Source organism: Leuciscus leuciscus, assembly GCF_965113295.1.
Source record: "Leuciscus leuciscus genome assembly, chromosome: 1".
Classification (NCBI taxonomy): domain Eukaryota; kingdom Metazoa; phylum Chordata; class Actinopteri; order Cypriniformes; family Leuciscidae; genus Leuciscus; species Leuciscus leuciscus.
This window is the reverse complement of record NC_138725.1, coordinates 57,529,395-57,673,573: the sequence shown is the minus strand read 5'-3', so window position 1 is coordinate 57,673,573 and position 144,179 is coordinate 57,529,395. Positions and strand designations below refer to the sequence as shown.

The window sequence follows — 144,179 nt, the reverse complement described above, 5'->3', positions numbered from 1 at the left end:
AATCATACAGAAAAAAACGTATGGTTTGGTACATTTTTACCTATGAATATAAAATATACTATTATAATAGATTACATATACATTTTTTAATACCCTTGTCATAATTTGTCATAGCAAACATTAATATAATTTATATATTTTTCTCTATAAATTGATGTATTTTTTATAATTGATTTTAATTATTATTATTATTTTTTAAATGCTTTATTTGAACATTCAGTTTACAATGTGAAATAACAGAATCAGATATAATTGATTTGAAGCCGGACAGGGCTTTTTTGCAAAGACGTATTTAAAGCTAACCAATCAACTCACTCTGTTGGCCATTTATAACCTGACAGCCAATAGAATTGTACTTCAGTCAGATTGATTTCTAACAGAGCCATTCCCATAGTCATATTTGCAGTTCTGATTCTGAGCTGTCCAATCTTTTCGGGGCGTGGTCAGTCAGACTTCACTTTTTTGGCATAGTCTTTTAGTTCAGCATTTGTGGCAGAGCACTAGTTTCTGCAGGAGGGCTCCGTCTGTTGTTGAAGTTATTTGGTCACGTCGCAGTAGACCGAGACAAGCAACCATGACTTCAACCAATATGTTTCAGGGACTTGAAACTAGTGGCAAACCAAGTTCAAGGTATGGGGTGTGTGCTGACAGTTTATCTGGAACAATCCAGTGTTTATTGTGAGTGTTGTTGATGCTTACATCTGTTTATCTGAATCAGTTATCTTGATTCTTTAGGGATTGAAGAGAGCGGAACTTTAGCATGGCCAAGCGCTAACTTACATGCTAACTCTTAGTAGCTAAGAGACAATACTTGTATTTAATGCACCGAGTGAGGTCACATTTCTGGATATAACAATTTAAATAAACAGCCGTGGAGTGAGTATGTGTGGTGGTAAAATACGATATTACAGACTTATTTTGGTTTTAATTTAGTCAATATTGTTTGTTAGCCGTTAGCGGCAAATGTCCCGATGCTCAAAGATAAGTTTTATCAGCCACATAGACGTATTTTACTTTTAATCAAAGACGTATTTGCAATTGAAAATGATGGCTACGTTTAAAAAAACGGTGTTTGTTTAAAAATAAATATGAATTTATGCACAATGCAGACTTTGAAGTAGGCACGTTTCCTGGAAACGTTGTTGTTCGGAAGCGAACATATGCCGCAGCCTTTCGTTTTGTTTATTGTGCTGGGCTTTCATTTTCGTAAATGAATGCACGAATGATATTAAAATTCAGCGTTTGACGTTGGGTAAAACTTTATGGCCTTAAAAGCCGGACCGCCTAAACTCTCAACTGCAGTTGCGATGTTCAGCCTCAAATATATGGTGGCGCTGTGCTGCAATGTTACGTGTTGTTTTAGGTCATTTTTATGAATCTACAATTCTCAGTATTGAGAGAAAATATAATATTTGTGTGAATCCATGTACATATTTGTATGTCTGTGTTTAGGGTACTAAGACCTCCAGGTGGAGGGTCCAGCAATCTCTTCGGTGGTTATGAAGAAGACACTTCTGCCTCCAGACGGCCAAACAAAATGTCCTCCTCTATTTTTGCGCCTGCAGAAGAATCTCAGGGGAGTCCCAAACGCTCCAATCCCCCAGGTGAGCTTTCATCAGACAGTGTATTTTCTGTCTCGGGCCTCTTGCACTCTCTGAGTCAAATTCATCACCACAGTGCTACTCAGTTTTATGTGTTTGAGTCTCTCTCTCAGCCACTATGCAAACGGGCACTTTTGCATTTGTTATCTTGTCATCAATAGCAGCATCCAAGCCTTTACCTCAGTCTGATAAATTAACCAGTCAGTTAACTCCGTGAGATCATACACGGGCTGAACTGATGAAATTGCACGTCATCTAGATAAGGTTAAAGTTCACATTGCTTAAACACTAGTGGCTCTGTCACAGGATCAGTATTGATCTGAAGTTTAAAGTGCCCTTAAACGTTATCTAGTTTTGAGAATAAGTTCTAGGGTTATAAGTGGTCCTCTTCTGTTAGAATAGTAAGAATATTTCATGCTGTTCGCATGCTAAGTATGCTAAGTGATAAGTATAAATGATGTTCCAGTAATTGGCATAACTAGCATTAGTGTATCTTAACAAGCTCTGATTTGTGTGTCTCTAATTGCCTCAGGTGGAAAGAGCAGTGGGATATTTGGGGAGCCAGAGGCTCCTTCGACTCGGAGCAAGACAACTCACCATGGTGGAGGATCCAGTAACATCTTTGGGGGACCAGAGTCGACCCCATCTTCTGTGAAAAGTCATCCTAACAAACCAAAGGTAGACGACCCATAGCCAACCTGTACGCGTCTGCTTTTACATAGTTACTAAAAATGTATCATGGTTTCCACAAAAATATAAAGCAGCACAAGTGTTATCACCGATGATGATGATAAATGTTTATTGAGCAGCAAATCATCATGTAAGAATAATTTCTGAAGGATCATGTGACGCTGAAGACTGGAGTAATGATGCTGAAAATTCAGCTTTGTCGTCACAGGAATAAATTACATTTTAAAATATATGCAGTGTTATTTTAGATTTGATTATTCAATATCTCTACCTGAAACCTACTATTAGACCTGCCTGATAAGCAATGTTTATTTCATTTGTATGTTTGTTCTATTGTAAGGGGTCTCCAACCCTACTCCTGGAGAGCTACTGTCCTGCACATTTAAGCTCCAACCCCAATCAAACACACCTGGACCAGCTAATCCAGCTGTTCAGGGTTACTTGATAATTACAGGCAGGTGTGTTGGAACTGAAGTCTGCAGGACAGTAGCCCTCCAGGAGCAGGGTTGGAGATCCCTGTTCTATTGTATGTATTTGTGCTATTCTTCGATTTGATTATTTGTTCTTTTTCTGGTACAGACTGTTTACTTGTCTTTAACAATATTTTCAGTGTATTTAAGATAGGCTAGTAGTTTTTAGTGTCATAATAACCTTATTTATTAAGGTAACCTGGGTTAAAAACAATGAAAATAATAAATAGGCGTAACTTATTTTATTTATTACTTTTTTATGGTCCTTAGCGTGTAGCCATGTTACTGATTTACTGTATTTATCATCAAATAAATACACCTTGTTCTTTTAGAAACATTAAAATCTTACCAACCCCAAACCTTTGAACATTTGTGCATGTAACATAATTGACCATAATTGAACTCTAAAAATCTGTATTTCCACCCATTTAAACTAACGCCCTTCTTTTCTCTGTAGGACAACTTAAGTGTGGGTGTACCTGCTACTCCAGATCCACCAGGTAAAGAAACCCTGTGATTTACAAAATATTCGTCATGTTCTTCACGCCCTAGTTTATTTCTCCTCAGTCTGTTGTTGGCATGCAATTCCTTTTCCCATGGATTTAAATCTCTCTTGCAGCCCCGGTGCGTAAGCAGGCGACTGTAGTTGAGGAAAAAGTGAAGGTGGTGCCAGTGTCTCCTCAACCCACACCTGAAAAAGAGGCACCTGCCCCTGTCCCTGCCCCTGCCCCTGTCTCTACCCCTACCCCTGCCCCTGTCTCTGCCCCTGCCCCTGCGCCAACAGCCAATCAGAAATCTGAGCCAGCCACACAGCAACCAACAGAAAAAGACCATGAGCCACGCCTCGGACCACGACCTCGCTCTCACAACAAAGTGCTCAACCCACCAGGTGGAAAGTCCAGTGTGGTTTTCTATTAGCCACAAGTTCTGCTTTCTATCATTGTCACTGCCCCTGCCCCTCTTCCATCTGCTTTTAACCTGTACTAAAACTTATCCTCTCTCATTTACTTTATCTTTTGGTTATTTGTTTCCCCTGAAGTCTGTCACTCTTCATTCCTTTATTGCTTTTGCACTTTCTGATTCATTCCTCACTTTCCCTTCCTCCTTTCCATCTAATTAGAATCAACTGTCACTCAAATAACTGAATGGTTATGTTTTGTTTAAAATGGTTTGCATATACTGTTGTTTCTCTGTATGATTATGTTCTCTCAATTTGCTAATGTATTAAATGCAAGTTTGCCTCAAGAAACTCAGTACAGTCTATGCAGTGTTCAACTGGATCCACTGTTGGTCGCCAAAGCAAGCTCTTCAGTATCAGTGTGTTCAGATCTTCCTTTGAAACTCAGTGAATGTGTTCTGATGGTAATGGACAGTTTACTTCTGTGCAATAAGGTGACTTCATTTCTCCTTTTTCCCCTCTTGCATTTTTTTTTTTTTAGTAAGACACCAAGCCAAATGTAAAAGTAATAGCTCAGATGCAAAACCAAATGCACAGTTGTAATTGATAATCGCAGAAGCACACATGTATGGCAATGTAGAGAATGAGTACAATCAGACATCACTAACATATCACACTATTACAGTGTCCATACATGCAAATGAATGTAATCAGAGACCCTTAAAGAATCCGCTGATATGCCTGATTCTGTACTTGAAAAGAGTTGCTGCGCCATGATTGTTTAATACTTTGTTGAATTTGGCCTTTGTTCCCATTAGCCATCTGCTTTATTCTTTACATGGCAGTTGGAAGGTCAAATATGACACATCCCTGGGCATGTGTGGGCATTTCCCACATTACTAGTGCCATCCCTGCCCAAAATATTTCAGTGGATGCTTGGCAATGTGACTGGCTGCGATGATGTCACGCAGAGGCCTGTTTCATACAATACACTTCTGTATTGTTCATTTGTATGCTGTATTGTGTTGCTTTTTTTCCATGACAGTAAAAGGATGTTTTACCATGTTGCTCTAAATAAACAGAAATCTTCATTTAAAGAGTTACTTGTGTGCATGTGCTTGCTGAATTTTAGCTTCCTGAGTCAGGTCAAGATTCTTTAGAGTAGGGTTTGCACATGGTGCTTAAAGGTTTAGTTCACTCAAAAATGAATATTGTCATTTACTCTTCTGTCTATATAGAAGAGTGTATATGAACGAAGACCACCAGAAGGGTAAATAAACAGCATTTACATTTCCTTCTGTTTGGACTCTAATTACATATTTGTAATTTTGATAATTGTCAGTATTCTACATGAGTTATTGAGCCATGATCTAGTTTTATAATCGACTTTTGTTCAGGAATCAGTGGTCAATACAATGTTACAGAAATGCAAATGGCAGAAGTTTGACAGGAAATGTACTTTTTTCATTAATTTGCAGGCTATGCCTCACTGACAGTGGCTACTCACTTCAGAGCCAATGGGTGGAGCTAGAAGGTCCAACCACACCCTAACCTGATCGCTAAACATAACTCCACCCCTTATAGTTCTGCAGTGGCAGATCTGGACTAGAAAAGCTCCACCCATTAGGTCCACAGAGTGAGCAAATGGGTGGAGCTTACATCTGGCTCCTCCACGTCCAGTGAGGAGGAGCAAATGTCACTTGGGCTTAATGGGTGGAGCTAGAATATCAACCACACCCTACCCTCCCTACAACTCTATCCCTCCACCCCATTATTGTCCAGAGAGGTGGAGCTGGACGTCATTTGACTCTGCAGTGAGCACCACTTGCACAGAGGTGGATCTGGACTAGAAAAGCTCCACCCATTAGGTCCCATACAGAGGTGGAGCTGGACTAGAAAAGCTCCACCCATTAGGTCCCATACAGAGGTGGAGCTGGATGTCATTTGGCTCTAGCACCACTTGAATTGACAATTGCCTTTATGGTAATGCCATTTGAAGCCGTGTGGGCGCTAGCAAACAACATGATGCATTCTGTGATGGGTTTGGCAAGAACTTTTGCAGTCGGCTCTGAATTTTTTTTTCTGTGATGCCTTAAAGCGATTATCTCCAAATGGGAAAGTGAGCCGCCATTTATCTCCAAATGGGAATGTGCGATTCCCTGGGCCCCTGATTTATTTATTAGTGTCGACAGCACGCTAAAAAAAATACATACAAAATCAAGCCAAAAGAAGGATTAACACATTCAAATATTAATTAATTAATTAATGTTTATATTTAATATGCTACTTATTTACGGGATGGGGTATATTAAATATAACAATAAGATAATTGTGGCTACTATAAATAATGTCGTTAATGGTTGGTGTTTGATAGCAACAATGAGACATCACTATTCCGGCCTGCTCCATGCAGGCGCTGTGACGTCAGCTTGCCCCTCCATCATCATCATCATCATCCTGCGAGAGAGAGTCACCGACGGAAACAGCATCACGAACCCCCGCCGCCCTGTCAACCACCACCGGATTGATTTAAAATGCCAAAAATTAGCAGTCTGACATAACGCTAGAAAGCAGTATCCGATTTTGGTACGGTAGCGGTAGCCATTTATTCCCGTATTTATTTATTTATTTATTTATTTATTGTCCGGGTTTTTTTTTTCCCCCTCCATTGATTTTCCAGTAATGGCTGGGCTCGCGAGCTGCGGCTGTTGAGAGGCAGGTGCGTCGTCAGAGACAGACGCGCGTTGGGCGTGATGTGATGCGATGGATTTCGCTCCAACCCAGCGATGAGACAGACGCAACCGGGGAATAATCGAGTGCTATAGCGAGGCGGGTGTGATCGCGCTGCCGACACTGGCGCAGGACGCACGGGCGGGGAAGAGGGCTCGTCCCCTCGCGAGCGCTCCGTCTGATCAACAAATATCGAATATTAAACGTTCGTGCGTCCCGAAATCCGGCTGTTGCTGGTGAAACCGGGCCGTGGAGCGCAGCGGCATCATGTGCACCTGATGAAATTGTCATGAATTCATAGAAAACATTTCGCCATTTCGATTCGTGTCGCCGCTGATTTATTTATTCTTTCTCTAATAACGAGCTTCGATCAAACGTCGCCAAGATGATGGAGCTGGACGAGGTGGTGTACCAGGACGATTATGGGGCCGTGTCTGTCATGTCCGAGCGGGTGTCGGGCCTGGCAAGCAGCATTTATCGGGAGTTCGAGCGCCTCATCGACAGCTACGATGAGGAGGTGGTGAAGGAGCTGATGCCGCTGGTGGTGAATGTTCTGGAGAACCTCGACTCGGTTCTTACGGAGAACCAGGAGCATGAGGTGGAGCTGGAACTTCTCAAGGAGGACAACGAGCAACTCATCACGCAGTATGAACGGGAGAAATCGCTGCGCAAACAGGCGGAGGAGGTAAATAATAATAAGATGATCTCATCGCTCATTATTTTCATGCATATACGATGTCCTATTCAAGCAGGAGAGTTTTGTTATCTGATCATTATTGTAAAAGCTGAGAGTACTCTATAGTAGACTACTTACATAAAATGCATATAGATATCAGTTGTCACCTCCCAAAAATATGCCTTAGGAGGATGACATTTTAAATGCTTAGTTTTATGATCAAAGCTATAAAGCATGCAATACAGTGATGACAGAGATGTACAAATAAACATTCCTCAAAAGCCTCATGTATCATATTTGATGCTCATATTTTTAACATGATATTTGGATTTTATATATATATATATATATATATATATATATATATATATATATATATATATGAAGAGTTCAGATGCAAAAGCCTCTAAGTGCCATCTCAAATTTTCTTCTAGATTTATCATTTTTATCAGGCTCGTATATTTAAGTTAAGTAATTTCACTTAAATGACAATTAATAGGTAATTTGCATTGCCATTTAAGTGAAATTATTGAACTTAAATATACAAGCTTTATAAAAATGATCATTCTAGAAGAAAATTTCAGATGGCACTTAGAGGCTTTTGCATCTGAACTCTTCATATATATAAAGCGCATGAATGATCAAGTAAACCTAAGTTGCTTTAATCCAGTAAATGTCCATTTAAAAAAAAGTTCTTACAATATAAAAGTTATTATTATGTTTATTTTATAAAAATCATTAAAGTTGCAAAACACAAATGATAGCAAATAGGCATGTGTACCACTGCCTGAAGGTGAACATTTTTTAAAATTATACTAAAGGTGTTTTACTTACTAAAAATTGATGAAATATCCATCAGATGGCAGGAGGCATGTAGTATATTGTTTGCAACAGGCAAGGTTTTGTTGTCTTTATGGGGCTAAAGCTTCTATCTATGTACAAGAAGTGCTACCTTCTTGCTTTATTTACACAGTAACTGTGATGTCATAAACAATTATTGCTGCTCTTTGAGAAGTAATTATTCCGTAACATCTGTGTTGACCTGGTCAATTCATTGTCCTTGACCCCTGGGACATCCACTTGAGAAACTTTATCCAGTCCTGTCATGTGCCCTAGAATAGAGTTCCTCCAGAAACCCCTTTGTTTTATCCCATAATGAATTGTATGTGTTGCTCTACCTATTACTGCTGGAAATAAATCTCTAAATCTTATACAAAAGATTGTCTCATACGCACGTTTGTACATAAGTCATATGCAGACAAACACTCTTATGTTTTCTCTGTGCATCAGCACAGGCACTACTACAATGACCAGACAGCTACAGGGAACAGATGCCCTTAATGACCCTTCACAAGCATCATAACTACATACTAACATTGCCAAAACATTTTCCAAATGTAACTATATTATCGACCGCACAGCTAGAGCATTATTGGCGTTCTTGTTGTGTTAAGTTTTATATCAGAGCTTAAACAGTGTAAGTGTATGCTGTAATACAAATGTGAGTGTTTTATGGTTGTAAGTAAAAAATAAAATAAAATGGAGAGTGATGATAGAGCGGTCAAAACTGAGAAATGTAATTTTAAGATCAGAAATTATTGTACCAGAAGACAGAAAGAAAATACATAAAAGAGCAAAAGATGTTATTCAGTATCATAGATGATTCAGAGAAGGAATATGTGCTGATGGAGTGCAGTAAACTGCAGTAATGCTTCTCACTTCTCATTACTCGGTTACTTGATTCGCTATGTCGATCCACACATGTGTTATAGTCCATTTTTTCTTCTGCCTAGATTTATGTTTATATTTTTCAAAAAAAATTTGTTTACAATTTGTATTCCAGAGAAGCAGCATTTTTTAATAATGTATTTTTTTTTATCTCTAGACAGTATTTATTCATGCTCTCATAAAATATGTTGATAATATACACTATATAATAAACTATACTATATAATAATTGTTTCACAATTGTTTCGTTCCTGTCCAAAAATAATAGATGCCGTAAGGGAAATTTTGCATGTAGCAGGCTTGTTTAAACTGCAGAAAGAAATAGGCTGTGGTTTAAAATAATACGATTCATTGAATACAGATAGTGAAGTGTTAGGGATAGCTATTTTCTGTTTCATGTTTTAATGCAGCAACACAAAGATTTATTTGCTTGGGGTCAAAACTGGGAGGATGATGGGCAGGGGGGGGGTGATTATGGGTAATCAATTTTCTCATAGAAGGAGGCTGGCTGACGCTGTAACCCGATTCTCATGTTATGAGACAGACAGAAAGCACAGAGTGAGAGAGATAGTGAGGGATGGAGAGAGAGAGAGAGTAAACATCATTCTCCAATATCGCATCCTTTGGGATTATGGCAGTAGAATATAGTGGCCACAGTAAGAACATCCTTCTCACTAGCCTATATTAACACACATTCTCCCTCTTAGAAGAAAAGGTTCTATATAGAACCTTAAAGGGTTCTTTCACGCGCTTCATAGAACCACATTAAGAATACGAATTAAACGGCTTGTAACAGATCCCTAGGGTTCTATATAGAACCCCATTGAACTTGTGTATAGGCTATATATCATTATCAATCCTCATGAGCGATATCAGAATGTCTAATGACTATAATTAAACATTAAAATAAACTTGCAAGTTTAGATGTAATTTAACTTTAGAAAAACCGACATATCTAACAGTATAAAAGATCTAAAAGTACAGATTATTTACGACATTCATGATGTTTAAGAAGGTTTTTTTATTCACATCATTCTAATACATGGTGACATAACGGATGACTTGGCTCTACTCCAATTGGTCATATGTAATTTAATGCACATAATTGTATACAGTGTTAAAATCTCCTATGCCTGAATTGATTTGCAGAGACGGCAGAGATATTTCCCCCCAAAAAGCGCAAAAACTTTTGACGTTGCAAGTTATTCAGATTATTTAGGCATCGAACCAGCCTGACACGGCAACGTCAGCTCAACCAATGGCAGATAGGGAGACCTGTCTGGAAACACTCATTATGTTTGTGCATTTAACCATGAAACTAGTGTTGTCGAAAATAAACATTTCACCTGTAATGGCTTTTCATGATTAAACTGCAGTATTGAATGAGGGATCTTATGTCAAAGTATAGCAAGAACTCGAATTAGCATTATGGGATTACATTATACAAATCTTTACATAACTTCCTAATGTCAATATAATCCCAAATGTAGACATGCTGCTAATACGGGGTATATATAGTACTGTAGAAATGACTTGAGTCAAAAACTCATTAGATTAGAATGACATGATCGGACTTGTGTGATGTTTTCATTGAAGGGGGATTTGAAGTTCGTAGTGTTAGATGGAGTGTGTTTGGTTTTTCCCTCTCTTTGCAGTGCTGGGATTACTGAATTCCAGGAGGCTGTTTGTGGCTGGGCCGCACTGCAGAAAGAGCCTATTGTGTTCCACTTAAATCCTTGCAGCTCAAAGTCACCACACACTGCACTTGGAGTGTGTGTGTGTGTGTGTTATGTACCATGTAACTGTTTGTGTGTGTAAATGTGACTGTACTGTATTCAAAGAATAAACCCTTCTCCAAATGCATCTTTTTGTCCATCTGTCTGTCTGTCTCCCATCCATCCATCCATCCATCCATCCATCCATCCATCCATCTATCCATCTATCTGTCTGTCTCTGTCTGTCTGTCTCTCTTTATTGTTTTATCTATCTATCTATCTATCTATCTATCTATCTATCTATCTATCTATCTATCTATCTATCTATCTATCTATCTATCTATCTATCTATCTATCTATCTATCTATCTGTCTATCTGTCTGTCTGTCTGTCTGTCAAGATTCAAGATTCAATCTGTCTGTCTGTCTGTCTCTGTCTATCTGTCTCTCTTTATTGTTTTATCTATCTGTCTATCTATCTGTCTATCTATCTATCTGTCTGTCTGTCTGTCTATCTGTCTATCTGTCTATCTGTGTCTGTCTCTGTCTATCTGTCTCTCTTTATTGTTTTATCTATCTGTCTATCTATCTGTCTATCTATCTATCTGTCTGTCTGTCTGTGTCTGTCTCTGTCTATCTGTCTCTCTTTATTGTTTTATCTATCTGTCTATCTATCTGTCTGTCTGTCTGTCTGTCTTTCTGTCTATCTGTCTATCTGTGTCTGTCTCTGTCTATCTGTCTCTCTTTATTGTTTTATCTATCTATCTATCTATCTATCTGTCTATCTGTGTCTGTCTCTGTCTATCTGTCTCTCTTTATTGTTTTATCTATCTATCCATCTATCTGTCTATCTGTCTGTCTCTGTCTATCTGTCTCTCTTTATTGTTCTATCTATCTATCTATCTCTGTCTATCTGTCTCTTTATTGTTTTATCTATCTATCCATCTATCTGTCTATCTGTCTCTTTATTGTTCTATCTATCTATCTATCTCTGTCTATCTGTCTCTTTATTGTTTTATCTATCTATCCATCTATCTGTCTGTCTCTGTCTATCTGTCTCTCTTTATTGTTCTATCTATCTATCTATCTCTGTCTATCTGTCTCTTTATTGTTTTATCTATCTATCCATCTATCTGTCTGTCTCTGTCTATCTGTCTCTCTTTATTGTTTTATCTATCTATCTATCTCTGTCTATCTGTCTCTTTATTGTTTTATCTATCTATCCATCTATCTGTCTATCTGTCTATCTGTCTGTCTCTGTCTATCTGTCTCTCTTTATTGTTCTATCTATCTATCTGTCTGTCTGTCTCTGTCTATCTGTCTCTCTTTATTGTTTTATCTATCTATCTATCTATCTCTGTCTATCTGTCTCTTTATTGTTTTATCTATCTATCCATCTATCTGTCTATCTGTCTGTCTCTGTCTATCTGTCTCTCTTTATTGTTCTATCTATCTATCTATCTATCTCTGTCTATCTGTCTCTTTATTGTTTTATCTATCTATCCATCTATCTGTCTATCTGTCTGTCTCTGTCTATCTGTCTCTCTTTATTGTTCTATCTATCTATCTATCTCTGTCTATCTGTCTCTTTATTGTTTTATCTATCTATCCATCTATCTGTCTGTCTCTGTCTATCTGTCTCTCTTTATTGTTTTATCTATCTATCTATCTATCTATCTCTGTCTATCTGTCTCTTTATTGTTTTATCTATCTATCCATCTATCTGTCTATCTGTCTATCTGTCTGTCTCTGTCTATCTGTCTCTCTTTATTGTTCTATCTATCTATCTGTCTGTCTGTCTCTGTCTATCTGTCTCTCTTTATTGTTTTATCTATCTATCTATCTATCTCTGTCTATCTGTCTCTTTATTGTTTTATCTATCTATCCATCTATCTGTCTGTCTCTGTCTATCTGTCTCTCTTTATTGTTCTATCTATCTTTCTATCTGTCTCTCTGTGTCTGTCTCTGTCTATCTGTCTCTCTTTATAGTTTTATCTATCTATCTATCTGTGTCTGTCTCTTTATTTTTATCTATCTATCTATCATCTATCTATCTATGTCTGTCTCTGTCTATCTGTCTCTTTATTGTTTTATCTATCTATCCATCTATCTGTCTCTCTGTCTGTCTCTGTCTATCTGTCTCTCTTTATAGTTTTATCTATCTATCTGTGTCTGTCTCTTTATTTTTATCTATCTATCTATCTATCTATCTATCTATCTATCTATCTATCTATCTATCTATCTATCTATCTATCTATCTATCTATCTATCTATCTATCTATCTATCTATCTATCTATCTATCTATCTATCTATCTATCTATCTATCTATCTATCTATCTGTTTGTCTCCCATCCATCCATCCATCCATCCATCCCAGGCTTTCACCTGATTCAAGCTGTTAGTTAAAGGATCTGACCTTGTGTGAATGTGTGTGTGTTTGTGTAACAGAAGTTTATTGAATTTGAAGATGCCTTGGAGGCAGACAAGAAGGAGTTGCAGTCCATGGTGGAGACTTTGGAGCTACAAACAAAACAACTGGAGCTGAAGACCAAGAACTATGCTGACCAGAGTGAGTGCACCACATTGAACTACATTCATTCCCACACACTCATTGACACAAACAGAGATTTGAGTATCTTTCACTATGCATCCGTGATGTCCTTCTCTTGTAGTCTCTCGTCTGGAAGAACGAGAATCAGACATGAAGAAAGAGTATAACGCCCTTCACCAGCGTCATACAGAGGTCAGAAGAATCCCCATCATGCAGTTTTTCTTTTCTTCTTTCTTCTATTTTTTTTTTTATCTGCTAAAAATTGGTCTGTGTGATTATGATCTCGATAAAATGATTTTTGGCATGGAAAATGAATGGAAACGTCATGGAAATTCATTGGTCTAAAGGTGTGGGGACACTATTAGCAATAACTCAAAAGTTACAAATACAAAGCTCCACCTCTCGAAGAAGTCAGCCTATACACTAACATTGATTTCATTTTCTCCAGATGATACAGACATATGTGGAACACATTGAGCGCTCAAAGATGCAACAGTCAGGCAGCAACCAGTCTGAATCCACAGGCTGCGGACGGTCGTGAGTAACTTGTATAATCAGCGTGATGCAGCCATTCCAAGCCTTTGTTTAAATTAAGAGTTTGGAAAGTGCATTTGGAATTAATTTGTGTTTTGCATGTTTCTTTTGTGCTTTTAAGAAACATGTTTTGTGGGTAACCAATTTCAAACTGCAAACTAATATTCTCTTATTTTGGGACACCAGCTATGACGCTGTGGATGTATGTATCGGAATAGTTTAGATTTTGATTAAACAAAATGGCCCATTATTAGAACAGTTGTCTTGGAGACAGCGTTGCTAGGCACTGGGTGATGATGCTCAGTCACAGTTTGTCATGTCTTGCTTAGTCAGATCTAGTGTTGTGGTTGGCTTATAGTCATACTCAATTATACACACATCTCCACAAGTTTCACACATTTCTATTTTCATTTAAACAGAGTCAGCTGATTTCAACTAATTAAACATTTTCATAGACATACTTATAGGCTCAAATTTTGGTACAGAGTTGTGAGAGAGTCAGAACTGATGTCTTTTGACTAAGAATAAACAAGATTTCAAATGCTGTAAAAGTAGCTTTCTAAAAAAATATATATAATTTAATTATTAGTTTATCAAATATGGAGCTTTTAAATAGCTTTAGGAGTTTTACCTTGACATGTCTAAGCTGAATGAGTAATCTGCACTGATTACTCATTTACCCACAGAATGTAAAAATATTTGTGTACAATTGTATGTATATATATATATATATGTTATATTTAAAATAAAATCTTTTTTTATGAAATAATAAGTTATACAATGACAGGTCCTCTTTGAGATAATCAATGTGTTATTTGCAATTTCATCATATTTTCAATATGAATCATTTCCATCAATTTTTTTACATACTGTATACTGCATGTAACGTGACTTTATGTCCTGTGTAAGTATTGTGTCACTGTGTTTGTGAGTGTGTGTGTGTTCACATTCTTTTTGTCTCTTTCTTTCTTTCTGTGCGTGTGCCGCTGTGTGTCTCTGCAGTAAACGACACAACTGGAGGAAAAGGTAAAATTGCCCGCAATCTCTGACAGTTTCCCAAACCCCTGTCTCTGCAGTCCTTTTATCTTCCATTTTACTCCTTTGAAATGAAAAAATGAACCCCTCTGCCCGTTCACGCAAACGCCCTGCCTAGTTTAGCAGTCTTAGTGTCAGAGACTGAGAAACCTGTACCTCTTTCTCCTATGTGGTTTTGTGTCTTTATATGTTTTCACCCTGTCCATTGAGTTTTTTGCTCATTTTCATGTGCCAATTTAGTTTAGTGGGACATATTTGACCTTCTACATCTATCTGTTTCTTGTCCTGCAGTAAAACAGAGCGCCCCCCATCACTGAGTTTGTTTCCTGGCGGAGATGGCATGGTACGTGGGGGTCTTGGGGGGGCTAGAATGGTTTCGTCAGACGTCTGGCATTCCAGCGATCTCAGCAGACCTGTCTACGCCCCTGGCTACCAGGTGTGACAGATATGACTCCACCCGAAGCGCCAGGGGAGGAGTCATGATAACCATCACTCTGTCAGACACTCCCCCCTTAAGCCTGCTTGTGTCGAGATCAGGTTCATGGGTGGTTGTTCGATGGTCACCAGCAGGCCTCCAAGGGTCCATGATTTTGGCCGTCCGTCCTCTGCCTTGCTCTGTGACGTTTTTGTCTTATTTTAGCCATCTGAAATGAACAGTTGTGTTTAAAACAAGATGGTTTTAATAAACTGAATCTCACCTAGATGAAGCATCTGTCAGCTGAGCACGCATAACTAATTTGTTCTTTTAAGGAAGAGAAGATATGAGTTATTCACTTCCTTTTTTGGACACGTCACATGAGTATAAAGCAATTTGAGTTTGTTTGACAAAGATAAATATCTATTTATTCGAAGGATATGCACAGACATTTTATCATTTATAAATGTTTTATAAACAGTTTTACATTTACATGTTTGAGTTTGTATGACAATATATTTTTGCCTTGCTAGTAAGTCAAAATTTTTGTTTATCAGACAAGTCAAAGCAATATCAAATTTACTAGTGCAGAAGATTTAAGTTTAGACGTTTAGCAGAATATGTTTATTATCAAAACGTGCGTGTGATATGTGGTTCCCTTTTCGTTTAAGGAGGATGGCTCAGATTCAGACTCCGTCGCAGCCACGCCCAGCAGCACAGGCAGCAAATCAAACACTCCCACCTCGTCTGTTCCCTCGGCAACAGTTACCCCTCTGAACGATGGGCTGGTGTCGGGGGAAGAGTTCAGCAAGCCCCGGGGCCGGGGCCGCAAGAATGCAAAGCGTCTTAGTAGAAACATGGAGGTGCAGGTCTCTCAGGAAACCAGGAACGTCAGCATTGGTGAGAGAGAGGGAGAAGAATTGAGGCAAAGAATAATCAATGAATAAAAAAAAATTTATAAAAAAAATCCTTCATAAGATCCTTCAAAAATCCTTCTAATATGCTGATTTGGTGCTCGCGAAACATTTCTTATTCTTATCAGTGTTGAAAACAGTTGTGGACATTACTGATATATTTTTTTTCAGAATTCTTTGATATAGAAAGCACATTTTTGATCCATTTAATTGATCTTACTACATCTACAGATTTACAAACAATGCAAAATTACAATTTTCCCTGACAGGACAATGATTGTGTATTCTTCTTTTCAATCGTGTGTGTGTGTGTGTGTGTGTGTGTGTGTGTGTGTGTGTGTGTAGGTATGGGCAGTAGTGATGAATTAGAGTTTCAGGAAAATTTAGACTCAACACCAGAGCTAGAAATGTGCTTGGACCCTCGAGACTTCGAAAGAGGAAACAGGTAGACGGATGCACATCATTCACATTATTAAAGCGTGAACAGACAGTACAAAATACTCAAGTTTACGTACAAAAGGACAAAGTTACAGATCATTAAGAATACTGTTTAGAAAGTTGCTTTGTGTAATGTAAAGGATTCAAGCTTTGAAGTGAAATAATGACGAGAACTCTTGTTCCTTTGAAGTCCTTCTCAGGGCATAGTGAATGAGGCGTTCGGCATCAACACAGACTCTCTGTACCACGAGATCAAAGACGCCAAGTCTGACATCATCGGTGATGTGGACGCAGGAGCAGAACTTCTCGGTAAGCTTCATAGTTCAGATTATGACCTTCAATTAACATTTTACCTCAGCAGTTGATTAACACTTTCTCATAAGTGCAGGTTATCTTGTTTTATATGTGACCTGCATTTAATATCAATGATTTTAATTTTTTTTTATATATATTTAAGTACCATTGCTAAGCGCATGGTGGCTAAGGGCTTTTCTTGCTTGCACTTTGAACTGCATGCCATTTGTCAGGAAGCCCACACTGCTGGATGTATCCTCAAAGCAAGGTCTCTTGGGATATCATGCTTGCTTTATGTCTGTATCTCCTGCCCCTAAGCACATTTTGATGTGATGTAGTTGTTTAATTTGAGTACTTTCCGTTATTTACGTTGGCGGTCTCTGATTTGTTTTGTTTCATTATCAAGGTAGAGCTGTTGATTTGTTTATCTCAGTGTGAAGGTGGATCTTTCTTTTGATTGGCCGTCTCACTCACTGACCCTTGACCCCTCTCTGTGCTTCCTTCCCGTGTGTGCTTCTCTCGGCCACGCCCCTAGGGGAATTCTCAGGTGTGTATCTGATCACTGATTGGTTGGTATTTTTATTTCTCATTCTTTTTTGCTCCTCATCACCTTTGCATGGATTTAACATAACAAAACACATTAGAAAACACAATTAGTCATATTACATAACAGTTTTTTTTTTTTTTTTTACAATTGCTAGGACACATTTCTCAATACTTAGGTCTTTTTTTCTTCAAAACTCTTCACACAGTTCTCCTAACCAACTCATTCAAATGCACTAAAACTACCAAAACACTTCATACATGTGTCAAATAACACACTATTTCACTCAAAGGTTTTCATCCAACAAACACACTGTCACTTATAAAACACAGACCTAAAACACCCTAACATCAGGTAGCATTATACAATTTTCTTTTGTAAAATGTCTTTACAAAACATGAATGACACTCTCTACTGCTTATAAATCACTGCAGTATGTGTTACATAGCCCATTTTTACATTACACTACAAACATTTTTTCCTAAGTTTTCTCATTTTGAATGGATGGTAATGAAATTGAAAGACTGTAGGTGTTTAGTTACATCTAATTGCATGGATAGTATTTGATTATTTTAGATTCAGAATATATTTTAATATGGTATTGCTGTAGAAATGTTGCAAATTTCTGTCTTATTCATTATGTTGTACTAGGTTTTGAACTTATGTTTAACAGTTTTGTAAACATGTGCAAATTTGCCCGTAGTACATAAAGTTTTCGTGGTGTTTGTGTATAAGTCAGAAAATAATTCATGTAATTTCAAAGAATTAGTCATTGAATGATTTTGTGCCAAATAAAATGATCCACAGTTTAGCCCACATAGACTGATGATCACTGAGTGAGTAGTTGTGAAAAAGTGACCTAAGTATTGAGAAATGTGTCCTAGAGATTTAAAAAAACTGTAAAGACCACATTAAACTATACTTCAGAAACACATAACATTAAACGGTTACACTTTATTTTAAAGTGTCATTGTTACAGTGTAATTATACATTTAAATACTGAGTAATATTAATTAACTACATGTATTTAAAATAGTTTTAGGGTTATGATTAGGTTTTGTTTAGGATTAGTTGCATGTAATTGTGGCTATTTTATAGTTATTGCTATAGAAATTACAAGTAACAAGGACACTTTAAAATAAAGTGTTAACTATTAAAAAATAAAACACTTAAAAATGCAATACTTTTCAAAAGTTTGGGGTCAGTAAGAATTTATTTTAAAGAAATTAATGCTTTTATTCATCAAGGACTCTTTTAATTAATCAAACATTACAGTAAAGGCATTTCAATTGTTACATTATAACATTCTATTTTAAATAAAGGTTGTTCTTTTGAACTTTTTATTCATCATAAAATCCTAGGGGAAAATGTATCAGTTTCCACAAAAATTTTAAGCAGCACAACTGTTTTCAACATTGATGATGATAATAAGAAATGTTTCTTGAGCAGCAAGTCATCATATTAGAATGATTTATGAAGGATCATGTGACACTGAAGACTGGAGTAATGATGCTGAAAATTCAACTTTACCATCACAGGGAAAAAATACTCTTTAAAAGATACTCAAATAGAAAACAATACAGCAACAATATTTCATAATTTCTTAATTTTTTTTTTATCAAGTAAATGCAGCCTTGGTGAGCATAAGAGACTTCTTTCAAAAACATAAAAAATCTTACCAACCCCAAACTTTTGAATGGTTTTGAATTATTTAATTAAAGATAAAGGTCTGATCTATAAAAAAAATACTTTTTAGTGTAATAGTGACAGCTGATGATTTGTTTTATTCATTTTTCTTTAAAAATAATTTATCAGGTGTGTGTGTGTGCCTATTTGTATTTGTGTGATGATAAATATCTAACATGTGCTTGTCCATCTTTCTCTCTTGCTCTCTTCATCTTTTTTTAATTTCTTCTCTTTTCACTTCCATCATTTTCTTCCTTCTTTTAATATCCTCTTCTGTCTTCAAATTCATACCTTTACTCCTCCTTTCTTTTGGCTGCCTCCTCTTACCTCGCCACTTTCCCTCTCTTTCCTCCTCGGCTCTCTATTTCAGTCCGGGATGATTTCTTTGGTAAGGCTCATAGCCTCCTTTTCCCCCTCACGTTGTTTTCAGTACGACATTGTGACACTTTCCTGATTTGTAGCGATGCTTTTTGTGAGATGTTCTCCAGTGCTTCTGCTCTTCTAATCCTATTATCTTCTGCTGCTCAGTGCTGTGCTTTCAAATGCATGGCTTTTCGGCTCATATGAATCATATTATTTTAATCAAGTCTGATTGGATGTTCTACAGTCCACTTATCAAGTCAGACTGTGATTATGTCCCTGTAGATGTCCTGTTAATCAAACCTTGAAAGGTCATTAGTTAATGCAACAATAAAGAATTGAGCTGATTTCACTCACCTTTTTTTTTATTGGGCCCTATTAATAAATGTACTGTAATTCTTTGTGTTTGTGGTGTAATTTCAAACAATTGTGATTTTGTAGTTTTGAATCAGCTGTACCTTAGTCTATTCATCTGAGATTTACCAAGTTCATGGTGGTCTGTACTCCTGCTAACACTGTATATCCCACAGGAATGGGGAAAGAGGTGGAAAATCTACTAACAGAGAACAAACAACTACTGGAGACCAAGTAAGAGACAGAGACCGTGTTTGTATTTGCACATGTACGTATGCGTCTGCATGCCTGACAAAGTTTTCCCTTGTGTAGGAATGCACTAAATATTGTGAAGAATGACCTGATTGCTAAAGTGGACGAGCTGTCGAGTGAACAGGAAGTTCTCCGGGAAGAGCTGGAAACAGTGAAACAGTCCAAGACCAAAGTGGACCAGAGAGTGAAAGAACTGGAGGAGGAGCTAAAGAGGTCTGGAACTTTTGACTGTGTTTGTTTGCAAGGGTTTGATTTCTGATTTGTCAATTGATTTGTCCTTAGGACATTGAAGGAGTCCTCTCAATAATGAGATATGACCACATTGTCTCCCCAAAATTTGATATTATTGATGGAGATCTGCAACGCACCATGTTGTTAGGATAACAAAAAATTGAAAAAGATACATTTTTTGGCTGATCTGCCCCAGTGGTCTAAAAGTGGTCGTCAATGTCAAAATGATTGAGATGGCCAATCAAATCAAAGAAGGCGAGCTTTACTGTTCAAAGAAGCCAAACATGAATTCCAGCTTAACATTTCCAGTTGTAAGCTTGAATGGGTGTGAGGCAAGACACTGAACAGAGAACTGAGAAAATGGAGGGCTTATAAACAGGGAATGGGGAAAAAATGCAAGAGACACATTTTTTAAAAGTAATTTAATTATTTACTTCTTTTAAAACTTCAGCGCCGTGTTTCTAGGACGCCTTGTTGTGTGCGAGATGCTGAAAAAGACTTGAGACAGAGCACAGTGTTCAGAGGCATCCAATCCATCTACCGCATGTTTACATAGAAAAACAGTGGAAAAGCAGCACAGTTGAATTAAAAAATGTATTCTGTGTGACCAGCCCCTTTAGTCTGCGCCTCTGAAAGTGGGTTGTGGTGTTTTTTAGAGTCTCTGTGAGTCTAAGGCTCTGTTTACATCTGGTAGAAGATGGGTTTTGGTTTATGGGATCACAAGTGGACGACGCTAAATACAGGTGTAAACGGGGTCTAAAACATTTTGAGCTTGTCCACTCCCAGATGTAGTTGAAAATGCATTCGACCGGATTGTTTTCGTATTCGTTCAAATAGCCACAAAAGTCCACCTATAAATGGGATCATGTTGATTTGTCGCTGCGTGTCGCTGGCGGTGTGAATGGGGCTTTAAGGTGCATTCACACTACAAGCGCCAACGGAACATGATCCCATTCATTTCAATGACGAGTGGGCGATTTCCGGCGACAGCGACCGGATGGGGCGTGTCCAGCGACGCAACAAAGTTGAGATCTGTTCAACTTTATGCAAATCAAGAGCGACTTTCGAGAGTGACAACCAATAGGAGTGAAGACAGTGGAGTGCACATGATCCGTCGCTCTTCAGTGCCGAGGCAAGGTTAAGGAGAAGCTAATTTTAGCAGTCAGCAACTGTCCTATCATTTATGATATGTCTCCGTGTACATACGGTGTTACTCGCAGTGCTGACTCTGAGCCTGAATGGTTTCGTGAACCCAGATTTCCCTTTTGCTGCAGATAAACAGCCAATGGCAAAGAGCACTCACTGTTTCTCGTTCATCTTTAATATTAAGCATTTTATGTACTGATTACATTTATATTTAGACTTTTCCTTCCAAATGTTGTAGCGACAAGAAAACTGAATTGTTGTCTACAACATGGAGTAACATCTGTAAATGTCATTCACAAAAGTTACTAGGCACCCAGTGGGAAGGCACATTTGTGACCTCACCGCCAGCCACTGGCGACATGCAGCGACAACGTCACCTTTTATGCGTAAACATTATGGTTAGTGCGCTAGCCAGACGGGATTTAAACTTTTGGCACTTTTCCACTGCATGGTACGGTACGGCTCGGTTCGGTTCGGTACGGCACGCTTTGGCGCTTTTCCACTGCATGGTACGGTACGGCTCGGTTCAGTACGGCTCACTTATGACGCGTTTCCACTGCATGGTACGGTACGGTACGGCTCGCTTCGGCTCGCTTTAAATGGTACCACCTCTGTTGAGGTTCCAAGCGTACCGTACCGATACTAAAATGTGACGTGAAAACACTGCAGATCACTGATTGGTCAGACAGAATCATCACTACCAGCGTCATTGTATTTACAACACGAGACACTAAACCCGCTAGATTTAAATAGCCAGTAGACAACAGCCAACGCTTTAGCGCCTGTTTTAAAAGTATTTGCTTAAAAAAAATAGTATAAACTTCAAAAAAATAGTATTAACTTCAAAAAAATAAATGGCTGAATCGTGGTCAGTGGACGAGGTGCAGACGTTCCTCTCGTTGGTTGCCGAGGAGCGGATGGGGAAACACGGAATGAAAAATTTGCATTTAATATGATGTTGTCATGGCAGTAGAGACGGCAACTATAACGATCAGTCCCACCCACTTTGAAGCTGTACTAACTGCAGTGGAAAAGCAACCGAGCTAAAGCGAACCGAACTGTGCCGTACCGAGCCGAGTCGTACCACGCAGTGGAAAAGCGAGTCGAACCGTACCGAGCCGAACCGAGCCGTACCACGCAGTGGAAAAGCGAGCCGAACCGTTCCGCGCCGAGTCGAACCGTACCGAGCCGAACCGAGCCGTACCATGCAGTGGAAAAGCGCCATTTGTTTGCTGGAAAACCAAGTTTGGTTTGAAGACAAAAAACGTATCAAGCACAATGTTCTCTCACCATTCCTGATTTCTAACACGCAATCACAGTGTTCGGCGGCTTCCAGAGCAGAAATGAAAGCGGCTGTTCTCTGTATGTTTTTCTGTCATCTCCGGTCGCATTCATATGTAAATTGCGCAAGCTTATTTCATCCATTAGATTGAAAGTTCTGAAAAAGACCATAGATTTACTATCTATGTAGTAATAGTAGGACCATAGACCCTCCCCTCAGGACAGATGAGATTGAAAGTGACAAATGACACGGATTAAAACACCAGGTGTTAATGGGAATGTGTCTCCCTCGTCTACTTGTGATCCGATCGACCAAAACGCATCTTACTACCAGGTGTAAAAAGGGCCTAAAAGTCTCTGTCACTCCACTCTAATTAAAGTCTGAATGTCTCCCTTTGATAAAAGGTTGAGAGCTGAAGCATTAGGAGCATCTCAGGACTCTAAAGATGAGGGTGGAGAGGAGGTAAGTATAACACTTCAGTCTCATTTCAAACATCTTTGCTCTGCTCCAAAAACTAGTGAACTGCCTCACCGATGTGAAAAGGTAGTGATAATTGAATTATGTCTTCTCCAAGAACACCTTGTTTTAACTCAGTTCAAAGGCAGCATAGCATATACAGTATCCTTCATGGAGAAGGCAATCACGCTCACTAGGTTTTGGAACTTAGCTTTGAAACAATGCTTTTTCTTATATCATTAATATCATTAATACCATTTATGACTTTTTAAAGTGAGATTTTAAATGCATTAAAGTGCAAATACACAGTCAGTTGTTGAGTGTGTTTATTACCAATCACTTCTACAGGCCTTGCTTTGTTTTGCTCTAAAAGTTTTTAATTAAAATGCAATGCGCAGCAAACCCTCAACCTTCTCACAATGCTTCACTACCCACATATTTGATGCTGTGAAATGCTGAAGGGCTGATGCACTACCCTCTGCTTCACTGCTGCTGTGTTTTGTGGTTCTGCTCTGTTCTGTGTGGCTCTGTGGTGCAGTACTCATCTCCTCTGCAGGACGATGTCGCCATGACGCAGAGACGCCGGTTCACACGTGTAGAGATGGCTCGTGTACTGATGGAGCGCAACCAGTACAAGGAGAGACTGATGGAGCTTCAGGAAGCTGTGCGTTGGACCGAGATGATCAGGTGAGGGAGAAACAGCCACAAACCTAAAATATCACATCCAAATCAACTTTCATTTAGATACTTACAAGCTTCTGTTATCGTGCATCCAAGCATGTGAACAAAATCTCATACATTTGCACATCTAAATGACTTCATCAATACAACACTCATAAAAAACGGTCAATAGGGGTGTAAAATGTATTGATGCATATTGATGTAATGCATAAAATGGAACAAAACACCCTAGAGTACATAACTGATAACATAAACTACATTTAAAATGTTAAGACTTTTTCTTGAAAGAAGTTAATACTTTTGTTCAGCAAGGACGCATGCAATTTTTTAAATTACAAAAGATATCTATTTCAAATATATGCTGTATGAACTTTCTGTTCATTAACAAATCCTGAAAATTAAAATGTATTATGGTTTCCACAAAAATATTAAGCAGCACAACTGTTGACAATATGATTGACAAATGAGCAGCTGTTGATAAATCAGCAGCTCAGCATTGATAATAATAAATGTTTCTTGAGCAGCAAATCATTATATTAGAATGATTTCTGAAGGATCATGTGACACTGAAGACTGGAGTAATGATGCTGAAAATTCAGCTTTGACATCGCAGAAAAAGAAAAAAAATTTTTTTCAAATATATTATAGTTATTTTAAATTGTAATAATATTTCACATCTCAATTTTTACTGTGTTTTTGATCAAATAAATGCAAGATTGGTGAACATAAGAGACTTCTTTCAAAAACATAAAAAAAATCTCACAGACCCAAAACTTTTTAACAGTAGCATAATTAGTTGAAACACTAAGTATTACATGGATTTGAACAAAATTAATATTGCTATTCATACTTTTTGCTTAATTTTTTTTTTTTTCATTTAAAGCTGCAGTCCGTAGCTTTTTTGGGTTAAAAATTATCCCAAATAAATTTTTGAGCAAGTACATAACCAGCCAGTGTTCAAAACTATCTGCTTGCCTTAGCTCGATTCAAAACGGTAAGCTTGTAATAATGTTTTTAATTCCAGTGGTACTGGTGGATTTCCGCGGGAAATTCGAGCATGTCTTTGCGTCATTACATCACATCTGCACACATAAAGAAGGAGTCTCGGCTAGTAGGCTATGAGTGTGAGGGTGTTGGAGGTGGAGATTTATAGCCTTTTCTCACAGCACTTGATATAATTAAACGCATCAATTTGATGGCGGATCCAGAAAGGTTCAAACGGCAATCAACGGTGACAGCTGGAGATTCACCCGTTGTAAAACGCAGAAGACTTCGGACTTCAGAGTGGCTACAGAAAAAAAGAGACTGCAACCGGGCCATTACGAAAACAAGGATAAATATCAGAAGGGCATTAAATGTAGTCACGCAATGCTGATGTTGTTAATATTAACAATTTGAGAACAAAGTATAATTTGCACGGTTTGACGTGATATGATAAGCGATCGTTAGATTTAATCAGCGCAATTTACTGCAATGCATTTTTTCCCTTCAACAAAAGTGGATGTTACTTGTTCTGATAACATTTTCTGGTGAAAATTCTTATGTTGGTCATACTTCCAAAAAGTAGAATCTGTGATTGCGAATGACAGTATCCACACCGGCGCGGCGACTGACAGCCGCACATTCTCCTCAAGACATTGATTAATCCGCGCTGTGCCGTGCCGAGGCACAACGCACGTAATGTTGATAGTTCCGCGAATAACTGCAATTGCAGATTTCGAACAAAGATGGCGACAAAGAGGAAAAACTACAGACTGCTAGCATCTTGCTACCTTACTCATCTTCCAAGCATTAGTAGTTCCACTGGGGAAGGGGTAGGAAACGTCGGCCCTAGAAAGCCACTGTCCTGCAGAGTTTAGCTCCAACCCTAATCAAACACACCTGAACCAACTAGTCAATGAGGCTACAGGCAGGTGAGTTTTTTTCAGGGTTGGAGATAAACTCTAGGTAAAACTAAAGGTAAACTAAGGTAATTTATTTATAAAGCACAATTAAAAACAACGGGTAGTTGACCAATGTGCTGTACAATTTGTAGAAACATACCGAGAGCGAATGTACAAAACATTTATACAGTGTAATACATATATCTAACTACTCTCACAAAGCAAACAAGCTACTAACATATCAGCAATTAGAGTTAGACAGAAAAGCCAGAGAAAATAATTTTAAATAACAAAGATAAAATAATGAAATGAAATAAAGTGTAATAAGATTTATATTCATCCCCCATCCCTTATTTGGCCTAAATGGTCTGTCATTCTTTTTTATTGTTGGTATTGTGTTACCTTCCAAGGCTAAATTTTTCAAACAGGGAAATTAGTTTGGCTGTCCTGCACAGTGACTTGCAAAATTCTTGAAACCAACTGTGATAAAATTGTGATTTTCCTGAAAAAATAAAAACTTTTTGCAATATCGCCGCCCACCCCTAATCTAAGCTTGAGCTGAAGCTGCTTCCCTCGAGCCCCTCCTCTGTTGACAGCAAACCAAATACATTTAAGCTTAATAGCCTAAATATTACATGGACATTTTATTTTTTTTTTTTTTTACAGTGCAGACTTCATGTTCTCTTTGTCCGTTTCACTTCCACAGGGCATCTCGGGAGAGTCCTGCTCTACCAGAGAAGAAGAAATCTATCATCTGGCAATTGTGAGTATTACGGCAGATTTAGACATATTGTTTTTTACTCTTAAATCAGTGTGTTAAGGAAGTGATTTCACACCATTGCCATGTCTGAATGTTAAAATAGAGTTTTGTTACTTACATATGTTATGATTTACATTTCATCTGTGTTTTCCTGTTCCTTTACCTACTTACTTTGCTCTGTGTCTCTCTCCAGCTTTGCACGTCTTTTTAGTTCATCTGCGAGCCCTCCTCCAGTGAAACGTCCGTACAACAGTGTCAACATTCACTACAAGTCTCCTTCCCCTGCTGGCTACAACCAGAGACGCTCCCAAACCATGTGCCAGATCTCCACTTCCAACTGCATACTGGAGTTCCTGCCTGAAGAGTGAGAAGAGATATGCATACCTGTCTGTGTCTTTGTCCCATATGTCCTCATGTCCTCATCCACACATCCCCACCTGTCTCTCTGTCTGTCCTCCCTCTGTGTCCTCAGTGTATTCTCTCTCTTTCTTCTGCTCAGGCAAGCTGACTCCTGCTAAATGGTGTGTGCTAATGCTGCATTTGACTGTTAGCTGTTGCACACTCACACGTTTACTAGTTAGCTTACATAAGGAAATATCATAGGAAATATCATATTGTATTTAAATAAAACTAACTTATAATAAAAACTACAGACTAACTCTAACATAACCTCTAAAAGGAAACGTTTCCTTTATTTTTTGAATAAAAGTACATTTCATTTATTTATCTAATAATTACTTTATTTAGCTTGTGGGGTTCATTTCTCAGGGAACATACATCATGATAAATGTGTATTATTTTTTAATAAAAGCATCTGCCAAACATTGTTATTATATAATTTATTAATATTTTAAATTAGCTTTTATTTTTATATTTTCAGTTTCTCAATTTTAATTTTGGTTTTTTAATTTTGGTATGTGCTTTTTTGATGTGAGTTTTTATATTTCTATTAAAGGGTATTTAGTTTTAGTAATTGTATTACTACTTCAACTTATTTTATTTCAGTTTTCGTTTAAGTTTTCATCTAATATTTATTTAAGCTTTATTTCATTTAACAAAAATATTTTTTTAATAGTTTTAGTTACAGTAAACAATTATAACACTGCTGCCAACTGAATAAATGTGAATATTTGATTAATTCATTTATTAAGTTTTAAATAACATTTTAAAACATCAGTTCACGTCAACATACATATCAGATGTTAGTCTGCTAACATTTTTTTAGTCTGCTTGCCAGTAAATTAGCATGAAATAGCATCTGCCAAATGCGAAAATGTAAGGGAAATACATCACATCATGTTTTCACATCACGCCGTGTGTCTGTGGCATTTCTTTTTTGGCCTCTGCTGGCTGGCTGGTTCTCTCGCTCTTTCGCTGACTGCTCCTCTCTCTCTCTCTCTCTCTCTTCGCCCTGTAGAATGCCCAGTAACGGTGTTGCATCTCTCCTCAGCGATTCTGCGCTCTGTACACGCAGAGAGCAGCGTCGAGAGCAGTACCGGCAGGTGCGTGAGCACATGCGCCGCAAGGACGGTCCCATGCAAACCTGTGGCTGGAGTGTCCCATCCCGATTCAAACAGGTATCTGCCCATATGTTGACCCTTCACCCCTGACCTCTGTAAGCAATTCATCTCCACACAGAGACTGGAGTGGCACTGTTTTGCAGGGAGCGCCCTCCACAAATAAAGTGAAATAAAAAGAAAATAAATATGCAAAGTGCACTTTAGATATGCACCCAGGGGGGACGTGTCTTAGTTTAGCTCCTCCCAAGATCAGGGATGGGCGTTTGATTTTATGTAGGTGATGAAATGAATGGCTTGTTGAAGATGTGCGGAAAGTTTTTTTTGTTACACCCACTAACAAAAAGTAGCTAAGTATGTAACGGTATCAGATGGTTTATCACACTGATAAAAAATATAAAAGGTGACAGGATTAAAGTGAACTTAATTTTGCAATAAATGAAAAAAATCTTATAAATCAAAAAAAAAAAAACAGATAAACAAGTCAAAAATAGTGATGAAGAACAGCATTTCACTAAAAAGAAGTCACCTTTGTTCATTTAAATAAAGCTGAAAATAAATAAAATAACATTTAAATATTAGATGTTTTATATTTTTTGATATATAAAATAAAAAATTTGATATTTATACTTTTTGGATATTTTTATAAAATTAAAATTAAAAATGTTTCTTTGGCAACTAACTAATAAAAATAAAATAAAAATACATTAAAGGTAAACAGAAATGTTTTTTAAAAAGTGACAAAAAGCACATAACAAAATGACTAAAACTTAAACTCAAATGAAAAATATTAATAAATACTATTATATAAATAATACAAAAATAACACTGAACGGTGAGTTGTTTATTTGCACTGTTATTTATTTGATCAGTGAATTGTTTATGTACATGATCCGTGCAAATTAACTGATTTACTAAAATGAATCAGGCTTCCCAATAGGATATCCTCATTATTCCTACGACCCATGACGCTTTCCGCGAATTATGGGTGTAACTTCCTTTAAGCTGTAAACAATCAGTGAAAGACTAGCTCTATGGATGCAATAATATATATATTTTTAAACTGTGTAAAATGACATTACATTATTCTACTCACCCTTCAACCATTGAACATTAAAAGGACATTTAAAAGTGTTAAAGCATCAACAAGGTACTTTCAACAGACCATGAATAACCCCAAAAGCGTGAATCTTTCCACAGCAAAATCGGACGGTTAAATTTCACTGTGGTAATCTGTATTAGGCTATATAACATACGTTGCCTTAATAAAAAATAAAAAAAATTTACTTCAGCATTGCATGATACTATTTCCTAGTTATTTCAGTCATTTTGACAGATAATAAATTGTTTTTACTCGTGAAAACAAACCGTGAGGATTTGGGGAGAAAAAAAGAGAGATTCTTCATGCATTCCAGTGAATTATAATGGCATATATCGTAAATTAAATTGGGAGAACAGACCACAAATGTGCAGTATATGTTGACCATTTTCATAATATTACAGCGGAATGCAAAAAGGAAAAAAGAAAATAATCATGAGGAAAAGAATGCAGTGACTGAAAAGAGCTCTTGCCATAGATATTCTTGTTATAACATGTCACGTTAAAATACCAAGTGTTACGTTATTCTCATGTTATTCTTAAATAAAACATGAAAGAAAACTGATCGCTCATTGAGTCAAAACTGACGGATAAGCTTTATTTGTAGGGCAACCTTATGATTTGAAATGATTCGTTTCAGTCTTTTTGAATGGAAGTTCCCCAAACCGGAAGTGCCACCCATAATTCACAACGCAGTAAGCTCGTCGGGAATAAGGTGGATAAGAGCATATACAACATAGCAATAACAACATAGCAACTTCTGTTGCCCAACATTGTTCAAGTTGGCTTTTAACTATTATAAATGGTTTAACATGTTCGTGCCTCATCATCCATCTGAACTCTTGCTAGTGGGCCTGTGACACAGGTATAAGCTCTTGCCTGCCTTTGTCAAGTTCTAAGTAAAAAAAAGAAAGAAGTAAAAACTACCACTGTCTGCTTGCTGCTGCCATTGTCTTAGTAACGGAACAGTGTTTTTTCTGGAATTATGTTCTCAGATTTTTTGTTCCATGGAACTAGTTAGCGAGTCCATGGTGTGCTGGTTTGTGGCAACAGTGTTAGGGTTGGCATGGTGACAGTGTGTTTGTTAGGGTTGCCGTGGTGACAGTGTCGCCGTGGCGCTAACTGTGATCTCCCACAGAATGGCTCCCAGGCGGACAGCACTCAAGATGCCACAGTGAAGAGGACGCAGGCAAGTCTGAGCGGCAGAGGACCAGCATGCACCTCTCCCACCCTGTCCCTTTAAACCCCGGCCCTAAACCTGACTCAGCCTCAGTCAGCAAATCATAGCGTAGACACAGCAGAAAACTGATATAGCAGAAAATGTCTTTGCTGAAGCTGAATTTATCTTTAGGAATTAAACCTCTGGTATTTCCAGCTGTCGACATGCTTTCCTGCTAACAATGCTTTGCTAACACTATCAAGTTAACACAATATTTAGTGCATTTAGACATTTGGCCAATTGTACAGTTGCTTACAACCTGCAATGACATAAATGTGCCAGACATCAGAATTTAGATGCCAGCGTTATTGCAAGACAACCTCAAATGTAAACATTTTATTTAAACTAAAAAACAAAGTACCATCTATCAAAGTGTCAAGAATATGGTAATCATTCAGCATTTGATATGTAATAGTATTTTGAAGTACCGTCGGAAACCACTTTTGTAACATGGTACTGCCAGAGTACTTTTTTTGTAAGAGTGCCTTTTTAAAGATAATAAATAAATGATTATTCTAATCCACAATATAAGCCGCGTTTAGTTGAACTCTAGTGATAACAGTTCAGAACAAATTCCAGATGTCTAAAATGTTGCAAACCTCATTTTCACATATTCACATTCCAAAATGTTATTGTACAAAGGAGTCCTAGATGAAAGTAAACTAATTCAGATTATTCTCTCAGCATTGTGTAACATGAGATCCTCCTGGTCCGTATCAAACCTTCCTCCATCTTAGAAACACCTGAATCATGATTTGCTGCTTTCTCTCTGTCTTTCAGAGGTGTTTGCTGACTGTACAGTAGATTAACTCCTGTCATTGCGCATGCATCTGCCTTGTAACCCTCTTAACAGACTTTGATCTGCTGCTCTGGTTTGCTGTTCTTGGTTTCCCCTTTCTCTGTCTGCCCTGGATAAAGGCAATCTTAACCAGGGCATGATGGGAGTATGGCATCTTTCTGCTTGTAGTGTGTAGCAGTGATCTTATTTACAAAGGCCTTGTAAACATCACCGCCTTCCTGTGTTCTCTTAGGCCAATGAGAAAGAGGATAATCGTATGAAAAACGTCCCTGTGCCAGTGTACTGCCGCCCTCTGGTGGAGAAAGACCCCAACAGGAAGGTAGAAGATGACCCGACACACGCAGGCTATTGGTCCTGAGGTTGTGAAGTTCTGAACTCAGACTCTTGTTCTTCTGACACAGCTGTGGTGTGCTGCTGGCGTGGATCTCACTGGCTGGAAGACATCCAATCAGGACGCTGCAGCTGTGAAGCCATCCAATGGCTCCGATCCCTTGACTGGTGAAGACGAAGGCGGAGACGGCAAGAGCGAGCAGAGCTCACCAGAGAAAAAGAAGGTAAATGGATTTAATAAAAACACAAGAATAAAACACATGTAATTAATGAAAAATGTCTTTTGAAGACATGGTCAAGATAATCAGAAAAATGTGGGGTCGGTAAGACTTTGAAAGAAATGCTTTTATTCAAGGAGGCATTACATTTATCAAAAGTGACAGTAAAGACATTTATAATGTTAAAAATATATATATATTTATATTTTAAATAATGGTGTTATTTTGAATTTTCAATTAATCAAAGAATCCTGAAAAAAAAGGATCACAATTTCCACAAAAGTAATAAGCAGCACAACTGTTTTTGATAAACTGATCAAATGTTAATGTATACCTTGAATGCAATGGATTAAAGCATTTGCCAAATGCAAATGTAATGTTCTCAACAATGATAATAATAATAAATGGGCACCAAATCAGGCATATTAGAATGATTTCTGAAGGATCATGTGACACTGAATACTTACTGGAGTAATGATCTGAAAATTCAGCTTTGACATCACAGGAATAAATTACATTTTAAAATATATTTAAAAAGAAAATAAATGCAGATTTGGTGAGCATAAGAGTCTCAAAACCAATACAAAATCTTACCAACCCCGAACTATTGAACAGTAGTATACACACACACACACACACACACACACACACACAGTGGGATAAAAAAGATCATTGAAAATTTCATTTCAATCAAAATTTAAACCTGGAGAAAAGCAGAAAGTTATTTTGCAGCAGAATTTAAAACAAAGAAATATTGTGATGTAAAATAAATGAAGAATAGTTACAGTTCTCCACTTTTTTATTGGTCACTAATCAAATAAGCACATTTGTGACATTGAAAGCAAAAGGGAGACAAACCAAACAATAAGGAATCCTCAAATTCAGTTAAACTGTTCAATTAATTTGTCATGCAATAATACAAATTTTAATTAACTGCATTATTTATTTACTGTTTAGTTACTTTTTAATTTCATTGTTTATTAAAGTCACAATCTCAAAATGGGTCTCAGATTTTTCACAGCTTACCCATCTTTTCAGTAGAAAATGCTAGAAGTGAATTTTAAGCATCATAAATGATGAACTGAATTAAATCTAAAGATTGGTATTTCACCCTCTTCTAGCCTAAGGAACTGCATGAAACTGACTCCATGAACAGCCGCGTGTGGATTCTGACCAGCACTCACTCGGCCAGTAAAGTGGTCATTATCGATGCAAACCAGCCCTGCTCACTAGTTGACCAGTTTAACGTGTGCAATGCCCATGTGCTGTGCATCTCCAGTGTACCAGGTTTGTGTAGTTCTGAACACAAGTAAATGCACTGTTGATTGTAACAAACACTGTTGCGGTTGAGTTAACTGTCACTTGCATTGTCCGTGTGTGTGCATGTAGCAGCCAGCGAGAGTGATTACCCAGCAGGTGAGATATTTCTGGAGCAGCAGGGTGGAGATGGGGCTTCAGAGGAGAAGGGTGGAGTGGAGGGCATGTTGGCAGGGATCACGATCGTGGGCTGTGCCACTAACTGCAGCGTAGTGCGCAGCAACTGCTCCTCTCGCACTGACACCCCCGTGCAGGACCGAAGCCAAGGTGAGCAAACTGACTGAAAATGTATGTTCTGAATCTGTGAGACTACATATTGGTCATCATATGCTTGGTGTTTAGCTCCTACAGCTCCAGTGTGTAGAAGCTTAGCTGTGTCACAGTCTGCGGAGGAAGCCACAGAAGCCATTGAGGTGTCAGAGGAGACGGGGCCAAGTGAGAACGTGGACAGCACCCTCAGATCTTTCACCGAGCATGTCTTTACTGATAACACACACAGGTACCTTACATATAGCCTACTTTTAAAACCATAGAAGCTAAGCTACTTTAGATAAAAGTGCCTTGCAAATGCATAAATAGAGATTTATGAAAGCTTTTTGCACGGACAAGTCGGACATCTTACAATTTCCTAAACCAGTCATCCCCTATTATATTTTTCTGACTGCAAAATGATGTTTTTTATTTGCTGAATACTTTAGGCAAGGGCGAAGAATTTAGTAGGGACACTAGAGACATGTTCCTGCAAATATCAAGCAACTATGGAATGGTGCCTAGCAATAATTGTCATCACACAATTAACATATTTTTGTAATTTTGGCCACATCTGAAATAGGTCACACCTTTGACATTATTAGAATTCAAACTGAATATGCCAGAAAACCCCATGTAAGCGTATTGAAAATACATGTGCACAGTTTTCTTTCAGAATCATCATTGTTCCAATTCATTTTAACCCTGTCTGTAAGTGCTCTCCATAAATTATGTATTATGTACTCTGATGCTAATGTATGAGCGATATTAACAATTGCACTGCGGACAGAGTAAACAGTCTCCATTAATAATCCTTGTCCATGGACTCCTTGTCATTATTAGTTTCCTTTCATTTTTAACATTAAGTCAATCCCTGAATTCTGGGGGGGGTTTTCAGTTTTGAATGTGCTTGTTTATATATTCTATCATGAAGTAAAGAAGACTAAATTGTAATGTTGTTGGTTCACATAGTCAAAATTGTGTAATTATTGTCGTAGCAACATACTGGCAAAAAATACTCCCTTTATGAGTTATGATAAAGTTATGATGAGTTGGCTGCCATATATATAAATTATTTTTAAAAATCTATCGGATGTCCCCACCAATATCAAAATCAAAGCTATGCCCTTGACTTTCATAAATGATGTGTTGAATTGAAATGGTCTACTCTGCCATCAGTGAGGCAGGTGTGCCAAAGGAGCAAGTGACATCAGCCCCCACAGACTCAGAAGAGGCAGGAGACGATCGGGCAGGAACAAGTGCCGCCCCAACCATGTGGCTGGGAGCCCAAAACGGCTGGTAGGCATTACATCTTCAATTGTATTTTCACATTATAAAGTCATAATTCCATTTCCAACATTATATACACCATGTAAAATACACTGTGAACTCTGTCCACAGGCTTTATGTCCACTCTGCAGTGTCCAACTGGAAGAAATGCCTCCATTCAATCAAACTCAAAGACTCTGTACTGAGTTTGGTGTAAGTAGAATCCTAATGAACTATGTACACTGCCGTTCAATTGTATTGTTTTTGAAGGAAGTCTCTTATGCTCACCAAGGCTGCATTTATTTGATCAAAAATATAGTAGAAGCAGTAATATTGTGAAATAATATTCAAATTTAAAAGAACTGTTACATCTATTTTAAGATGTCATTTATTCCTGTGATGTCAAAGCTGAATTTTCAGCATCATTACTCCAGTCTTCAGTGTCACATGATCCTTCAGAAATCAGTCTAATATAATGATTTGCTGCTCGAGAAATATTTTTTCTTATTATCAATGTTGAAAACAGCTGTGCTGCTTAATGTTTTTGCAGAAACCTGATACCTTTTTCAGAATTCTTTGATGAATAGAAAGTTCATCAGCATGTTTTTGACATAGAAATCTTTTGTAAAAGTGTAAAGGTCTATACTGTCGCTTTTGATCAATTGAATGCATCCTTACTGAATAAATGTAAAACTCTTACTGTCCCCCAAACTTTAGAACAGTACTATATATATATGTATATATACTACTGTTTACATGTTTACCAATAACAAGTATAGACCAATAACAAGTATCCCGAGGTATATGAAAAAATTCTGTAATCTTTTCTTCTGTCTTTGTCTCTTTGTGCTTCAGACATGTGAAGGGGAGAGTTTTGGTTGCATTAGCTGATGGAACACTTGCAATCTTCCACAGAGCTGAAGGTTTTCATCATGTTAAACTTATTAGAAAAAGAACTGTCATTTATTATTAAAGCAGGGTTTTGCTGTAAATATTTGTATTCATGCTCTCCATAATGTAAAACATAGATGGACAATGGGACCTATCCAACTATCATCTAATGGATCTGGGAAGACCCCACCACTCCATTCGATGCATGGCTGTGGTTCATGACAAAGTCTGGTGTGGTAACAAGAACAAGATCCATGTGATCCAGCCCAAGAGCATGCAGATTGAGGCGAGTCTCAGACAGCGAATGTTATGTCCTCATCATAACCTTTGTCTTGGGACTTTTATTTGATTGTATGTTTCTCTCTCTTTCATACAGAAATCCTTTGACGCTCACCCACGCAAGGAGAGCCAGGTGAGGCAGCTGGCATGGATTGGTGATGGTGTCTGGGTGTCAATCCGTTTGGATTCCACGCTCCGCTTATACCACGCGCTCACACACCAGCATCTACAAGACGTGGATATCGAGCCTTACGTCAGCAAGATGCTGGGTAACACTTGCATCTGTGACTTCAACACTTCTTATTTATAGGTTCTGGTTAGAGATGAGTTTAGTAGTGACATAAGATGTTTGCTGAATTGCCTCCTCTTAGCATTTAAGGCTTAGCTTGGCAAAATAATATTTATTTTATTTCTCCAGATCCTTAAAAGCAGTTCAACTGAAAGTTTACACTATAGTAAAATAACTTTATTATCATTATTTAAATGTATTGTTAATTCATTATAATGTTAATTTATTGATGGAAACATCTTGCCTAATATACATATAAAAGATCGGTAGTCACAATATAAATGTTTTACATTCTGCTGTGTTGTCTGTGATTGACAGGTACAGGAAAGTTGGGCTTCTCTTTTGTCAGGATAACTGCCCTGCTGATTGGAGGAAACCGCTTGTGGGTGGGGACTGGAAATGGTGTCATCATCTCAATCCCTTTGACTGAAAGTAAGTCTGGGGCGAGTTTGTTTGCACACACACTTCAGTGTTCACATGATTATCCTAACCTTTTCCCTTTCCATTGATCGACCAAAACATGTCCCTGTCATTGGTTTATGCTGGTTAGCTCTTCTTTGGTGGTCGACCAGCATGGTCTTCATTCTGAAGCTTGCTAGCCAATGAAGTCTTGCCGGTTAAGCTAGTAAAGAGGCTTGAATCTCACTAACTCTTCAGCTCATTAGGTTGCCAACACCCTGGGATTAACCTGCAAACTTTAATGTCATCATCCCAGATCATTAACTGCTAGGTCAACCTCCTTAATCCATTAATTACCCAACCAACCCTGTGTTGTCATCTCCTTTCTAGCTTTTCTTCTTTGTTCCTGTTTCTCTATTGTACCACTACCCTCTTTTGCTCTGTCTCATGAGTGTTGCTCTTTTGTCCTTTGTCCTTCCTTGTTCCCCTTCCCACTTCCTCCTTCCTGTAGCCGTAGTTCTTCATCGAGGGCAACTCCTCGGACTGAGGGGTAAGTGTGGAGCGTTACGACTGTCATTCTTGTAAGATCAGTTACATCACACATCTTTTGGGAACACCTTGGTCTTCTTTCATTTATTCCATCGTTCAATAAACTTTCTTTCTTTCAGTGGTTTTAGCATGTTTTGGTCATGAATGACTTATTTCTCTGTATTTATTGTTTATTTAAAATGTTGTGGTCATTTTTTTCATTATTTTCAACAGGTAAATACAGAGTCACATAAATATAAATCCACATATACATATACATATTTATCAGATAAATATATCTTTCGCAACATACATCTAATATAATTGCTAAATCAAAAATATATTCGACAGACTATAGAAATGTATATATGTCTATATATATGTATATACACCTTGGCCTTCTTTCATTACTTATTTCAATAAACAATTTTTCAGTGGTTTTATGTTTTAGTAATGAATGAAGTGCCTCTCTGTGCATTACTATCTTCATTATGTACATTTTAAGTGTTGTACTTTTTATCCATGGATATTTTTTTGCATGCTTCAGCAGATTCATTTCTTTACTTAAGCTCTGGCAGTTCCTGTGAGTTTCTGCGATTGGTCATTGCGCTTTATGATTGCTGGTTTCTGTTCTCTTGTAGCCAATAAGGTGTCACCCACATCGTCAGGGGGCGTGATCCATGTATATGCGGATGACAGTAACTCTGAGAAGAGTTGCTTCATACCATACTGTTCCATGGCCCAGGCTCAACTCTGTTTTCATGGACACCGAGATGCCGTCAAGTTCTTTGTGTCAGTGCCAGGTGAGTGTCAAATCATTAATAGTATATGCAGTGAGCTGTGTCAGTCCCAAAACATGTCGTCTTTTGTTTCCAGGCAATGTGCTGGCCACCCTGAATGGTAGCGTGTTGGACAGCCCATCGGAGTCTCAGGGGTCCTCAGCCCCAGCGGACACAGAAGCTCAGAGTCTTCAGAACGTACTGGTGCTGAGTGGAGGAGAGGGTTATATTGACTTCCGCATTGGTGAGAAGTAATTGATAAACGAAATTGGCATGTACATTGGGTCATAAAATCATAACTTATTCATTCTGTCATTCTCAGGTGATGGGGAGGATGAGACAGAGGAAGCAGATGGTGAAGCTCCTCAGATGAAGCCAGCGTTGTCTAAAGCAGAGAGGAGTCATATCATTGTGTGGCAGGTGTCTTATGTTCCGGAGTAACACGGACAGACACCTCCTGCCTTGCCCCCCTTTCCGCCCCCAAAGATAAAAGTATGAATCCTTTCTGTAACTACGCCCCGAATTCTGTACCTAAGCTATGTAACTACCACGGCCTTGTAACTACCCCTTTAAAGTCTTATATTGAACCCTTCAGCCTGTATTTTCCTACCCTCAATTATAACTACCTGTACGATCCTTCAATCCACCCTGTAACATTCCCTTTCCAACAAAAACACAAGGTTCAAGAACTTCCTGCTACTTATGACTGAATGGCAATTTCAAATGAAATGCATATAAACAGCTTAAACAATACCAAACTACGTTCCTGAAAGAACTACCCAGTTTTTGCCAAATACCGTGACCTTTGTTTTTACAGTCCCTCAGCACACAGATCACTCAATGATATGAACTCATCGTGAACTCAAGAGTTTCAGAGATGAGCAGAATCATTTTGAAAAGACCAGCTAGATGAATATTGGAATACAAGAAGGAAAATGCAAAAGAGACTTATGTAAATACTGGAATACATCATGCACTGCAGAGAGAAATGATTGAATATGTGAGGATAATCAAATAAATGGTGGCCAGGATTTGTGGGTAATCTAGCACAACCCAAACATGTCCCAATGGCATTTCAGCTCATTAAGTAAATATGTAAAAGAATATTCAACTAAATTGATTTATAAAAAAGCACGCAAAATCACTTTAACCAATTGCAGCTAGCCCTCTTTCAACCTAAGTGAAATGTGTGCTGACTGGATCTGCTAACTTCCCTTTTGGATTAAGCATGAGGTTAACAGCTGAACTGAAGCCTTCGATTGGCTGCAGGTTTGAAAGAGATGGACGTCCCGCCCAGTCGCCTTGTATGTAAATCATCACTTTGTGTTCTCTGTGTGGTTAAGTATTAAGAAATAAACGTTTATGTGCTGAATGCTTCTGTCGTCAGTGCCATAATTTGATGAAATGCTGTCATAATTTAATTTCATCAATACGTCATACAAATATATTTTAGTGGAAAATATATCGTTCAATTATGATTCAGCAAGGACACATTAAATTGATCAAAAGTGACAAAAGATTTATTTCAAATCAATGCTCTTCTTTCAAACTTTCTACTCATCAAAGAATTCTACTATACTGTTCCTTTAAAATCTAATAATATTTCACAATTTTACTGTTTATATTGTATTTTTGATCAAATAAATGCAGCTCTGGTGAGCATAAGATAATGTTTTAATGTTTCAAAAGCATTTTTAAAAAGCTTACCAACCTTTTGAATGGTATAGTTTACACAAAATAATACACACAATGATAAATGAACAAAGGAATAATTTATTTGTAAAGTATAGTTTGGTCAAGTGAGTTCCAACCACTAGACTAGAGCAAGACCAAGCATTATTGGGATATTTAAGTTTTTCAGAGCAAGCTGGCCATTTGTCATTCATTATTGCTTTTCTTTTTGAGTCATGAATAATAAATGTATTTTTACAGTGCATCAAGATGACAAGAAGAATGCTCATATCAAAAGTTGGATGTAAAAATGTAAACAATGTCTTTCGAGTGGATGTAAACACTAAGTAACTTTAGAGTAGTGTATGACTTACCAACCCACCAAAGATTAGTAACAAAGTGAATATCTGTGAAGCTTAGACATATTTGCAAAGAAACCCTCACACATGTTCACAACAGCATGAGTAAAGCAGTAAGAAAATGGTCACATTCAACAAAAGCTTGACCAATTACTGGATTTCAGTGATCCAGACAAATGTCATCATAAGCTACCTTTTCCTTTATTATTTTGGTCTCTCTATGGCTTGAGCAGAGCAGCCTTTACTCTGCGGGGAACAGGTATCAGATGCAGATGAAGCTGCAAAAGCTGTGTTACGATAAATGTACATGATGGCTTTCAGGCGTAGATCCAGTTGTGACTGCACTCTTCCCAGCAGATCAACTCGTGATGCTCGAACCACAGCGAGATCTCTCTCTGAGCACTTTCAACTGAATCACTGCCATGGATCACGTTCCTGCACAAGAAAAACAATTTAACATCCACCCACCCAGTCGTCCATCCATCCATGGCAGTGCACATACACACTAACCTGCTCACTTCCACGCTAAAGTCTCCTCTGATAGTGCCTGGGAGAGAGTCTGCTGGATTTGTCTCTCCAAGCATCTTTCTGGCGGTCTTAACCACTTCATGCCCTTGCCATACCTAATAAAACATATAAAAATACCCACACATAAAGTGTTGAAGTTAGACATCTTCATAGGAACATCATAGCAGCATAAGTACAGAAATCCTATTGGACCTATATACGGAGACAATGTGTTTCTTACCATAGCAAGAATTGGTCCTGAGCTCATGTATTTGACCAATTTGCCGTAAAAAGGCTTCTCCCTCAGGTCCCGGTAGTGCTGTCTGAGCTGCTCCTCTGATGCCTACAAGTATTTACTGTATTAATAAAGATGATATACTATATCGTATGATATATTATTCATTTTCTTAATGAAAGCTCGATGAAAGATACTCCAGTGGTGGTCTCACCTGCAGGAACTTCATGCCGACCAGTTTGAAACCCTTGCGTTCAAAGCGGCCGACTATCTCCCCCACCAGTCTGCGCTGAACACCATCTGGCTTCACTGCAATGAACGTGCGCTCGTTTGAGCCAGTCCATCCTGAAAAACATATCTGAAATTAAACCCTTTTAAACCCCCTCGACTTCTCAATGACATCGCTTGTTTTTTTAAGTACTTTATTACAAAAAATAAAACGGGTCTATCTTGTAGAAGTTAGTTTGAATGGTATTCTAATTTATTACACATACTCGATTCTGATTGGTCAATTATGTGGACAAAATGTTACCACAAAAATGTCAATTTCAGAAATCCCTGTCCTTGTGGGGACATGTTTTGGTCCTCATGAGGACAACAGCTTATAAATCGTACTAAGTGATGTTTTCTGAAAATGTAAAAATGCAAAAGTGTTCTGTGAAGGATGGTCTCTCCGCGGTCAATATAATAAAACAAATTAATATTTTATTTCCATTTATTTGTTTATTCGGTAAGTATCCTAGTTACATGCGGGAAATTTTTTTTAAACTATTCGAATAAATCCCTTTAGGTGATACAAAGTTAATTTTGACTGGCTGTACATTGTCCCTAATAAAAAATATATCGTACAGATATAATTGGTAGCTATATTATAAGCTTAACATACGCATAAAATCATAATCGATCTAAACATTATTAAAAAAATTCTGAAAGTAGAATATGCCGTATCCTATTAATACCGAAGCATTAAACCTCTTAGCCCTCGCCACCTAGTGTAGGTCACAACAATAATTGACGTTGACTCAGAACACATTTCCATTTCAAATGTATTATTTGTATTTACTTGCAAATGAATATTATTATAACTTTATGAAAATCGTATAGAAGTAGTCAATATCGTTTTAGCGCAATCTATTTATGTGCAAGGTCCCTGCAGAACAAAAGTGTCCATTAAAATGACTCGAGGGGTCTTCGTAAGAGCACGTATTCTTCTGCATACCTGATTCAATAATCCTGGAGTGTTTTGCGTCAAAATCCGCGACCGCGAGCTCTTTAATATCGGATAATGACCTTTTAGAACCCATTATAGGTGTGCACTGCAGCCGTCTCGCGCGCGCGCTAATGCTACACACTAACGGACCAATCACGGATCAGCAAACACGGAAGAACCAATCGCAGGAACACAATAGGATAAAGTCAAGAACAAGGAGAGAAAGCATTTTATTACCCGTTTTTTTATTACTCAGATTATTAATTGTTATGTCAATGATCAATATCACATGCTAATTCGTTAACAGAGTTAGACTAGGACCCTAAACACATTTTAGGTGGTAACCTATTTATGTAGTTGACGAATGACGTATATATGGGCCGCATGTGTTAAAGCGAAATGCTTGCGTTACTGCTATTACTTCGCATCACCTTATGCCTAACAACCTCTCCTAAAACATAGCATTATGTGCGTACATACGTAGCGCTGTAACGTGTACATCTGACAGTCAGCCTAGCAAACAATAACTCACGAGATGATTTAAAATAAGCCGCAGACATGAGGACTGCTTGAGTTGTTCCATCACTTTAAATTTTCTTTAGCTAATAAAACGACTAAACGAGATGAATAAACGAGACGTCCATAAGGCACAACTTACCCGTCTTGAAAACGTTCGCAAATATTGTTAAGCAAAGTATGATCATCTTCGCAGAGAAGGAAACAGGGCGAACGGGTTCAGGAGTTTTCGGAAGAGAGAGGGGAGGAGACGAGTGCGCGCGTGGAGGAGTGTCGCTAGGTGACATGCGCATGCTTGCCTGATTTTGCATGTCTGCAGCACTACTTAAAACATCTTCCCCCGGTCTCACAGACAATGCTTAAATCTTTTCCCAGACTAAAATGAATGTTTGAGCTGTTTTATTTGATAATTGATACATAATTAAAAAAGCACAGACTAAATTTGAACTGGTAGGAGGAATAGGATTAATCTTGAGTTTAGTAATTGGCCTACAGTATATTATGCTGCGTTCCAGGCAGGTTTTTGAGCACGTAAATCACGACTTCAAACCAAAGCCTGTTCACTCCAACGCCCTATTAAGTCCTATTGGTTGTAGTTCCAATCAGAGTTCCACTGGGGGCGCTCGCCATGAGTGCAAAATGAATGGGAGTCAATGGGGCTAGACGGCTAAATTTGTCTCCCTCACCCGATTGCCGTTGAGAACTCTCAGATTTGATTGTAGGTTTTGCAAGTTCAACATGGGTTATAGATCGAAAGTTGAATGAACGAGTACTTATTTCTTTTCGATTTCTTACAGGTTGAGTTGTTGTTGCCCATAACACGCTAGCATTCTACTGACGTCATTGACATTTTGAAAGACTTTTTAAAGCAAATAAGGGACTCTAAAAAATCTAACACCAAACAGTGTGTAATTTCTTTGCATCCCCTTTCGAAAACAACATTCAAATTACTAGACAAAAAATTATATCCTAAGAAAAGTGGATTTATTCATTCTGCACTCGTCATGTGAGCGCCCTCATATGGAACAAGAGTGGAACTGCAACCGGAAGTTTATTGAGTGGCACTTCTCCCCTCATTAGACTTTCTCTGCGGCTGCCACGACTCACGACTTTGTAGCGTTCCAGGCCAGTCACGCCATGCTGAGAAATGCTGAGAAATTGTACGTTACACACACACACACACACACACACACACACACACACATATATATATATATATATATATAATATATATATATATATATTCATAAGCATGATCAGTGCTGTCAAGTTCAGGTTTACGTCACCTTAACATTTCCATACGGCAATACACTTTCACGACATACTTACTGTTTCAGACACATAACATTGTAATACATAATCGTGTGTGTATTATTATACATTATTATCATTTGACTGCAACGTTATATTGTCCTAAAGTGTATTCTCACCGTGTACCGCCTGCAGAAACACTGCATCCGTAGGGGCTGCCATTGTTGTTTTGTATGGTTTCACGGGCTATGTGACGTCAGAGCTCGTAACTGGGAGTACATCGATCTAGTACGAGTTCACGGGTGGGAAGTCACGGGTTTGACTGCCGTTCCAGTGCACTTTCACGGGTATAAGGTTGGAAAAACACGGGTTACAGGTTGCCTGGAACGCACCATTAGCCTACATTTGATTTACCCCATTACAATAGTCCCTTTACAGTTATTGCTATCATAAAAATACACTTACTTGTAGGTTTAAATTCTAAATAAGGCACATCTAATGTCCATCAACAAATATTTTATGGAATAATCTTTGATTTTAGAGTTGCCTATATCTTTTCAAAATGTATAGCATACTATCGCTCTTAATTTCATGTTATCCTCTCCCTAGTGTACTTTAGAAACTAAATCTAACCAATCTTTTAAAACTGGGGATTCTTGCTTTCTCCCAAAAATTTTTATTGCTTTAAAAGCTGTAATTCTCAACATTCTAAATAAGTAAGTTATCTTTATTAAGTAGCATTATTATATTTGGTTTCTTAAAAATGTCTTCCCTGAATTACTTCTGTTAAATATAAAAAATTTATATTTTACAAGTATCCGAGCCTATAAAATATATGAGTGTAATGAGCTATAAGTTCACCACAATTTATCCAACATACTAAAGATAAATTATTATAGTTTTAAGATATTTCTGGGGTTATAAAATATTGCATATTAATTTTCTAAGGAAAATGTATATTTTAGTCAGAATGATTGTGCTCCTATTTGGCGCGCAGAAGCGTTCGTTCAATGTGAAGTTTAACAGCAAAATGGAGATATTTGCATGACTTTCTAACATTTACAGATGGAGAATATACCCGTGAAATGTAAGTTTTGCACTGAGGAAAACACCATGTCTCAAACGCATAAAACAGCACAAAATACATGCTGTTTGCTGTGGTGGATGGATTTGATCCATGATCGACCTCTAGGGCTGCGTAAGAAAAGCGTGCACACGCAATTATCTAGACTAGATAAACCTGGATCAAATATATCATATCAGATTGATCAGATTGACATTGATCTGGATCAAATATGAGCTGGACTTTTTTTTTTTTTTTTACCAGTTTTGTGAATTTAACAGAAGTTTACACAAATTTGATTGAAAATCAATCTTTAAAGAGGTCTGAAGGATGCTTCATGATCTACTACAAAATTAGACTAAAGTAAGTTTACCCAATTTTATTCTACATCTGTAATAATAATACACACAACTTAATCATATTTAGCTCACATATTGTAAAGAATATTACACATATATTAACACAGATAATAAAAACAAAGTCTTTCCACAGAGGATTATACTTTTGGGTTTGGTCACCTGTCCAATTGTGCTGAAGAAATCTCCTTTTTTCCCTCTCAGTGATTAGCCACATAATCCAAGGAAGATGGATAAAAAACTTGGCTATATTTTGTTCTAATAAAGCATAGCATTAAACACAAAGCAGCCTTCACTGCAAGCAGGGCCCATACAATTAGGAACAAGAAACAAAGTTTCCATCAAGACCACTACAACAGAACTCAGATCTCCACAGCATGACCTTCAAGTGGACCTGAGCATCAGACAGGTGTACCCTCTTGTTTCTTCTCATCCTGACTCCTGAAGTAGTCATAATTGAGCATGATATCCCGTTTCAAAGGTAGAGAGGGCTCTGGGATAGTGCTGGCATCCACACCCAGCTCTTTGGCTTGCTGGGCCAGGATCATGGCACGCAGCAGAGGCGGGTATTTCACATAACGGACAGGGGCCTCAGGAACGGGTTCACAGCTCTTGAAGACCTCTTCTTTGTGTTTGGGAACCAGCCGCCAGTCATGATACATCACCTTATCCAATTCGCGCTCTGTGGACTCCTCTTTACCTGAAATACATCCAAACAATGTCACAGTGAGGCTGCTGTATTTATTTGCTACATTTTTTAATTGTTTGCTTGCTACATTTCTTTACGTATATGTAATGCTGTCACTTATTCACTACCGCTCAAAAGTTTGCAGTCAGTATGATTTTTCTTAATGTTTTTGAAAGAAGTCTCTTCTGCTCACCAAGGCTACATGTATATAGTACAAAATGTTATGATGTTATCTATTTTAATATATTTTAAAATGTAATTTATTTCTAAATGTTTTCTAAATGTATTTTTTTTTTATTCCTGATTTATTCTTAATCAGTCTGATATGATGATTTGCTGCTCAAGAAACATTTATTATTATTATTATTATTATTATTAATGTTGAAAACAGTTGTGCTGCTTAATATTTTTGTGGAAACTGTGATACATCTTTATCAAAACTGTCTTAATCTGCTCCAAATACACCACTGTAAAATATTAGGTGCTGATTAACTGAGCTAAATTTCAACTTACATAAAATGTCCCTTACATCACAATTACTCCACAAGAGGCCAGTATAAAAACAACTAGTTATTAGTCTTGCATTTACATTAAGCATACTTTTATCCAAAGTGACTTTCAAAACAATTGATCATAAATATATTAGCAATGCCACAAATATCAAATTAGTACATAGCTAGAGTAGAAGTCATATGGCAGAACAAAAGAGGAAAGAGATTTTTTTTTTTAAGGAACTAACTTTTATTGAAAAGAATTGCCTTTATATATGGTTGTGTTCACAGAAAAGGTATTTTCTTACCTCTAAATGTTAAAACTCCCCATGCTTTCCCATGATCCATGTTCTAAATGAGAAAACATCAGCGTTTGAATTCAAACATGCACTGACCTCAATACATAAACATTTGTACAATTAAAATAAACATTTGCAAAATTAAAATAAACATTTGTACAATTAAAACAATCACAGAACGTACCTCTGCTGTATAATCCACCTTGACTTTTGTTATTTTCCAGTAGCATGGCTCTGTATGCTCGTCCAGCCATGATTTGCGTGTGAAGAGACGACCCACACCAAACATGCGCATGCCAGCTAGTAACGTAAAGAGGCGGGTTTCTCTCTGCACATCCTTCCAAGCCAACACAGGCAGCTTTTTGCCAGTGAAGGGCCGCGTCATGGTGTCGTAGTCTAAGGCATAACGCTGAGAGTCCTGGGGCCGATTCTTCAGCTCCCGGTAGGCCCGGATCTTCCGTGCCATCTCGGCTATTAGCCTCAGACGCTTTTTCTTTACCATGTTGCCTGGATGACCAATAAAACAAATGTTTACAAAAAATAAGCACCAAAATATGGACATAAATATTACATCAGGTTTCACACAAACTTGTGGAGTTCATGCAGCTTGAGTTCTGCAGTCATTAATGCAAATATCAGGGTATATCAAATATATTCTGAAATTCATGGAATATTCAGTTTAGCTATTCACTCAAATTGATATGCTGATAATATAACCTGAAATGAAACGTGAGAAAAATGTAAAATACAAAATAGAAGAATTGAAACTATTAATTTAGACTTTTGGATTTTACTGTATATTGAAACCAGGGAACTCACAAAGAAAAAGTCTTAAATATTGCCAAGTCTATTATTATGTCTAAAAGTTATATTAAGTATTGTATGAAAAATCGCATGAGTCAATTAAGAGACTCATATGGGATTCATGTCACACACACAAAAAAAAAAAGAAAGAAAGAAGAAAAAAAACACTCATAAGACTTTATTTCAAATGATCAGTAATAATTAGTTTTTCTTCAAATTAATACATATAGGTTTGAGAGCATATTTAAAAGGCCACTTAATAATAAATAGAGATGTGATTTGCAGTTATAGTTTTGATCTGTCTAACGTTACTGAAAATCCATATGAGACAGGAACCGTTATCAATTTTGCCAATTTCCCCTTATTATTTAAGACGTATGCTAATGTAAAACGAAAAATATATCAAACAGAAACATCTGAACATCAGCTACTTTCAACGGACCAGCTGAACAACCAGCTAAATAGTCTTGGGCACACATGCTGCACGTGTTACAACAAATAATACGATACTAGACATAGGGGTGAACGCAAAGCACTACAGCCAAAGCCATAAGAAGAAAAGTTAATTTAATTAATGCAAATACGCGCACATTCTAATTCATTTTCCAGTGAACGACAGTTATCTTACCTGTCTGTTTGACTTGACCTCCACACAATTACGTCACGACTGCTGCTGTCCGTCACGGAAATCGGTCCGTGCGAAACGCGCGTGCGTGTTCCTGTTCCGCTTAGACCTACGAACAGCAAAATTTGAGAGGGTATATCTCAGATGTTTCTCAATTTAAGTGACCATAAATCTGTTCAGTAACACAACCAGACCTACATAAATAATCTCAATCTTTCATTATGCAACAGTTTGTCAGAAATATACTGTACAAAATTAATAAGAAATGCATCATCCAAAAGTATGAGTTGTGTTTACGTTTTTTGTAATAAGAGCAACACTGTGATTGATTTTTGGAAACCTTTATTAAGATCTCAAAAAGAACAAACAAAAACATATTCAGCCCCTATTTTAATGCATATATAATTTTCCTTATTTTTTTCTTGACTCGTATAAAAGGCCATGCTTAATGTATGTTGCAGAAGAAGCGAGAGAAGGAAGAGAGAAGTGAATAAAGAGAGAGCGAATGGGAGAGAAAGAGAGAGCGCTTATGACATACAATACGTGCAGAACACAGTATAGGGACATGTATATATTTCTATACATACATTAAGAGCAAAAAGTGCTTTATGCATAACAAAAACATGATTTGCTTTTTTTTTTTTTTTTTAAACAATGAATTACAAAACCTGCAATATAAACCCCATATGAATTCAATATGAACCTCATGTAGAGATGTTGCACAGATTGAAAACTGAATCAACCTCCACATCAGTTAGCATCAGTCAGTTTGACAACTGCATCAAGGTATTTTCAGGAAAACAGTTTCTCTGGAAATACTGTTCAGATACACATACACACACACTTTGAGTAATAATAACTAGGGCCCAAAGTAACTCCTAGAGACAAAAACTGTCAAAATACACAGGCATTGTCCTCACCATTTCAATGTAATGGTATTTAAAACACATTTATGCAGACAATATTCATAATGACGTCACTGTGGTTACTTACTGTCTGTTGGTAAGTCCAAGTTTGATAAAATAAGAATAGAGTAAAAACATACAATGGTTGTTTAAACATGAAGAGGAAACAGACCTTGGCACTCTGAAGTGCTGAGATGTTTGACGGGCCTGTAATGGAGCATGACATTTGAATATGCATTACTTCAGAGGAGATCAGGTAACGTTTTCTACCCCCAAGTGACGCCAGTAATGAAGAAATTTACAGTTCACTCAACATGTCATGTATTGTTTGTGTTCCTTGTGCATGGAAACAGTTTGAGTGTTTGCCTGTGTTTCATATGGTTGCATGTTATTGTTCCCCACATCAGAACAGGTTTATGAGGTTCATATCTTGCTTCTTGTCTGAAGAGCTAATGGTCTTCATTCCACTGGGAGTTCACACCAGAATAAAAACGAACTATGAATACTGTAATATATATATCCAAATGTCAACTGATGGGGCAAACTACCTTTAGAGCCTTGAGTATTTAGCGACAAACTAGTAAAACAGACTTGACTGACCTTGAATTCTTTTTAAAGTTATTCAGCAAGCTCTGTTATCCACCATTGTGATTGGCAGCACAAGTCCAGTGTTTATATATGTCGATTCTTCTTTATCTGTAGAGACATTTTCTAATGTGTGCATAATGGCAAGCTGAGTGGATGTGCACACGGCACACGCAGTCTCAGGTCCAGCGGCAACGTTTCCGCTGGCAGGCCTCCGGGTCCGAGGAACAGCCCTCAGAGTCACTGCCCGAGGAGGGTCCTGGCGGGGTGTGTGTGTTCGAGTGGATGTGCGTATGATCCAGGCTCAGCACCCATCCCAGTTTGGAGTGAAGAAGATGCCTGAGGCCGGGCGGCAGGGGCAGGACTCGAAGGGCGTCGACTCCGGACGGGAGCAGCTTGCGGAGTCGTGAGCAACAAAGGTACTGTAGAGAGGTGGCAGCGGAGACCGAGCGAATCACCTTCATGCTGCTTTTGGCCGCGGTGGAACACGCCATCGGAAAAACACGTTTATTCTTCATCTCTGTAGCTGCTACACCTGCCACACACACAGCAACATACAGGTTAAATGGTATTAAATGTGTGGTTTAACAGAGATAAACCTGCTCTCCAGGTGTGTGATTGTTCAATAGTGTCTGATCTCCAAAACCCAGTGTTAGGGGTTAACAGTTTAGGACCCATGGACCAGATGTTTGAAAGAAGACCCGGAGTCAGAATTATTAAAAAATAGAAGAAAAGTTTTACTGAAAATAGTTTGCAGTTTCATCAGAAGTTCAGCTTCAAGACTCACACAGGAGTTCATAGGCCGCCCCGCTTACAGTTACAAAGATCACAGCAGTTATACCATTTCCAAGGTCTAAGCTACGTCATTGCTTACAGGTTGAATAATTCTCATTGGCTAAGAAATAGATAAACATAGTAATTTTCCACACATATACAGATAGACTGAAGCATATCTCCATAGATTATGCAGCTGACACTCAGACCCTGAAGTCAGGCACGTCGTGACCTTCCAGGTCGCAGATTTGGGTTGCTGGGTGCCATCATGTCTCGAACAACAACTCAGTCAATCTCCAACAATGCCAGTGGTTCCTTAACCTGTAAGCAAGAAGACTAACACACACACCGACACACAGCTTTTCCAAGGTTGGATTTGGCCAGGCTCTAACTATAAACAGGAGTCTCGTCTCAAAACATCAAGATAACAATGACCCCTTTATGTTTTAACACGTTGAAGACCTTTCTCAAACACAAAACATGTCCCTATTTCATTTCTGGAAGCCGGGCTAAATAAGCAAGCTACATTCAGATATCAAATACTGACATTAAAGAATACATGAAAAGAACATTTCAGTAATAACACTGGTAACTTCTATAACAAAGTAAAATCTCCAGAGAAGTCATTCAATTCATTTGTTATTTAGAAGGGAAAAGATTGACTAATACCTTGATTATAATCACTCATTACATATACATTGAAGCAGCAGTGGGTTCCAATCCACCCCCTTCACCAGGGATGTGCAATTAAGGATTTTCACACAAGACTAGTCAGTGGGTCGTCTGAACAACTAATTATAATAGTCTTGTAAAATCATGTTCACTAAACACAGCTAGGGCTGGGTATCGTTCAAAAAATTTCGATACCAATACCGATACCTTGATTTCGATACCGGTTCCTGAACGATACTTTTTTCGATACCAATTTTATGAAATCCATTTGAACAATATTACATAACACATTACCTCAGAAAAACTTTGGTTTTATTTTTTCAGTTTGACTCATGCTCCTTAGCCAGTGCACAAAGGAACAAATAACATTTTTATATATATATATATATATATATATATATATATATATATAAATATATAAAGAGCTCATGCTCACCAAAACTGAATTTGTTTGATCAAAATTACAGTAAAACTTGTAACATTGTGAAATAGTATTACAATTTAAAATCTTATTTGAATACATTTCAAAATGTAATTTATTCCTGTGATGTCAAAGCTGAATTTTCAGAATCATTACTTCAGTGTCACATGATCCTTCAGAAATATGAAAACAGTTTGCTGCTTAATATTTTGGAACTATGATACATTTTTTCTTAGATGAATAAAAATTTCAAAAGAACAGCATTTATTTGAAACAGAAATCTTTTGTAACATTACACATGTTTTAATGTCACGATTTTAATCACTTTAATGCATCCTTAATGAAAAAACAACAACAACTGACTAACTAACACATTTTTGAACGGCAGTGTCAAGTCAAGTCAAGTCAAGTTTATTTGTATAGCGCTTTTCACAATACAGATTGTATCAAAGCAGCTTCACAGTATTAAATTAAAATAATACAACAAAGTTTGTTTCAAGAGGAATTTATTGATTGATAAAATTAAATTAAATATCCCCAAAATATCCCCAACTGAGCAAGCCAAAGGCAACAGTGGCAAGGAACCGAAAAACTCCATCAAGTGACCTAATGGTGTCCTAAAACTCCATCAGGTGACCTAATGGAGAAAAAAAAAAAAAACCTTGGGAGAACCCAGGCTCAGTCGGGGGCCAGTTCTCCTCTGGCATTTATGAGCTAGAGGCCGGATTGTAGTTTGAACTGTAGGATTATATGAATGCCTGGCTGAAGAGATGCGACTTTAATCTAGTTTTAAACTGGGAGAGCGAGTCTGAGCAACGAACAGTATCAGGAAGACTATTCCAGAGTTTTGGAGCCAAATGTGAAAATGCTCTCCCTCCTTTGGTGGTTCTGGATATCCTAGGTATGACCAAAAGCCTTGAATTTAGTGATCTTAAAGAGCGCGATGGATTATAGGGCGATAGAAGATCCGTTAAATAGACTGGAGCTAAGCCGTTTAGGGCTTTATAAGTCAGTAGCAATACCTTGTAATTAATACGGAACATTATAGGTAACCAATGCAGTGATGATAAAATCGGTGTTATATGATCATATTTTCTTGATCTCGTAAGAACTCTAGCGGCGGCATTTTGGACTAACTGTAGCTTGTTTATTGAGGATGCAGGACAACCAGCTAATAAGGCATTACAGTAATCCAGTCTCGAGGTCATGAATGCATGAACTAACTTTTCTGCATCAGAAACTGATAGCATATTACGTAGCTTAGCAATGTTTCTAAGGTGGAAAAAGGCTGTTTTTGTAACATATGAAATATGATTTTCAAAAGACAGGTTGCAATCGAGTATAACACCCAGGTCTTTTACTGTAGAGGATAAAGTAACAGGACATCCTATGATGTTAAAGTTGTATTGTGCGAGGTTTTGTGGGCGGTTTTTTGAACCGATAAGTATTACCTCTGTCTTGTCTGGATTTAATAAAAGAAAATTACGCGTCATCCAATCTTTTATATCTTTAACACACTCTGTCAATTTGGAAAATTTAGCGTTTTCATCCGGCCTTGATGAAATATATATTTGAGTGTCATCAGCATAACAATGGAAACTAATTCCATGTTTCCTTATAATATTTCCAAGTGGCATCATATATATTGAAAATAACAGAGGGCCTAATACAGATCCCTGCGGCACTCCATAGTTTACTGGAGTTATGATCGATTTTTCTCCATTTAAGTAGACAAAATGGTAGCGGTCAGATAGGTATGATTTGAACCAGCTTAGTGCTTGTCCTTGAACACCAGTATAATTTTGTAGTCGATCTAAGAGTATTGTGTGATCTATAGTATCGAACGCAGCACTAAGATCAAGTACAACTAGTATTACATTCAGTAGGTCATTATTGCAATATAAACACTATCAGAGTGATCAACAAGGTATCTCTTCATTTACCAGTCGAAGACGGAGCATCTTTCTGCTATTATGTTTACTCCGTGCACTGTTCAAGGGCTTCATCATATCTGTCGCGGTACCGGTCTTTGCAGCAATTATTTTACCGCAAATACTGCATCGCGCGCTGTTGGCATCGAGCCTGGAGAAATGTAGCCACACTTTTGATCGACTTAGGGTATTGTGTGTGTGCTCGCGTCTCATATGAGTATGTGCGCGGAGAGTTTGTGTGTGTGTTCGCGTCTCATTGAGTATGAGCGCGAGTTTGTGTGTGTGTGTGTGTGTGTGTGTGTGTGTGTGTGCTCGCGTCTCATATGAGTATGTGCGTGGACAGTTTGTGTGCGCGCGCGTCTCGTGTATGTGCACGGAGAGTTCCGCGCGTCTCGTGTGTGTAGAGTTTGCGTGTATATATGCGTGAGCGACTTAAGGTGTGTCGTTGTGCATTTTATTTGGATTTGTTTGAGCACTGACGTTGACGAGTTAACCCCTTAGGTATCGAAATCTGGTACCGAACAACAAGTCATTTTTCGATACTCGATAGTATCGAGGCAATTCGGTCGGATTAATCGCATCCAAAATATGTTTGCATAATATGTGTGTGTGCTGTGTATAATTATTTTGTATATATAAATACACACATATGCATGTATATATTTAGGATTTTTTTTAATTTATATATAATATAAATGATGTATAAATACATATACAGTATATACATGCAAATATTTATTAAATGAATACATGCATTTGTGTGTATTTATATATACAAAATAATTATACACAGTACACACATATATTATGCAAACACAAACTTTTATTTTGGATGCGATTAATCGCGATTAATCTTTGCCCAGCACTAATTATAACAATATTTTATTACTGTTTCTTACAGTTAACTAAAAGAACTTCACTGCACATATATTATCTCTCGTAGAGAGAAAGTGACACTTAAAAATGTGTATTATATTTCAAAAACAAGATAAGACCGCGGCTGAAAGCAGTTTGTCATGTGTAAGATTAGCTCTTACCGATGCACTTGCGGTTTTTGAAGAAGGTGAGGGTGCCGTGCCAAGTGTCCAAGTGAACACCAATAATGGATCCCTGTCCGAATCGTGACGAAAAGCTCACTTTATCACCGTTGTGATGTAACAGACCTGACAAAAACACATACATACATACATTACTTTACAGAAGAATCCTAATGCACTATGCCTCGTGTACAGTCTAGGTGTTTTGAGCATTAGTATGTGTTTGTGAACTGAAACCGTTTTACCTGTATATGACAGACCCCAGCTGTCTTCATCTTTTCCCAGCAGGCTGCAGAATGTGTGTCTGTATTTGTCTAGATTCACATCTGACGTGCCAATACCAACCATCTACATAAACACACACAGAGAATTCAACCATTAAGAATAAACAATCCCATATACACTACCGTTCAAAGGTTTGGTACAAAGTCTCTTACGCTCACCAGGCATTTATTTGATCAAAAATACAGTAAAACAGTAATACTGCAAAATTTTCTAACAATTTAAAAAACAGTTTTCTATTTAAGTATTTTAAAATATAATGTATTCCTGTGTGCCAAAGCTGTACTTTCAGCTCTACCAAAGAGCTTTCAGCATTACTCCAGTGTCACATGATCCTTCAGAAATCATTCTAATATGATTTGCTGCTCAAGAAACTCAATGTAACTGAAACAAAATGTTGAAAACAGTTGTGCTGCTTAATATTTGTTTGGAAATACATATTTTCAGGATTCTTTGATGAATGGTAAGAAAAAAAAACATTTCCCCCCAAAATTTTACCTTTTTGAACTGAAGTGTACACATTTTCAAAATGAAAAAGTAAAGCAATGTGGCTCACATCTTGGAAAACTCAATTGATTCAGCAAGTTTCATCCTCATTAGCTGTATGCTGACAGTTATGCTTCGGTCTGCTGAATCAGCCATGTTGCTAAATGTCTAAGTATAGAATCAGCCCTTTTAAGCCCTCAGATAAGATGCCCAAAATAAGCAGAATGCATCCTATTCCTAACCATACTGAATATTACTACCACACAAATCACGGATAAAGACACACTCTTGTCTCTCACCATGTCTGTGCCATAGACAGGGGAAGTCATTTTAATCTCCCAGAAGTGTTGTCCCTCCAAGAGTTCTTTGGAGCCGCGAATGGCAGCCGTTCCACAGCTATATTCTGAGTGGAAGCTCACTTTCCTGTTCTCACAGCTCAGCAGCGTTGCAGACGACCGGCTGCCCTCATCCCACACCCAGTCAAAATCTGACAAACAAGTAAACAGCCAATAAGAGAACAAGTTCAGTCATAATAAGCAAGATCAAGGTAAAAAAAAAAATATATATTAATGTTGCATTTGGCACCACCTTGGTCATCTTCTCCACAGTGGCAGTCTCGCAAGTGTGTGTAACCCCGGAGCCGTGGGTTACAGCTGAGCTCCATCTGTGAATCACAGCTGCAGTACGACTCTCCCGTTACAGGCACCGCACTCGGAACCGCCGGCACAATGGCTGGATACTCGGCTTCAGAATCAGAGTCACTGTACTGCAGGACAAATGCGTGCAAATTCAGATCTGACATAGTTTCGGTCCGTTTTGTCAGCCATTTGTGCTTTTTGAACTGAAACAGCTCTTGTGATGTTCAGCACTTCAGACAAAAGGGCCATCTCATACTAAAAAAATAATTGCTGCCTCATCTAAAGGCATTTTCACATCATCCACACCAACCTGCTGGTGATCATAACTCCACTCGTCACTCTCGGAGGCGAGCACCAGCGCTCTCGCATCTGCATCCCGTCGGATTCCACTCCACACGTACCTCCACGCCCTGCTGTTTCTGCTCCGCCTTGACATGCCAACCAGGAGCCACCGCACCTGTCCATCACACAGACACAACAGTTGTTTGACATAAAGCATAAACAAAGAGAACAAACAGTCCTGCTGGAGAAACACATCGTCAAGGCAAGTCGAATTTCTTTGTATAGCACTTTTCACAATGCTCTCTGAAAGTCATGATGTTTATAATATCTTACCATCTTCGAGTCTTATAGTCACATATTAGCAGATTAAAGCTTGGCGACAATTTACAGTACTGTGCAAGTCTTAGGCACATTAGTATTTTCACAAAAAAAGGTTGCAAGCCAGTTATTTATATATTTTGCTGTAGTGTGTCAGTAGGACATCACTTTACATTTCCAAACATTCCTTTCGCCATTAATTGTAATAATCCACAAAGTGGATCCACAAATGTGGCAAAGCTACCTGAAAAACTATGAGCAAGTGTCCCTAGGACAAAAGCTGTTTTAATTTAAACGCAAAGGGTTGTCACACCAAATATTGACTTGATTTAGTTAATAGAAGGTAATTCATTAAAAAAAATCTATTTATGACATTATTTTTGAAAGCATTATCAAAACTTTTCACAGTAATGTAGCTTTGCAGGTAGGTTTATATATGAAGAGTTCAGATGCAAAAGCCTCTAAGTGCCATCTGAAATTTTCTTCTAGAATGATCATTTTTATGAAGCTCGTATATTTAAGTTCAGTAATATCACTTAAATGGCAATGAAAATGACCTATTAATTGTCATTTAAGTGAAATTACTGAACTTAAATAAACAAGCTTGATAAAAATGATCATTCTAGAAGAAAATTTCAGATGGCACTTAGAGGCTTTTGCATCTGAACTCTTCATATATATATATATATATATATATATATATATATTGCATAGTCAAATAAAACCTTTTTTGGCCTTTTTTGTGCAGTTTTTTCTATTTTGACAGATAATTACCGAACGAAGTTTAGTGTTTAGTTCTTCCCTCAAATTAAAAAATATATACAATATTCTCATATTTTGATGCATTATTTGAACTTGTATGTTCATTAAAAACAAATATCCCGCCCAGACATCACTTAAGGAATTGTGTGTTATTATATAGTGTACCAATACATTAGTTTGATAGAAGTCATAAACTTTTCTGTCCCTACCTCATCAGCTTAAAATAATTTCTAAAAGGACAAACGAATTGTCTAATCTTATGTGTTTTATTGTCAGCCCGTTGCGCGTGAGCTGCGCTCGTAAAGCTGTACTGTAGTGTTTCGCGCGAGATGTAAAGACGTGTTGCCTGCTCAGTTTAACTGTCAATTACGTGCATTCAGTCATTTCATTTCGCATAAGTAGTCATTATGAACTAGCTGACATGTCGGTATACTGTATCTCCTAAAGACAGATTCCCCACAAAAATGTTTTTAAATAAAAATAACGTTCTCTTGTTAGGCCTCGCAGAAAGTGGTCAGCGAGAGCCAGGTACCTTCAAGTCTGTCTGCAGAGATGAAGGCTTATTCGCTTATAGGAGAACAGATCGCCTGTAGTCACACTAATAATATGGAATCCTTTTTGGATTTCAATATTATACCAGCCCATATGATAATAATTGTAAGAAAGTGCAACAGGCTTCGACATATGATCTTGGCGCTAACGGAGGCTCGCGGACTTAGCAACGCTACATCCTGGCTGCTGCATTCACTAGGACAAGCACAAGCAGACTTACCTGCCTTTTAGGGATACCACCGCGATCGTTGGGTCCCGTATACCTAAAGATTTTATTATGACACTGTAATGTATGTATCTGTGAAGGCAATCGGTTTCTGTCCACCAGGCAGGCACCAGCTAACTGTCACACTTTTCAGTGACCTACTTTCACGACAGACGTAAACAATGCTTTAGTAAGTCCCGCCTCTCCAGTTCAAAACTCCATTGGCCGAAAATTCCAAGTGGGTGTGGTTTATTTTCTAGCTCGCGTAACTACAGGTCTAAACAGCTGTCACTTAAATGTCAAACTCGTCCCAAGAATGAAGGCTAAACCCCTTTCTGACGTTACTGCACGCTTCCCAAGTACCTAGAGGCAGATGTTAAAATTTGTTATTATCGATTAACCAGTGACGTTATATTTGGAGCTGTTGACGTTGTCGGACTGGGAATTATGTTCTACATGAACGCTTTTTATCCGTTTAAATCAGCTAATTGCGATAATAACGACATGCCATGAACGCACCTTTAGCCCAAAATAAAAATAAATTATATTTTTGCATAAAGACAATGAAGCCTACAGTATTTTAAGACCATTAACCTTCTAGTCTTTTTCGTATATTACTTTATATAATAATTTCATAATAAATAAATAAATAAATAAATAGCAAAAGTAAAAGGTCCGGGCCCATTATGAGACTTTTTTTTTCTTTCTTTCTTTTTTTTTTTTTTTGCTTATTAAAATAATGTCAATGTGTACAAATGCCATAAAGGTTCAAAATTAGACTATTTTATTCAAAATATAATTCCTTATTTCTTTCTTTTGATTTTGAAACGAGACCTGGATGCTTCTGACAGGTTTCGTGATACACTCGCAATGACTATAATGTCATAATGACTGTTATAATCCAACTCAAAAATCCTCGTTTGATAGGATCATGTATTTTCCTACTGCTGATGTGACATAATAAACGAACTGGTATTTATCAGTTCATTTTCCTTGCAGTTACACCGTTTCTGGTAATGATGTGCACTAAGGGGCACTCACGGCTCTTTAGCGCCCCCTCTCCTGTGGAAGCGTGACTGCAGCAACGAAGAGCGTCATGAAGAGAAGTTTGGTTGAGGCTGCAATGCAGAGATTCAGACAACCAGATGGTAACCTGTGGATTAATCCCTCATATAATTATTTCTGTCTCTTGACTCTCCATGATGTGAGAGCATCTTGATTGTTAGATGTATAGTTGCAGTTTCTGAATATATTTAGGTGATGCACAATTCTCAGATATGCTCTAGTGAAAAGCACTTGGGTTCATAATAGGTTGCAATTTGTGCCCATGAAGTTAAATGACATGTTACACTGCCAAATATTGGCTTTAACTTTGAACATCTGTTGTATATTTCCATTTTTACATCACATGTGTGATTGAATAAAAGGGAAACTGAAATTAGGTTGAGGAAGTTTTATTCGGAAACTGGACAAGCTGCGCTGGTGTTCACCCATTAATGGAACCAGAAACAGTATCAACTACAGGTAAAACGCTACACCTCTGAAGAATGTCATGTTAAGAGTTAAAACACACACTCGCTCATAAACACACATGTGCATTCATTCATTTCACACTTAGTAAACTTGCACATCAATACCTTAAGACAATGGTCTCCATGGTAATCAATGATTAACATACCCAAAGGAACTCAACAAATTTCCCACAGAGCAATTCACTTACCTATACAGATATATATATATGTATATTTCTGATACACACACACTCACATAATTCATTTAGATAATCAGGATATCAATAAAGACTTGATCCATTTAAACTGTTTAATGAACATCTCAAAATCTTCATAAATAATCAGCAGAAATAAAACAAACAGTAATAATCCATCTTTTTTACATTTAGGTCCTCAACATCAGTGTCAATTTAAATGGTCCCAAAAGTGAGAAAACAAAATGACAGTTGATTTGTTCTTTAAACAAGAATAAAACTGACAAAATAAAAGGATGACAAACAAGTGTAGCATAGGAGAAAGAGGGCATCTATTTAAACACACACACAGGACGAGAGCAATAGCTACACAGCGCATTTACAGGGGAACACACATCAGGCTACTATACACAGAGAGGAGGTTCAATCACACATTCACTTGCAAACAGCACACTCACGATACACGCATGCACGCAAAAAAAATCCTCTCTCATCGTTTCGGGTGGTGAAATTACTCAATGTGTATCATTAGGAGGATGTTTGTGTTGGTGCGTCTGTGTGTGTGCGTGGTTGATGGTTGTTCATGTGTAAGAGAGGATAAGAGCAACGATTAACCCTTGGTGGACAGGATAAGAGCAACAATTAGCCCATAAAGCCCCAGAACCTCAGCGAAAATGAGGATGAGGATCATCCCCACAAATAAACGAGGCTGCTGGGCTGTGCCCCTCACTCCTGCGTCACCCACGATACCAATGGCGAAGCCAGCCGCAAGACCACTAAGACCCACGCTCAGCCCGGCACCGAGGTGCAAGAAACTCCTAAAGAGAGAGACACACACAAAACACATTTGGATAGTGTTAGATCTTTTTTTGTAACAATTTATTTTATTTTTTTTACATTTTGAAGATAAGAAAATCTAGACAATTGAGAAATGTAATTGTGATTTTCCCATTACATCCAAATAATACATTAAATAAATAAATAATAAATGGAAGAACACAAGCCTTACACCTCCATGTACAGATGTAGTCTCTTCAATTGTTTATATACTCTACCCATCAATTCTAATATAATTTAAAATCTTTTTTGTAACAATATGTTATATATGTATGTTATGTCTAAGACAATAAAATGTAGACAGTAATGGGGATTTTTACACTATAACTAAAAATTTATAAATAAAAAAAAAACACTGCATAGTCTTCAATGTTACAAAAAGTTACAAAAGTGATTCAGTCAAGAGCAGTGAGAAATTCTCTCTTTTCTTGCTTGATTAACATTAATGACACTGATAACAGCAGGTTTATTAGGCTGCCGTCACTTTAAGATCGAATACATGATCCAATTTACTGTTACACATGTATTTTCTCTCTCAACTGTTTACATTCACTTGAGACATAAATTACTGTTAATGAGGATACTTCCACTGGGTCCCGATTAGAACTCAGTTCAGTACTCGCACGCTCTATGAGCTGCGGCTTCATGTGCGCGTGTCTCTCAGACAGCATGTGCATATAGCGAAATGAGTTCTCTTTCGCTGTTTACTACACTTCAAGAGTTTAAAATCACTTGTTTTTAAACCGCAATGCTTAAAAACGCATGTAAACCATAAGCTTTGGTGACTGCGAAGTACAGCAATATCACATGAGCGTAACCAAGCTAGAGGTGATAGTCCAAGATCTCTACCGGTTGACAGATTTCTACTGGTTAATCGTGTCTATCGGTTTATATACTCTCACTATCAATTCTAATAAAAGTATTATATCTTTTTTGTAACAATATATATTATTTGTCAAACATTATGAAGACAATAAAATGTAGACAGTCATTGGGATTTTTCCATTACAACCAATATATTAATAATAATAATAATTTACAAAAAAAGAACAATACCCTTACACCTCCATGTACACAAACCGTAACAACCTCTTTAATTGTTTATATACCCTCATTGTCTATCAATTCTAATATAGTGTTATATCTAGATTTAGATTATTCTTATCATATAAAACAGGTATTATAGATAGCTATTTAAATTACAAACCAGCCAGCAATAAAAAATTTGCTAGTTTTTGTTTCTGAGGAAGCTGAGAGTGACTTGTAGGAAAATCAGACAAGACACACGTGAGGTGCGTGACTCACTTGTAGAGGGTGACTGTGGGAGAGATGTTGTTGGCAATGAGTACAGCCACCACCAGGCCGTAAATGGCAATGATACCCGCCATGACCACGGGAATGATGGACTTCATGATCAGCTCCGGTCGCATCACTGACATGGCAGCAATGCCCGTGCCACTCTTGGCTGTCCCATATGCAGCACCCAATGCTAAAAAGAGAGAAGAGGAGAATTAACACGTGCAAGGAGACAAGGAGAGTGAGAACAAGTACTTATGATGGGTTAAAGTTCAATGACTACAGGACAAGGCAAAGTTGTGGGTTTGAGTGAATACCCAACTAATGAACACCATTCTAACACACGAGTCTGAAATATCAACCCCCGAATACACACCAGCTGCTCCATGAAAACTGTGTAACTGTTTTAAGGAAAAACAATACTAGCAAAACCATTGTTTTTATTTCATGTACTGATCAATGTTGAGATTTGGAGCTATTTTGCTTCCATAACATGTCTTTTAGTGCAAAGGAAACTCACACTTAAGTATTTGTTTTATTACACACATTATCCATTTACGTCTGTAGATTTCAATTACAATACATATAGGCAGTTTCTTTCTTTTTTTTTATCATGCACTGAGCCAGAAATCTCCACTTCAGTAGCACTTACTAAACTTTCTGGATTTATTCCTATCTATATTGCGAAGTTTTTTTACAGAGGTGTTTGTTCATATATCATTTGCCTGATTTACATAATGTTATTCCTAAAACATGGTAATTTTTTTTCTGGCTGTTGGCTATATTTTCTGATGTATGGAGTGATACAAAAATATATTAAAAATCCCTTTCCGTAAAAGATCTTTAATAATTTTTTCTTAATCTTTATCCAATGTTAAGATTTCTGTTCTGGAAACGTATGGAATCTGCACATCCATGCATATTTAAATGAGATAATTTATTGTTTGATAACATTTGTGTGTTTAAACAACATTTCAGAAAACCTGGAATACAAAACCAGTTAATGTCGTAATGTAGTGACTAATCAGGTGAGGAAGCATGGTGATATTTATCAGTTACATTTTTACCCTAATTACATGTGTTGTCTTGCTTTAAAGGTTTTAAAAGGCAAGGTCAGCAAAACATTAAGACAGTGGCCAATTGTTGTCGCTTTCAGTCACATGACTGACTACAGCAGCGAGTTCCCTTGGTTTGTAAGAAGCAGACGAGGAGGTGCTTCAAATGTATTTGGATCGCTCCGGGATTTAGGCACGGTGTGCTGACTGAGACTGAGTACATGTAAAATACTAAGAGTAATGGCTTTCGTTTGAATACAGAAAATAAGTGTGGCTCTGACTGAGATAAACAGTTAAACTGACAAGGACGTTTTTGTTTGGGCGTGTAGTTCGTGTTTTAAAAGGTACTGTCGCATTAGATAAGAGCAAACCGGTTCATGTTAATAAAGTAATGCATTTCGCCGTGGCTTGAAAAAAATAAATAAATCAATGACAATAAAAAGACGCTACTGTTATAGACCAATATATAGAATATATTCGATTATAAGTAGATTATTAGAATAACAAAAAATCGGTCGTGTCTTCCAACCATATATGTTTAGAGGACATTAAATAAATGACGTCCTTGCGCAAACATTTTAACAGTTGACTCAGCTCGTCCGAGACGAAAGCGTCTTCCACGGTTTTCCACGCAGGGATCGGTGAACCGTGGCAATGAAGGAAATAATGAAACGAAATAAATAATTTATAGATATTACGTCAAGTGAGACGTCATGTGCCGTGATGGAAACCTTCGCATCCCTTCTCCTACTACAGGTACACGGCTCAGCGAGCCGCAACACCACCAGTCTGCCCCGTTCACAGACACCCGATCGATAGCAAGCGATCATCGCGTTTACTCAGGGTTTACATTGAATAAAGCATTCACTGAATTTAAGGTTAAAATGACGCGTCTCTTACCACTGAACACCATTGCTGCTGAGGCACCCATCACTGCGAAGAAGGGTGAGTATTCGGGGCTCGAGGCAGACATTCTTCTGGCACGTTCAGGACACTAAAACTAAAGACAGAAAGGGAAGAAGGCTTCAGTCTAGGAGGTTAAGGTTCCAAAGAAGATCTATTCTAGGTTGACAGGTCTTGTAAGAGCAGGAGAGGATGGTCACGAATCCGACAGGACGCTGATCGCCGGTGGAGAGGAAGAAAATGGCGAAATGGAGAGTGTCACATGATCAACCATGAGTGCAGGGTCCATTTCCGCTTCTCTAGGGATGACTTATGAATTCGCAATGCGTTTCTTTTTAGGATTTTGAAATGACTGACTGTCACGGGATCACAGAGAGGACTTGCAGCGTTTTAGTAGAATTAAATGCACATTAGTAGTTTTGTGTGAGCATTCGGTGGTTCAGTCATTTGAACAACACCCCTATTTTATAGGCATTTTGGTATATTCCATTGCAGGCTTCCACTTTGATATGTTGGAATGCAATCCCAGATCATAGAAGGAATATAACCCTGTAAACCAGTTGTTTATCTGGTTGAACTTGTTTAAATCTTTCACAACCACCAGATGTTAGCCATAAATGATATGGATAAGATCAAATATTTAATGGTATTAACCATTTTTAAGAATAAGGTTGTGAAACTGCAGGATACAACATATAGGCTATTCTGTCAATCCAATTGAGCAGACCCCCATATGAAACTAGAAAAGGTTTAGTAAAGCATTTAAATGTCAATGAAATGTTGAAGTAACATTATTTTAACATTTCCTGTGGACGTGTGTGAGATGTACATTGTCATGTGCTTCGTCTCATGACTTCCAGGCTTGGAGCTGGAGAGTCCAGAGAGGAAGTAACTTTATGTTACTCACTCTCGGGCACAGACATGAGCAGATTCCTGTAATATTAAAACTGCTTTATTAGATGAATGGCTCTGAAATGTGTGTGTGCATGTGTGTGTGTGAGCTTCCCTTTTCTGATTTTTGATGAGAACCAAAATACTAAAAGTTCCACTCTGATATGCTTGATGGCTGCTGATGACAGTCACCTGAGATTTTATTACCTACGTTTTACACAGTTACAATAAAACCACTTCAGATAAAGAAGACTGAATAATACGTGTAATTGCTTGAAGGGAAATACATTAGTTTATTCTATTAAATGAAAAAAAAAAAAAGTAAATTGGAAAACTGTCTATTTCATCTATAGGCATTTACACTAAAGAGAGACATTGCTAGTGGGAAAATGTAGGTTTCTGGACAATATTTTCAATCCATAATGCATTTTATCTATAAACATTAATACCTCAGTTGATTCTGTTGTTCAAGATTCAGTGCTTTATGCAACTAGCTGCTTGGACTTCATTGTCTCACTGTGCTCATTGACTTTAATAGAAACAGAAACATTAGCCATTCAATAAACATGTAACATGACATGACAAAACACTTAATAAACTAAAGAAATTAAATGGTAGGCCTACATAACATAGACAATTATAATTAAACTAGAAAATATTATATGCCTGCATTTGTCCAGTGAAGAAAAGTCCAAATCTTCAGGAGCAAGGCTGATTTGACTTATGCAAATCTAAATACACATATTATACAAGGGCCCGGTTTCACAGACGGGGCTTAGATTAAGCCAGGATTTGGCCTCAGTTAAATTAGGGCATTTAAGTAGCTTTTATAAACGTGCCTTCGAAAGAAAAAAAACAGAAAAAAACATAAGGGCAACTGGTGTGCATCTTGAGACAAAACAATGGCACTGACATATTTTAAAAACATTTAAGTTTGCAAAACAGCTCAAACATGCATTTAAATCTAGGACTAGCTTAAACCTGGTCTGTGAAACCGGGGGAAGATGATTTAAGATGACAGTGAATGCTCATGGAGGGTTGATGTGGTTTCATTGGATGTCGCTGTAATTCTTCATATTTCCTGTCTTTGTCTACGTGGCACTCGCGCATCTGGTGACGTCCGGTGCTGCACTCTGTTGGTGATCTGTATCCAGCACAAATCACTTGATCGAAGTTTAAATATGTCTTCAATTTCGTCTCGCCTGGTCTTGTTATGAGCGCGGATCATTTGTTTGACGTGTTATATTTGCAGACATACGGTTTTATTACATAAATGTATTTTCTCAAAACGACCGTAGGGGGCACCCGGATTTGAACCGGGGACCTCTTGATCTGCAGTCAAATGCTCTACCACTGAGCTATACCCCCTCGTCATACTGAGGTGGTTCAGTTATTCATATTTAAAGATATATAATCAGTCATGTATAAATTACCCATAATAATAATAATTTTATAATAATTCCGTAGACTGTTTGACGATCTGTTTAATACATTCATGACATAAATAATTCTACACAATTAGGCCGTTTCATCCTCACAAAGGCTCTTTATTCTGAAAATCAATTGGTAATTTTTGAACATCCATTGACATAAAATACATGCATTTGAAAATAGATATATTTTCAGATAGATATGTGCAGAAATTATAGACAGAAGAATAGGACACAAATAATAGCCAGACAGCCATAGATCGTAAGAGTTTGTGGTACTATGTCAGCCATGGACTGCGCCTTTAGGAAAATATATTTGAATAGTGTCTTCTAAATAAAAGGTAGGAGGAACACAGCAGTCTGGTGTAGGTTGTGTTTGTGTCAGGTGCTATCCTGTAGGAACTGTGTTTGTATGACAGAGAGATGAGAAGGAAGTGTGAAGTCTCATCTTGTAAGTGTATCCTGCTGCGTCGTCCAGTGGATTCGGTGGACAGCTGTTCCTCATCTCAGCATCCAGAGACATGATCCCACAAACACAGAGCTTCTTCCTGTAAGCTGCAACAAAATACAGCGCATGTAGCGGTTATAGCGAGGCCTAGTAGCTAATATTCATAAAAAATAAAAATAAACTATAAAAAAAACTAACAAAACCCCGCGTTAATTATAAAATTCTGTTATAATTTTAATAACCAGCTACATTTTAAAATTATAGTCCTAATTACTAGCCATATCCACATCCTGCCTTAATACGATTTGGTCCGTCAACCCAATATTATCAAGGACAGCTAGTAGCCTATAAACAGCACAAAGAGTGTTGTTTTTCTTGATAAAGTGTAAAAACAAAATTAGATCAAATTCATCGCCAACCTTTGTGTTCAAATCCCTCCCGAAGACGTGAATCCCGCATCCGCTCTCATGGATGCTATGGCGATCACAGCATGTAGATGATGTAGGACAGGAACATGAGGCCGATGATGGCGAAGAACATCAATATCAAGATGTCCAGCATGATGTTTGCAGAGCAGAAGCGGAGGATGATCAGGCAGCGATAAGGGCTGTTGGACCGCTGTGGTCTGAGACCCTTCCCGCCAGCTGATCACTAGAATACTATACTGTCCTCCCTTCTAGAAAGATGCAGCAAGCAATAACAGAGCGCTAAACGTGGAGTTCATCATGAGCATCCTCTTTTGACGAGTGCAAGGTTTGATTATCAGGATCAAACTAGTCTGTACCTCACTATACGAAAAAAAGGGAAGGTAACTAGATAACAAGAAAGCATTATGTGTGTTTTTATTTATTTATCAGGAGCTAATTGTGTTGCATTTGAAAGTTGAGTTTTTATTCATTCAATTTTTATTTATTTATTAATCCAAATGCATGTTTAGATTCACACAAGGTGAACCATAACACGAGGGCAAGCATTTATACATACAAGGTTTTTGTGAGTTTTTTTTTTTTCTTCTCTCACACATTTTCTACCTTTTAGTTCCCTTTCAATATCCTTCCTGTTTAATTTTAGGTGATTTGTCATTCAAAAATGACCATTACTAACTGTGAGATCATTTGTTATACATACTGTCATAGATTTTCCACCAGTGTGTAAAAGAAGAACAATCAACTTTAGCTAAACCTTGTTAGATTTAAGCTAGAATAGCATGTATTGGAATAAAGAGATGGGACAAAACAAAAGGGTTTAAGTAAAATAAAAAGCATTGAAGTATTTAAATAATCTGATTTGGATATTTATGCAATCTTGGATATTTGTAGTATCTTCTTGTATCCCTTTATGTCTCATCTTATCAAAAAACATGGACTACAAAATTTGTTATACAAAGGGGAAAGAGCTTAAGAAATCCAATTTATACAATACCATTCAAACTTTGGGATCAGTAACATTTATTTTTGAAAGAAAATAACAGTTTTATTCAGTAAGGATGCATTCAATTGATCAAAAGTGTCAGTAAAGACAAATTTTCTAAAGATTTCTATTTCAAGAAAGCCTATTTTAAGTAAATGCTGTTCTTTTGAACGTTCTATTCATCAAAGAATCCTGAAAAAAAATGTATAAAGGTCACAATATTACAGTTTTTACTGTACTTTTTTGATTAAATAAATGCAGCCTTAATGAGCAAATGATGGCTTTCAAATACATGAAAAAAAATCTTGCCCACCCCAAACCTTTGAATGGTAGCGTACATATTAGATATTAGTATATAGCATCTTACGTTGAGTTATATAATGTGGTTATATAATGTGCAGAATAAGGTGTTTAAAAATGTGTTACAGTGAATTGGAGAGATATTGGTGATAGTACACCGATACTAGATATTGAAGAAAATCTGAGGATATGTTTTCAATAAGAGGAATAAGTAACCCAGATATTGCACCTTTGAAGTTACAATAGTGAAAATAGTTTGAAAGCAAAACACTTACTTTGATCATTCTCTGCATCTATATTTTGGCATTTTAGAGAACAATGATCAGTAGAATCTCATTAGAGTCTTTGCACAGTAACATAGTTTCCAGTTATACATGCTAGGCTCTAAAACATTCTAATACCGTTAACAATTCCTTTCGTTCGACAAACCCGCCTGCCTTGGTATACAAATAGATTTTTTTTATTCCACTGATATTGATAAATTGACATTAAAATTCCGTCTCGTACAATACCAGCAAGGCAATGTGAATAAGCAATGATATGAAAAAAAAAAAAAAAAAAAATCAAACTAACAAAAACATCAATAACAACGTCTTACAGTTTCATACTATGCACATGGATCACCCCAAAACCGTAATGGAACAAAACCAATGGAATGATTAAAATCCAAAGCAAAAATGGTCCATAGAATTGTGCTTGGGCTCCTTGCTTCTATTCTACAATGCTGTTCCACTCCTCGCTCGCTAAGTGACTATATGGTTTATTTTTTTCCCTTTATTAAGTATATCACTATTTCCTTGTCATTTTTAAAAGCAGGAGCAGCAGAACAAAAGCATGCTCATATATTCTAATTAATTTCCTAAAGGGCCAGCGGAATGTAAAGGAGCTTGAGCGAATATGAAAGTAGCAAAAGGCTTCGCCCCTTAAGATTCCAGTTTCAACACATGATGCAAATGGTCAGACGTATGGAATGATTGGAATGACCAGAAGTCTTATATTCAAGCATTGTTACAGAAACACAGTCAATGAGATGTGAAACTGTACTGAATACATTACAATTACAGATGGCAAACAAGATATGAAACAATTAAAAATATATATAAAAAAAAAAAGATGTTCGGACCAGATTCTTTCACATATTGTCATAGCAACCGATAAGATAAATTTGTTGAGATGTCTGCGAAGTGCTCTATGGCAGGCCCTGAATATTTTAGAGGCCTGTGTGGTCATGTATTTTGTGGGTTTGTGTGTGTGAGTCTTATTAAGACTTAAGTGCCACTTGTGACAGCACCTTTCCAGGACTGAGGAAACGCGTATTTAACAGATAAACAGACAGCAAAAGCAATAGACAGGGTGGTGCATACAGAGAGAAAGATATGGGTGAAAGGAGTAAATCATTCACTATTTATGCAAGTATGTGTATGCGCTGTTGGGGTGTATGATTACATACTGAACTATGTTTGTTTTGGATCATAACCGGGTCACAGCGGCTGACCCCTGATAGGACAGTTAGTGCAGGAATAGAAGAGGAAAAAGATGAGATCTTGAAAGGTGAGATGGCACTCGGCTAATCATCTGCGTCTCTGCCGCAACCCCCCCCTCTCTCTTTTTTCAACCTTTTCATCCTTTCACTCTCTTATGTTCAGATGGCCTCTACGTAGTTAGCAGGCAGCATCCCCTGCTGGCCGGTGCGCTCCACTCTTCCGTACATCCATCCCTCGTCGATCTGCTGAACGTCCATTATCAGGTCACCGTCCAGGAATGACACCTCGTCCTCATCAGCTGCGGTGTAGTCGTACACCGCTCGGTAGCGCTTCTGCAACACATGCAAAGAGGATCGTAAGGACTTGAAAAGGAGCGTGTGGGACAGTGTGTGTTAGAGTTTTAAGAGTTTATTACCCCAGAGCTGGGAGGAGGGGCGGCAGCGGCCTGACGCACAGGCTCAGGCTCATAGTGATAGTTCTTAGATGCTGCCGGGGGCTGATATGCTACAAGAGAAAAATTTTCACATTTTATGGCTCACAGGAAATTGAGACTGCAATGATCATCCAGACAACAATCCAAATATTGTGTACCTGGAGTTGTGATTTGTTGTGGTGTCTGTGGGTGCTGAGGTGGGCCTTCCCCTCCCATTCGGCTCTTCTCAAAGTCCTCATGGTATTTAATCTGAAACACACAGACATATACAATGTGTCAAAACAGGAAGAAAGAACAGTAACTATGATGTTGTCATTATGTTCATCATCTCAAAGCCTCGCAAACGAACATTTAGTGATGTACTGAACGTTGTGAATTCTGCAAAATATGTCACCAAAGTAACATTATTTAGCCCAATAACAGTCAAAATTGCGAGAATTATTTGTCATAAAAAGCAAATGTCTTGGAAGCAGCTGGGTTGAAAATGATAAACATATGCACCATATGACATTGATTTCCAACAAAAATGTGTACATGAATAATGGAGTTAAATTACAATTTCATACTTTCCAGTTACTATTGCAAATGAAAAAGTATAATAAAATATTTGTTGTGAAGAAAAAAATGGAAATGGTGTTAATGGAAAGACTAATTAAAAAGTAAGAAAACAACTCAGCCACTTATATATCAACGCTTTATGTCATGTTAAAATCAAACTTGAAGTGACCTGAAAACATGATGACTGTGGTTTTTTTTAGTGAGCAATCAGCTTGGGAAAATTAAAGGTACATTTTCGTGTCTGTGACCAGTGTGTACAATACTTTTGGAACAAATGTAAAAATGCGTAAAAACTTGATGAAATTTATATTTTTATAAATGTATGATAAATAGAACATTACACAGTTAGTGTAAAAATACAAAATAGATTGTATTTGGTCTCTCTTTTTTATGTAAAGTTTATTAAACTATGAAAATTAAAAGAGAAGATTCTCTGTGTCCTTTGAACAGAAGTGTTTGATGACTTCATTGACCACGAAACTAAAAGCAATCATAGAGCAACAATGAAGACAACCACAATGCTGCACTTTTAACAGACACATCCTCAAATAGAGTGGTTTTCTTCTGCAGCAGTGGGTAAGCGGTTGAGGCTGAAATGACTATAGAATAAAAATAGAATACATGATAAATACTGATGCAGTGCTATCTTGTAATTAAACTACTCAGAAAACAGTTCTTCATTTTGTAAAGTGGTGGTTTCAGCAAGAGGTTTTAATTTAATTAAACTTCATTCTGAGCAGGGGTGACAAATTACTAGTAATTCCTGCACCATCCACAGGGTGTCTCCTGAGCCAGATGATAGAGTGCCGTCTTGCTCGCTTCCATACTGACAGGAAATGACATTGCAAAAAGGAAGTTGGTGACATAAATGTTGCTAGGCAACAGCACGGATACTTCAGCAAACAGGTGTGGTGTAAAAGAGGAAGGGTGGGACTAAACAAGTGCTCCATCAAGGTCAAATAATTATGACTTCTTGCTAACAATTCATTAAAAAACAATGAAAGGAGATTAAGATGATAGATAAAATGTGTATGTTTGTGTTTGTTGGAGAGATGAAGAGAAAGGTTGGGAGGCACAAAACAAAAAGCAAACGTAAATATCAGGCATAACACAAGCGAGAAAGAAAATTAACAGAAAACACAAAACAATGCTTCCATGTCTATGTTTTGGAAGATGATTTTGAATTTATTGTTTAAGAGTTGGACCTACGTTGCTTATTTGGTCTTGCGTTTTCTTGATTCTCTGCATCTCTGGTGTGTCAGCCACAGCGCTAAAGCCCCTTCCTTTGTTCTTCTCAAATTCCTCCTTGTAGAGCACCTGCAACACAAACACACACGAAAATGAATAGTAATTATCCAAGTAATCATAATTGTTCATTTTGATTGAAACAAGTTCAGATGTGTACTTCCCTCCCTTATATTATATCAGCATAAATGCAGATTAGTTAATGGATAATCATAAAAAACAACATTTGGCATTTTCCACAATTCACATGGTAAAAAGGCCCTCAGACTTTATTGACAAATTAAGTCATTTTTCTTTTCAACAATTGGTGAGTGAACACAGGATCATGACATTTAGAAAAACATTTATCATCAACCTCAGAAGGTAAAAATCTAAATATTATGAGCCGTTTTATTTTCTAATTATTTTACTTGAGGTTAATACTTTTTTCCAATCTATTTGGGTCTAAATACAGTTTAAAACCTGATTTATGTGGTTTTGTAATAAGCTAGCAATAAATTAAATAAAGGTAAAAATTGGGCCAGTTTGGGAACAAATGTTCCCTTTCATCAGAAATGGGATTTTCACAGAGAGACCAATCTACTTCGAGAGAAACTAAACGAGCCAATGCACATTAGCATGCGATAATTGCGCCAGCTGCTTCTATCACGCAGTGCAGGTATATAATGAGCAGAGGTGCAACGCATCTTTGCATTTCGCTTCGGAGGCGAGCTGATTCATGTTCTGTTCCAGCAGTCTTGCTTCTAAAGAAGATAATTTTTCGAGTGTTCTTTTTGGAAGAAGCCCTCACCTTCATGTTGCGTGTCTACAGCAGGATCAAAAAACAATGCCTCGCCGCTCTTGTTCCCCTCTCTCCAAGAGGACCAGAATAGCAGCTTGCGACACTATGCCTTGCAGCTCTCATTCCCCTTTTGGCAACAGGGTGAGAATGACAGTGCACAACGCTATGCCTCGTCACTCTCGTTCCCCTCTTCACAAGGCGGCGAGGTCGACAGTGTGCACCGTTACAAAACCTTGCCACTCTCATCCCCTTCTGCAATCGCCAGCAGACAGCAGCATGCGGTTCAAGAACGCAGTCAAGCCTTCCCAGGCATTCTCCGTCCACCCGTGGACCCAGGTGAGTGTTGCACCGCACACCCAGACCCCACTCCGAACCGCCTCAGTGCCTCTCGGGTCGGGGCCCTGTCCTCCACCTCGCTGCCCCTCGCGGTACGTCTGTGGTTCTGTTGGGCCCGCTGGTACAGTCTCTCGGAGCCTGGCTAGCGCTCCCCAGACCATCCCGCTGGCTCATCCGCACCATCAAGGGGGTCGCACACCGGACGCGCAGCTCGGCGGCGCGCCGCGCAGCGCCACGTCTTTTAAATTCAAACACATTATATTCTATGAGAGTACACACACCGGCGGCGCCTTTCAGCGTCTGTCCGCGGCGGCTCAGGACCGCGTTCAAAATCCTGCCGCGCCACAGAGCGCCATTTACATAGTTTTATATTAAATTTACATTTATGTGTCTCAAATCGTAGTTAATGTATATACGGACTTCACCCTGTGCTGCAATATACATTTAGTTTTATATTTATTTACAGAAATCAGAAAATTGCTGATGTTATCGGATTTTCAGGTGAGAGTTGTCCTAGACGTGGCGCGACGCGGCGCTGAGCTGCGCGTCCGGTGTGCGGCCGCCTTCAGACTCGGCTATGCGATTCAGATCGCCCTGCACCCTCCCAAGTTCAGGGGCATCCGGTTCACCACAGTGATGGCTACTGGTGCTCCTGTCTTACGGGCAGAGATGAAAGTCCGACTGGCGAAAAATGCGATTGAGCCGGTCCCTACAGCCGATATGAAGTCAGGGTTCTACAGCCCCTACTTCATTGTACCCAAGGCGGTAGGTTACGGCCAATCTTGGACCTGCGAGTTTTGAATCGGGCCCTGCACAAGCTCCCATTCAAACGCATTTTCGAATGCATCCGTCCCCGAGATTGGGTTGCAGCGATTGACCTGAAGGACGCTTACTTTCACGTCTCGATTCTTCCTCGACACAGGCCCTTCCTGCGCTTTGCTTTTGAGGCGTATCAGTACAAAGTCCTTCCCTTCAGGCACCTCAGCCTGTTGGGACTTCAGGTCAACTGGGACAAGAGCAAACTCTCCCCTGCGCAGAGGATCTCTTATCTCGGTATGGAGCTGGACTCTGTTCAGACGCAGAACAGCGGCCCCACTGAAACTTTTTCAGAGGCTCCTGGGGCATATGGCAAAAAAAATTGAATATGAGGATGCTTCAACACTGGCTTCACAGTCGGGTCCCGAGATGGGCGTGGCAGAGCGGCACCTACAGGGTTTCCATTACCCCGCATTGTAGCCAAACCTTCAGCCCGTGGTCGGACCCTTCGTTTCTACGGGCAGGTGTTCTAGAACAAGTGTCCAGGCATGCCGTGGTCTTCACGGATGCCTCTGCCACCGGCTGGGAGGCCACGTACAACGGGCATGCAGCTTCGGGTTTGTGGACAGGGCTTCTGCTGCATGGGCATATCAATTGCCTCAAGTTGCTAGCAGTACGTCTTGCTCTCAGCCGCTTCAAGGTGCCACTTTGAGACAAGCATGTACTGGTCCATATGGACAGCACTGCGACCGTTGCGTAAATCAACTGACAAGCTGGTCTGCGCTCCAGTCGCATGTGGCAACTCGCCCGCCATCTCCTCCTATGGAGTCAGAAGCATCTCCATCGTGCAGCCGACGAGCTCTCACAACAGCTTACGCTTCCAGGAGAGTGGCGACTCCATCCCCAGGTGGTCCAGCTGATTTGGAGGCGCTTCGGGGCTGCACAGGTAGATCTATTTGCCTCCCCGGACACGTCACATTGCCAGTTGTTCTTCTCCCTGACCGACGGAACCCTCAGCACAGTTGCACTGGCACACAGCTGGCCCCGGGGCCAATGCAAATATGCGTTTCCCCCATTGAGCCTTCTTGCACAGACCTTGTGCAAAGTCAGGGAGGACGAGGAGCAGGTCCTGTTAGTGGCTCCCTATTGGCCCAACCGGACCTGGTTCCCAGAACTAGTACTCCATGCAACAGTCCCTCCCTGGCCCATTCCTCTGAGGAAGGACCTGCTTTCTCAGAGACTGGGCACCCTATGGCACCCGCGTCCAGACCTCTGGAAACTCCATGTCTGGTCCCTGGACGGGACGCGAATGTTCTAAGTGACCTACCCCAGGCGGTGGTAGACACCATCACTTTTGCACCATCACTTCTGCACTTTTGCAGTTGAAGGTAAGTCATTGGGAAAGCATGACCTGATCGTCAGGTTCCTGAGCAGGTCAAGGAGAGTAAATCTGCCTCATCCCCCCTCTATACCCTCTTGGGACCTGTCTCTGGTGCTCAGCGCACTGCAGAGACCTCCCTTCGAACTGCTGCAATCAGCAGAGCTAAAGATCCTGCCAATAAAGACAGTGCTCCTGACGGCATTGGGTTCTATCAAGAGGGTAGGGGACCTACAAACGTTTTTGGCGACAAATCGTGCCTAGAATTCGGACCGGCTGACTCTCACGTTGTCCTGAGAACCCGGGCCGGATATGTGCCCAAGGTTCCTATCACGCCCATTAGAGACCAGGTAGTGAACCTGCAAGCACTGCCCTTGGAGAAGGCAGACCCAGCCCTGGCTTTTCTCTGTCCCGTCCACTCCTTGCGGTTATACATGGAACGAACGCAAAGCTTTAGGACCTCAGACCAGCTCTTTGTCTGTTACGGAGGCCAGCAGAAGGGAAAGGCTATCTCCAAGCAGAGGTTAGCCCACTGGAAAGTGGATGCTTTTTTCTTGGCGTATCAATCCCAAGACGTGCCTTGCCCGTTTGGGTAACGAGCGCACTCAACTAGAAGTGTTGCTTCCTCCTGGGCGTTGGCTCAAGGTGCCTCGCTGACAGATATATGTAGAGCTGCGGGCTGGGCGACACCCAACACATTTGATAGATTCTATAGCCTTCGTGTAGAGCCGATATCCTCCCGTATAATCGCCCCAAGTGGCCAGTAGCCCGCTCAAGTGTCGGTTTGCTATGCCATTCTCGCCTGGTCGGCCAGATACACGTGTCTATTTGCTCCAGTGTGTTCCCCAGAGACGGCTTACCCTGTTGAGTTCCTCCGTCACCCCTACGGCAGTCAGAAGTTGCGGAGCGTCTGATCCCAGGCCTAACACTATTCATTGAGGAACCTGTGCTAGGCTGGGTGTCCATATGTGGCGGTCCCTACAGCGACCCCATATGTGTAAATTCCACGGTACGGCTACCCTGTCACCTAGCCAGTGTCTTTCCCTTGCCCGCTCTGCCGTCTCTGCCGGTGTGCTTCCCCCCTAGGATTAGGCTGGAACCACCCGAGAGGCTTCCATGTGTTGCACTACCCTGCTTGGCTAGTCCATATATGTATTCTCCACATGTTACCTCCCTCCGGGTAGGTCGTGGCTTTCGCAGCGTTCTCCTTCCCCGGCCGGGTCCCTGGCTCGGCTCCTCAGCGAAAAACCAAAGATGCATTGCACCTTCTACTCATTATATACCCGCACTGCGCGATAGAAGCAGCTGGCGCAGTTATTGCATGTGCATTGGCTCCTTTAGTTTCTCTCAAAGTAGATTGGTCTCTTTGCGAAGATCCCATTTCTGTCGGATCCCTCCGACGAACGTCACCGTTCCCTCTTTCAGGGAACGTGGGTTACCATACCTAACTGAGACGTTGTTCCGTAGCTACTGATAAACTTATATTATAATTTTTTTTTTTTTTGTGACAATAATAGAGATAAAGAGGATTAATGGTTTATCTTTACTAATGTGGTCAATACAACATCTGTAAAAACTGAGAGTGGAATAAGATGTCATGATGATTGTTGCTTGTATAATAGTTTATCTGACCTAATAGTTCTTACTAAAAAAAACATGGGAATTTTAAAATATATATGTTTTAAAAAGTCACGATACACCAGAATCTGTGTTCCACATAGTTCTTCCTCACACAAGAGCAGTGTTGAGTGTGCAGGTGGAGCCCTGGGAGATGATTATGACTTGACTTGACTTATGCATTCTTTGAGTATTATTTCATGCTTAGGAGTGCAATGCCACAAAAAACAGAAATCACCAGAAGAGGAGAAAGAGAAAGCAAATATTGGCATGTTGTACCTGGCTCTGCATCTTGCTTTGCTGTTTCAGGCGCAGATTCTCCGGAGTGTCTGCAACACTGGTGAATGACGTCTTCGGATAGTGTCTGAAATACACACAGAGCCATTTTAGTTAACATCAGCATTTGAAATCCTATAAGGATTTGCAAATTAACATCTCAGTATTTCTCCTAGTTGAATGACAATCAAAAGTATTTTTAATTATTAATTTGTTTAGATATAATATTATTCAAATCACATTTAATGCATAAACTATTTATACTGCTGACTGTAGCTCATTGTTATAATGGGCTATTGTATTACCCATCAAGGCTACTCAAATTGGACACTTTTTAACCATGCTGCTGATAAAGACAAAGATCCTGAATTAGTGATTGTGTAGGTAAATGTCCACATGGGCTTATCACTGATCTGTATGGGAATAGTGAAGCTGCACAAGTGTAATTTGTGCCTTGTGTAAACAAGACAGCTTATTTGCCCTATTTTCACAGACCAACGCAACACAAAATTAGCATGACAGAGACAACCCCAACCACAATCATCCAACGCAACACATAATTAGAGAACCAGAAATAACAGAACTTTACAACAGAGTACACAAATTACAATTACAGCACTAACTGATATATTTGGTAATACAGTAGTAAACAGAACTATTACACTAATCATATAACAATATATAATGTGCCACGACAGGATTTAACAGGACTGATTCAGTAAAATGAATCATACTTCACAACACAACAACTGAGCCAATCAAAACAGTGTCTGCTCCTGGTTACAACAGGACAACCTGTCTGCTTAGTTATTTAACCTCTATATAGTACACAGACGCTGTGTTGCTGCAGGTAACCAACACATAGGCCTAATACAGAACATGCTCTGTAAATCAGTGTAAATAAATATAGACTGATCTTTCCTTGCTCAAAAAGCTACGCCAAATACTTCGAAAAAAGTAATGTAGTGACCTACAAACTAGTTTCAAACATGCTTTCAAACAAGTAGGCTACCATTGATTTATTTTCTGATACAACATTCAATTAAAAACCAACAGAGATCAGGGCTCAACACCAAGGATGGGCTGCAGTCTTATTTTAGCATAATATTACTATATATTTTGTAGCTAGTAGTTTTTATTTTTATGTTTTTAGTTTCATTTTAATTTGAGTAATTTGGTTATGTGCTTTTGTCATTTTTATTAGATTTTTTAAAATATATTTCTATTTAGCTTTAATTTATTTTTATTTCAGTTTTAGTTTGTCGTTTTAGTAGCTACTTCAACTTATTTTAGTTTAGATAGTCGCCAAGGCAACATTTCTAGTTTCTAATTTTGTATCTAATATTTATATTTTATTTTATTTCAGCTTTATTTAAATGTAAAAAATGTTTTAAAAGTTTTAGTCCCCCTTTGGTGAAAATCAAGCTTTTAATGTTGTTTATATGTCTATGTTTTTAATATGCTTTAAGACAAACCATGTGCAAATGCATAAGTCAACACCATTGCTGAGAATTTTCTCTTTAAAACAGCAGTGAAAACCTCTCAAAAACATAAACCAAAAGACAAGTCTCAACTTTCAGGGAACGTGGGTTACCATATGTAACCGAGACGTTGTTCCGTAGCTATTGATAAACTTCTATTATAAATATATTTATTTTTTGTGACAATAATAGAGATAAAGAGGATTAATGGTTTATCTTTACTCCTACCACGACTAAATAAATACTAAAATAACGACTTCTGCAGAAAATTTCTGTCGATACCAGACGATATACACACTGAGAACTTGTACCATGCTATGAAGTTATCACAATCAAGGCTTTGCATTTTCTATGAAATCGCTGGTGTTTCTGACATCACAAACTACCTTTAAACCAATCACCTTACAGAGTTACATTCAAGCTATTTTAAGGCATGAAGATTTTTTTCAAGAAAAAAAAAAGTTTAAATATATAATTTTGGTGATCAGAGATGAGTTTTAATGGATAAAATTACTGACTACAAGGGGTATTTAACAATAACAGCACTGATGGACTGATGGCAAAAATAAACATTTAGTTTGGTGTGATGTAATAAACAATGCTGTTGTTATTTCTGCTGATTTAAATTATCATCATAAAGCTATCTAGCTGGCTAACATGATGTTGTGTCAAGTTACATTACAGCTCTGTCATTTCTAGCGATTATAACAACCTAATTACCGGTAAAAGTTTAGTAAATTTGACTGATGCCAAACTTTGACCGTTATCGCCATTATTTTACTGCCGCCTTGTGTCAAGTTTAACAAGTTGAGCCTGACAAATAAAAATATATGCACACTTCTGTGGTGGGCGCAATGGAATAAAGTAAAAATATATCTTGTTGTTGTGCATGCAGTCCAAAACAGACTTTTTTTTTTTTTTTGCTAAAAGTTATTTCTCACTCAAATCACAGACACAGCGAGGTAAACAAACATGTGCAGATAAATGGCACTCAGGCTGATTTATATGTTTATATCAGTTAACAGACAATCCCATCGTGATCGAAGCAGATGCTTTTTACTTTTGGTGGACCTTTCATTAGACCATCACTCTCAGAAGTAAACAGGCCTTTATCTGTTGGACGGAAGAGGAAATTACTCTGCCATGCTCATTTAGTCAAATTATCTTTGAGTAAACAGTGGAAGAAGCAGATCTAGACAGAGGGACAGACATAAATAATTTGCTAAATAAAGACTAAAGTCCCCTGGTGTATTATGAACATGAGTGTGAGACACACTCACAAAAGGGATGCATTTGCATATTTTCTATGCCAGCTGGTCATTATGACTTCATACATTTATTCTGGCCATCCTAAGCCTGGTGGTCTGCATTAAAACACTTCGAGTGTTAATGAAGTATGAATGGGCAGGGATGCTATAACTGAGGTATCTGACTCACAAGACCAGTAGTGATCAGAAGTGGATTCCAGAGAAGTGAATTCATTTGTGCATGTATATGTATGGGTCATTGTTGTGAAATTATAGGAATTTCCCTCAATGTCATTTCCACAAAAGACTGAACAATTCAGCTACTGTGTGAGCAGACGTGACCTTTCCAAAATCAAAAGACAAAAAGGGTCTGCCTTTCTATCTTCAATTACAATGTACTAACTTGCTCTACCTTTAAGATGTCCATTTTACGTCATTTTTTTTAAACATCATTTAAGCCGAGCCAGCTATTGGACACTGTTGCCCACTATTGGAAGTTAGCCACTAGCCAAATAGCTATTCAGACATTGTTTTAGAAACCACGAATTAGATGTGGCTCATTTTAATATGCAACACCCACTTTTCAATACATCAAGTGCTGCATTATATTAGTTAATTCTCTAAAATGGGATTGTGAATGGAAATTCACTGTGATTTTAAAGATTTTAAAGTTGTGACTGAATTTGCTTCTGTATTATGACGTATTTTCAAGTGAAATGGCTTATTAAATTTGATCCAATGATTACAAAGTTAAATATGTTAATTTTATTTAATGCCAACTTTAAGAATATGTATAAGCAAACACACAATACACAGAAAACTCACATGCAGAGAGCAGCGATACTTACGCATTACAGTATGGTCTCTTCTCAAAGCCTTTGTAGTTCTTCATGTTTAGAGTCATCTTACAGACCTCACAGCTAAAGCATCCTTTATGCCAGTACTGAAAGAGAGAGACACAGAGAAATGATAGATTAAAGCTTTAAAATGTGTTTGTATTAGGAGGTGTATGCAAAAAAAACAGGGAAATTGTCTGCAACCTAGTTGGGAGAGATAAAGACAAATAAAAAGAGCAAATGAGATGAAGTCCTTCAGATCCCTTAGAGTTGCTAATTCAGTCGCTATGGCCGTTACAAAGTCTATGCGGTTCGCTGTGAGGATTAAATGGAAAAAAACAATGGAGTGCTTGTTCTTGGAAAGAAATACAGGCTCAGGCACCACATGTGTTGCAAAAGAAGCCCAACTTGAGGTTACATCCATTCGGAGTGAAGACAAGTTTTTTTTTTCTGTGTGAATGCATTCATTTTAAAGACTCTCTGGCATGTCTTGAGTGAAGATAGTTTATATGAAACCCCCATAGCACACTGGTTGTCAAGTGGTTACTAAGCAAGTTACATCACAGTTTTCCCAGATTCTTGCAACATTAGGAAAAACAGAAAGAAAGATCTGGGTAACACACTGACGCTACCGAGATATTGGTCTCCAAATGGCTATAAACCAAACTATGTAGCTGCAATTTATGCTAGTCTTTGATTAGAAGCTTCCTTAGTTAATGTTAACCACGGGAGTGTTTCAGTAATAAGAGACCACACACACAGAGAAAATGGACTGGGGCGACTGACCTGACCCACTACCCTACATTCCATCTATACAGCCAGTCAGGCATGCTAACTGCAATGCGTACAATTTAGACGTGGGTATGTTTGTATTTCTATATCAAACACTTTCTTGGCAGTCAGCTGGAATGTCGTAGTTTGATCACATGTGCATGAGTGTGTGAGCAACAAAGTCTTGCATCTACTGCAGTACCAAGGAGAGGAAGTTGCTAGCAAACACTTGAGCAGAGGTTTCGTTCCTAACCAAAAATACACCTTATAGATTTTTTTTAAATGGCAAAGCTGAATCTTCAGCATCATTACTCCAGTCTTCAGTGTCACATAATCCTTCAGAAATCATATAATCTAATATGATTATTTAAAAGAAACATTTCTTATTAGATATTTTTTGTGGAAATTGTGACTTTTTTTTTAGGATAGGATTCTTCAATGAATAGAAATCTTTTGTAACATTGCAAATGTGTCAAGTTAATCAATTTAATGCACCCTTGCTGAATAAAAGTATGAATTTCTTTTAAATAAAAAAAATCTTATTGACTATTTTATGGTGTTTTTATTGTTCTTTTTGAAGCTTGATGGTCATCATCTTCTGCTATTGTTTAGAAAAGGGCTGTTTGAACAATCTGCTTAACTTCTCTTTCTGTGCGCCACAAAAAAAAAAAAAAAAAAAAAGGTGTCCTGACCAACGAGTAAATATTCATTTTTGTGACCACCTCTCTAGGGTGCGGTTCTTCTGAGATGTTCTTCAGAGTGACAGATGATGACCTTAAGCACTGAAGCAGAATGATAAGCAATGGTTGACCTCTCTTTAAGCTGAGGGAACCATCAACATGCCTCAAAAGAATAGTGTGAAGCAACTTGCCTTTCCTTTAGGCAATGAATAGGAACCAACTTGTGTACGTATGTGGGGTCAGTGCTATTTTTCGACAACATTTGTGGGAGGTGTGCCATCAAACGCCTCAACTTTTACTCTTACGTAAACTGCAAGCCTCATTCACGCACTTAGTCTGTGTAGTCATTCCTCAAGCTGTTTCGTTCAAGGCCAATGAGACTGTCGGCAATCGATTAATATGCTTTTAACGTCCATTACACGCGTTACTTATTATCACTCCGCCCCAGTTTCTCTCCCTCGCAAATACTTGCACTGCATGAAAATAAAGGAGGGCGACCCCACCCTCTTGGAGCATCTAAAGCCATTCAAAAACTCAAGATTTCACCACTCAAAAAACCAGAGCGATAAGGATATGGGTTAAGAGGGGGGTGGGGTCAGTAGAGAAAACGTTTCAAAAGCGTGTCGAGCAGCAAGCAACACTTCCTCTGGCCGGTTGGTAAACATGTAGTACAGATGTGCACATCATGTAAATGCAAGGCCCGACTGATACCGCGGTTAACGTTGGACTATATTTCAGGAATACGTGTAAAATTGGCCCACGTTTTAAATAACTCACAGGCCTCATACGTACACAGGCGAAGTTGCATATCTGCGAAGCTGGCAAGATAACAAAAACCCCGAGATAATATACAACCCAAACCGCGTGTATAAACCAGTTGTTTGATTGTCGTTAAGAGACACTAGAGTATGAAAGGACTTGGGCTGTTTTGGGTTTTTCAGGTCCGTCCATGTCGCCCACAGGACAGACTGACACGTCATAAACAAACCACCTCCTCCTCCTCGCGACAGAGGCCACGAACAGGCTGATGGCGTTTGTTTGAAAAATAACGACTTCCGCGGAAAATTTCTGTCGATATCAGACGATATACACACTGAGAAAAATAAATATATCATCGACAACTTGTAGCATGCTATGAAGTTATCACAATCAAGGCTTTGCATTACTAGCCCCTTCGCTTAGACGTTTCCGCTCTGCTCACAATCTCGATAAGTTAGCCACCACATCGGAAATGATCTCCTTTAAGACACATTATTTAATCTGTATTATACATATCTAGATCCAAATATACCCCATTCTCACGGCCAGATGTTTAAACTATGCTAGCATATGCTAAGTAACGTTATGCCTTACCTTGTCAAGACAATTCACTTTTTCCGTGGGATACACCACTCGGTTACATCTGCCACACAGTGGGTTCATTTTGGAGAAATAGTAGCGAAGGAATGAGTTGAAGAAACGATCCGCAGAGCAGAATTTGCTAGATAACGCGCGAGGTGTGGATCGCTAGCCGTTGATGAGTCCAGTTCGCACCGCTGGCTGTCAGACACGGAAGGCGCGCTCACGGCACTGCCGCTCTGTCCTGCTGCGCGCTCCCGCTCAGATAAGCAAGGGCATTCAGCGGAAGTCTTTCACTCTCAAATATTTATTCTTTATCACTTGAAATGGGGGGAAAAAACACCCTGCTCTTGAGTTAAAGGACTTCAAGCTTGTCGTATCTTGTGTTTATATTCAGTTTTATTTGTTTTAAAACCACATCATCCACCGAATCTTAATACAGATATAGATATTGGGAGTGTACCTGCCCTCATACTGTATTCAGTCAAACTATGTCGTTTTAGAATAAACACTGATAACAAAGTGTTTTTAAATAATGCGCATTCAGCATATTTAAACTTTAAATAAAACTAAAACAGCTACAGTGTCTTTGCTGTTTGATAATGTATATCAGACAGTTTTCACACAAGCTATTCAGATTATATCCAAAACAGTGAAACCGACGCTTGTTTCAGTTTTGAGCTTTATACTTTGTGCCGCCCTTTGTTTGAGCGACACCTGGTGGCTAAATATGCAACTACATACATTTCAGGAAAGTAGGCCTAAAATACTTTTTTTAAAGATATAGTTCACCAAAAAAAAGGAAAGAATATTTAATCATAATTTACTCACCCTAATGTTGTTCCAAACCTGTATGAATTTCTTTCTTCTGTTGAACACAAAAGAAGATATTAGTAAAGAATGTTGATAACCAGACAGTTGGCGGAAGCCATTGATTTCCATAGTATTTTTTTCCCCCTACTTTAAGGTTTTGCGTCAATTAGACAAAAGTGTGTAGTCTCCAAACTAAAATTTCAATTACACCATATTTTTTGTTATAGCTGTTGGCTAAACAAGTGAACACAATCATACCACATGTACATTCGACAGTTGTCAACTGTATAATGAAGGTAGATAATTGTAGATAAAAGACATAAGCATTTTTCATAAATATCATAAGTTGTTACATGTTTTGTAATTGTTCCAAATTTATACAGAAAAAATCAGATCTTGCATATACAGTTTTTTTGGGGGGGGGGGGGGGGGGGGGGGGGGGCATAGTACTTGTTCAACAAACACAGATTTCCCACTTCGTCTTGACAGCTTGACATTAAATATGTTTGGTGAATATATATTTTGAATATAGCCTATAAGCTTATGATTACCAAAATGCATCTTTTTGTTTGGGGATAATTTTTTTAAGTCATTCATGTGCCAACATTTTATTTACATTTTTACTTCTTGAATTGTCCTGTGTTTACTGTTTTATTTTATTTATTTATTTTCATATTTATTTTTTATATTCATATATTTCACTTTTTGTTTCTTGGGCAGTATTGGTGGAAATGTTATCTTTTTTGGTAATTTTTGTGATTTTATTTGATTATTGAATTTCAAATGTTAAAATGTATTATTTGTTTATTTTTGCCAAGATTTAGTGGCCAATGCTGATATATACTGGAGAAGAGTCCCAGCCTCTCTTACTTGTTGGCCTAATCATATAATGTTGGCTTCTGACAGATGTAAAATGTACACACAAAAAAAACAGTAATAAATGGACTAAAGTTACATATGGCACAACAAATTATTTCATTGTGTATTAGATTTCAGATTACATTCTACCTCAATAACATTCAAACAAACAAACAAAACCATTCTCATATTATTACATTATTTATGCGTATTGCAACCAAATGAGATCAGTTATAAGCTCAGAATATGCACAACACAAAGTCACACCTGCATACAAACACACCCACTATAATGTTTAGACAATGGGCTGAGCTCTCAGTAACCTGTGAACATATCACCTGTGGCGCGTCATTTGCAAGGGGGTATAGCTCAGTGGTAGAGCATTTGACTGCAGATCAAGAGGTCCCCGGTTCAAATCCGGGTGCCCCCTGTTTTTTCTTTCTATCTTTTCTTCAGACCACTTAAAAATGAGGAGAAATCTTTAGTAATCGGTTTTCAAGTAACACATGGCGATGACATAGGCCAGTTATCTGAAACCTGCCATGAATATCATAAACCAATAACGCAAAGAAAGGGTCTGGTTACCAAACACACAGATTTATGACTACAGAGAGCTTTCTCTCTCTATCTTTCTCTCTCTCTTTTTAGAGTTGTTGTAAAAAGCCGTAAACCTCAAACCAACTATTGCTTGTTTAGGCCAACAAGTACAATATTAAGATGACAATGGAAATATGTGAAGGGTTGCACAGGAACAAACCAGGAAGAATCTGCTTTGCGAAAAGAAATAAGGCACACTCAAACCCACTGAACTACGTGTCAGGTATCAGTAACGATGCACAAATTGATCTGATGAAAGTCTCATGAAATCAAAATGTCTTTCTGTATTTGAGTGGAATGCATGTAGTTATATACGTAGCCACCAGGTGTCGGCCCAAACAAAGGGGGAAACAAATCTGCGAACAATTTGATCAAGCATCTATTCTAGTGGAAAGGTGTGAACATTATAAGTGTACTGACTGTGTAACAAGGTCAGTAATCATCATTAAAATCAAGTTATTTGTAGCATGAGCTATTGATGTGACCATAACAGAGTTATCACAACATTGCAGTCACAAGGATTTTCCTTTTTGAGAACAAGGCAGTAAACGTGTAAACTTAATGCTGGAATTCACTAACGACTTTTAATTTCGGAAAATATTTTAAAACAGTAGGAATCATACACTTGCCGACTTTTTAAACGGTTACAAAGAAAAACGCACCTATAGGCTACATAAATCATGCACCATCAGTGAATCTCAACCTTTTTTATTTCAAACTAGAATAGAAATACCTATGCCTATTTGTTATAAAATAACCAAATTATAATTTTTTATTTGTTTTAGCTTATTTTAATGCTTGTTTTGTCTTATTAATAAAAAAAATATATATATATAATTCTGAGGCCACATTGGAAGTTTGTTGAGAGCTCCTAGTGGGCCCCAGAAACCACTGCACTAAACGACTAAGAATACACATAACCAGTGGTGTAGTCTAGTTTTTTGTAGTGAGTATACTGTAATCCCCCCCCCCCCCCCCCCCCCCCCACCCCCCCCCCCCCCCCCCCCCCCCCCCCCCCTCACATAACACATTTCATGTTGTTCCGAACACAACAAACTAAACAAAAGCAGAATGCCTCGTTGCTTTGAGACGCATGTCTACAGACAACAATATGTGTTCTAAAATTATCTATTATCTATTATCTATTATCTATAATTATCTATCGATAAATAAAAGTATCAAACATGTTTAACAACCTCCAACTGGATGCATTCAACTTCAACTTCCCAAAATCTGCAGACAGGGTCAGTCTTTCGGCTGAAACTGAAAATTGGGCCAAAAATAACTCGTGTAGCGTTTCCCAGCCTTAACAGTATCGTTCTTGTGAAATGTCATTACAGCAGTGTTTTTATTACAGCAGTGTTTTGATGGAAGTTGGTTTCCTCATGCTTTTGGATTGGATTGCCGACTGTGAAAGCTGATTGCAAATCATTAGTTCTCATTCTGCTGGATGATCTATCTGCTAGCTTTGACACCATTAATCATCAGATCCCTCTGTCCACTCTGTCAGCACTGGGCATCACAGGAACTCCACTCTGCTGGTTTGAATCTCACAGGTAGGGTAGCTATATGTCTTTAAGGGTGGGGGGAACAGACACGGGCTCTGGTGCTCTTACCTTCAACTGCTCTTGTGAGTCTACATCCCCTCCAGAAGGTCGGTAAGTGAGCAGCACCTCGTGGTACCTTCACCGAGAGGCACAAAATCACTTTCCAGAACGTTTTCGTTCACTGTTCCTTGCTGGTGGAATCTTCCCAACCCAATCCGCAACGCCGAATACCTGACAATTTTTAAGAAACAGCTGAAAACGAATTTCTTTTATCAGCACATAACTGCATCATGCTGGGGAAAAAAATCTTCCCCTATTCTTTACTATTCCTTATTCTCCTTGTTCTAGCTTGTACTAATCTACATGATGTCTAAACTTTGTACCTGCACTTCTCATGTTTATTGCCTCTTTATGATGAATCGCTTGTTGTATTCCTCATTTGTAAGTCGCTTTGGATAAAAGCGTCTGCTAAATGAATATATATAAATGTAAAGTATTAATTAACTTGCTCATTCCAGCACCATTCTTTCAAAATCCCTCTTTTATGGTCTTTATCTTGATGTGTAACCAAATTGGAAATTAGTGATTGACCGGCCCACAATCCAAATATATTCTTCTATAGTAGATTTTCTTCTATTATACACTCACCAAAAGGATTATTAGGAACACCATACACTAATACTGTGTTTGACCCCCTTTCGCCTTCAGAACTGCCTTAATTCTACGTGGCATTGATTCAACAAGGTGCTGAAAGCATTCTTTAGAAATGTTGGCCCATATTGATAGGATAGCATCTTGCAGTTGATGGAGATTTGTGGGATGCACATCCAGGGCACGAAGCTCCTGTTCCACCACATCCCAAAGATGCTCTATTGGGTTGAGATCTGGTGACTGTGGGGGCCATTTTAGTACAGTGAACTCATTGTCATGTTCAAGAAACCAATTTGAAATGATTCAAGCTTTGTGACATGGTGCATTATCCTGCTGGAAGTAGCCATCAGAGGATGGGTACATGGTGGTCATAAAGGGATGGACATGGTCAGAAACAATGCTCAGGTAGGCCGTGGCATTTAAACGATGCCCAATTGGCACTAAGGGGCCTAAAGTGTGCCAAGAAAACATCCCCCACACCATTACACCACCACCACCAGCCTGCACAGTGGTTACAAGGCTTGATGGATCCATGTTCTCATTCTGTTTATGCCAAATTCTGACTCTACCATCTGAATGTCTCAACTGAAATCGAGACTCATCAGACCAGGCAACATTTTTCCAGTCTTCAACTGTCCAATTTTGGTGAGCTCGTGCAAATTGTAGCCTCTTTTTCCTATTTGTAGTAGAGATGAGTGGTAGGCCTACCCGGTGGGGTCTTCTGCTGCTGTAGCCCATCCGCCTCAAGGTTGTGTGTGTTGTGGCTTCACAAATGCTTTGCTGCATACCTCGGTTGTAACGAGTGGTTATTTCAGTCAAAGTTGCTCTTCTATCAGCTTGAATCAGTCGGCCCATTCTCCTCTGACCTCTAGCATCAACAAGGCATTTTGGCCCACAGGACTGCCGCATACTGGATGCTTTTCCCTTTTCACACCATTCTTTGTAAACCCTAGAAATGGTTGTGCGTGAAAATCCCAGTAACTGAGCAGATTGTGAAATACTCAAACCGGCCCATCTGGCACCAACAACCATGTCACGCTCAAAATTGCTTAAATCACCTTTCTTTCCCATTCTGACATTCAGTTTGGAGTTCAGGAGATTGTCTTGACCAGGACCATACCCCTAAATGCATTGAAGCAACTGCCATGTGATTGGTTGATTAGATAATTGCATTAATGAGAAATTGAACAGGTGTTCCTAATAATCCTTTAGGTGAGTGTAATATTCTTCTAAACTTCCTTTCTATAGTAGGCGAAAAACAGTTATGTGACAAAAGAAGAATGTCCGAATTCACATTACTCATAAAAGAGAAGGCAAAAAGTACCCGGATGACCTACTTCTGGCGAGATTCTGAAGTGTGCAAACAATGGCCACTTTACTATCCCATGAGGCCACAGGAGAGGATGTGTGAATGGCAGCGACGGAACTGATGCTGGTAGGTCACGTCATAATAATGACAACATGGTAAATGTTGTACATCCAGATTACATTCATACTTTTTAGCAGGCGTGAATCAATTACTTTTTCAAAATAAATACCACCTCAAAAGAGAATGCGATTTCAGATGCAGCCATTGCATTCCTGGTAAGATGTGTCACTCACATTTTAGGTAATATATCTTGATGTTGTTTAAGAGTGTTCGACAAGATGTGTTACTCATGTGGTAATGTTCACAGCAGCTCATCCCAATAAAGTGCAGTTCAACTGGCAATCACATCTACTAACAGAAGATGATCCTAAAGCATGCAGCTTTGATATTCAGAACAACAGACTGCAAGACAAATACCCTGAGAGGTAAAGCGTTCTTCAAGCTGCATTGATAAAATCTTTGATAATTGTTTTTTTTTATTCACTCAACCCTTTTTAATATTGATTATCTCACTGCAGTAGGCCATGATTAAACCAATGGAACAGGCCACATGTGGAACAACTCTTAGAAGAGTGACACATTGCTGAATTAAAAGAGTTTTATGTATGAAATCCCATAGTTATCTTGTTGAATGGCAAACATACACAAAACAAATATTCACAGTCACACCTTTTAAATAGCCAAGGGTGTAGACTGATCATTGGATGACTACTCCGTGAAAAAGACACCTGTGACTCTCACTAATGTGCGGGGGTATAGCTCAGTGGTAGAGCATTTGACTGCAGATCAAGAGGTCCCCGGTTCAAATCCGGGTGCCCCCTTCTTTTTACTATTTATTAAACTCAGACCACATTGTTAAATGGCAAAAAATCAGTATGAAAAAGCACGTAACTAACTACAAATCTTGGCAATAACAGGCCAGGAAACTGAGGCCTTCCATGAATCTTCATGGTCTTAAATCTCACCTACCAGTAACACGGTGACATGGGCCTGGTTACCAAACACACACCCTTACTGACTACTAAGCAATTATTTCATTATATTGGACTCACTTGATGACTCAACAGGAGGAGAAAGCATGGATAGACTACCATCAAATTTACTCACTCAATAAGGCTGTGTTGTCATTAAATGTAAAAACTCCCAGTGGTTCTTAACTCGGGTGCCGGGGCCCACTGGGGGCCTCAACAAACTTTGAAAGGGGCCTCAAGATGCCTTCAAATTATTTAAATTAATATAAAACAAGAATTCAAATAAGCAAAAAAAAAAAAAAAAAGAAGATGTTTCTTAGTAATTGTTTTTTTTAAAAACAATATACATCATTCTAGTTATGCCAAGCTCTAAAATATACTGAATGAATGATTTTGTGGACAGGGTGTGGGGTGTGGGTGTTTTTTGGAGTAAAAAAGGTTGAGATCCACTGCCATAGACACAACACCCTTTGAACACCTTGTGACATGCTAATTGTTTGTTATTCATCATGGTCTTTTACATTTATTTCTATTGCCAATCAATGTATCGCCTACAATTCTGTTGCCGCACACATCAAGTGTAATTTAGTCAAGCCAACAGGCTGAAGTACTGTTAGTATTAACATTAACATTAACAGCAGTTTTAATGTATTTGTTTGTTAAATATTAAAAGAAAAGGACATAGATTAAAATCATGTACATTAACTCTTTATTTACACCAGCATCATTTTATGGTGTAAACAGCAGTATAATACAACATGCAGGCCAAATCTTGATACAATATAGTTTCATAGGGCTTGCTAATGAGCAAAATTACATCAGCGATTTACACTGAAATAAAATGATTTATAAAGACTTTCTACAAGTGAGAAAGTCTGTTTTTCTCCTAAATAAATATTTACCAAATTTAGCACATCACCTACACCTTTGTGAGGTAAAAAAAAAAAAAAGAAGAAGGTTATTCAGAAACCTAGTGTTAGGGAATTTACAGTTAAAGACCCAAGGACTGGATATGATTAAAGAAGACCAGGAGTTAGAAGTGCAGCCAATTTAAGACAAGAGCCAGAATTATAATAAATTGACATTTTTTTTTTTTACTGAAGATAGTTTGCAGTTTCATCAGCAGAAGTCAGCTTCAAGACTCACAAGGAGTTTGTAGGCCACCCCGTTTACAGTTACAAAGATCACAGCAATTATACCCTTCACCAAGATCTAAGCTACTTCATTACTTCAGGTTGAGTGATTCTGATTGGCTAAGTAATAGATAAACAGTAAATTTCCACACATGGACTGATGGGCAGTAGCACATCTCCATAGTCTGTACGGCTGCCACCAGGACCCTGAGTTAGGTACCAGTGGCCCTCCAAAATCACAAGACTGTGTGCCTAGGTGCCAACATGTCGAAGAAAACAAGTCGGTAATACCATTTGTTCCTTAATCTGTAACCAATATACCAACACACACTCACAGACACAGCTTCTTCCAGGTTGGATTTGGTCGGGCTCTAACAGGAGACTCTTCCCAAAACATCCAGATGACATGTTCTTTCTCTCAGTGAGAGGACACTTTAATATAGAACAGTAAAGTAAATGCTTTAACTAAGAAATTGTCACTTAAACAATTTGGTTCCAATGACCCTTGTGACCTATAGCTGTCATGGTGAGCTAGAAGAACAGATATATGTCTTTTATCACAGGTTGAAGACCTTTCTCAAACAAAACAAGTCCATATTTCATCTCTGGAAGCCGGGCTGAATAAGCAAGCTCTGTTGCTGTATTGCTGGCATGGGCAAGTCACCTCTCAGATATCAAATACAGACATCAGAGAATACATGAAAAGAACATTTCAGCAATGACACTGGTAACTATAACCAAGTAAAACCTCATAAGCTCATTTGATATTTAGAAGGAAAAATATTGATTAATACCTTGCTTATAATCACTCATTAGATATACATTGAAGCAGCAGTGGACTCCAGAATCCACCCCCTCTTCACTAGATCATTTGTAAATGTAGTGTTGGGGACAGCTTTGATACAATGATTTCTACCTTAATGCATTAGAAAAGTAAAATGCACACAACATGCATGCCAAATAGATGTTAAAGTCTTTGGTCTGTTTCAAGTAACAGTTAAGAACAAAAGCATTAGCATACAGTTCGACAAAATGAGGGGAGAGATTATCATCTGAATGATCAATGCAAATTGAGCTACAGTCAGCTTCCGTTTGATCTGATAACGATCGATTGTCATACGGCCAGCACCTTTGTTTTACATACTCAACAGTCAAATACATTTTGAACCCAGGCTTAATACATTTCTCGAAGACAAAGGCAAGTTTTTAGTAGATTTTTATTTGTACAAAACTTTTTTTGTACAAAATTATTTAAGAAAACATACTATGAATATCAAGTCTGTCTACTTTCATAATAAAATACTTGAACACTATGTTCCATTCTGCATGCACACATCTGCACAACATACACAAATCAATTCCTTTTAAATACTTCAAGTAATGTTTTTCAATAGCTTAGTGGCTCATCACGGATCAGTACGGGCATGTGAACCGTCGCCCTCCCCCTCTCAGATGGCTGCCTGTAGACAATTACTCCACATGGGAAGCGGAGCCGTCAGCACAGCCAGAGGTGGATACAGCGGCACCAAATCATCATGATCATGTCAGATCATTTCAGAAGTCTGTAATGTAAACATGTGGACCTCTAGAACGGAGTCACATAATGTCCAAACACAAACGTGTATACACACATACACATTCTCTCACACACGCAGAGAGTCTTCCAGGCTCATTCTGGTTTCCAGAATAGGTGGATGAGGTGTGTTCCTCCAGACTACAGCATTATTTCAGTATTACTCCGAGAGGCACTGAGAGCTGGATAAAAGTCAAAGAAGGCCGAATCTCTCTTTCAACAGTTCCAGAGGCTTAGGAAGCACCGCTGCTGGACTAATTCGCCACAACACGGGAGCGCATCCAATCTAGACTGGCTGGTAAACTGTAGGGGGAAAAGAAAGAGGTGGTTATACATTATAAAAAATGGCTCTCACTCAGGCTACTGGCTTGGAAACATCTTAACCCTATACTGCCTACTGTATAATATTGACAAATTTACAAACATGATCACAAGACAACAAAAACCAGTTGTACACAATCTGCTACATGCCTTTTGTCATCTTCATAAACTGTATATTTACATTTTTTTAAAGTAAAAGGCCTTTAAGGATAATTCTTAAACTGTCCACCTTCATGTCTTTTTGCTGAGAAATCAATTTGAAATCTGTCAGCATAAAAATCAATTTGATATTGTCAGTAATATTTCAAGTTGAACACTTACTGGACTGAAGCGACTTAGGTTTACTTGATTATCCATACATCATATTTTAGAAAAACGAGCTTTGAAAGCTTTTAATTGAAAAAAATTGAAAGGTGAGTATCAAATATGATACATCAGGGTTTTGAGGAACATTTATTCGAACATCTCCCAAACATCCTTGCAAAATTAAAACTACAGAGCTTTGATTGATAAACGAAGCATAAAAAAAAGCATCTAAATCTTATATTATTGAAAGATTGATTATTGGAAGAGTGACAACTGATATTTATATGCAGCTTATGTAAGAAGTCTGCTATACTGTTATAAAGATCTCATAAATCTACATTACAAGCTATCAGAATTCTTCTTACTTTTTTGCCATATAAATATCAGCAACTGCACCAAATTGCAGATTTTTGCCTCTGAATAAAACTGAGGTGTTTATTCCTCCTCGAGTATAAGCTCCATATTCTCTCTATATCATAAACTATAATAGCAATTAAAGCCAGACGTATCAAATATACGATACTAGATTAAAAAAACTCATACAAGCTAAGAGATTTTTTTTCTAAAGGTTCAATAAATAACTGATTTAAAAGGAAAAAAAAATTTTTTTCACTACTGTTTTATATGTCGGGCTCTACAGGGTTAAACAAGCAAAACACAGTGGTAAACATATGCACTCCTATAAAACACACATACCCTTCTCCAGTGAGAGCGCAGCAGGCCTGGACATGCCAGGAACGAGCGGTGAGCGAGCTGAGGGTCAGACTCTGAGAGATCTCTGCAGCAGACATACTGTTCTTCATGTCCTGCTTATTCGCCAGAACCAGCACAGATGCGTTCTGCAGATCCTGTGTGGAGAAGCAATTAAATTAAACCATGTTCAAAACAATTAAGACTAGGACTGATCTCACTTGGGATGGTCTAACCAAACCCTAAAAACCTGATAATTTGTTTGCAAATCCAAAATGCACATGGAAATCCCTAGGTGATTTTTCAATCATGTTAAAAAGTTTACATTCTTCCTTTTATCAAAAAAAGATTGATAAAAGCCAAAAAAAACAATACTGTTTTGAACATATTTAAAAGGATAAATAAATTAATAAAATACTATAATACATGCATTTAAATAGATTTTAAACCCAGACCTTGATAATACATGTGCATGAAAAACCATGAAATATTCATAACAACTGTGTCATGAAGCAGCTGAATGAAAACTAACCTCGTGTGCAAGCATGCGATGAAGCTCCTCTTTAGTTACAGTCAGGCGTTCTCGATCAGTGCTATCAACAACCAGGATGATAATCTGTGACATTTAGAGGGGAAGATTATACATCTTGTAAAGGCTATAAAATTGACATATAAATATACTGTATATAATAAAATATATAAATATTTATATACTATTAAATTATACTGTATCTGTCTCTCAGCAGTAGGGAAAGACACATAACCAGTAGAGATTCACATAACTCCCGTCACACTAGCAGCAAAGCATGCAGGTTTAGGATACACACCTCTGTGTTACAGTAATACGAGTTCCAGGTAGCTCTGAGATTCTCCTGGCCGCCAATGTCCCAGACGAGGAAGCGTGTCTTCTTTATGGCGATCTCCTCTACGTTGCTGCCAATTGTGGGAGAAGTCTGCACGGCTTCTTTAGTTAAACTGAAGAGAACAGGGAATAGAAGGTTTAAAAGCTGAGTGGAAACAATTAGCATGTCGATGTGTCATGGTACAGTAGTATACTCCTGTTTATACTTTCAAAAAGAAAAACACTTACAACTGGTAGAGGATGGTGGTCTTCCCAGCATTGTCTAAACCGACAATAATTACTTTGTGTTCTAAGAAGAGAAAAGGGAGGATGTCACAAAAACACACCGACATTTTAATCAGAATTTGTTTGCTCTTTTCTGTATGATAATGTCATTTGATAACATCAACCTTAATATCCAAGTAACGCAATTTTGAGAACTTAGTGAACTATGACTGCTCGGGTTAAACAAAGTTTGGAAAAGTTGTGTAAATTGGTGTAGAATAACAACAGGTAAGCAGAACTCCTGTGATCTTTGAACCTCACTGGTATGTACAATCTTATCTGACATGTATGCAGAAAGAACAGAACATCCTAACACAAACTTGCATAAACGTGTGTTTCTCAGTGACGTTAGTGTCACTTAAAAGCCCTTTTCACATGGGAAACCTGGGAAATCTTTTTTTTCTCATATTTTATCATGGTTTAGTAATTTGACTTCGAGAATTCACACTGTACATTTTATTTACAACAGCGCGTGAAAGTGTCAGAAAATAAACAAATGAATGTTTAGCTAATAAACACGCACCGATGAGGACGTTCATGATTGGTTGCCTGTTGCTAAACAACTTTATATCTTATAAAGCGTTATATCTTTTGACACCACAAGTTTGACAACATCGTAAATATGAACCCTGGGTTAGAGGTGCTGACCATCTTACAAAACTACACACGTGAAAATCAAGATTAAAACTGGCCTTTAGTCAGAGTATGAAAACACGTTAACTATTAAGAGTGAAGAGTACAAACTAAGTTTCTCAGAAGCCAGGACAGAATGATGTCCGGCAAATTTTCTTTTGATTAATGTTACTGAAAACAAATAAAGGTAGGCTATATTAACTACAGCTATAACAACAAGGCAATTTTAAAAATATTTAACTTGGAAAAATAATACTTAAAATGCTATAAAAATAAAAATCTTAAAACACCAATTTCCTAAAAACCTTTAAAAAAAATTCGCTTACCTCTATCTCCGAAAACAGTCATCAGTTTGGCGAACAGAAGCCCCATTTCCGAAGGCAGTGAATTTAAAAGGCCGGATTTGTTAACCGATCACACCGGGTTTCCTGAACTCGCCGAGCGCTAAAGTCTTCTGGTTCCTTTGGTTCTTTATATCTGAGCAGTAACAGTTAAATACTTCTACAGCTGTTAAAACAACAGACCAACGAGCGATAGTATTCTCTTTTTCTTGTTGCCCTGTATTGTCAAACGTTCATTAAGATGTCTAAACTATGGTCGAAATGTTAAGAGATTATTTCCCTGAGTGTGTGTTATTTAATCGGCTGGTGTCTGTCTAATAGCCCCTTTGCTCTGATACATAATATCGGGCCGAAATACGGAATTTCGTCGTGTTTTTCGTGGGCGAATGCATATTTAAACGATGAGTAATGACGCAGAGGTCGCGTCACGCGTTTCAGGGGGTAGTCGAAACGGCAATCCTCATTGGACGCCCACGGGGATGACGCATTTACCGTACAATTCTTATTGTCCGTATATGGAACGGGGCGTGGCGTTCGTCGACGTTGTGTTGTTGCATTTTCGAGTTACTGGGGAATTTGAGAGGAAGTTTAATGGAACTTTAATCAGAAAGTAAAAGAGAGCTCATGGAATTCCCTGGACTCTCTGTAAATTAACCACTATAGAAAACGAATTTCCTCATTGTCATGTCTCTTTACATCTTGACTTAGACCTACTGACTCAAATAAACAACCTTAGACCTGAGAACTGTATTTACAATGCCTTGTATTTTGTTGCATTGTACTCGTCTGTAATTGGTAAAAAAATTACCTTACTTGACATTTTCTTTCCGACCTCAGTGACCCCCTAGATTCTATATCTAACACTTTTACAACCAGAAATCAATCAAAATCTATCAAAACAATATTATTGACTTAAGTATATTGATTTGATTAAGTGATATAGCATTAAAAAAAATCAAAAAAAATCTGTGAATTGCCACCAGAATATAGCAAGTAACGAAACCACAATCTTTCCATACTTGTCATGACATGTTACTTTTTCTGTTCCTCTTGATATGATCTGAGCATGATGAGTTTCCTGTTGTCAGTCTCCTGCTAAGAATGTCGTGAGCTGAATCAGGTTTCTCGCACACCCACACCCGTGGACTCGTGTTTTCTCAGCATGAGTCTGTGTTTTAAACGCTTTGGGTACTTCTTAAATGTCATGGTCTGTGGAATATTGAGACACAATGTGAGCGCATCTGCTACAGGAAGAGCAGAAGCATGTAATGTGCAGTGCACTATGTATGCACATCACTGCACAAATGTGCAAGTGTGGTTAAGTGGCATCCGCACATCTGGCCAAGAATGGTGTAAGGTGTTTTTTTGGTGTGGTGTTCTGTCATGTACCCACCTGTGAACAGAAACGGTTGTTGGTTCAGGTCAAGACGTTTGTGTTACAATAGAGAAAAAGAATGAAGGAAATATTTCTTCTCATGCCTAATTAGTTTCCAGGCAATGCGATCATATTTTGCAAAGTAAATAACACGTGATGCTCTTTATCAAGAGGAGTTGATCAGATTCTTTGCGTGATCAGTGCATATCTACAATTCACTCGTGTGAATTCAGGGGTTTAACCGTTAACCAGGATTGCCCCCATAAATGAGAGGTGATGACCATCTTTTTATTTCTTCCTCACACCCTATTGTCTCAAATCCTGCATTGTTTCCCCACTCCTTCCTTTTTTGTGTTCTTCCTGGCCCCCCACCACCAGATATTCTTTCTCACCCTCTCCCAGGGTCATCACACCCTTTCCTCTTACCCCTCTATCTATCACTTCTCATTTAACACAAGTCCCTTTTTGACTCAAAGGCTCCTTGATGCCTGACACAATATTCGAAGGCCTCCCTCAGATATTTCCAGTATTTCTGCTGTAGTATGACATGTATATTGATATACTGAATAAAACTAACATGGCTAATAGCCTAGTTAATTATTTACATAATACATTAATTTTATATATTATACGTAATATTTTTTATTAATTTATATATATATTTTTTTATATATATATTTAATATATTAAATTAATTAACCATTATTAATTTGGTGATTCAAGAAAAATATACAATTTTGTATGTTCTTTAATAAAAATTATATTTATTGATTGAAAATATATAAAGAGTATAAAGTATCATTTGAGTTTTCATCTTGATTTTTTTTGGCCATTTCAATCTGGATTATAGTGTGATAATTTTAATAAATTAATAATAATTTATTAATTGAAACACTTTTCGGTCACTCTGCGTCCCTCTTGGAGGTTGGGAACCACTGATCTATACTCTGCATACATTTTGCAGGCTTCTAAATGACGTGAAAACAGCAATGGCACAGGAAACAGTGGATCCAGATTAAATTTTTAATTAAAATATGAATTTATCCACAGATTAAAAACAAAAGAGTAAAATGGAGCTACAATCAGGCACCAAAGAATACGTCTGTTTTCCTTATATTTTGAAACAATTGCGATAATGCAACAATAACATTATTTAGTAAGCTATCTACTTGTATATTTAGCAAATTTCATCATGATGATCTTTTAAAACATAGTTGAGGGTAAAAAGAGGCTCATAGACATTCACCAATGCTCTGGTTACATAAAATAGTAAATACTCCAGATATTCTTCCATTTCTCACACACACACACACACACACACACACACACACACACACACACACACACACACACACACACACACACACACACACACACACACACACACACACACACACACACACACACACACACACACACACACACACACACACACACACACACACACACACACACACACACACAGCAGTAGCATTAGCATGAGTTTGGCAGTAGGATGTGTGTATCTGTGTATGTCAGTGTTGGGTTTGCAAGAGTAACTGTGTTCCAGCTTCTCAGACTGTGAAGTGATTCCTTAAACTGTCATGCAATAAACACTTTGTTTAATCTTAAAATAACTAGCAGTGCAAACATATCGCTTTTTTAAACAAGGTAAAATGGTAGTGTAGACTACTATCACACACGACAACAACAACAACAACTGTCCATGAGTTGCACTGAGTTAAGACATCCCACCATGTTTACGGTGGGAGTGGCCTGATGAAAGATTACGGCACTTGTGATTGGTTGGCCTGTGTGACTGACGTGTGAATAAGGCAGAACATGTTTCCAATGGCAGTGGTACACTAGCGGCACAAATGCTAAAAGCCCTTGAGCAGGCACAGAAGACGAGACAGAGCCGGTTACAATCAACACAAAGCAATTTGTGTTAATGGTCTCAAACATTTTGGGCTTTTAGTTTGAAAATGTGTGTCTTATTTATATTTGCATATTAGCCTTTTAAAAATGCTAGCTGATCTGGATTAACGTCTTGATGCACTTGTTAGCCCTATTAAACTATAACATGTGAGCACCACAGCACCCCTTCTGGATTGGAGGAGTACGCAGCAGCGGCGGAGCTCTGTAAAGGTTTTAGCAGGCTAAAGACTGGATAGACCTTTTGAGACTCAATAAATAAAATAAATAGAATAAAATATGACGCAAAATCACGCTCCGCAGTAGTATAGTCTGGGAAATCAAACTGGTGGGTCACTCCCAAGACTTTCATGTATCAGAAAGACCTTGTTTAAGACTACAGAGGATGCACACACGCACATACGCACCCTTACTTTTGCAAGATTTTGGTTATACATTGTGAATCATGTTTAATGCTCAGCAAGGAAAGTCATGCAGTACTATACAAAAGTAAAACAGAATGAAGAAAGCTTCTTCCTCCTCAAAAACAGGTTGAATCTAAATATGTAATGACCGAGAGCTTTGTTAGCGTAATGCGAATGTCGTGAGTGTTAGCTGTACAGCGTTTGTCAATGATTGTGTTTCTCTGGGTTGTAAACAGATTCAACTATAGAGATTCTACTTAGTGTCGTTCTAAACAACTCCTCTCGGGTAAACCTGCTCTAGCGAATGTACACATCTCTGCTCCACTCCTCCTGGCTATGGTTACGGCCCGTGGTCGCCCCGCCGCTCTCTGCGTCCTGACAGTAGCGCTCCCTCAGCTTGCCTCGTCCACGTTGGTGCTGATTGGCTGGTGGTGGGACCATGTTGAGGTTCTCCTGGTCAGGCTCCGCCCCTTCGTCCTCCCAGGAGGCCTGGCGAGGAGTGTGGTGGGCAGGGTTTAGGCGGTACGAGCGGCACGGGTCCGGCTCCTCGTACGGATCGGTCTCCATGTCGTCGGTGTAAGCGGAATCCCGGCTGCCCTGGGTCTCGGAATCGAACGTGTCCTGCCGTGACAGACCTCGTCCTCCTGTTTGCAACTGGCTGCGTGAAGAGCGCAGCGGCTGCTTCCCACCCAGGTCGCTCTGGTAGTCTTGGAGACTGCCGCGTTCAGGCCCTTCCCTCTTCTGTTCTCCATGCACCAGGAATGGCCCCTACAGCAAGCCACACCCCCGAAACACACCACAACAGGCCAGGCACATGCAGACACACACAAAAATAGAGCGAGCGGCATGTTAATACAAAGGTTAGAGGTCAGCTTTTTACCTTACAAGTTAAAATAAAATATTTCAACACATTCCAGGCAACAATGTCCATACATTAAAATGCATTCCTTACTCATGCTTTTAGGGGAAAAAGACAAAAAACTGGTAGCGAGAAGATATATAGCATCTTATGCTTTGTGTCATTGCTATGAACATTTCTATGGATATTTACCTCTGATTTGTAATTGCAACCTCTACAACATTGCTACAAAAGGATAATTTCATAAAATGCTAAACCTTACAATTATGCAAGAATAAAGGATCTCGCTTTACTTAAAAAACCCCCAGAAATACCTTTTATGTTTTCAAAAACATAAGAAAGTTAAAGGCATCTGACAAACTACAGACACAAAACCACACCATGCACAATAATAATATAAAAAAACCACAAAAAATTAGCGCCATCTAGTGGCCATATCAAACCCATCACAAATATTGGGCTTCTAGATCAGTCATCTTTGGAGTCAAAAGTTATCTGACATTGAAACCTGAAAAAATATATACAGAAATATTGACCATATATATAAAATAAATATATAGAACATTTATATCAAATTATCAAATTAAATTAATTCAAAATATTGAACAAAATTTATTTGATCTTTTATCATTTAATTTATTATATAGGTTTTTAATTTTCTTTCTATTTTCAAATCCTTATAAACATAGGACGTATTATATATAATTGATATAAATCATCAAATGAAGCTATTTCAGTATTTAATTATATTTGAGGTGCCTTGTGAATAAATTAGCTGTGTAACTTTTGGTCTCCTAGACAACTACGTAACGGTAAAGACTGAGCAGATGAATGCTCATTTCTTCTTGTTCAGATTGTGGTGAGACAGTACTGAAAACGCACACACTGACACACAGGCACTGATCCATCCTCTGTCTGTCTCGCTCACTCACTTTCTCACTTGCTGTCTCTCACTTCTGCATGCAGACACACAAACACACACTTTCATTTAACTTGGTTAAACAACACGGGCGTCAATGCATGTGTGCAAGCTCCTGTTAGAAATTTGGCTCAGTGTTAATAGGATAATGGATATGAGTGGGTTTTTCAGGGCTGGTGCCATGGCAACCTGGAAGAGGGTGGCGATCTGAACTATGTCTCCCAGACGACAAGAGGCCATTGGAAAGTCCGGCAGGCAATCAAATGAGGGGAGGGGTGAAGTGTGTGTGTTTGTGTGAACTGTGGCACGTGGTGGACTTATGATTATTACATGTTTTGTTCGTGTGTATGTTGTATTATTTATATCATTGAGAGATCAGTCAAAGGAGAGGAGCAGAGACAGACAACAGAATTACAGTTGCGCATTTCTATCTCTTGAGCAGCCATCGTTACTTTTCAGTGATTGGGAGATGGGTTCTGGACCCTTCAATATCGCATTGTAAGCCCGGCCCGTCTTTAGAGGGCATGTTCCTCTTCTTGTTGCCCTTGCCCTGTAGCAGGGGAGCCATCGAGGAGCTCCATGTTGCGACGCAGGGAAGTGAGCACCTGTACCTGCAGGTTGGAGACGGGTTCGGGCGAGGCTGCCAGGGCGGCTGTGGCCATGGTGCGATTGAGCAGAGGGTTGGGTGGGTTGCTGCTTGGAGGGTGTGTAGCTTTCCAGTAGGCCTCCAGGTATTCAGCCAGGTGTTCACATGCATCCTCCAGCTGATTCTCATCTAATATTATGTCAAAAAGCTCCTGAAAGAGAGAAAAGGAGACGTTTCAAAAGAAAATAGTGAGCAAAGCAAATGTGCAGTTTACATGTTGGAGACAATTACACAAGTTTTATCTGTTATCTGCTATCTTTGCATATGACTAGATAAGACTGAATCTGTGAGTACACACATTTAAAAAAATGCTGTATGTGTCTAAGTAACAAAGAATGAAGGAAGACCTGAAAGTGTACATAAATGTAAATCAGTAGAAATCAAAAGTCATATTCTCACAGGAGGACACTGAGCGAGTTTATCAGCTGCCACCATTTGGACGTTGAGATGTTTGGCCTGAGATTTACCCCTGGACTTTATCAGCCTCTGCAACACCTGATAGCGAGGGGGAAACAGAAGAGCAAATATACATCCAATAATCATGTTCAAATACATTGCGATGAACACAAAGGGCCCTATCTTGCACCCAGCGCAATTGACTTTGTACACCGACGCATGTATCATTCCTATTTTGCACCCGCGCAAAGCGGACTTTTCCCTCCACAGAAGCACGTCGGTAAGTTAGGAAATACACTTGCGCTCCCGGGGGCGGTTCAGCGCAAAGAGGAGGCGTGTTCCGGCGCAAACGTTCCTTCATGCTATTTTGCAGGTTTAGAAAACAATTGCGCCACTAACCAGGACATTTTTTTTTAAAGTCAGTGGCGCGTTGCGCATGTTATTCATATGCTATTTTAAGGGCGCATGCTTGGCCATAATCAATGTAGCGTGTGCACAACGCGCATATTTGATTCTCTCATCTACACAGAAGCAGCAGTTTTCATTTTTGCAAATCATACATTATTACGATAGATAGATAGATAGATAGATAGATAGATAGACAGACAATTTATTATAAAAGCATACATCTAGCTTACACATTTACCCAAATTATCATACGCCTGTTTAGTTTAACCGAAGTTCATTTGGGTGGGTTTCTCCATCCCCAATGTCCCTGACGAGAACATCGGTCTCCTCGGCTGTGAACCAACCCCTTTTAGATTTGCGCCGGGCGCAAGAGGCATTTATCCCGCCGGGAAAATAGCAACAGCGCCCAAGACCCGCCCACAAAGTTACTTGCGCTCTGCGCTTGACACTTGCGTTTCAGATCGTTAAAATAGGGCCCAAATAGTTTGTGGTCAGTTAGATTTTTTGTGTGAAAGAAATTCATATTTTTATTCATCAAGTATGCTTTAAATTGATCAAAGTTGACAGTAAACACATTTATACTGTAACAAAATTTCTATTGAAAATAAATGCTGTTCTTTTCAAAAAAATGTATCACGGGTTCCACAAATATAAATAATCAGGAAGGATCATGTGACACTGAAGACTGGAATAATGATACTGAGAATTCAGCTTTACCATCACTGGAATAAATTACATTTTTAAATATACTGTATATAAATATAAAACAGTTATTTTAAATTGTGATAATAAAAATAATTTCTGATCGTACTGACCCCAAACCTATGAACGGTAGTGTGTATGTTGTAGCTAATATTTACCTTTGGAGAGGCGATCTTGATGTAGACTATAATAGGTGCCAGTGATGTCTTGGCCAACTGAGATGGGTGGTTGATTGTGTCAGCATCCAGAGCCACTAACTGGAGCGTCCGAGCCAGCTCAAAGATTCTCTCGATTTCACTTTGTACCTCAGCTGCCAGATGAAAAAAAAATTATATAGCATCATTTATTAATATACAATTATATATCCACACACACACACACACACACACACACACACACACACACACACACACACACACACACACACACACACACACACACACACACACACACACACACACACACACACACACACACACACACACACACACACACACACACACACACACACACACACACACACACACCTCATCTTTCATCTATACACTGCAGAATCAAAACATTCTTAAAAGAACATAAAATAATGGAAAAACAGCATTATGGTATTAATAAATGTTTTCAGATAATGGATCTAGAATATGTGGTTGTTTTTTTGCAGTGTATATCAGAGAATCTTGAAAGCACACACAAACACACCTCAAATTTTAATATACAATGAATTTCAGGAGGACTAACCTTTTATTACACACTCAAACCCATGTTAGTACATATCATGCACGTGGGGGTTTATATGGTCTGCTCGGATATATGCATGTGTGAGCATGTGCTTGTTTAATTCCTTTAATCTTTAAGTAAATGGAACGCTGAACAGTATGAGTAGTTTCCAGAATAGCAGTTGCATGCCATGTGCAGCTTTCTGCATTGATCCATGGCAGTCTGTAGAAAGCAGCAGTTAGCTGTAGATCAGTATGTGTGTTTGAGTATGGATATGTGTGGGTGTGAAGTGCAAGTGGCATCACACTTTTTACAGCGAGTCAGTATCAATGCATTCAGTCATTTTTTCAGAGTGTAAAAAAAATCAGCAAGCCATCATACTTTTCTAGTCAATTTACCATTACATTTTTTTTAAATCAAATGTAGTGCTATTTAAGGGGCAATGTCTCTTAAACTATAATATTTATTATAATGAAATCAGAACACTTGTTATCAACTGTTATTCAAAATCTATCACTTAATTTACATATACACTACCAATGTTTTTGAAAGAAGTCTCTTATGCTCACTAAGATCAAAACAGCAATATTGTGAAATATTATTACAATTTAAAATAGCTGTTTTCTATTTTAATACATTTTTAAATGTAATTTATTCCTGTAATGCAAAGCAGAATGTTCAGCATCATTACTCCACATTACATTGCATTACATTAAAGTGTCACATGACCATTCAGAAATCATTATAATATGATGATTTGCTGCTCAAGAAACGTTTCTTATTATCAATGTTGGAAACAGTTTTTGCTGCTTAATAGTTTTGTGGAATATGTGATGTGTGTATATATATATATATATATATATATATATATATGTGTGTGTGTGTGTGTGTGTATATATACATACAGTATATAGGGATTCCTAGAAAGTTAAAAAGAACAGCATTTTTTTTTAAATAGAAATATTTTGTAACAATTGCATTTACTGTTACTTTTAATCTATTTAATGATACATTTTTTTTAATGATAAATCTTTTTACATCCATCCAAAAAAATAAATAAATTTCAAACCATTGAAACTATTACAGCAAAAATATTAAATAAAAAGTATCTGTTTAATATCTTAAGATATTATGTAGGATTCCTAATTTTAGTCATGTAAACAATACCAGCAATCATGCCCCATTTTCTTAGCCCATTGTCACTTGATGTAACACAAGATGCAGGTTACTGGGGTCTAAATGAATGAATATGACTTGAGAGAGAGAAAAGTTACTAGGAATGTTTTATTGTGATTGTTGTCTCAGGTTGTTAAATTTTACATCTAGATGCACAATACAATATGACAAAAAACTCCACTACTACCCTAAACGCTGTGTTGGCAACAATAGGGGCTTTCGCACCGGGTAGTTCTAGGAACTTAGTTCTAGGAACTAGCTACCAGGGTGGTTCCCCGAGAACTAAATGTTCCTCTAGGGCCGTTTTCCTGGTTGCATTCGCACCGCCAGTAGGAACTCTGAAGTGACGTGAGCCACGCTTGTTGTTGGAACTTTTATTGTGACGGCACCGAGGAACGCCTGAGCACACAACTCTTCATTAGTTTACCATTTGTTTAACAATCCTGTCTAATACGTTATTAGATAGAACTGTTATACAAAGTAGACAGTGTATGAAAAAGAATTAGTGTTTGCCGTGTGGTTGATGCTCAATGTCGCTAGCTGAGCAGAAATACAAAATCATGTTTGGCTTGGTCCCCTCAAAGTCAAGTTGGATTTTCTCCACAGCGTAAAGGTTAAGAGGTACATCTATCACTGTTTTCCACGTTCGTAGAGTAAATATATAGGCTATAAACTGTGCGTGTACACTGCTTTTTTTTAAATGGCGGATGCTGGTGTTTCACGTGCGTTCAGCCAATCAGCGTACACTTACGCCACTGGTAGTTCCTATTGTACTGGGTTAGGCCCTACTCTAACGTAGGAGCTAATTTAGCTTCCCAAAAGGCATTCCTAGAACTAAAATTGTTCAGTTCCTGTGTGCGAACACGCCAAAAAAGGGGTACTCCCACCATTAGTTCTAGGAACAATGAAAAGGTTCTTCCGGTGCCAAAGCCCCTAATAACTTTAGCTACACTTTCAAAACACTTGAGCTACTGAAAAATGTAGTGCTGTCATGACTCATGACAACTCTCAGAGTGTTTGGCATGGTAATGGATATGAAGATGTTAATGTATTTGGTCTTGGCGGAATTGATCTGCTACGCTGCTGCTGTTATTGCTGCTGCTACAGAGCAGGTATGAGACTTGCTACTGCCAATACATACACAACACGCTGCTGTGAGCATGTAAGAATACATACTGATGCTGCACAATATAGCATACATGAATTACCCGTAGCAAATCTATACAGATGGAGCTGGGGAAGGTAGAGGGTTTCTGAAAGTGTGCTGCAAACTGCTACAGCAAACACTGACCAAGTATTTGAAAGTTGAGCAGCAAACACATGAGTTGCTGATGCAACAGGAACCAATCAGCTGTGTCCTTTAAAGACAATGTGATTGCAATCAGATTGAGTTAAGGACATATCAGCCTGCATCATCTAGAGTTTTATGACAGAACTTATGGATTTAAGTTATTATTAGTGTGGTTACTTTTAGTTAATAACACCACAACCGACAAGTTAAGACTGTTCACACCAAACTCAAGGTAGAGGGTTAAGTAAAAGGACAGATAGACGTAGAGTTAGATAAATGGATGGAGAGATGAATGAATCGACAGATGGATGGGCACGAAGAGGAAAAGGGTGGGATGATTGGATACGTACCCAGTACGTCTGACGTGAAGAGAAAGAGAGGTAAGAAAAGTGTGGTGGGAAGGTGTGGCGAGAGAGAACAGAATGAAAAAGAGAAAAAGCCAGATCAGACATGACATAACAGAGCAAGAAGATGAAACACTAAGAAAAATGTTTAGGAAACAGAGAGAATGTGTACTAGTGTACACTAGTGAAAAAAAGTACTCTAAAGAAAGTAGTCTAAATATCTATTCTCATAGAGAGCACATATTCAGCAAAAAAATTATTGTCTGACATTTTCCTATTGAAAACACTTAAATATAGTGTGTGACTTTCTTCTTTTCTCCATACCAACTATACCGTAATACCAGAATGAATGCATTTCATTCATCTCAACAAACAGACTGTTTGTTTTGCTCTCAATGTGAATAGCTTTGCACTTTGAAATTTGCTTCACTTTTTTGTTTGCTCTTAAGTGCCTTGGACTAACATGAGTCCAACATATTTGTTGATTGTAGTCATTCAGCCTGCTGCTAAACCAAATGTTCAGTCTGTTCAGGCTTTACGACCAAATGATGGAGCTCTTTCAGATGCAGTTTCACATTTGTGTGCAGGTGTGTTTCATACCCAGACTGGATCTGGTGCTGGAGCGCTCGATGATCGTGTGTTTGCTGGGGTTGTTTAGGACGGAACGTTTGGCGAGTGAGATGTCTGCTGTCACCCTGGTGATAGATATTCTGGAACAAACAACAACCCATAACCATGGTATGCCAATTACATACCATGTAACGAGTGTATTGTGGTACAGTATTTCCATCATTAACAACCCACACAGAACTTTGCCATCGATATTAACAGTTTCTTTGATAACATAAATCTTGCCAAATTTCATGATGGGATTTTTTTTATTATATTTCATGTCTTCATTATGACCATGACATGCATATTTTAATACCAACCTGCCTTCAAATTTGTGTTTTAGAAAGTCAAAGAGTGCTTTCTGCATCATATCTGTCACCTGCAATGTAACAAACACAGAACTGAACAACATGAACTAAATGACTAAAATTAAAAATGGACAGTTTTTGAGAGAGAGATATTGCCTTGCCTCGTAGCCTTTAAGGGATGGCCCCACCAAAATAATGGGTCTCATGGAAGGCACCACATCATAAGGAGGAACATGTTCCATCTGAAAGTTCACACACACACACACACACACACACACACACACACACACACACACACACACACACACACACACACACACACACACACACACACACAAACACACACACACACACACACACACACACACACACACACACAAACAAACAAAAAAGCCTCTTCAGTGACATTCAGTGTATAAATCTGAATTATAAAGAACCACTTTTAGGATGCCCAGCTCCCCTTCCCTCCTCTGACAGATCATCACTTTAATCTAAGATAAGACCTCTTCATGTCCTGCTGAGGGTCCTTCACTACATGAAGTGTGTGTGAGAAAAACAGAGACAGAGATCCGTTGCTCAACTGATCCCCATTTGCCGTGGCTCTTCACACTCCTTTTCCCCTGTTATATAATATATGACTGACCAAAAGTTTCAATGCGCTAGTTAGAGTTATGAACAACCGGAATATCTAAAAACAACCGGAACAACTACAATATAAATGTCATCATTTTGAATACTCTAATTCTCGCAGTCGGGCATCTGTGCATGTGTGATTGTGTGTTAGTAGCCATTGTGACAGCAGTCACATGCGTGGGCTACGCTCTATTTCACACACCAGTAATGGAAACAGAAACCGTGGAAACCTGTCAGGGTGTTTTTGCCTCATCTTGTGTACATGTGCAAGAGGATGGCATTATGTCCACAAATGTGGGTGGACACATGGGCCAGATTCATTCATTTCTTAATTCAATCTGAATGAGATGAATATGTCCTGTAGAGCTCTAGGACTAATACAACCTGACATTTTTTCCCCTTTCTGAACAGGACTGGTACAGAAACCCTGTGTCAATATGCCACAACAAATCACATTTAAGTCTTTAGAGAAGAAAACTAGCATAGAATAATTTGTCTTTTCTGAAATACATTCACAGTATTTGCTGAGCTGATGCAGGGACACTATGACAATAGCTATAATACTCAGATATCGTCACAACAAGTGCAAAGACAGAAACACAAAACCAAAAGTTTGTTGTTGCTATGACTCACCGATTTCTGTTTCTGTTTGGCAGGCCCACCTATCATTTCAGACACACACACACACACACACACACACACACACAAACGCAGCAAGAGAGAGAGGGCAAGCAAGCACACAAACAGAAGCTTGTTAGTGACAAATTGTTAATACATTTAGGATGCTTGGAGTAAATGAATAAAAAAATTAAGATGTGGCCAAATGAAGAAAAGAGGGAACTTCTAAAGAATTAGATAATCATTCAGGTTGATCTGAAGTAAAATTCTCCCAGCATACACACAGTCTCACAAGTCTTAACTCAAATGACTGGATTTGTGAGTCTTCTATCTAGATTCACCCAGAAATGCACATTCTGTCATCATTTACTCACCCACATGTTGTTTCAAACCTGCATGACTTACTTTCTTCAGTGGAACACAAAGGGATGTGAAGAAATGATAAACAGCACCAATAAAGTAACATAAAAGTCTGACTGCACAATATATTAAAGGATAGTTCACCCAAAAATGAAAATTCTGTCATCATTTACTCACCCTCAAGTTGTTCCAAACCTATATGAGTTTCTTTCCTCTGTTGAACAAAAAAGAAGATATTTGTAAAAGAATGTTGGTAACAGTTGATGGTAGCCATTGACTTCCATAGTAGGAAAAAAAGACTCAATGGCTACCATCAACTGTCTGGTTACCAACATTCTTCAAAATATCTTATTTTGTGTTCAACAGAAGAAACTCATGTTTGGAACAACATGAGGGTGAGTAAATGATGACAGAATTTTTGGGTGAACTATCCCTTAAGTCTTCTGAAACCAAATGATAGCTTTGTATATGGAAAGACTAAAATATACATTGTTATTTTTTGATAAAAGTCTTATCTGGTGCAGTTCTCAGAACTTCATGTCAGCGTACATTCAAATAGGTCAGGATGAGTCGGGCCTGGTTTTACATCTACGATGCCAAACATGTTTGGATTTCATATTTTGTTACTGATCATAGCACAACAAATGTGAATGCACATATTCAAATCACATCTAAAATCGAGGGTACGTTTTTCAGTGACAACTTACATCTTACTCTGTGTTCTTTACACAGCACTAATATATGGCTTCAAAAGACTTGGAATATTGTACATGAATCATATGGACAACAGCTATAGTACTTTTGTGTTGTTCTTGTTATTTTTGGAGCAGTCTGAACATTCTTCCTAATATTTTGTTTTGTACACACATATACATATATAACCTGGTTCATACAGGGTGAGTACATGATGAAAGAATTTTCATATTTGGCAAAACTATACTTTTAATAATGCATTCACTCTGTCCCTTTAATGTGAATTTTAACACAAACAAACACACGAACAGCAAAGATTTCTCACATATTTCAGAGACACAGAAGGTGCTCGGTTAGGAACGAGTCTGATTATTAGTCACATGTGATGGAGGCTGTCTATTGATGCAATCTAGGGTTATCACCAGGGGTTACCTTCTTAAAGAAAGGGAGGCGGGGTAGGTTGCCTTGAGGGGAGGTGACACTTCCGCCCACACCCTTATGGTCACGGGTGTCGGCAGGCTCCACCTCCTCAACATCCGAATCCAAAGCATCGTCATAAAGCCCAGAGGACAAGTCAGCTAGGGGACCGATTGGGAGGTGGGCGGGTTTTAATGAAGGGATAGAACAAGAGAGGGGAGGAGAAAGAGAAATAGAGAAGGAAACGAGAGTGAAAGAAGAGGGAAACAAGGGTAATGGACAGAAAATGAGAGATGAGGAAGAGAGGAAGAACAGCAGCATGATGTACAGACTTTGCAAAGTCAGAAAGGTGATGAAAAGAATACAGAAGGTGTTTTAAAGTGAAGAAAAAAACTAAACAAAAAGAAACAACCATTTAAAGAAGTACAAACAGTGGCATGTGTTGTGAAGTCCTTTCTCTGAGTTTAAAAATGAATGTTCCAGTTTCATTTGATTTTTACAGTTAATGGGTTAAAGGACTATGGGAACATAATTTACAGAACTAACAACAAACAAATAATATTGTATTACATTTGATGTTTAAATTAAGATACTGTTTATTAAACTAAGTCACATGACAGTCTCATCAATATATATATATATATATATATATATATATATATATATATATATATATATTTTTTTTTTACATTGATTCCAAAACAATAACAACAATAATTAACTATAATAAATGCTATAGTAAAAACCTGTAAAATTAGTTTAAAGTAAATAATGTAAAAGTTTATGGACAGGCCATTTACGATGAACTCAGACTCATCATATGTTTTTTTGTTTAACCACCTGTATTATTATGGTTCAAGTAGATTGGTATATTAACATTATATTATTTTTGTTTTGTTTTTGTTCTGTTTATTATTTTTCATTCAATTACTTCGAGGATGCATTGCTTCACCTGCCTCCTCTGAGAAACTGCCCGATTACGAATGAATCAAACTCCCAGAGCTGACACAGCCATGACAGATCACATAAACTACAGGTAGTTCAAAGATTTCGAACTACAATTACAGGTGATGATGACAATAAAGAGAAAAGGAAGAAATAAAAACAACAGACTAGAAGAATGAGTGATAAGAGGGAAGAGAAGAGGGCAGAAGGGATCCTAACCGGACGTTCTATCTAACTGTCATTGTATTCAATGTGAACCCAGTGTGAATGTAAAGTAATGAGTCGATGTTCTGTGTGTGTGTTAGAAGGACAGGGATGTCATATCTCCATCACAACAGAACAAAAAAAACTCACAGCATTACTGTCTGATCATACCTGTTCCAGGTGGAGTGGGCCTCCGGGCACCTGTGGCAACATCCAGACTAGAGCTTCCACCGGACTTACTGGTAAATAGATAGAGAGATCAACGGAAAGTTGTTAAAACATACAGTACCTGTCAAACGTTTGGAAACATTAACATTTTTGAATGCTTTTGAAAGAAGTCTCTTATGCTCACCAAAGCAGCATTTATTTAATCAAATATACAGTAAAAACAGTAATATTGTGAATTATTATTACAGATTACATTTTTTTATATATATATTTAAAGTGTAATTTATTCCTGTGATGGTAAAGCTGTATTTTCAGGATCATTACTTCAGTCTTCAGTGTCACATGATCCTTCAGAAATCATTCTAATATGATCATTTTCTGCTCAAGTAACATTTCCTATTATTATTATTATTATTATCAATTATTATCAACTGTTGATAACATATTCATATTTTCATATTCATGATTCGGTCATCAATAGAAAGTTGAAAAACAGCATTTATATGAAATAGAAATAGTTTGTAACATTATAAATGTCTTTACTGTCACTTTTAATCAATTAAATGGATCCTTGCTGAATAAAAGTATTAATTTTCTTTTAAAAAACACACGTTTGAACGGTAGTGTAGCTAGTAATGCAATAAGCCTGTTTCACACAGCCCATATAAGCAGTTGCAGCAGCACAGGCAGCAGATACAAGGCTCACTGTGATTGGCTGTTACCTGGAGCTAAGGCGGTTTTGTCTCATTCTCTGTTCTTGTAATTGACGGGTGCTCTCAAGCTTCACTGGACTGGGGATAAACCCCACCTCACATCCTTCCTTCACCAAACGTCCGATCCACCAGTCATTATTATACTTCTGTTAACAGAAAAACACACAAACGTACAAAAATACACAAGTGAACACACAGCCTCTGAATTGTGTGTACGTTCCAGATACAGTTCTGCCCATATCACCCTCAGAAGAAAAGGTTCTATAAAACCTTCAACGGTTCTGTAAGGCGCATCATATATAGAACATTTGAGGGGTTCCCATCATGGAATGATTTTATGGATTTAGTTGTAATTATTAAAACTATTTTTATTTAATTTTTTTATTTTCATTATATTTTATGAATTAAACAGCTCATAAACATACTTTATCAGTAGGAAAAATTTAAATAACCTGTTAAGCATTAAAGTATTATGCAATCATTTAAGACATTTCTCCTTAAATAGAACCTTTTGGGCATTTTCTTTCAAATGTATTCAAGAACCCTAGAGATCTATATTAAACCTCTTTATATGCTCTTTATATGAACCTTTTCTTTCCAACAGTGTATGATTACATATACCTATAAATATATTGAAGATATTTTGATATTTTCGAAATTTGATGTCTATGATGTCTGTCATTTTACTAGCGGAAGTTAAATTGCTTACAACACCTTTAAAGGGAAATGTGTTTGTCTGACCTCTTTGATGTGCAGGAAGTCTTTGGGTTCGAAAGAGATGGCCATACCCTGAACCGGCACATCATCATTAGGGCCTGGGTTATAGCCAACATTAGTCCTCACCGCAAACGCTACAGGCTTGGTCTTCAGAGAGAAAGTGGATGAGAGAGAGAGAAAGATAAATGGAGGTGAAATAGAGAATTAAAACACAGTCAAACAATCCAGAGCGGAAGGAAGGACACAAGTCATGTGATTGGATTTACAGCTGACATATGGAAGTGATCATTTATACAGTGAAGAGTAATAATGGAATAATACTGCAGAGCAGAATAGGGCTTCCAAACTCATATCCTGGTGGAACAGCAAGCAACATGTTTTGTGTAGCAAGCCTCAGTTAACACTCTGATTAAGTGTGTTAAATCATTACAAAAAAAGAATAATAATTCACCCAAGTGTGTCTCCGTGACTGGGGTGGAAACATATTGGTGTGGGACCACAAAAAAGCAATTTTTAATGAGTTTATGTTCCATTTTTTTCAACCCCAAAAAGCTTAAGTCTTATCAGTAACTGCTTTTAAAGAAAGTGTGTATTTAAAAAATAATTTTAACAATAAAATCTGTGCTCTATCCAAATACTTGTGCCTGCATTGATATTTCTCAAAAGTTCTGATTCTGAACCCCTAAATATTTAAATTGTGTAATGAATCCAGCCCAAACCACTTAATGTACAAACTTTTTTTGTATATTTTTCAACCTTACATGTTCAACCTTACAGTTTAAAAAATAAAATAAAAAATTAAAGTCACCATGAAATCATCTACAATTCAACTTGAGATCATATAAGCAATAGCAAACCATAACCATCCAACCAATTACCGATGGACAAAATCAAGTAAATGGAAAAAAATAGAAAATTTGATGGATGAACTCACGACTCAATTGGACTGTGGAATTGTTGAAGTGATGAGACTTTTCAGTTTTATGGACGTCAGCATCTTTGATATTACTTTGGGTCACTGTCTCTATGGTTACTGGTTAGAGAATACGAATACAGTCTTGATTGCACGTTCATACAGACAGTATTCGAGACACCTGTAAGTTGCTGAGTGAACGGGACATTTCGAGACTCACATCAGTAAGTAAATGCGGTCATTCCCAAAAACTGACAGCGTGAACGTAGCCTAAAAAAGACTATGCAACTCCTACTTCATGGCGACTTTAAATTCAGTTAAAAAATGCCCCATTGACTTACATTACATTATACACAATTATCATGGCCAAAAGAATTCACGATAACGATATATCACGATTTCTTTAGAAATCTTGACTAATAAAATAAATAAATAATGCTATCAGTCAAATTAAGCTTTACTTGGTTCATATTGTGTTTTTTTTTTGTGAAAAATCACACCATTGCATACAAAAGGAACAATTACACTTAATAGCAGCCAGTTTTAAACAACTTCCATCAGTGAAATGATGTGGCTTCATTTCACAGAATGAGGCAAAAATTATATTATTTTTATATAAATAATATTATATTACTTGCATTTTAAATATACATTATCCTTATATAAAAAAAAAAACCCAAGATGGCTTGAAGAACACAGATAAACCATTATACTGTCGCAATGGTGTGTTCATTCTCTTCATGTTTAATTAGTAAAAATGTATATATCTGCATTTTATTCAGCTACAGCGTGCGCTATCTGGATGTCTTTGTCCATATTAGGGATTTCCTGGAATGTCATAAGTTTTATTACTCCTACCAGTCTCACTCGCTGACTTTCTGCGCGAGGGCGCCCTACGGCGTTGAATGTGAATGAAATAGACATTACATGTGAGAGTTTTAGTGCTTCATAATGCTCACATCACCCTATTTTGGGTCTCTAAAGATGTTTGAAGTAAACACATGATAATCTTGATAATCCAACAGTTTTGCACTTAAAGCCCCGAGGGATGTAAATATAAAAAACACAAGATGTCAGCAGTTAACAGGTTAGGTTAATGTAACATATCCCGTTTCAGGACTAGCAAAACAATTGCAACTTACTCCTTGTATAGTGGCCAAATCTGCAAGATAACACAGGCGGAGGTGGGTTAACAGGTTGGAGGGCGGCTTTGCCCTTTTTTTGCCATTTGCGCGCACAGTTGATCGGCAAGTCCTGCAGACTGGGGTGATAAACGAGTAATTTTCAAGGTATCCAAAAAACGTCCATATTAGCGAGCTAAATTTCTTTGGAGTGCGGGGTAGAGTGTCTCTTAATTTCTGATGACATGATTTTATGCAGCAGTACCAGCTGCATGCTGTGTCTGCTTGTGTTTTATAACAGATGCCAACCAGCGTTAAGGTGCAATATCGACACCTACTGTACGTTGGGATGTCAACCAGATACTGGCGCTGGATTATTTACATGTCATATTATCATATGTGTACTATTCAATTTAAATATTACGGTTATTGTCAATACAATTATATAACAACACCCCTAATTTGCATATTGAATTGTGATGCAGCATGAACGCAGCTTAAACAAAGAATTAACTTTAACATATACTTTAACACTTTTTTGTTGCCTTGTGCAGCAAGACCTGCGAGCACTAATATCTAAGTCAGGAAATTCAAATCTAGTTAATGATACAGGTGTTCATGAGGTGTTGAGCCTCTCTAAAATATGTTTTTTATACAATAAATCAAGTTTATTATCATCACTCAGGGCAGAGTCAGAATAATAGACCTATGATAAATGAAAAGAGAAAAAATAAGACACCTTAGCCTTCTCTAGGGTGGCAAGAGCTTGTCTATCGGCTTCTTTCCTGAGAGCCTCAGGGTCCTCCTCCAGAGACACGTCAGAGTCTGAAGGACGACTGGTGTAGGAGTCCGCTGAGCCCTGCCAGAGAACAGAGAGAGGCAGTGAGAGGGAGGGTGAATCCGTGTTAACAGCCTTTGGCACAGTGTTTGAAAAAGCTCTTTTTTAATTAGTATTCCTTATCTAAAATCAAACACAGTTACAATCTCTTCTTCTACCAGGCCAAAAGAGAGGTAGCATAAATGATCACATACAAGAATGATTTGATATGCAAACTATTTGTGAATGAAAAACAGGTTGAAGGAAAGGGCAGGAACAGTGTGGGAGGAAGTGAAAGAGAGCAGAAGGTACAGTACAAGCATTATAAAAGAGTTTCAAAGAATATGAGAGAAGGAAAACAGAAAGAATACTTTAATACTGAAAGCAGCTGAATCAAAGGAGATGAGCTTCCTATGATTCTTACAGTTTGTTTAATGATGTAAACAAATATTTAAGACACTGGTGGTTTCTTACACATGTACTCATATATCCAATTCTTAATTAAATTAACTGATTTCATTTGTTTTGTTTTATTGATAAAATCACATTAAAGCTATCATGAAAACTTTGTCTTCATGATATTCATCATGCATTTATGGTACTTTTCAAATTCCTTTTGCTTTTCAAATGTATAGATTTGTACTGTTTTCATAAAAATCATAAAATATGAAAAATGTAATGAATCATTAAAAAAATACAATAATTTAAACAAGGAGTAATATGTTCATAAACTTCAATACTCTTCTCATATAAAATTATTAATAACTTTTACACAAATTCCATCATGCCCAACAATTTAGCAATCAATATTTTTTTAACAAAAATCTCAGTGAAGAGCTATGACATGTGAGGAACAGAATTTTTTTTGTTGTATTTTGCAATCATCAGCATTTTCACTACAAAATGCTATAAAACACAATAAATGTATAATTTGAAATTATGATTTAAATGCATATACACTGCTGAAGGTTTTTTAGTGAATACATTAAATAAACAAATTACAATGTAAAAAGCGTTACAAGAGTTTAAGTCCACAGGGCCAGTTGAAGAAACACGCATATGCCGGTATTGATTTGTTCTTGCTTTAGAGTCTGGGTAAGTTCATGAACATACTAAAATCAGACACACACACAAATCGTCGTGGCATTGACTTTCACAGTAGTACAGTGTCAGAACCTTTATATAAGCCTCCCACTCCTCTCATCTCTTTTTTCCCACTTTCCTCTCTTTTTTCTGTCTATGTTTCAGGTGTCGAGCGGACTCTTATTCGTGGGAGGAGTGGACGGGCGTGCGGACAGCTGCAAGAATGACTCATTGGATAGATGCGCTTGCATGTACATGAGTGCATTAGGTTTGTCACATATTTGTGAGTATGTGTGTTTGTGCCTGTGAGTGTTTTAAATAGAAATGAGAATGTGTCAGGCTGACATATGCTATATGCAATGATGCTAAATTATTCATTGTGAAACAGAGGGTCAAAGAAACCTGGCGCACACACATTAACTATCACAGGCTTCACTAGGCAGCAACAGATTACACGCACACGCACACACACACACACACACGCGCACACACACACACACACACACACACACACACACACACACACACACACACACACACACACACACACACACACACACACACAATATCAATATGGTTAAGTAGGTACACACATACCAGAATGATTAAAAAAAGCTAGACACAATTTCAGTTTAAAAAAATAAAAGCTGACTTCACAGGCCTAACATTTTCCAAATTATATTTTCCACTAGTAGCTCGACTATTCAAATTCAGACCTTTTTTTCATCAGACCTCAACTTTAAATGGGAAGGCTAAAAGCAAAAAAAAAATAAAAAAAAAATCACCAATCACTTAAAGGTGGTATCAATGACTACGTTTACATGCAGCCAATAACCCGTTCAAAACCGGGATATTAGCAATAACCCGGTCGCGCACGGCCATGTAAACACCAGCAAAAACCCGGATATGCTCATATCCCGGTTTTTAAAAACCCGGATATTATACCTGGGGTACCCCCTTTCTAACCCGAATATTTGGTCATGTAAATGCGTATCGGCATATCCCCATCAAAAGGGACATTGATTTGTGTTCTGCGCATGTTCTATTCGCAAGGAATCTTGGTCTTTTGAGTAGGGACGGCGCATACAGAAACCCGCGTGCAGTATACCGGAAGTAAACAAGAAGTAGAGGTAAACATGGCGAGACGCAGCACAGCACCACACTTTTGGAGCGAGGAGGAAAGCGCAAACAAAGGCGATCGCTATCTGCCCCGAACTATTCATTATCCGCGTGCTGCTGCTGTTGTTGTTGTCTTTGGATACAGGAAAAAGAATCGGAAATGACGCATATTGCGTCTTAAGGAAGTCCGTACGTCCAGACGCTAACCGCGCGTCGCCGTTTACATCGGGATATTGTAAATTCCATGTATACAGGAGTAACTCTCTCTGCTCACGCATGTAAACGCGTTATTCCGAATGTTTCAGAAACCCAAATAGTGACCTTAACCCGACCATAACCCGGATATTGGCTGCATGTAAACGTAGTCAGTGATTTCAGGCCCAAAAATATTTCTGTCACTAATCTTTCCTAACGATCCGCTAGCTGCATGCCCCATAAGCATGCCATCAAAAAACCGCGTCTCTCTAGGCAGCCTAGGCTCTGAGATCTGCACACAAAAACAAATGGTTTAGCCAAACACTCAAAACCAAAACAAATAGTGTTCCAACCAATCACCGACAGGGGGAGGGTGTTGTGAGGTTTTGTGCTCGTGCACGGCTGCACGCGAAGTCAGAGCTGAAGAAAAAGCTGGCTCACAACCTCACAACACCCTCCCCCTGTCGGTGATTGGTTGGAACACTATTTGTTTTGGTTTTGAGTGGTTGGTGAAACCATTTGTTTTTGTGTGCAGATCTCAGAGCCTAGGCTGCCTACAGAGACGCGTTTTTTTGACGGCATGCTTATGGGGCGGGCAGCTAGCGGATCGTTAGGAAAGATTTGATGAATGTGACAAAAATATTTTTGGGCCTGAAATCACTGATACCACGTTTAAGTCTGATATCATATCTTCTTTAAGGCTCCATTGTGACTACATAGAGAGGAAATTCATTACACAATTAAAAGGTTATAATATTAAGATAATAATAAGAGAAAACTGATTTTTTTTCTAGAAAAGTACACTTCAAGTTCATTTCATGAAGTATAATTAAGTAATGTTCAAGTACTGTATATTTTTAAGTATACTTTATGTAGTAAGTATACTAATATCAATGTGTACTTGTAGTAAACTTGTAAGTGTACTATTTCAATACTGCTTTGGACTAAATTGGCCCACTTTTAGTATATAAAAGTATACGTTTAAGTGTACTATAAGTGTACAGTATTAAACTTTAAGTACACAACTAGGTTTCTCATTTGTAATGCATCTGTACAACAAGTGAACTTATAAGTATAAATATTTTTAGTTTATGAAAGTACACACTGAAGTGTATTCTCAGTAAACTACTAGTTTAGTAGTTTATACTGCAAGTATACATGTACATTTTCTTTAAGAGAACATAACATTATACTTAGTTACCTATTTGTATATTATTTTTGCACTTGCAGTATACTACTATGTTCAAATGTAGATATTATTTTTTATACTTGAAAAATACCTTTAACTGTACTTTAATTTTGAAAACATTTTATTAGCTTCATGCATCCTTTTTTTATCAACACTTGCATGTCGGTAAGTTTCATAAAGAAAGGCAACATTTTAAACAAAAAAGTTGACAAAATCACATTTTTGTCAAAGACTACGCCTTGATCAGATTCAGAACGATGATCAAAACACAGGGTGCTTCTCAATATCCCTCCTCATTTCCTCGCTCCTCCGTCCTCCATCCTATGATCCGGAAACCGTTTCGAGCCCAGCAATCTTGAAGGACATCTCAATTATCAAATTGCACTGTGAGGAGGCGAGGATCGAGGAGTGAGGAAGCTTCCTGAGGAGTCATAAGCGAGGATACACCATGGGATACACAGGTGGATCCTTTGCGAAAGTGTTTTATTGACTAAACGTGACGCAAGTTTAAATTCTCCTCCCCCTTCACATCAGTCACAATAATTTTAATTTATACTTTACCTCTGCAGTTTAGTTTAAATAAACCACACATCTCACATATTTAAACAGGGTATCTTGCTTTTTAAATATTTATTATGAATTTCTTAAATAACCAAACTAATACAACATAAGGTCCTTTGAGCGCTGCTGATGATGCTGTGAAGTGACGCTCGAGTGATCAAGTTTTCCAATGTATTAAAAAGCTTTCATTCGATTCCTCCTTACTCCTTTTCTTTCCTTATAGCCTTCCCTCGCATCCTACGGGGGGTGGAGCTGAGACGTGAGGAAAGGAAGTGAGGAAAGGAAATGAGGATGCACAAATAAGAAATGAGAAGCACCCACAGACGGAGTAGATCGAGTCCAACACGCCCAAAGCTTCATAGTCGTTTTCTCTTCATGGGTTATGCTTCATTTCATTTGATAACATTAGGCAGTTTTGATTTGACCCGCTGTTTAATGTTTGATGATTACGTTATTTTACATTTGAGTGAGCAATCTTCTTGGCCCGTGCTGCGTTCCAGTCCACTTTTAGACACGCACTCGCGAACTTCCCTAAGCACTTCCCCTCGGGGGAATCCCCGCCGCCATTTTGAAGTGCGTTCCACTTCGTGAAGTGGACGAGGGAAGTTTAGATGGACAGACCCTTGTTCCCTCGATTTGGACCGAGGGAGCGAGTCTACTTCAAATGTACACTTCAGGCACCTATATGTCCCACAATGCAGTACGATTGTGACGTCACCACAGATCTCGTCTAATCACCACCACAACAAACAACTCTATGATATATTAATTCTAATTTTTTTAACCACCCAAAAAACATATATACATTTGGATTCTGCATTAAACAAATTCTTAAAGGGAAAACAAATTTAAATAATAAATCAACTACATAGCTGATTCCAAGTGATCAAGGGCTTAGGACGTTCCAATTCAGCCCATTGCAGTGTCCGCCAGTAGTGGGCACTCGCAATGACGTACATCCGAGTGAACGAGATGGAGGGAAGTTAGCAAGTGAAGGGCATTACAATTTTGGACTGGAACGCAGCCCCTGTCCCAAATGGAACCCTAAGCACTCGCGGTCTTCCTCTGAGTCCGCACTTTCGTGACGTAATGCCGCTTTGACTGTCGGGAAGAAGTCTGCTGCGGAGGCCCGCATCAGCATGGGCTCGGCAAAAGTGCGCATCAAGGGCGCAAATCGACCACATGGGGGCGCTCGTGAGCACCCTTCTGCGATCTAAAAATGACAAATGGGACACACTGCGGTCTCACTGACTTAACGGACACGCGCACGCGGCAGCCATTGTAAGTCCACAAGACCGAAAGTGTACATGAAGTGTGCCATTTGGGACAGGGCCTATCACTTGTTTCAGCTTCTTCTTCTCCTGTGTTTTGATCTGGAGATTCTGTACTAGAAGATGTGTCATAGCGCCCCCTACTGTATAACAGTGAAAACATGGATAGCTGGAAAATTCAGTCAATGGTGGGGAAAGAATAAAGCAGAATTAAAGTAAATTCCTATGTGCACTACCAGTGGACTAGCCTACACAAAAATTCAGATACGCAGAATTAGAAACATATCGGTTTTATATCAATATTCTAATCAATATTTTCAAACAATGTAAGTTTCATAGGACTATATATGAAAAACTATGTAAAAAAAAGTATATTTAATAGGCTACTCGATCAAAAGAGTTAACAGAACTACAAGCCAAGTATACTTTGAATACTTAATTATACTTTTAAGTATATCTCGATCAAAATATTGAGTATAAGTACAGGCCAAATGGACTTGGACTTTTCTCTCAGTAAGTCAAGTACACTTAAGTGTAATTTTGAGTATATTTCTGAGAAGTACATAAAGTATATTTCTGAGAAGTACATAAAATGTAGACTGAAAGTATACTTTTAAAATATTTTAGTTTAAAAGAAGTATACTAATAGAAAACTTGAATAAACGTATTTTTCGTAAGGGAAGATATGGTAACAATATAGCTAAAGGAAAACGTATGCAATTTTTATTCACTCATGTCGTTCCAAACCGTTAAAGCTTTATATCTTCTGTGGAACACTAAAGGAGATGTACACTCCTGGGCAAAAAAATGGGCCAAGCCCAAAATGGCCAAATACTAAGCTTTTGATTGACTTCACCACAAATTAATGGTCAGGAAAGTAGACAAATTTATGCAAATGGACTACTTAAAAAGTAATTACTGTCTCAGAAAAACATCAGAGACAGAATGAAGTTTTTGGCAGAATATGGGAAGTTGTGTGGGGAGTGATGAATCACAATGAGACACCAGTTGCACGGTGATGCTCCAGAGCGGTGACTTCAAAAATCTGCTGAGAAATATAATGAAAAATGCATCTCGAAGTATGGAGGAAGAGACTGTCATTGTGTGGGGAGCCTTTTTAGCTGCTGGTATTGGTGAGATACTTCACTGTGAAAAGTCATTTAATGCTTTGGAGCACAGGAGAACATTGGCTTGCTTCCCACAAATAAAAAGTTTTACTTGTTATCTAAGGTGGAATGATCAGATGTTATTTTCCAACAAGACAATGCTGCCCAAATTGCAAAGACAACCAGGAAATGGCCTGAGAACAAGTCCATCAGGCTCATGTTTGGGCTGGCCTCCAGATTTTAACCCTATAGTGAATCTTTGGTCTCACATTAAACTCAAATGAACTGGGAGACATTTTTCAACTACTAAGCCATCAACATTGAGTGGAACAACACTGACTCTTCTTATTGTAAAAAGTATTTGTGCAATTCTTGCTAATTTCCTGACCAATGATTTGTGATTAAAATGGTTAGACCATTAAAAGACCACTAAATATTTTGCCAATTTTTTTTTCAGAGGAGTGCACACATTCCTCGCATCTTGATTTTGGGTGAACCAATCTTCATTTTAATTCCAATGTTTAACAACACAACTTAATCACAATTGAAATAATTTTCATTCATTGGCTCCTTTTTGTGCACACAAGATGCTTTGTATGATCTCTCACTGACTTTTAATTCTGGTATTTGCAATTCTGTCCTGTTTTGTGTAACTGTCAGCCATGTATGCGCTTGGTAGTTTTCAAGGTCGGTCCCAGGTCACCTCAGTAAAGGTCTACGACATCCATTCTCTTCAAACAGCACAGAGAAATTCACAGTAATATCCCAGGCCCATAATATGTTATGAAGTTGGCTCCATTGTAGTAGCAACGTATTAACAATAATATTAGCTTAGGCTCTGCTGAGCTCGTAAACAAAGTTGACATTTTCCGTCTTCCAGTGTGTAAAGTTTTCTAGGCCGTGTAGAAAGCAGCCCCGCAAACACTGTACATCAATAACACTGTCAGACTCGCGATAGTCATGACATCAGCGGCGACAAGACAGGAACATGGAGCGGGGAAAGAAACAAAAGACATGCCAAAAGATGACGGCTGACCGAGAGAGAAAAAAGCGAAATGAAAAGGAGTGTGTGGGAGAGGTGGAGAGGAAGGATTAGTACTAGCTCTGAAAATATTTTCTCCCACACAGACATTGTGGGATGATCAACTGTAACAACTAGGCCTCTCTGTGTGAAATGAACAATAAATGACTGGAAGATTTTTCTGATGTTTTTTCTTTTATAATCGTTCCCCAGATTCTATAAGAAATATTATTTTGGTTAAAAAAGTAATGCTATTTATGTACATTAAGCTCTATCAGCAGCATTTGTGGCAAAATGCAGATTAGTACATAAAATAAATTCTCTCAGTCATGATTTTCTCTCAAAAATCATGGTAATACTTCCACTTACAATGGAAGTTTTCAGGAACAAGCAAAACATATTTAATGTACAAACTTACAGCCACATTATACAAGCTTTATATTTCTGTTATAAAAAAAAAAATGTTATTAAAAAAATTTAACAAATTTTAAAATAGTACAAAACATAAATAATCGATTTATCACGGTTTCTTTCTTAACTTTCTTAAGACTAAATGTCTAAAATCATGAGATTAATCACAATTATTTGTATCTATTTACTGCCATAGTTTTATGTTTCTCTTGAGGTTTACACATAACAGTACTCTAATGATAAAATATTCAGAAAAATATACAGTGTAAACTTAAATATATATCTAGTTTCCAAATAATATTTCACATAGTTATAATATTTGTATTTTTCACATTAATATTGAGTCTTTATGAAAGAAAATGTATGGCTGCCTTTTATAATTTAGGAAGGGGGTCCCTTTGCAAGTGTATCATTATATCATAATATCATAGTGTTTGAAAATGTTCAATGCGTGAAACGTGAAAGAGTCACAAATGCACGTCACTTCTAGAACTATGCAACAAACCCATATGCTTCTGAATTAATTTGTTCTTAGGACAGCTGAATTTTCAGGGTATTAAGTGAACATAGCATGACAAACAACGGTGAGCACTTGTACTCAGAATTCACAAGCAGATAATATTAATGTATGAATACATTTACCCCTACAGCTACAGCAAGGATTAAGATACTTCTAACATATGTTTGCTCATATAAACATCTGATGATACCATCCTCACAATATGCATTAATCTGATCCTAGACTCTCAGATGTCTTCAAGCCACTAAACCAATAAATCTTTATTATGCTATAATCTGACCGTCAAACCTAAAAAGACAAATTTAACGACAGATCACATTTAGATATGCGTTTCTTATACAGCTATAGATTTGACAAGCCAAATACCCTGGTGTTAGACTAAACCTGTTGATGAGACAAAAGATGATGACTTTTTTCTTTTTTACATTTTCTCTGCATAGCCTACTAAGCATGCATACTATTTATTTTTCATGTTTTCACTTTTCACTAACTACGTAAAAATGTATTACTTTCAAATCATAAATTAATTTCGAACTAAACAAATCTCCAATCAGCAGTCTTAACATTCAAACATCCCATCAAACAACACAAATGTACTGAGCCACATGAGATTCAGTCAAGCTTTAGTCACTGTGACCCTGATTTTTCTCAAATACAGACCAGTTTTCCCTTCTGCATTTCACCTGCTTTTTTACATCACATCACAGCACTTTAGCGTTGCAAAAGCACACAACAAGGCTCAGCTAGTGATTTGACTGAATGTTGTCTGAAAAACCACCTGCATAGAAATGTTTTCACCCTTATTTATTGTTCTGCCTCCCCAAAAATCTCCTTTAAAATGATCATTGGTGAAACATATTTAATCACACCTGATGCAGTTCGTTAATGACTCGATGAAAGTTGGTACATATGGTTTTGTTATATAATCACGCTCCATGGGTGTAAAGACCTGACAGAAACCCAGGCTAAGGGCCTTGTGACAGGGCAGCCAGCACCAGCAAGGTCTCTGAGCAGTGCTGGAGGTCTAATTTAAACCCAGCAGGCCTAAGCAGCTGCCCAGCCCAAAATGGAATCAGACAGCAACACGAGAGAGAGAGAGAGAGAGAGAGAGAGAGAGAGAGGTAGAGAGAAGGTCCAAATAAGACTTATTGCAAAGATCCATGTGTCCGAGGCAGTTTTTTTACGTAGTCGTTAGTAAACCTAATTAACCCCCACATAAACTCACACGTTTCCAGGTGTTTCTTACCATTGCGGGCCTTTGAATCCGCGTGTTGGTCTCCATGGCACTCGCTCCTTGCAACGGTAACACAGAGTCACACCCAAAGATCCGAGTCCACACCGAACACGATGTGTGTGTGTAACACAAGGGTATATTAATGTGTGTGTAGCTGTGATGGGAGTGTGTTTCAAAAGTTAGGCAGAGGACTATATGTGTGTCAGAGAGTGACCAATTGCTCTGCTAACCTCAACACCCCCTCCTGGCTCATTCTGACAAACACACACACACACACACACACACACACACACACACACACACACACACACACACACACACACACACACACACACACACACACACACACACACACACACACACACACACACACACACACACACACACACACACACACACACACACACACACACACACACACACACACACACACACACACACACACACACACACACACACACACACACACACACACACACACACCGTTGAAACCTGTACTCAGTTTCTAAGTTGAAGGGGGTAAAACGAGAGAGAGAGAGAGAGAGAGAGAGAGAGAGAGAGAATGAATTGGGAGGAGGGGGAGGGACTTGGGGGGGTCAAATTGCAGGACTTGTGCTACATTTGCAGACTGAGGGGTTAAATTTAGCTGTGACAGGCAGGGGCAGCTCTCTCTCTCTCTCTCTCACTCATCTCTTCCGTGTTTAGCTCTGGTATGGAGTGGAGAGTGCCAAAAAGAGTGGGAATGTAAACGTCAGCCCAACAGACAGAAAGAAAGAAAGAAAGAAAGAAAGAAAGAAAGAAAGAAAGAAAGAAAGAAAGAAAGAAAGAAAGAAAGAAAGAAAGAGAGAAAGAGAGCAAGGAGGGGTTAGTGAGAGACCCTCTTTTAACAATCCTCTACATGACAGAAGGACACCTGACTCATTGTGTCTGTTACCGGTAGATCCCACACATCCGTTTAGTCAGTCACTCCACCTGAGGTTGACTCACTCAAGTAGAACAGCTTCATTTAGTTTAAAATCACCTGCATGTGACCTTAGTAATAGACAGATATATATTGGTCAGGCAGAGAAACCTGCCAGTATTTGAACATTTTGAGATTATTGGACAATAACTGTGCCCGGCCAATTAATGAACAGTTTGTTTGTCCTTGTGTCATTTCCAAAATCTAGCAACAGGCAGGTCAGTCAGTGGCTAATGGATAGTTTCTGTTTACAAAAGTTTGTGCTTAATTTAAAAAAAGAAGACGTTTATTTTCAGCATATTACCGTTCATAAATTTGGGGTCAGTAGTTTGTTGTTTTTTTCCGGGTTTTTTGAAGAGAAAAAAATATCAATGCACCAAGGATGCATTTAAAACAGTATAAATAGTCATATTATTATTATTTTTTTAAATACACTTTGAAATGTAATTTATTCTATTGATAGCAAAGCTGATTGCTGCTCAAGAAACATTTCTAATTATTATCACAGTTGTGCTGCTTAATATTTTTGTAATTTTTTTCCATTTTGTTTCAGCAAAAAAACAAAACTATATGAACTTTTTATGCAAAAAATGCATTGTTGGTCTTCTTTTTGCTAAAGCAATCTGTCTATTGTTGAGTTGAAAATCAGATCAAATTGTAAGTCCAATTTATGCAGAAAAATCTATGGTAAATCCACATCACATATCCAAATTTCCTGCAATTGTGTACCATCTATTGTAATCTGCCTTGTAATAAATTTAGTCTTTGTAAGCTGGACAAACACTTGCATGTCACTTTGGATTTAAGTATCTGCTCAATGAATCAATACAAATATCAACACCTGTAAATAGAATAAAATCTAAATTATAATAATATTAATAAATAACTAATAATAAAGAGATACAACATAAACTTTGACTTTTGGAGTCCCAGACATTGGCATATATGCTGGCATCCACAAGTGGTATCTGTTTGTTAAAACCACTATAGGGCGACCTTTGACCCTCAGGAACAGCCACTCACCCATCATCACCTCACTATAACACTCTGTCTGTCACCACTCATCATCTGTGCCATGTTCTCTCTCACTTTTGAAATGCACCTTTATAGCTCATTTGGAACACTTAATTTTCTGTGGATATGCATGTTTATCCCATTATTAAAAATGCCATATAATGAGGAGTTTGTTTTGACACACATACACACAGAAAAACTTGATATAAAATGAAAACACTTAAAACTTTTTCTCCAGTTCAAAAAGAACATTTACTAACACAAAGCTAAACAGAATACTAGCCAGCTTCTTACTCTATGCGTATACACTATATAGCCTATGCTACATAAAAGCAATAAAAAAAGCATAAAAAAAATTAAGTTATACAAATGATAAACATTTAAAATTGTAGCATTCTACATTGTTATACCAGGAGCTCATTCCATTTAGAGTTGCACAGATATTACATTTCTGGCCAAAATGATAAGCCGATAAAATATTTTCATGGCTAATAATTGATAAATGGCTCATAATAAAATTCTGCACTTTTTTGTCTAAAATAAATGAATAAATAAAAAACTAAAATCAATTGTTTTAAATGCTACAAGGGATAATGCTATAAGACATAAAAGCCAAATATTGAGATACAACATACATTTTGACATATACAGAAAACAGCTGGAAAATGGTAATAAAAATGAAATAGCCTATGACAACAAAGACAAAACAACAAAAAAACTTAGACCTCTGGAAAAATATATAATACAATGCATAATATGGCCCCTTTAACCTGATTGAAGTCACAAAAATATAAACCCGCCTTATCCTCCTTCATACACTCTCTGCATGCTGGATGTTTAAATCTAGCAATAAAACCATAGAGATAAATATGAAATACCACTCTAGACAAAACAGATGTAACCCAGACAAACAAACACAGTAAACAACTCATGCAAACACGTACTGAAGCGGCTAGCACGCAGCAGCTTTTGTGTGGCATCAGGTGTGACCGACCGTGGCATAAAGGGAAATGCGAGGGGATGTTCTGTTGTGCAGCTGCCATTTGAAGCCATGATCAAACACGCCAGCCGGTCCTCAGAGAGCCAAGAAGCACTCAACCTCAGTTCTGATCTAATGGCACCCAAACTAATGGGAAAATTAGAAAGTGATCCATCAAGAGAGCCCATGGGGATACAGGATCAATTATTCAGGGGCCTCATCCTAAGAAACACTGGTTTGAGAGCCACACCCATTACCTCACAACGATACAATCATGTGTGTGTGTGTGTGTGTGTGTCTGACAGTGGGACTGATATATGACCCCAGCTGTTTGCGACCACACATTTTTGTCAGCAATCAACACATCGGCCTATACACTTCCAAACACACACACATGCACCTATATACACAAGCACACTAATCCATTTGCCTCCTCCTCTTCCAACCGTGCAGCATGCTGCGGGGAGATTCGGGACCCTGTCACCATGGAAACCTGGCCAGTATAAGAGCACAACCACGTATGTGTGTGTGTGTGTATTTGTTCATATGTGTATACGCGTGGGTGTGTATGAGACCAAGGCCTACACAGGTTTTCATACTTTCTGCTGCCAAAGAGGGGGCAGACACACACAGAAACGTACTATATGGTCATAAATATTCATAAATCTTCTAAGAGCATTGTATGGTAGAAGGAAAATCTTGAAAAGAGCACTAAACATCTTTGAAGTTACACAAGTTTCTGAGCACATGTAATATGAATCACATTTATGGACAGCTATATGTGAGAATAGGTGTGAGTGAGTCCACCTTCCCGGTCTGTATAAAGATCCCAGGCAAGAAGTAGGTATTTTAGACTGACGCCCCCTGCGGATGGGTAAATGTCGTTCAGCAGGGGCTGTGAGGAGGACTTTAGGAGAGGAGGACAAATTTCAGCGTGACACAGAAACCTTCCTTAAAATGTTAGGTGTATGTGACGGGAAGAAAAAGAAGAACAGAATGCTAGCTAAAATTATTAACTTACTATCAAACAAATATTTTTTTGGTAATACAAATGATAAACATTTAAAATTGATATTACCAATATAAAAATTCTGCACAAAATAATAAGCTGATCATTATTTTCATAGCTGATTAATGCAGGCCCGTCGCCCGGATGACACAACGTGCCCCCTAATCGCATGGTAATTCAGCAAACTTATTATTGAAAGCAAAAAAACATAATTCTGTGGATTTGGCCATTCTATTCCATAATGAACCATCTTCAGCAGCATTTAGCTCACAGGAACACTAATCTCTACAATGAAACATAATCAAAGAAAAATTAGTCGGAGCACTCTATTATAAATGGAGCACCAAATTCTCCATATAAAGTTGTGGTCAGAATGATTGGCACCCTTGGTAAATATGAACAAAGAAGCCTGTAAAATAAATCTGCATTGTTAGTCCTTTTAATCTTTTATTTTTTTAAATTCACAAAAATCTAACCTTTCATTGAAGTAAAAGAATTGAAAATGAGTGGAAAATCTCTTTATGAAATAAATGTTTTTCTTGAAAACACGTTGGCCACAATTATTGGCACCCTTTTGTTTAATACTTTTTTTCAACCTCCTTTTGCCAAGATAACAGCTCTGAGTTTTCTCCTATAATGCCTGATGGAGATCCTTCAATTCCCAGCTCTATGTTGGTGATTCTCCTCTTCAGTTCAGCCCACTCATTTTCTATAGGGTCCAGGTCAGGGGACTGGGATGGTCATGGCAGAAGCTTCATTTTGTGCTCAGTGACACATTTTTGTGTGGATTTTGATGTTTGTTTTGGATCGTTGTCCTGATGGAAGATCCAACCACGCCACATTATAAGATTTCTAGCAGAAGCAGTCGGGTTTTGATTTTTTATCTCTTGGTATTTGATAGAATCCATGATGCCATGTATCTGAACAAGATGTCCAGCAAGTTTGCCTCTAGCAAAAAAAATAGGTCCACAACATTAAAGATAGAGCAGTATATTTAACCGTAGGCATGGGGTACTTGTTATCCCTGTTTGCACCAAAACCATCTGGTGGTTTGCTGCCAAAAACAAGTTTTATTGGACCATAGAACCAGGTCCCTTTTGAAGTTCCAGTCGTGTCTGACAACTGAATATGCTGGAGTTTTTTTGGATGAACGAGGAGGATTTTTCTTGAAACCCTCCCAAATAACATGTGGGGATGTAGGATTTAGATTTTTTTAGGCTCTTTTTCAATTCTCCATCTATGATCCTTGCCACTCAAACTTTCCTCCTCGCCGAGCATTCAGACAATATAGACACATGTCCACCTTCTAGGCAGATTCGTAACATCTTTAGTTGATTGGAACTTATTTTTTTCAATGCTTTAGCTATTTTCTTACAGCCACTTTCTATTTTGTGAAGCTCAACCATCTTTTCTTGGGTTTTTCTCATTGTGATGGATGATCAAGGGAATTTGGCCTTTGTGTTTCCACATATTTGTACTCCTGTGGAACAGAAAGTCATGGCTGGACAATTTCATGTTCTTCCTAGTTACCCGTGTGTTTCTTAAAAATGTAAAAATGAATGGGAATATACTTCAGAGATGTGTTACTAGCATTCTAGGGGTGCCAATAATTGTGGGCAACGTGTTTTGGAGAAAAACATTTATTTTATAATGTTACTCCCCCCCCCCCCCCCCCCACTTTCAATTTGTTTACTTTTTGAATAAAAGATCAAAAGCCATCTTTGATCATATTTACGAGGGATGCCAATAATTCTGACCACAACTGTAGTAGGCTATGCTTGCTTTTCTGTTAACATTAACAGTGGTTTGTGAACGTAGACGGTTTAATAACAAATCATTTATCGTTTATACTGGGATGTGTAGGTTGTGCATGACACGAAACTTGAAACTATTTCAAAGAATAATCTAAATCTAAATGTTTTTAAATGGGAAGTGCATATCCTCATGATGTTGGTTCAACCTCCACTGATCAGAAAATTCATATTTTGTGTTTTGGTGTTGTTTTAATATAGAACTTGGTCTATTTCAGTTATATTATGCTAAATAAATACGGGATGTTATTGTTTTGGTTAATGCCTGTTTCTCAGATCATAATAAAGTGTGCCCCCTATAAAAAAAAATGCCCCCAAGATAAATGGCTCATATGCAGGTGGATGCTGCACATTGGTGGTGGTTGAGGAGATTCCCCAGTTCCATGTTAAGTGCTTTGAGTGCAGAGAAAGGCACTATATAAACGTAACAAATTATTATTATTATTTTTAGGAGTCATGAAATTATTTTAGTATGTTCCTTAAGTTTCCCTTATAATGTCATTAAAGTTTTTTGCACAAAAAACAAATATATATGTGGAAGAAATTGAAAACGGCCACTGTTATGATTGGCTAACGTCATTGCATAGGAAAAAATGTTGAGGCGCCCTCGCTACGGTATGTGATGAAAGTGTTTAAAAAAAAAAGATCCATATAAAAATGTTATTTGGAGACAAAGCATTATCAAATAATGGTAGTGTACTATTCCAAATATATGTGTGCTGCTCATGTATCTAAACAACATATTTGTTTGTTCCAATATTAAAAACTGCATCCTGCAGGACTGAAGAGCAGAAATCTTCCTGTAAAAAGGAGAAGATCTGCAAAAACACCCACAGACCAACAGCACAAACTACAGGTCAGAGCCTTTGACCTCAGACTGTAAGCACAGGAAGGCTTGGTATAGTAAAGACTGCAACAACTATATTCAGCTATAAAATAGCTGTTTTAAAATGAATGCTGAGAACCTGATTATATGGTGTATGATGGTTCAAAAGGGGGAATTATACCTTATGATGACTCAAGAGTGAAAGACACAAGGCATTTCATAAGGAAATGGCCGTCTTACCTGTCGGACGAAGCTGTTGGAGGTTGTGTCTGAGGAGGTGCTGCCATCTGAGCGTTTGAAACGGCTCTTCCTCTTTGCACACTTCCCCTGAAAGAGGGAACATTAGAGAGAGAGAGAGAGAGAGAGAGAGAGAAATGAAAGGAAATTAGAAATAATGGCCACTTTTTTGTATGCATGCCCACTCACACAAACACAAACTGTAGATTCCACATCCTGTCCCTGTGTCCAGATATGATTAAGCATAATTACTTATGTCCTCCAGTGTTCTCTGGGAATCAGTAATCTGATTGGCCTTAACACTAGCCAATGGCCTGGCTGCCCTTGGCAGGGCCCTCTATGTGGCATTCATAGGCGCCAGACTCCGTTGCCATCGAGACCAGAAGGAGGCTATATTGGGTTTGGTGGCACTAAAAGACCCTGATAGATCAGGCAATACTGCGACATGTTCAAAACCCACATTAACAGCGATGCACACAAGCTTTCTGACACAAATGCTTGCAAAAACGAAAGCACTTTAACACCAAAGAAAATGACGAATCTAAATTGGAAAGTTATTATATAGGGTTCATACAGGGTTCACACAGTTAACGCTGTCATAATTCCTTCATGGTAAAGAACATCTGAAAGTTTCTGTGTGAATATTTTTGTGCTTGAATAAAAATCTTCTCAAATATGCGCTCTTTTTGTGGTTTAAGAAATAAAATCTCTGTAGTCAGCTCTATAAGGTAGGGGTATAACAATATATCGCAATACAAAAATGCAACATCGTGGGTAGTGACAATATGTATTGTGAGTTCACCCAAAATAAAAATAACTGTGTGAGAAACAATGTTCATGTCAGTACTATTTAAACTACTATATACACTGCTCAAAAAAATTAAAGGAACACTTTGAAAACACATCAGATCTCAATGGGGAAAAATGTCATGCTGGATATCTATACTAATATGGACTGGGTAATGTGTTATGAACGAAAGGATGCCACATCGTTTGATGGAAATGAAAATGATCAACCTACAGAGGATTGAATTCAAAGACACCCCGGAAATCTAAGTGAAAAAATGATGTAGCAGGCTTGTCAATTTTGCTGAAATTTCATTGCAGCAACTCAAAATGGTACTCAGTAGTTTGTATGGCCCCCACGTGCTTGTATGCATGCCTGACAACGTCGGGGCATACTCCTAATGAGACGACGGATGGTGTCCTGGGGTATTTCCTCCCAGATCTGGACCAGCGCATCACTGAGCTCCTGGACAGTCTGAGGTGCAACCAGGTGATGTCAGATGGACCGAAACACAATGTCCCAGAGGTGTTCTATTGGATGTAGGTCAGGTGAGCGTGGTGGCCCTTCAATGGTATCATTCCTTCATCCTCCAGGAACTGCCTGCATGCTCTCACCACATGAGGCCGGGCATTGTTGTGCACCAGGAGGAACCCAGGACCCACTGCACCAGCATAGGGTCTGACAATGGATCCAAGGATTTCATCCCGATACCTAATGGCAGTCAGGGTGCCATTGTCTAGCCTGCAGAGGTCTATGCATACCTCCATGGATATGCCTCCCCAGACCATCACTGACCCACCACCAAACCGGTCATGCTGAACGATGTTACAGGCAGCATAACATTCTCCACGGCTTCTCCAGACCCTTTCCTGTCTGTCACGTGCTCAGGGTGAACCTGCTCTCATTTGTGAAAACCACAGGGCACCAGTGGCGGACCTGCCAATTCTGGTGTTCAATGGGAAATGCCAATCGAGCTCCCTGGTGCTGGGCAGTGAGCACGGGGCCCACTAGAGGACGTCGGGCCCTCAGGCCACCCTCATAAAGTCTGTTTCTGATTGCTTGGTCAGAGACATTCACACCAGTGGCCTGCTGGAGGTCATTTTGTAGGGCTCTGGCAGTGCTCATCATGTTCCTCCTCGCACAAAGGAGCAGATACCGGTCCTGCTGATGGGTTAAGGACCTTCTACGGCCCTGTCTAGTTCTCCTAGAGTAGCTGTCTGTCTTCCTGGAATCTCCTCCATGCTCTTGAGACTGTGCTGGGAGACACAGCAAACCTTCTGGCAATGGCACGTATTGATGAGCCATCCTGAAGGAGCTGGACTGCCTGCGCAACCTCTGTAGGGTCCAGGTATCGCCTCATGCTACCAGTAGTGACACTGACCCTAGCCAAATGCAAAACTGGTGAAAAACAGTCCGAAAAGATGAGTAGGGAAAAAAATTTCAGTGGCCTCCATCTGTAAAACCATTCCTGTTTTGGGGGTTGTCTCACTGTTGCCCATCTAGTGGACCTGCTGTTAATGTCATTAACACTAAAGCAGCTGAAACTGATTACCAACCCCCTCTGTTACTTAACTGACCAGATCAATATCCCATGAGTTTAACTGACTTGATGATATTCTCTGATTAAAAAGTGTTCCCTTAATTTTTTTGAGCAGTGTATAATGTTGAATATAATGGACAATAATGCAATGGGGGAATATTTGTGGGTCCTGATAATGCCAAATGTCTTATGTTACCAGTAAAAAGTGGCTTAAAGTGGTAAAAAATTATTCTGTTTTCAACTTCAGAATCATGAATTTTTTTTATTCTGGTGTCACCATTGTCCTGTGCATTGGGTTACCAGCGCTAAGTCTAAGACTGTTCATTTCCACCCCCAATGTAATACCAAATTCACCATTTTAATCAACAGTACATTTTTTGTTAACCTGGCTTATACCATTTGTCTTGAAGTATCGGAATAATATTGTATCGTGAATTCAGTATTGTGGTATCAAATCCTGATATGAGGGTATCGTTACACCCCTACCATAAGGTCTTATGCAAACTAGTGCAAAGTCTGACACATTTGCTCAGTAGTTGATTCTGGGAAAAACACTGGAAAAAAAAGCAAGCCTCAACAACAATGGTTTTCAGCATTGGTTACTCTAACTACACAATATTATGATTACAGACACAGACTAATTGCAAGCTTACTGGAAACTTTTACATAAATCAAACCACAATGCCATATCTTTACCAATACTGGTAAACATCCAAAGAACTTGCCTCTATCTGTGCAGATGAAATAACATAACATTCATTTAAAACCAGACAGAGGGACAGAACCCCACTGTCTGCATTGCTGCTGCGCACTATAAAAGGCTCATAATAGTCTTTGAAAGTCGCAAAAAAGCATAATTTAGCACTGCCTTTACAAATTATTGTGGTATACAAGACACTCTAAAAACTTATCTAGCACCATAGATCATGAATTTCAATATTATTAAAGTCAAAATAAAAATAAACGTTTACCCAGTCGTGGTCTTGGTGTGCATAAATCACCTGCTTCACTCCAGTAAAGGAATGATTGTAATTAAGCTAAAATAAAAAATAATAAAAAATATTAGATTAAAGACGCCCTGTGGTGAAAATCAAGTTTTGAATGTTGTTTATATGTCTATGTGGTATTTAATATGCTTTAAGACAAACCATGTGCAAATTGACTGTGTTTCTTCACACATCACTAACTACCTTGTAGCCAAACACGTCAACGTGCCGGTGGGCTTTAGCATATCATTAACTATGACTGCTCTAAAGCAGAGGTGTCAGAGGGGCCAGGTTATCCTGGTATATTTTTCAGTTCATATGAAAAATCAGGTACATTTAGCAATATAGCGGGTGAATTATGTATCTGATGTGTATTACAATGTTATGATGAACTATATTTTCTTTCTCCACTGACGTTCTGAGTTGTTCAAAGCGTTTCTGGATGCTGACTGCCAGAAGGCAACTGTCTGAGGTGGCGAACGGGAAAATGGTTTGTGTAACATTAGCAGCACATTATTAGCTGTTTTATAACGTAGTCAAGCAAAAGGCTAATCATATTAATTATCGTTATGTGTCTGACGTTGTAAAGAGCGATACCATTGTGCAGCGTTTACTACAGTAAAGTTGACCGAGTGGATCAGATAGTCTGAGTGGAGTGAGTGGAGGCGGGGCTAATTAGCATATTCATGGTTCTGTGCATATTAAATGAAGCAAGGGGAGTTACTTTCAAGCTATTTTAAAGGTCCTTGCACACTGTGTCCGAAATTCTCGTCCAAAATTTTCGCACATTAAAAAATGAATACGACCTCACGTTGCGTCAATCGTGTTTACTCACACTGCCTCCGAAACTTTCTTCCGTCATAAAAAAATTTGGATCGGATTCGATTTTCTGCGTTTTTCACATCCGTAGCAAGCATTTTGAGAAGTGTTTTAACAAATTCAGAGCCACCGAATGACGAATACGAAAAAATGCATATGAAAATTTCTGACTCAGTGTGCAGGAACCTTTAAGGCATGAAGACATTTTTTTTTCACAGGAAAAAAAGTTAATATGTCTATAATAGTTTTGTTTATTATAATATATGTTTATAATAGTTTTAAGGGATAAAATTATTGACTACAGGGGGACTTGAACAACTTAATCTGTCCTGTATGAATAGATTGAATCAAACAAGAATTTCTGTTTTTGTTTCAATAATTTTAGTACACATTTTAAAGTTTAAGTTTTACATGTAATATTTATATTTTATATCATTTCAGTCTTGTTTCAATTATTGTAATAGTTTTAACAATAACAATTCTGAAAATAACCTTATTGCATTTTTGACACCACTTGTACCTTTAAGTCCAATTGACACCGCACAGACAAACGGTAACAAACAACACGTTTGTTGGGTTTTGTCGGATCAGTGTGTTACCCCTGTCGGCGTCTGTTGGTGTTGGTCGGGGTTTGTTTTCACCCGACTGAACATGTTCAATCAGCATTTGTCTGTGTCTGTTGGGGCAGTGAGAACGACAGTTATTTTTCGTTCAATTCTGAAATTCAACTGCCATCTTGTTTGTTGCCGTTTGTCTAGTAGTGGGAAGTTCGGATCATTTTACTGACTTGGATCTTTGAATCTCGTTCATCAAAATGAACAAATCTTTTTTCGAGTCATTTCGTTCATTTTATTCATTTCAGCAGATTGTATTTAAAATGTTACATGTTAATAGCCAAATTCCCCAAACACATCAAATGGTGATCACATTTAGAATAAGAAAAAAATTGCAATTCAAGGAAAAGGCCAAATTATGAGAAACAGAAACGATTAGGCTAATTCATTTATCTGGGTCTTCAGACTATGCAATCTGTTAGTTTACCTCACCTCCCGAGCTAAACTGTTCGTTCATCTCGTGACATCCACATAAGCTGAAGGTATGCAGTCGGTACCAGATACAGAATTGATTCGTTCATCTCTCGGGTTTGAGTCATTCGGTTTTATGCCACGTAACAGCATGTTGTTATTAGGCTATAGCCTATATAGGTATCTTTATCAAAGTGATTTTCCCCATCATAGATGAAGTTTAAAGCATTACCAACTCTTTAGTACCACATTCATATGGAAAAGTACCATCATGACAGAAATGATGAAAATTATAAATTGTAAGAAATAAAAAAGCTATAATTTTAAGACCAAAAACGGAGCATGTAACTGTTAAAAAAAAAAACGGTCTATGCGCTTGTTTGTAAGAAAGTTAGGGAATTATTAACTATTTCTGTGTCCAGCGATGTTACATCACGTCACGTGACAAAAGAACGAAAGACTCAGAAGAATCAGACCCGAAGACAGACAGCATAGGCTCTATGGGACTGACAGGAAGAACGAAAGACTCGGACCTGAACCCGAAGACTCGAGAGATGAACTTATCATTTCTGTTTCCTTTCCAGTATACTTGTTGCGCATGCAATACAAAATTAACGAATCACTCTCTGAGACAACTCGGTAGTCCCGAGTCATATTAAAGGTCCCATTGCATGGATTATTTTATTATTTTAGAATGTTTCTTGGGGTGCCCTTATAATGTTAGTATGTTTTTTAGATCAAAAGTTGTTATAATTTAGAAATAAAAGTAATTTTTCCTAGCCTGATTTTAGCCTCTGATTTGAACGCTCTGTTTGAAGGGGCGTGTCTGCTGTGAGACTTCAGTGTAAACGCCCACTGCTGTGATTGGCAAGTTGCAGTGATGAGCATTGAGCAGATGACAGTCTGTTGATCGCGTGAATGAAGATCTTATCATTGCAACGCAGTTTCTGCACTCTCACTAATGATTTCACCAATGCAAACATGAGGTAAGTACAGTAAGAGCTTCGTTGTGCAGCGTAACAGCGTCATTGATTTCATAACGAGTTTTGGCAAGTGTCCAGATAAACTCGCGCTGTGTGATTGACAGCTTGGGCGATTGGAAAGGGATTGTTCTTTGATCGCTTTCTGTATATATATTAATCACAGTTTAAGTAAGATTATTTTCATCCTACTAAGAGAAACGACGTGAAGTTGATCGTTTAGTCACTGGCTTGATTTACTGATGCATAAACAGTATTGAACGACTTTGAGAGAAGGATTATCTGTCTGAACTTGAACAATTACACATCAGAAATTCACATAACCCACTGGTTCTTCAGAGGCTCGGATGAAGGAACTAAAAAAATACTTTTCTGTTAATTTGTACATCCAAACACTGAGCAACTGCATGCTTCGCTCGTTTGCAAGCCATGATGTCTCTCGAGGAAAAACCAATATCGTGGGCCAAATTCTCTTTTCGGGCAAAGAAGAGAAAGGGGAGGTAACCATTCCCCCTATGACGACATAAGGGGAAGATTTCTAGATTTGCCCGTCTGAGCTTTCATTTTCTCAAAAATACCCAGGGCTTGGTTTACACCCATCAATATGTCTAGCCATTGGGGGGCCATAGGCAGGCTAGGGAAACTCATATTAAGGTTAAAAACTAATTTTCATGCAATGGGACCTTTAAAGATTCGTTCGTTCATGACCGACCCATCAGTAGTGTGAATTGGGCTTAACAATCACTGTATCCAAAGACCAAGCAGGATATCAGAGAGCAATGCAGTACACAATACACATAAAATATTTTAATCAAACAACCATCTTTACAGACCATAAGCTGTTTAATGTGGAAGGTTTGTGAGAGGCAGGAAATGCTCATATACAGCAAAACCAGATCTGAGAAAGGCCAGCAAAATGTCAAGGGAGGGAGGAGGGATGTATTGCTATGGTGATGAGAGGTTTCCTGTTGACAAACAGCCTCTGAGGCTAATTGGGTAATTAAGGGAGAAAAGCTGTGCCACGGGGGCAGGGGAAAGGATTTTGGAGTTACACACTGTCACCACTAGTTTATCACAGAAAACAAAGAGAAGAGAAGAGAAGAGAAGAGAAGAGAAGAGAAGAGAAGAGAAGAGAAGAGAAGAGAAGAGAAGAGAAGAGAAGAGAAGAGAAGGCTTAATAAAGTTTAAATTGAATGTCCTCAAATGACCATGTGTGGCTAATGATATTAATATCTACATTAAATTCTGACGCATGGTCCTATGCTTAACAAAACTAGGAAATACACTTTTTCTGTACTCAACCACCTTGTTCACACACTCGCTTCTCTACACTCCGCCTCCTCACAGTTATGTATAGACATGATTCAGATAGAGCACCTCTCCACAGCACAGGTCACACACATTCACGCTACTGCATTATATAAAGACCATTATATAAACACAGCCCTAACAATCAGAAGCACTACTGAAACATCCATCCACACACCAAACTAATAAGACGTGCTGAACAGGATGATGACGACGAGTGGCCTTTATGGAACAGGTGCACGTTCATACATCAACCATCCTCTGAAATAAACCACTAAACAGAGGAAAGAGCAGAGCCAGTGAGAGGAGAGGTTAACTTAAAAAAACTGAAGTTAAACTGTCTTGTCTCCTCACAAATAGAAAGTGACAAACCTAAAAATTTAGACAGAAAAAGAGAGAAGAAAGAAGAGAGTGATCGGGTAGCTGTTTGTTCAGCTTGTCATGTTATCACCAGGGTGGGCAATTACATTTTGGGCAGATTTTGGTACTTTTTTTGGCAGTAGATGGTAAGTTTGCACACTTGCTGAAGTAAGAGGTCAGAGCAAAGAAAAGACGATTAAGTGGACCAAGACTCCATCACAAGTGGGCCAAAAGCCACTTTTTAAAACAAAATAAAAAGTAGATTATCTTTTAATTCCTTTTCAATTTTAGGTTTACTTAGGAAAACAAACACTGCCATCACAGTTAGGATAGATAGATAGATAGATAGATAGATAGATAGATAGATAGATAGATAGTGGTCCGGTGTGGGCGTGGTTTGGGGTAAGAAAAACCCCCACGGTCAAAGCGCTATGTGATGACATCACATATTTTATAGCATATGTTGACGTCATCTTTCCAGCACTCACAGTGTGTCAGACACCTCTTTTAATTAACTTTAACTGAACGGCTCATGAGACGAGCCTTTAACTAGTACCAGATGTAGCCTACGTTTTAACTGAACAAAAAAGCGATCTCTTGTTTAATTAACAGTGATGGTTCGTAACTTATCAACAGAATAGACTATCATAAAAAATGCAAGACTCTAGTAGGCCAGCTGTCTAGAGAGACAGAGTGAACAGGGACTAGGTGATGAAATAATGTTTTCCCATTAATTACCGGAGAAAATTCTTTTTTTTCTAAACAAATGTCAATATTCAAAACAACGTAGCTCATACATTAACAACTTTCTGTGTCTTTCCTCGCAGAATCACTTCTAAAAGACATTGTGCCGAGCGCGAGCGCAAAGATGCCGCCTTGTTGCCAAGTAACCACAATCTGAGATACGGTTTATAACGACTAATCTTCGCCATAAACAAAATCTGTGTTTTCACTCAGCCATTCTTAGATAGCGGGCAGCAGGTTGTATTTTGTCTTTCGTTGCTTGCACTTGCGTATAAGCTGAGCAGTGTCTCTCTCTCTCTCTTACCTGAGCGTGAGAGCCGTGGTGGTCGAACATGTCCATCTGGATTTCCTGGGTTGAGGTGGAAGGCGTCCTGGACATAATACCCTCCTGTACCATTGATTTAAACTTTAAATTCGGTTTTAATGTTTCATTTAGATCCTGCTTTCAGTTTATTGTGCATTGCAAAATAATTAAAGATAAAATAAAGCAGACGAAGGTGATTTTCCTCTTTCCTGTGTCTTACAGATGGCTTGCCACTGCGCTGTTGCGCCCCCAACCCTGGTGGCGTTGAGCAGAAACCCTCTCCCTTCCCTTTGCAAATACAACGAGCTCAATCTCCAGCTGTTCAGCGGAGGAACCAAGCCCCACCCTCCTTCCTCATCAACCAGCCAGGTAGGAACAGGGCGTGGCTGGTTGACTATCCTCGCACTGATTGGCTGATCGAATGAATATTATTATGAGATGGATGACGCCTGTTGTTCTACTCCTCTCTACTGCTCCAAATGAACGCGAGATGACCACACCCATTGATTCTATATAAACCACAATATGCCTTTTTTTTTTACTACTACTATAATGGCTCATAGGATCAATTACCCAATCTTGTAAAAAATATTCATAATCTATTTTATTGTCAGAGATGAAGATTGTTAACAAAATAATACAGTAAATATAAAAATAGCAACAACAACAAAAAAAGTCAACAAGCTGCGCGTCGTTCCTATCTGATTGATTGATGAGGAAGGATCAGTCGAATGAATAACTAAACGACTCATTCATTAAGACGGTGACTTGCCGCCAACTACTGGCGGTTTTAGTTCCATAATTTAGTGTATCATTTTATTTTTCAATTCATGTGACCCCTGAGCTGCATTAAACAGTCTGTAAATATACCTAAATGCCACTTCAGATGTAGCTTCGGAAAAAGGAAATGTTATATGGCCACATTGTAGCCTTACAAGTTTGTGTAATAAATTCTATGTTGAATCAAAATATTTCTTTCTAAAGCAATTTTTTTTATCATGTTCAATGTGTTTCTCATCTTACAGAATAATGACTTTAAAAGACCTTTTGGGGGGTAATTCAATTTTTTGTCAGATTAATTTAAGCTTGTCATTTTGGGGTTTGTCATTGTCATCATCCAAACGGTAACTAGTTTTACTACCTAGTTCACCCAGGGAATTTAAGCAAGGCCTTTTACAGTAAATTAAAATTTAAAATGGAAGTAATGAAATCTACAGCACATACTTACATTAATGTTTGTTACCTCAAACGAAAAAATAAATAAATATGACTCCCAAAGTCACCAGAATTTAATGTTTTGGTGCTATTTTGTCAAATATTTCTTCACAGGCGTTACATGCCCCATGTAGTGACCACCCCACTACATTTTTAAGTACTTTGGTAACATTTGGGGTGTCGTACTAAAACTCACACTAACCAACTATTATTTCACTACTACATTAGGCTACTAAAGAAACCCCAGGTTGTCATCTCTCAGCAGGTGAAACACTGCCCTCGTGTGGCCATTTTATTAAACAGCAATTCAAAGCTAGCCTACAAATACGACTGCCTACTACACCCAGCAGTACTTTGTGGACCGTACCATTCCTATTGTCGAGGTAGGCATATCATGCTTTAAATATATATTAAAGCTCGTACGTGATTAAGTTATGATATAATTGTTTAAAGCGCTGAATGTGCATCGAATAATTACATGAAATGCCTTACTTTTTTTTTTAATCTAAATTACCTCTGTAATAATCTTACTAAATAATAATGTTAAAAAAGTATTAATAGAATTTTAGAATGTGCAGAGAAACAGAAAGGCAGGGAATATTTAGTGGGTTTTTAAAATAGACTGGATTGGACAAGAGAATATAGTGTAAAGGGAATTTAGTACAGTAGGTGGCAGTAATGCTACAAATTGGAAGCAAATTGTCGTAAAACCCCAAAGAAGAAGAGCAATCTCCCTCATTTGTCGGTGGCATTCGGCTTCCGTTGACTAGCAGCCATGAGGTGCGTCTTAAGTCTTGATTTACTCTGTTTTATTGATCTCATTTATTTATTTAATTCGGATGATTTTTATATATATATTAAGATATACACTGCTGGCTGTTTTTAAAACAGATAATTGGACGATGTACGTTGTAATGTTGCTAAATGTGTATAGTCGCCATGTTATGTCTTCAGACTGGCAAACGTGTTGACGCAACGCTTAGAAGCTGTAGTAACTTTACACGATATATATTTATTTAAATTCACTGTACGCAGTAAAACGTTTTGCAAACGTAGTTTATCTTTTTTTTTTTCGTTTTATTTCTGTATTTCGGAGATAACAGAAGTCTGCGTGGTGAATGCGGCCTGCTTATCAAACATGTTCATACATGCCCCATATATATAGATTAGGGTTACTTTGACGTTCTTCTTGTCCTAAAAGCAAGGACAGTTAGAAATAAACACTTTAAAAAAAATATTTTGCTAGATTTTTATATTTATATATTTTGAATTACAATTATTTTGTACTTGCGTGAACCTAAAACTGCACCAAGACACCTGGTTAG

At 38.2% G+C, this 144,179-nt stretch overlaps 10 protein-coding genes and 1 long non-coding RNA gene across 28 annotated transcripts in view; 4 read left to right on the top strand and 7 right to left on the bottom strand.

Moving 5' to 3' along the window:
- Window positions 1-426: 426 nt before the first annotated feature.
- On the top strand, window positions 427-4,759 carry jpt2 (Jupiter microtubule associated homolog 2). The gene is made up of 5 exons (XM_082153173.1): window positions 427-630; window positions 1,453-1,604; window positions 2,134-2,279; window positions 3,219-3,261; window positions 3,381-4,759. The coding sequence occupies exons 1-5, from the start codon at window positions 575-577 to the stop codon at window positions 3,677-3,679; spliced, it is 696 nt and encodes a 231-aa protein (XP_082009299.1). The 5' UTR covers window positions 427-574; the 3' UTR covers window positions 3,680-4,759.
- Window positions 4,760-6,110: 1,351 nt separating this feature from the next.
- On the top strand, window positions 6,111-38,878 carry mapk8ip3 (mitogen-activated protein kinase 8 interacting protein 3). 11 transcript variants are annotated; one of them, XM_082176912.1, is made up of 33 exons: window positions 6,112-7,074; window positions 12,957-13,077; window positions 13,181-13,251; window positions 13,508-13,596; window positions 14,596-14,619; window positions 14,920-14,971; window positions 15,715-15,943; window positions 16,303-16,402; window positions 16,586-16,716; window positions 19,290-19,307; window positions 19,810-19,867; window positions 19,946-20,098; window positions 22,949-23,006; window positions 23,539-23,687; window positions 26,271-26,327; window positions 26,518-26,688; window positions 27,775-27,901; window positions 30,079-30,129; window positions 31,191-31,277; window positions 31,360-31,512; window positions 32,628-32,793; window positions 32,896-33,090; window positions 33,166-33,322; window positions 34,252-34,371; window positions 34,474-34,554; window positions 35,197-35,264; window positions 35,370-35,518; window positions 35,609-35,780; window positions 36,119-36,232; window positions 36,711-36,749; window positions 37,369-37,530; window positions 37,604-37,750; window positions 37,829-38,878. In XM_082176912.1, exons 1-33 carry the CDS (start codon window positions 6,775-6,777, stop codon window positions 37,945-37,947), a joined length of 3,888 nt encoding a protein of 1,295 aa, XP_082033038.1. In that variant the 5' UTR covers window positions 6,112-6,774; the 3' UTR covers window positions 37,948-38,878. The 11 variants fall into 11 exon arrangements, with proteins under 11 accessions (XP_082033036.1, XP_082033038.1, XP_082033037.1 ...); XM_082176911.1 differs by having other exon boundaries at window positions 27,742-27,901; XM_082176915.1 differs by having other exon boundaries at window positions 14,920-15,064.
- A 381-nt stretch (window positions 38,879-39,259) lies between these two features.
- On the bottom strand, window positions 39,260-43,523 carry nme3 (NME/NM23 nucleoside diphosphate kinase 3). Of its 3 annotated transcripts, none has more exons than XM_082177088.1 (5): window positions 43,435-43,523; window positions 40,493-40,623; window positions 40,285-40,386; window positions 40,047-40,159; window positions 39,260-39,971 (listed from the first exon to the last, which is right to left on the bottom strand). In XM_082177088.1, exons 1-5 carry the CDS (start codon window positions 43,475-43,477, stop codon window positions 39,854-39,856), a joined length of 507 nt encoding a protein of 168 aa, XP_082033214.1. In that variant the 5' UTR covers window positions 43,478-43,523; the 3' UTR covers window positions 39,260-39,853. The 3 variants fall into 3 exon arrangements, with proteins under 3 accessions (XP_082033214.1, XP_082033212.1, XP_082033213.1); XM_082177086.1 differs by lacking the exon at window positions 43,435-43,523 and adding an exon at window positions 42,147-42,302; XM_082177087.1 differs by lacking the exon at window positions 43,435-43,523 and adding an exon at window positions 41,498-41,825.
- Window positions 43,524-44,682: 1,159 nt separating this feature from the next.
- mrps34 (mitochondrial ribosomal protein S34) lies at window positions 44,683-47,693 on the bottom strand. The gene is made up of 4 exons (XM_082177072.1): window positions 47,585-47,693; window positions 46,337-46,659; window positions 46,162-46,204; window positions 44,683-45,374 (listed from the first exon to the last, which is right to left on the bottom strand). The coding sequence occupies exons 2-4, from the start codon at window positions 46,652-46,654 to the stop codon at window positions 45,076-45,078; spliced, it is 660 nt and encodes a 219-aa protein (XP_082033198.1). The 5' UTR covers window positions 46,655-46,659; window positions 47,585-47,693; the 3' UTR covers window positions 44,683-45,075.
- Window positions 47,694-47,906: 213 nt separating this feature from the next.
- spsb3a (splA/ryanodine receptor domain and SOCS box containing 3a) lies at window positions 47,907-57,608 on the bottom strand. The gene is made up of 7 exons (XM_082177064.1): window positions 57,447-57,608; window positions 55,623-55,769; window positions 55,263-55,440; window positions 54,974-55,161; window positions 54,152-54,254; window positions 53,907-54,032; window positions 47,907-49,606 (listed from the first exon to the last, which is right to left on the bottom strand). The coding sequence occupies exons 2-7, from the start codon at window positions 55,746-55,748 to the stop codon at window positions 49,251-49,253; spliced, it is 1,077 nt and encodes a 358-aa protein (XP_082033190.1). The 5' UTR covers window positions 55,749-55,769; window positions 57,447-57,608; the 3' UTR covers window positions 47,907-49,250.
- On the top strand, window positions 49,600-53,898 carry LOC309504098. The gene is made up of 3 exons (XR_014207960.1): window positions 49,600-49,736; window positions 50,598-53,165; window positions 53,198-53,898. It is a non-coding gene; the product is annotated as an uncharacterized lncRNA (long non-coding RNA).
- A 1,261-nt stretch (window positions 57,609-58,869) lies between the features above and the next one.
- Window positions 58,870-63,488, bottom strand: atp6v0ca (ATPase H+ transporting V0 subunit ca). The gene is made up of 3 exons (XM_082137717.1): window positions 63,225-63,488; window positions 61,279-61,462; window positions 58,870-59,954 (listed from the first exon to the last, which is right to left on the bottom strand). The coding sequence occupies exons 1-3, from the start codon at window positions 63,295-63,297 to the stop codon at window positions 59,747-59,749; spliced, it is 465 nt and encodes a 154-aa protein (XP_081993843.1). The 5' UTR covers window positions 63,298-63,488; the 3' UTR covers window positions 58,870-59,746.
- Window positions 63,489-68,144: 4,656 nt separating this feature from the next.
- On the bottom strand, window positions 68,145-83,166 carry lasp1 (LIM and SH3 protein 1). The gene is made up of 7 exons (XM_082137706.1): window positions 82,939-83,166; window positions 80,147-80,241; window positions 76,574-76,658; window positions 71,391-71,498; window positions 69,782-69,872; window positions 69,606-69,694; window positions 68,145-69,522 (listed from the first exon to the last, which is right to left on the bottom strand). Exons 1-7 carry the CDS (start codon window positions 83,005-83,007, stop codon window positions 69,349-69,351), a joined length of 711 nt encoding a protein of 236 aa, XP_081993832.1. The 5' UTR covers window positions 83,008-83,166; the 3' UTR covers window positions 68,145-69,348.
- Window positions 83,167-92,061: 8,895 nt separating this feature from the next.
- arl5c (ADP-ribosylation factor-like 5C) lies at window positions 92,062-96,250 on the bottom strand. Its single transcript, XM_082178050.1, has 6 exons — window positions 95,838-96,250; window positions 94,843-94,903; window positions 94,580-94,727; window positions 94,285-94,368; window positions 93,759-93,910; window positions 92,062-92,738 (listed from the first exon to the last, which is right to left on the bottom strand). The coding sequence occupies exons 1-6, from the start codon at window positions 95,881-95,883 to the stop codon at window positions 92,690-92,692; spliced, it is 540 nt and encodes a 179-aa protein (XP_082034176.1). The 5' UTR covers window positions 95,884-96,250; the 3' UTR covers window positions 92,062-92,689.
- A 2,355-nt stretch (window positions 96,251-98,605) lies between these two features.
- cacnb1 (calcium channel, voltage-dependent, beta 1 subunit) lies at window positions 98,606-141,990 on the bottom strand. 6 transcript variants are annotated; one of them, XM_082177002.1, is made up of 14 exons: window positions 141,640-141,984; window positions 132,790-132,876; window positions 116,162-116,281; window positions 113,413-113,535; window positions 112,681-112,817; window positions 111,962-112,029; window positions 110,657-110,802; window positions 108,082-108,162; window positions 107,933-107,991; window positions 107,601-107,710; window positions 103,634-103,785; window positions 102,369-102,464; window positions 101,935-102,120; window positions 98,606-100,313 (listed from the first exon to the last, which is right to left on the bottom strand). In XM_082177002.1, the coding sequence occupies exons 1-14, from the start codon at window positions 141,730-141,732 to the stop codon at window positions 99,843-99,845; spliced, it is 1,929 nt and encodes a 642-aa protein (XP_082033128.1). In that variant the 5' UTR covers window positions 141,733-141,984; the 3' UTR covers window positions 98,606-99,842. The 6 variants fall into 6 exon arrangements, with proteins under 6 accessions (XP_082033128.1, XP_082033129.1, XP_082033130.1 ...); XM_082177003.1 differs by lacking the exon at window positions 110,657-110,802 and adding an exon at window positions 109,187-109,215 and having other exon boundaries at window positions 141,640-141,968; XM_082177004.1 differs by lacking the exons at window positions 132,790-132,876; window positions 141,640-141,984 and adding an exon at window positions 125,962-126,345.
- Window positions 141,991-143,489: 1,499 nt separating this feature from the next.
- Window positions 143,490-144,179, top strand: part of rpl19 (ribosomal protein L19) — a 2,268-nt gene continuing 1,578 nt past the window's right edge. The window contains exon 1 of the mRNA XM_082145878.1: window positions 143,490-143,634. Within this exon, the coding sequence (XP_082002004.1) occupies window positions 143,630-143,634 (5 nt within the window). The 5' untranslated portion in view covers window positions 143,490-143,629. The remainder of the gene's footprint in view (window positions 143,635-144,179) is intronic.

Bases quoted from the DNA above. Each gene is read 5' to 3' on its own strand.
- lasp1 (XM_082137706.1), bottom strand. From the start codon at position 83,007: ATGAACCCACTGTGTGGCAGATGTAACCGAGTGGTGTATCCCACGGAA. The intron at 71,499-76,573 runs GTACAACATGCC...TTTGTGTTGCAG, and splicing joins AAAGCAAGATGCAGAGCCAG to GTGCTCTACAAGGAGGAATT. The intron at 69,873-71,390 runs GTAGGTCCAACT...TGTGTGTTTCAG, and splicing joins CGCAAGACCAAATAAGCAAC to ATTAAATACCATGAGGACTT.
- arl5c (XM_082178050.1), bottom strand. From the start codon at position 95,883: ATGGGGCTTCTGTTCGCCAAACTGATGACTGTTTTCGGAGATAGAG. The intron at 94,728-94,842 runs GTAAGTGTTTTT...TGTTCTCTTCAG, and splicing joins ACCACCATCCTCTACCAGTT to TTTAACTAAAGAAGCCGTGC. The intron at 92,739-93,758 runs GTATGTGTGTTT...TTCCCCCTACAG, and splicing joins TGCGCTCTCACTGGAGAAGG to TTTACCAGCCAGTCTAGATT.
- jpt2 (XM_082153173.1), top strand. From the start codon at position 575: ATGACTTCAACCAATATGTTTCAGGGACTTGAAACTAGTGGCAAACCA. The intron at 631-1,452 runs GTATGGGGTGTG...GTCTGTGTTTAG, and splicing joins AGTGGCAAACCAAGTTCAAG to GGTACTAAGACCTCCAGGTG. The intron at 2,280-3,218 runs GTAGACGACCCA...TTTTCTCTGTAG, and splicing joins GTCATCCTAACAAACCAAAG to GACAACTTAAGTGTGGGTGT.
- cacnb1 (XM_082177002.1), bottom strand. From the start codon at position 141,732: ATGGTACAGGAGGGTATTATGTCCAGGACGCCTTCCACCTCAACCCAG. The intron at 112,818-113,412 runs GTCAGACAAACA...TTCTGTTAACAG, and splicing joins ACTTCCTGCACATCAAAGAG to AAGTATAATAATGACTGGTG. The intron at 102,121-102,368 runs GTGAGAATATGA...TCTCTCTTTCAG, and splicing joins AACTCGCTCAGTGTCCTCCT to GAGCTTTTTGACATAATATT.
- spsb3a (XM_082177064.1), bottom strand. From the start codon at position 55,748: ATGTCAAGGCGGAGCAGAAACAGCAGGGCGTGGAGGTACGTGTGGAGT. The intron at 55,162-55,262 runs GTGGTGCCAAAT...CTTGTTTGTCAG, and splicing joins CTGTGGAGAAGATGACCAAG to ATTTTGACTGGGTGTGGGAT. The intron at 54,033-54,151 runs GTAAAACGGTTT...TGTTTTTGTCAG, and splicing joins CTGGGGTCTGTCATATACAG to GTCTGTTACATCACAACGGT.
- mapk8ip3 (XM_082176906.1), top strand. From the start codon at position 6,775: ATGATGGAGCTGGACGAGGTGGTGTACCAGGACGATTATGGGGCCGTG. The intron at 13,252-13,507 runs GTCAGAAGAATC...CATTTTCTCCAG, and splicing joins TTCACCAGCGTCATACAGAG to ATGATACAGACATATGTGGA. The intron at 33,091-33,165 runs GTGAGCAAACTG...CTTGGTGTTTAG, and splicing joins CGTGCAGGACCGAAGCCAAG to CTCCTACAGCTCCAGTGTGT.
- mrps34 (XM_082177072.1), bottom strand. From the start codon at position 46,654: ATGGTAAAGAAAAAGCGTCTGAGGCTAATAGCCGAGATGGCACGGAAG. The intron at 46,205-46,336 runs GTACGTTCTGTG...TTTCTCATTTAG, and splicing joins AGGTGGATTATACAGCAGAG to AACATGGATCATGGGAAAGC. The intron at 45,375-46,161 runs GTAAGAAAATAC...GATGTATTTCAG, and splicing joins GGGAGTTTTAACATTTAGAG to GTAAAGAGGAGTCCACAGAG.
- nme3 (XM_082177086.1), bottom strand. From the start codon at position 42,297: ATGCGCATGTCACCTAGCGACACTCCTCCACGCGCGCACTCGTCTCCT. The intron at 40,624-42,146 runs GTAAGTTGTGCC...TATGTTTTTCAG, and splicing joins TGCGAACGTTTTCAAGACGG to GATGGACTGGCTCAAACGAG. The intron at 40,387-40,492 runs GTGAGACCACCA...AAATACTTGTAG, and splicing joins TCGGCATGAAGTTCCTGCAG to GCATCAGAGGAGCAGCTCAG.
- atp6v0ca (XM_082137717.1), bottom strand. From the start codon at position 63,297: ATGTCTGCCTCGAGCCCCGAATACTCACCCTTCTTCGCAGTGATGGGT. The intron at 61,463-63,224 runs GTAAGAGACGCG...CTCTCTTTTTAG, and splicing joins AGCAGCAATGGTGTTCAGTG to CATTGGGTGCTGCATATGGG. The intron at 59,955-61,278 runs GTGAGTCACGCA...CTCTCTCTTTAG, and splicing joins CCCACAGTCACCCTCTACAA to GAGTTTCTTGCACCTCGGTG.